This window comes from Chrysemys picta, chromosome 13 (assembly GCF_011386835.1).
Source record: "Chrysemys picta bellii isolate R12L10 chromosome 13, ASM1138683v2, whole genome shotgun sequence".
Taxonomy (NCBI): domain Eukaryota; kingdom Metazoa; phylum Chordata; order Testudines; family Emydidae; genus Chrysemys; species Chrysemys picta.
The window spans coordinates 41,911,514-42,055,692 of NC_088803.1; the positions used below are offsets into that span (position 1 = coordinate 41,911,514).

Sequence of the window (144,179 nt, forward strand, 5' to 3'; positions counted from 1 at the left end):
ATCTGAATACAGAATTAAAATCATGGAAGCAGGAACAAATGTAGGTCCTGACTTTGAGACAGTTTAGGTGCAGAACAGTGTGCCTATATTGTGCATACAGGAGAGACTTTCCAAAGGAGATTTGTCCTCCTAAAACCCTTTAGCCTATTTTGAGTATTCTCCCACAATTACTATGATTTCAAGTAATGTCAACTACATGTAAGAGGTGGAGTAATGTCAACTACACGTAAGAGGTGTAGCTATAAGGAAATTCTCTCCAGATTGCTAAATCTTTTGGAACAGCTGAAAAATATAACTGGCCTCAGAGAATCCTGTCCTTTTTTTATACTGTGTCCATTACATGGTGGGACAGGACCTAGAGTCTAGTGAGCACTGAGTGAAATCCCTTCCTCTGCAGAAGGCCTAAACATCACTTATGTTCAATTTATGTTGTAAGAATAGGCTTGAATTTTGTTCACAGTGCAGATATGATTAATAAATTGTCTTTCATAACTTAATGTCACAGAGTTAACAGTTGTTACAAAAATCTTTATTCTACACGTGAGCCTTTTGCTACCACTATGTTACTGAGCTACATACATATTTCTGAGTGCAATACACTTTAGCCATCTTTACGATCTTGAAAATATTCATCACATTTTAAATAATATTGTGACACAAGCTCATGCCAAGGCCCTGGGCCTTACTGAACACTGACAAATGAAGAGCTGGAAACCAGTCTGCTTCAACTCTATTGTGGAAATAAACATTAGAGTTATAAGAATGTGTTTAGTATTTAAACTTTTGGAATGCTTGTAGGATGCTGCATGTATTAATCCTACTTAAATCTGTGTACCATGTTATAAGGTAACGTTTACATGTTTGCTCCAACTATAAAAATGTTTATGAAGACTGTAAACTCCCTACGGTCAGGTGAGAAGTATTACCAGCTGGGCAATGCTAGCTTACCACAAGAGGCATTCTCCCCAACAGAAGAAGGTCTATAGACATCCGACAAGCCATTGTGCACAGGAGACTATGTTGATTGCTTCCCCCAAACCCCTACAGAGTGTATATGCACAAGCCCTCATCCCATCACAGCTTGAATGCTGGGGGAAGGGAATAAAAATCCCTGATAAGGAGAAAATGTTATCCTTATGCTGTCTGGACTCTGAGGGGCAAGGATTCCTAAACACGGACAAGCAATCCCAATGCCGCTTGGCTTGGGTTAGCCCTAAAGGACATAACACTTGCTTATTCTATAAACTTCTGTTATATTTTTGAAATTAAGATTGTGTGTATATGTTTAACTACTTTAGCCTGGCAAATAACTCCTTTCTTTTTTCCCTAGTTAGTAAACCTTTAGTTACAGGATTGGCTTCAGCATTGTCTTCGGTTTGAGATCTGACCTTGGGTAAATGACTAGTCCTTTGCGACTGAATATTGATATTTTTGGTGTAAGGGACCATCTATCACAAAAGGAGGCTTGACTGTGTGGCAAGATAGATTGGAGAACCCAAGGGGATGGTCTGTGGCTCCCTATTAAGGCTATTAGAGTGCCTGAGGTGTTCACACTTGTTACTTGATTGGTGAAATCTAAGTATGGAACACACAACCAGTTTGGTGTTCATGCCCTGTTTTTTGACAGTCTGCCTTGAGTTCGACACTCATGGTTGTGAGCCACTCCAGACAGCGTGACAAAAATAATACCAATGTGTTTTAACTAGCTCCCAAACCTTTATGGAGCCAGATTTTGAGCAGTGCTGGAGTTGGGAGGTGCGGGGAGCGACGAGTCATTGGTAGTGCGCCCTTCAATTATATCTATTAATTTGAAAAAGTGCCATACATACACCTAAAAGCCAGCTGAGGGGGGCAGTCACCTCCTGCCCCCCATCAGCCCCAATGTCCCAAATTATGAGCTAAGTAGCTTTGTTTTGAGTAAGAGGAATGCCATCATATTGTCCAGGTAATTGCATTTCCTTTATTTTGTTTAGTTCGTCTTTGAGTTAACGATTGACCACAATGTTCGCTTTCAGATCAACTTTCACCTTGAAAAGTAGCAAAGAACACTCATGAATCTGGGGCAGGTTTTCAGACAAATTAGACGTCCGGTTCCACATGCAAACAGTTTAGCTACTTTACACACAATTGTTACTAAGAAGTAGATTGAGTCTTCAGGGTCAGACAATATTAAGGGGAGGAAAATAGCCGCAGTGCCCCAGATAGCCTTACAAAGACACTGTGACTCCAAGTCCTAATTCCTGCACTGAAACCCACCTTGCTCCTATGGAATAACAACTTACCACGTTCCTTTACTGGATGCAAGTTGCACTTCCCCACATTTTGGAAGAACAATGTGGGAGCTAAGACTGACATACTCTGCCCCTTCCACATTCATCTGCTCAAGTGGGAACAGTTCTGGCGCACAACCCCTCCATTTCCCACTTACAACCCCAGCTGCATTGCTAGAGCACTATGTAGGCATAGTTGGGGGTTGTCTCAAACCCGCTTCCTCCCCTGAGCAAAAGATTGGACCAGTCATGATCTGGTCCTGAATGAGCAAATGGGCAGTTCTGCTCACTTGAATGTGAAACCAATTGAATTTGGGGGTGCAATTATGGAAAATAAGCTTACAGTTGCAAACCCAAACCCTGAAAATCTATTCCAACATTTATTGATTATAAAGGCAGTACAGGTCTGTTGCATCTTCCGCTGGGGTTACGGTCCGCAGTCAGCGCGTAAAGCGAAAATCGCGTATAGTCAAAATTCCATTGAGTGTAATGGCGGGCGGAATCGCCCGCACTACAGGTACAGTATTGAAATTGTAATTTTTCTCTTTTGTTTTGGTTTTTTTGTTTTTGCCGACCGCGCAAAGCTGAATTCGCACATGTTAAATGCGCATGAGATGAGACAGACCTGTACATAAAACCTGTCTATGGTGTGAAATGAGACCATTAGTATCTTTTCAAAATGCAATCGGCAAATACTATAATTAGACAATTTATTTTCCTTCTAACATTTAACATCAACAAAAAATTGTACACTTTCAGGCATAATTTTTCAACAGACATGCAGCAATAAATGCTTAAATATGCATTGATTCAAGATAAGAATTTGCCTTGGAGACATTGTTAACACAGACATCAAATTAGCTTGACATTGATTCAGTAATGAGTATTTAGGGCAAAACAAACTTCACTGGAATCAGTCAACATTAGGAGACCTACAAAGATAAATGTGGAAGCTTAATTCATAAATGAATTATTTCTATTTGTTCAAAATTATATGATAGAACGTGAGAAGCTTTCATCAGAAGTGGTGTTTTCCTAATGATTTTATTAAATGTATGCTTTATTTAAAATTAAATATGAATGTTTCTTTGCCACATCAGAGATATAATTGTCAGGTTCAAATAGCTGGAGGTCCCTCGTAAAACTAACAAACACCACCAGCTTAAGCCCCCACCCAGGATGTCTTGGCTCACTAACTACCTTCCCTGGGTGCCCTTATAATAAGCAATACATCCCAGTTTGCAAATCTGTTGTCGGTGTGTGTGCAAGTGTGAATTAAACAAGGTAAACTTTATTGGGTGAATGTTGCTATGTTCCCTGTCTATATAAAGAAAACACTCCCCCACAGTAACTCTGGCAATAGCCCATTAACTTGGACTCCCACCCGCCACTGAACGTCCAATAGGCAAATATCCTTTCACCACATCACTTCCCTTTCCTGTCCGTGAAACCCCAGCCAGTTTGGTGTAAGTGGGTAATGTAGTTCCAATGTCCTCATGTGCACTTGCGCAGATCTGTCTCAAGTTCATTGACATGCTGACTGAACCTGTTCTTAGGCTCCACAACCTAAACGAGCTACGATTTCAGCTTTATCAGCTGGCTAGGAAGGGGCCTCACTACAATTCACTCAGCTCTGCTGTTTTCCTCTGCAGCTTCAGCAATGAGCTATCCGACTGTTGCACCTGGCTGATACGCCTCCTGTGTTATTTCCTGTCAGTCTTCCCAATAGCACAATATCCCCAGAGAGGAACCAATACCATACAACCACGCCACTGGGGATACATTTCTTACCACAAGGGAGATGCCCATATTTTCCCCTCCCTCTGTCAGGTCAATTCTGGTACACAACCAATTCTGAATTTCTGTATAGCATGGCAGATCCCACAGTGCCACTAGAAGAATTTGGGGTAGAAAGCTTATGCAAATGAAGCACTCATTCTGTAACTACTTCCACCTGTTCACCAATAGAGGGGGGAAGAGAGCTCCAGGCCCTCCAGAGCATCAGGTCACAGGGATCATAGTGATACAATTATGTAGGACTTTATGAACTGGATTTCACTTTGAGGATCAGCTTTTTCAGGTTGCTGAGACTTCCAGAAAGAAGTATGGAGACAAAAAGGGTGAAGTTCAGCACTTGATGTTTACTCCACACCTGAGGAGAGAGGCTTTAAGACAATGACTTACAGAAGTGCTCAGCAACCTTAGCAAACCTTTACCAGAGTGGTGAGAACAGGTGAGTAGGGGTGGACGTGGTTGTGATGGGACAGAACCGGCAAGTGGCCACAACATATGTGCCGGGAGTGCAATCCAGTGCATAGTGGCCATTTTAAGGATTTTTAATTACTCCCACTGCCTGCCAGGAGAAGAGGCTACATGAGTGTTGTCAAGAGCGGCGCTTAGAAGGAAGTGAGTCAGATCCTTGGCCCCTCTTGTGGCAGCACAAGAAAGCAGCCATTGAGCTGCCCTAAAGTTAGCTGTGGATTTGCCTGGCATAGGACATTCCCAGAGTAGCCTAAAGCTGACATAGCTGGCTTTATACTGCCCACTCTCCTCTCTCCCCTCACAAAAGAGGCATGTTTGGGTTGAACTGAGCCTCTGGCTCCCAATTGCTAGGAATTCTAGCCCCTGACCTGTCTATAGAGGAAACATTCCTGCTAGTATAATTTAGAGTGTTTTTAGGATTGGTCAATTGAACGTGGGGTCAACCATGAGGGCTGCTGATACAGAAATGTACCTGAAAGTTCTGAGCAAACACTAACCTTCAGCCAACTGTTGGTGCTCCTGATGAAAGCCAGGTACAGTGGACCTGCTAGTCCACCAGACTTCAATGCCCACACCTCTCACCTAACTTCTCCTTAGTAGATCATGAGTAAAAAAGCACACTACTCAGGAGCTCTAGTGGGGGCTCAACACCGGTCCCACACAACTCTTATCAGCACGCGTGCAGGATCAAGCTCTAAATAAGCAATGGGATGACCCTCTTTATATTTTATATTAGTATGTCATGCAATCTTATTTTGTGGATACACTTTCAAAATGGTGTACAGGGATTTAGCTATGCAAGCTCCGCTGACATGAATGCAAGTAATGCAGCTAAATACCCACACAATTTAACATATCTATCTCTTAAGATATAATGTCATAGATTAGAATTTGCATTTTGCCATTGCTGGTGCCTGTATCTCCAGAAAAGTTGCACTGCTTCCTTGCTGCTTGTAGTTGGTTTTCACTGATAGCTATAACAACAGATTTAGGACTAATCCTGGGAATAATGCTCCCTGTGCTGACTCAGGCTGAGAGAATTACATAGACAATGATTCCAGCCACCCGGAGAAGCTAGCCTGTATCAGTCAGAGCTCTCCCTTAGCAGCCAGTTCAAAGGAAGCTGTCAGTCCTGGAGCTGAGCTCTGGTATGCTGTAGATTCTGATGAATTACATACTGGAAAAAGAAGAATGGATGATGATGACCTTGTGATCTGACATTCAGTTCTACTTAATTCCTGAGTCACTGTTATGTGGCTGGAGGAAGGTCCCTTGGCATATGTCCTCAGGAGATTGAGGATGACAAAGTTGTTCGGATACTTGTAACCTGTCAGAGAAACACAAAGCAAACAAAATAAATGTTTGGTTTCTCAGTAGGTACTGTTACCCAGGATTCAAATGCATTCATTTTGCTTGCAGATTTAGTCAGCATATATTTATTTTTATCTTAACATTCACCATCTTGACAGTAATTTTGTTAGGCACACAATATTAAAATCAGAAACACAGCTTCCAGTAAAAGGACACATTCCATTTGTTGTTGTTATTTTTAATATATGCTGTCTCACTCCACTTTGGCCTATATAAAATAAAAATATTTGAATGGGACAGCGGCAAGATAATTACACTGCACAACCTACGTTACTCCATAAACTGGCATATCAGCCTGGTCAATAGATTCTTTATTTTCATAAATCATAACATTATAAGGTGTTTTCAGTAAGAATTTCTTTCCCAGTTGTGCAATGGGTAAATACTTCTATGCATTAATGACCACATGTATTTGTTTTTTAAAGTTAGGTGGGCAGTGAGCTGTATTTGTATATGCTGTCTCCTGATTTGCAGGGGCAATCATAGTAATTTCATTCAAACTTAGGTCCATATTTTACTTACTTCACATTCTTGAAAAGCTGGCAATAAATTAGGACATTGAGTGGGTTCTAGCAAAAACACTCCATAGATTTCCAAATATAAGGGAAGAATAGAGGCTCCAAAGAATAGCCCAATTTTTAGGGCTGCCCAAATTTTTTGATCAGAACATACGACTACTTTGCCAGAAATATGTCCAAGTAGACTTAGGGATTCACAGTCTTTGATCACTCGTGGCCATGGTTAATAACCCCACCACGCTGGCCTGACTGAGGCATAATTCCAGGGCTGAGCCAGGACTTCTGCCTTCCCTAGACCTTCCAAGTTCTACAGTCATCCTCTGCAGAAAATGGTCCACACTGATCATGTCAAGATAATGACAATAAGTGTTCTTGGAGTGAACATTGACATTTTCCCAAGAAATCCTCCTAGAGTTAAGTCTTTTGTGTCCAATGTTAATGTTGCTCCATCTGGTTACTCAAATCAGATTAACTGGATAGCTGCATAATTTGGGAAAGTCCCAAAACATTCCTATAGCCAAGATAGGGCCATTTTTGGCCTTGTTTAATCAGACAGAGTGATTACGTAGAAGAAGGCTCCCCCTTGATTTTCTCTTTATATAAAAGGATGTCACAAATAGAGAGGATAAAGCTATGCAATCTGGTTAATTCCATGCCAAGTAAAGAAACCTGATATAACTTTACAGTCTCTCAAAGTCCACAACCCTCTGTTTTGAAAAGAGTGCTTATTGGGGACAGATTTTCACCAGTCAAATTACTTACAAATTTAAATAGACTTTTGGGTTACTAAATGTTTATACACACTAGCTTTGCTCTCAGCTTAGTTCCATATATCATATAAGAGACAACCAGTCAGGAATAAAGGAACACTTGCAAGGTCAAATTCTTTTCAGTGTGTGTTATATCTTCTCTTCTAACACCAAGTTAAGATTCCTCTCAAATCAAGTTAGGATGTCTTTCTATGCGATGTGCTCTAGTGCAACCAAAAGTTGTGGACATTTGCAGGAATTACTGGGTGAAAATGTATTTATTCCCTGTGTTCTGCAAGAGGCCAGTCTAGATGATCATGATGTCCTCTTCTGGCCTTAAGAATCAAAGTGGGGAAAAAAAAAATCTTGGATCATCAAAAGACAGAGCCGCGGGTTATGTAGAAAATATTACCATGGTATTACCATTACTATCATCTGCTTCCATAGCAATCATACAAAATGTCAAAGGTAAAATTAGAGAGCTCTCTCAGCTGAAGAACTTGTTTCTCATCATAAGAACATAAGAATGGCCATACTGGGTTAGACCAAAGGTCCATCTAGCCAAGAATCCGGTCTTCCGACAGTGGCCAATTCCAGGTGCCCCAGAGGGAATGAACAGAACAGGTAATCATCAAGTGATCCATCCCCTCTTGCCCATTCCCAGCTTCTGGCAAACAGAGGCTAGGGACACCATCCCTGCCCATCCTGGCTAATAGCCATTGATGGACCTATCCTCCATGAACTTATCTAGTTCTTTTTAGAACCCTGTTATAGTCTTGGTCTTCACAACATCCTCTGGCAAGGAGTTCCATAGGTTGACTGTGCATTGTATGAAAAAATATTTCCTTTTGTTTGTTTTAAACCTGCTGCCTATTAATTGCATTTGGTGGCCCCTAGTTCTTGTGTAATGAAAAGGAGTAAATAGCACTTCCTTATTTACTTTCTCAACATCAGTCATGATTTTATAGACCTCTATCATATCTCCCCCCCGCCCCCCAGTCATCTCTTTTCCAAGCTAAAAATTCCCAGTCTTATTAATTGGTCCTCATATGGAAGCCATTCCATACCCCCTAATCATTTTTGTTGCCCTTTTCTGAACCTTTTCCAATTCCAATATATCTCTTTTGAGATGGGGCAATCACATCTGCATGTAGTATTCAAGATGTGGGCATACCATGGATTTATATAGAGGCAATATGATATTTTCTGTCTTCTTATCTATTCTTTTCATAATGATTCCCAACCTTCTGTTCGCTTTTTTGACTGCTGCTGCACATTGAGTGGATGTTTCCAGAGAACTATCCACAACTACTCCAAGATCTTTTTCTTGAGTGGTAACAGCTAATTTAGACCCCATCATATTATATGTATAATTGGGATTATGTTTTCCAATGTGTATTACTTTGCATTTATCAACACTGAACTTTATCTGCCATTTTTTTGCCCAGTCACCCAGTTTTGTGAGATCCTTTTGTAGCTCTTCACAGTCTGCTTGGGACTTTAAAATATTGAGTAGTTTTGAATCATCTGCAAATTTTGCCATATCACTGCTTACCCTTTTTTCCAGATCATTTATGAATATGTTGAATAGGGCTAGGCCCAGTACAGACCCCTGGGGGACACCACTAGTTACTTCTCTCCATTCTGAAAACTGACCATTTATTCCTGCCCTTTGTTTCCTATCTTTTAATCTGTTACCAATCCATGAGAGTACCTTCCTTTTTATCCCATGACTGCTTAATGCATTTTATCCCATGACTTAAGAACCTTTGTTGAGGGACCTTGTCAAAGGCGTTCTGAAAATCTAAATACACTATATCCACTGGATCCCCCTTGTCCACATGCTTGTTGACCCCCTCAAAGAATTCTAGTAGATTGGTGAGGCAGGATTTCCCTTTACAAAAACCATGTTGACTCTTCCCCAACAAATTATGTTCATCTATATGTTTGACAATTTTGTTCTTTACTATAGTTTCAACCAGTTTGTCTGGTACTGAAGTCAGGCTTACCGGCCTGTAATTGCCAAGGCCACCTCTGGAGCCCTTTTTAAAAAATTGGCGTCACATTAGCTATCCTCCAGTCATTTGGTACAGAAGCTGATTTAAATGCTAGGTTACAGGCTACAGTTAGTAGTCCTGCAATTTCACATTTGAGTTCCTTCAGAACTCTTGGGTGAATACCATCTGGTCCTGGTGACTTCTTATTGTTTAATTTATCAATTTGTTTCAAAACCTCTTCTAATGACACCTGGGACAGTTCCTCAGATTTGTCACCTAAAAAGAAATGGCTCAGGTTTGGGAATCTCCCTTACATCCTCAGCCATGAAGACTGATGCAAATAATTCATTTAGTTTCTCTACAATGGCCTTATCGTCCTTGAGTGCTCCTTTAGCATCTCAATCGTCCAGTGGCCCTCCTGGTTGTTTAGCAAGCTTCCTGCTTCTGATGTACTTAATTTTTTTTGCTATTACTTTTTGAGTCGTTGGCTAGCTGTTCTTCAAATTCTTTTTTGGCCTTCGTAATTATATTTTTACACTTCATTTGCCAGAGTTTATGCTCCTTTCTATTTTCCTCACTAGGATGTAACTTTTTAAAGGATGCCTTTTTGCCTCTCACTACTTCTTTTACTTTGTCGTTTAGCCACGGTGGCACTTTTTTGGTTCTTTTAGCAAAAGGAGGGTCCATGAATTAGTCCATGTAGGATATGGAGTAGAGAAGCGGACTATCACTGTGGAGAAAATAGCATGACCTAGGACCTGCCTTTCCCAATACAAAACTGTATGTGAGGTAGTAGGTAAAGCAGGAGTTGACTCCCTAAAATATACCAGCATTCTGTCCCTGGTCCCATCAGCTGCATTTAATGGAGATGCCTATAAAAGCAACTCATAGTTACAGGGCTACAGGCCCAGATGGGAGACCACATGCCTACACTCACTGCTTCCATGGCTCTCAGTGAAATTATAAAACCTTATGTGACTGGCCAACTTGTTGCTGGTTTGGTGCCAACCGTATGCTTAGGTCTGTACAATAGACATTAAAAAAGCAATCCCTGCCTGAAGAATTTAGTTACATACCTAGAAGGTACATTCCACATTTACTATTGATCTCTGGCTTTCAGTGACTCTTTCCTGGTCTACCTTGTAGCCATCTGCCCAGCTCCTCTATAAGAAGGATGTCATTGCAGTAAGCTGGCAGTCTCAGTCTAAAAGGGATAGGTATTTGAGTATCCTCCTACCCAGACAATAGGTGCCTGTGTTCAGAACTGTTAACAGGTAGTAAAGGATGCATTTTTAAAAATGTCCAGTTTTACACAGTGAGCAATTCCTTCCCCAGCAATGGGGTGTATGAATAAGTCATTTCAACAACAGTGGTGGGGGTGCCTGAAGTTCTCCCTTTCCTGGTTCATTGTTATGCTCAGCAGTGCTTGCAAACATCCGAAAACAATGACTATCCACCGGCTGCAGCATGCTGCCCAATGCCAGCCAAGTTTTTTTCATCGGGACAGTCACACATTGCCAGAGTAAAAGTGGCATATGTCTGTGTGACATTTCTACCACTTCCACAGGGCCAAGGCTCAGGTTACTTTCAGTCAGAGTCTGGAGTGGTGCCAGTTGATGCCTGTTGAGGCAGCCAAGAGACTTTCTGGGATATGCACCTTCCTGCAGAAAACCACAGGTCACCACCACCTGTCCTGAGAATTGCAGGACAGCCCCTGTTATTGAGCACTGGTCCTTTCTTATGTGGATTTTAAACTTGGTACACACACACACACACACACACACAAAAGAGGCTAAGAGCCTGATCCAATGCACTTTGGAGTCTTTTTGTTATCTCCCATGGACTTTAAATCAGGCCCCAAAACAGCATGTCCGTTTATACTCAGGGAATTATATGTACATGCTGAAATATTGTAGGACAGTATCACGTTCAGTGGTTTTAAGGGTGATGTCCAATTTTTTTTTTGCTCCCAATAAATGACTTGCCGTGGTGTGTGTGAGGGCGGGCTTGTCTGTGGCTCAATGTGTGGCATGTCAGGGTATGATGATACAGTGCACTAGTTTGCTGTGCACCATGTTGACCTGTGGACCCTGATACTGGGCATGAAAAGTTCTGTACCGTGCTTTGACATACTATGACCTGTTTCAAACAGCAGTATGTCAAAGCATGCTCCAGAACTTCTAACTAAAGTACCTTGTTCCAAGTGGTCAGAGTGCTATAGATTTACACCTGAGCTCATCACCTTGCCCCCTTCTCCACCTCTTCGCCCCAAGGTCCTGCCCCCCTCATTTACTTCTCTCCCCCCCTCCCTGGATCATCTCCACTCCCACTCCTCAGCTGGACTCCCTCTGCTTCGGGGCTGGGATGGGAGCTGATACAGCCTGACAAGGAGCCTGCCCGCAGGTAGGAGGTGGCCCTGGCTGAGCAGGGGCTGGCGTGAGTTAATCACCCAGTGCCTCCACACCCTAGGGTGACCAGATGTCCTGATTTTATAGGGACAGTCCCGATTTTTGTGTCTTTTTCTTATATAGGCTCCTGTTAGCCCCCACCCCCGTCCCATTTTTTCACATTTGCTGTCTGGTCACCCTACCCTCCCACCCCACGGTAAACGGTCTTTTGGTGGCCGGTCAGTATATCTCACTGGGCACTGTCAGGGTCCCCTTTTTGACCAAGTCGAAAACTGGGCAACCCTAATTATGGCACCTGGACACAGCACCCGAAAACCAGACTATCCCGGTAAAACCTGGACAGGTGGCAACCCTATGCTCAGCCCGAGAGACTGAAACATGGGTAATGAGAAGGGATGAACACAGCTGAGATGATGGTGAAAGAGGGGAAGAGACAGAAGAAACTGGGACAGCTGCCGGAGAGCATAGAAATAGACTTAATAAGGGTGAAGATAGGTAGTGAAGAAAATAAAAAGGACGAGTAAAAAGAATAGGCAGGAAAGCTAAGTCAGTCCAGAGTGTGTGTATGTATTTAAAGGGGCTGGGCAGAACATGTAGGGAACGGGAGACAGAGAGCAACTCACAAAGCAGCAACGTTTTTCAGCCAGCCCTATTCCACCAGGCTTTTTCTCACCCCCGCTCTCATTGTCTCTCTTGCATCGACCATAATTCTCCCTGGGATCCCCCCGCAACTTTCCGGTGCTTCCCCCTGTGAACAACCAGGACTGCTGCTTCTCCAGGTGCAGCCCCTGCTAGGTGCGCTGGCCCGGGGGCTTTCTGCCCCGGTGGGGAGGAAGGCAGAGGGCGGATCCCGCTGTTCTGCAAGAGGAGAGGAGCTGAGCTGAGCTCATTCCAGCCGGCAGCGCCGTCAGCTGATGCAGAGGGGGTCCTCTAGCCTCTTCCCCCCTCTCCCAAGTGGATTAAAACTCTTGCCGCTGAGTTTCTGGGTCAGGAGGATTATTCCAGGGGATGTGGGCTTGGTGAATCATTTCAGCCACAGACTGGATTCAACTTGGGCCAGCGGCTCCTCCCCACAAAAAGGATGGCTTCCAATTTTAATGACATAGTGAAGCAAGGGTATGTAAAGATTAGGAGCAGACGTTTAGGTGTAAGTATTTGTGCTTTCCCTTTCTGTTTGTTTGTTCTTTTTCTCTTTTGGTGGTTCAGTGTGACATGCCTTAGCATTCTCGTTGGCCAGGGCTGGAGACAGCATGCGCGAGGGCTCCGATTGTTATTTCTTTTGCAAACTGCTCGGTGGCTGTCTCAGGGGGGAATCAAAAAAAAAATGTTGCCTTCAGCTCCCAATCCAGATCGCTACTGTGTCATTTGCACACTACAAATATAGAAACAGCTTGAGGTGCAGCGCAATAGGCTGCTCGCTGAACAGATGCACTTTGGTTTTGGGGAAAGGGCAGACCAGAACTTGGACTCTGTTCTGCTTAGGAACACAAGCAAGATCTCCATTGCCAAAGGGCTCTAGTTCACTTAACTTTGCAGTTGAGCTGCAAGGCTTTTGGTGGCAGGGACGGTGGATCAGAGTCTGACAGTAATCTGAACTGGGAAGATAGCTTCTGAAATAGGGGGTGGGCTTGGCTTTTGGTGGCGTCTTTTAAAACAGATGTGTGTTTGGGGGAGTTGTTGAGAATCACTGGGGGCAGGGAGCAGTGACATATGTGGAGGGGTATTAACTAAAACTTTCTCTAGGATGCTATCGGAAGGCCTGTGTGACTGATTTTTAGAGCTTGTGTACAGGGAGAAACTCAGAAAATGTAATCCTAATTAACTAAAGGTGTGAATTTAGTGGATTAGTTAACTCCCATTAAACCCTTGTGTGGATGCTCTTACTCAGAATTAAAGTGGCCTTAATGATTAATAAACTGAATTAAGGCCACTTTAATTCTGAGAAAGAGCATCCACACACAGGTTTACTAACCCACTTTAAATTCACCCCCTTAGTTAATTAGGATTAATTTCCCCGAATGTCCCCATGTAGACAAGACCTTACTTCCTGCAATGCAAACTCGTGCCTTTTTGAATTCAGTAACATTTGTGGCCGTCAAAACCATTCATCTCACCTGGGATTGCAATTGCAGCTGTGTTGATGCCACATGCACTGGGTATTCCTACCGACTGACCATTTGCACATTAAAAGTTTGCATTTGTGATTTAAAAGCTCAGGTGTGTTGGGGACGGGAGGGAGATTTGTACTAGCCTTAAAACACTCTCTAAAATGCTCTCACTGAGTTGGGGGGTGCACAATAGTTTTATACTTTCTGATATTTTTTTCTTCTGTCTGCCCCTTCCTTTTCTTTTGCAAATATGCATTTGGTTACTATTGTGAAATGTTTATGGATTTAAATGTGGGTGTGATGCATACAATGTAAGCAGGCCAATTCCTTATGGAACATCTTTTGGCTTTCATTCTCCTCTTATGTGATTAATTCCCATTAGTAGTATTGAGAATACGGTGTTGCTGTCTCTCTTCTGGGTATCAAAGGATGGCAAGCTACCTAAAAGCTGCAGTTAATCAGCCTTTCAGGCTGCAAAGCATACTTCTTATTGTATAAAATATGCACCTAGTTAGAAGGTGGTTCAAGGTGGGGAGTGGGAGGGTTCTGAGAATAGATTTTTCTTTTGGATGTACTTACCCTTTTGTTATGAGAAGTTTAGAATGCCTTCTGGTTTTTGTTGTATGCCAATACGAACAGCCCTTGCATTATTAATTCAGTGACTCCGAATCGTTCATAGTTTGAAGCTTTACACTGAGGTTTATCACATGGGAATTTATTTGAAAGATTCTGTGGATATCTAAAAGTTTTTGCTGGTTTATTACAGTTATGATCTTTTGGATCTATATTTACTTGGTATATAAATAGCGTTACAGAAAAACAGACACTCAAGGAAGTATAAAAGGAGAACTTTCCATAAGTGGTGCATGGAGTTTGTACAGTGCAGTCTTCTGACAGCTAAAATATGATACTGCTTGTAATTTTCTCATGTTGATGGAATCTGCACAGTCTGTATAATTAGTCTTGGAAGGATTAGCTTTTTATCAGTGAAAATCATTGATTTCACTGTACACACACATCAATACAAATATTTATATCAATAATTGAAATTTGCAGGTAGCAAAGTAAGAAAAGTACTGCTTAAGAGCTTATTAGTTTGATTTAAGGATATTTACTTTGTACATTTTGATATGTGATATATCAATTTATGCTTTACCAGTGATAAAGCTATAACTTTTTGAATCTCAACATCTACTGTCATAAAAAAATTCTGACACCTTCTCATCCCATAATTCCCCCCAACTGCAGAAAATTCAAATTGATAACAAAAAAAATTCAAAATAAATATAGGTATTATCCATTGAAATTAAAAATCTAATTCTGCCAAATATATGTATAATATATACAGTAGGCATGACCCTTTGAATAGAAAAAATTAATTTTGAGCATTCTCTGATGATGTTCTCTCTAAACCAGAGGAAGAGAGGTCTTAGTTTTGGACGTACACACGAGCAGAGTTCTGTCAAAAAATTCCTGTCCTGCTTGCTTTTTGTGCTTTGCTGCCCTTCAACCTATTAGTGTCCTGCATCTGGCTCTCCTGCTGCAGATATTTGGTCCTAGATGCATTCAGACTGGGCCTGCTGGTGAGACAGACGTTCCCCTGTGTACTTTGAGAATCTTGCTTTGGGGCCTCTGGCTCTGAGCAGCTTGTTAGCTAAGGGGAAACACCAGCAGTTTGGCATTCAAAAGCTGCCTACCAGTGTAAACTTTGCTGCCCACAAGGTTAATCAGCAGCCGAGTGGTGGCTTTGAGAATGTATGTGGCACCTAAATGGTGGATTTAGGCACCTAAAAGAGCAGATGAGCCCAGATCCTTAGCTACCTGTATGACTGGGGCAGGTCATGCAGGAGGTCTGTGGTGGAAGCAGGGACTTGAACCTAGGTCTTGAGACATCTGGGCTAGTGTCCTGACCATGGGACAATCCTTCCTCCTAGATGAGGATACAGTACATCAAATTATCACTTTCCATATATTGTGGGATGTAGCGGGCAATCCCTCTAACCTTGTCATAGTGAAAACGGTAAATACAAGCTGCTCAGTACTCACAACTGGGTCCAGCTTTCCACTTCCATATCATTTAGGTGTCTACGCAGGAGCTGAGCTCTTCGAAAATCTGGCCCATGAGTAACTTGTCACACTTTGTGGGAAGTCGCATTAAGTTCAGTGTGGCTACTCATGTGCCCAACTATCGATAGGATTGTGGCCTTAGTTTGCTGTATTTTAGAGAAAGACACAATCTAGATGAATAAAAGAGCCTCTTCTCTTCTTTCCATATGTTTACGGTTATGATATAGATCTTATAGTTCACTCAAGCATGCCTTGCTGACAGCAGTGATTAAGCTAATTTGGAAGTGGGTGGTTACACACCAATATTATCCAATCCCACTTTATTTTGGTGATTTCTAGCTTGGTGTGTTGGACTACAGATGTATTTTCCTGATGTATTCTGGAGTTAGATACATTTAGATTGGAGAAGTAAAATACATCATGTCTTCACAATAATAAGTTACAAGTGCTATTTTTATGGATACAGGGTTGAGTTGTCAGGTGCTACTGTGTTTGAATCTTGACTCGGATGCTGAGTCTATGGTCTTGAGCAAGTTACTTCAACTTTCCTTCTTGGTGAGTCTTGCTAGCTAAAGTAAGACTCTCATCCAGTTCACCTTAGCAGAGGGTGGTGCTGGTTGTATTGAGCCATGTGCAGGTTGAGGGGCAGGGTGAAGTGGGAGGTGAGCAAATACTGGTGAAATTCTTTAGTGGGGAAAACATCCTTGTTTTGTGAACCGCTGTCTGAGGACTTGTTCCAAAGTGGGAAGGATTCCATCACTCTGTGGTGAGATAGAAGATAGAGAATTGGTCTAATGTTTTTCTCCAAGAAACCTGGCATGTGTTTAATCAGTGAATCAGCTCTTCGGGCCATATTCTGCGCCTAGTTTCTCCAGTGTAAATCTGGGCTAATTCCAGCCTGAGGAAAAATGGGAGCAGAGTTTTGACTGTACAACTTCTCTTAAGTTCTGACATTTCTAAGAGAGTGGGGTGAAGCTGATGCTTGTGTATGTGGTTCTTAAAGCTTGTTCAAGTAATTTTGTTTGAAAGCAAATCATTTATTCATAAAGCGAATCAGAGGACAAAATTCTGGAAAGCCAGTGTATAACTTGAAATCTAATTTGGGTCATTTATGTTTTTTTACATTGATTATCTAAAACCTGACAATTTACATTTATGTAATAAAGAATAGTTCCCATAGCAACATTTTTATCACATGCTTCCTCTGCAGAGCATAATATATTCCTAAGAAAACACAACATTCTCATCTCCCAGAGTCTTTCCATCCTTACGAAAAAAGTCCTCTAAACGATGACATACCTCCATCTCACATTCCAGTAAAACTGAAATACAGAAGGGGTTGCAGCTGGATTGTACTGCTGGTAATTTTTTAGTATGCAATACTTTAAGATTCATTTCATTCCATTGATCACCTGCTCTGTGTTAATGGACAGCAGTTGTTCCTTTGCATTGTGGTAATACTTACAAGCCCCAGTAATGGACCAGGACTCCAGTCCCTGTTTACAGTCTGTGTGATTCTCTGTGATTAATATACAACTAATCAAAAGCATTTGATCTGATTAAAGCAATGTTTGCAAGCAACAATCATACATTTGTGTCACAGTATAAAATGTGTGGGTCCTTTTTAATCCAAAACAAAATATTGTGGGTGTGACGGGTTCCCCCTGGGGTGCCACTGGGGTACCACTGAGCCCCCTGACCTACCAGCCTGGGCTCCCTTTCACACTGTACTACTGTGATAAGCTGCAAAGCCCTCTGGCCTGCACTTTCACCAGCATTCATACAGGTAGAGACACCGCCATCTGCAGTTACACACAGGCTCTCTAACCACCAGCTTCCCAGCCTAGGACCCCAGAGCAGTACCATCCTGCCCTGGTCCAATCTGACCAGTGAATGGGTTTAATACCTGGTCCGCCTCTCCCCCAATGTGAAGAGAACAATGCACACTTGTGGTAACCAAACAGAGATGTTCCCTAAGCACTCCAGTCAAAGCTCACTGGTTGAGATTAAAACAAAAATAAGTTTATTTACTCCAAATGATAGCTTTTAAGTTATTATAAGGGATAGCAAACAGATCAAAGCAGGTTACTTAGCAAATAAACAAAAACACAACCTAAGTTTAATATACTAGATAGACTGGATATGAATTAGCAGATTCTCACCCTGGGAAATGATACAAGCAGGCTGCAGATTCTTAAGGCACAAGCTGCATTAGCTTTACAGTTTGGGTTTCTGAGGTCTTCATTCACATGTTAGAAATCCCTTTAGCCTGGGGCCAGCACTTCCCCCAGTTCAGTCTTTGTTCCTCAGGTGTTTCCAGGAGTCTTTGCATTTGCTCCAATCCCTCAGACAGAGACAAACACCTACAAGATCTCTATAGCATTCTTAAAACTACAGTACCCACCTGATGAAGTGAAAAAACAGATTGACAGAGCCAGAAGAGTACCCAGAAGTCACCTACTACAAGACAGGCCCAGCAAAGAAAATAACAGAACACCACTAGCCATTACCTTCAGCCCCCAACTAAAACCTCTCCAGCGAATCATCAAAGATCTACATCCTATCCTGAAAGATGATCCCTCAGTCTCACGATCTTGGGAGACAGACCTGTCCTCGCTTACAGACAGCCCCCCAACCTGAAGCAAATACTCACCAGCAACCACACACCACAGAACAAAAACACTAACCCAGGAACCTATTCTTGCAACAAATCCCGATGCCAACTCTGTCCACACACCATCATAGGACCTAATCACATCAGCCACACCATCAGGGGCTTATTCACCTGCACATCTACCAATATGATGTATGCCTTTATGTGCCAGCAATGCCCCTCTGCCATGTACATTGGCCAAACCGGACAGTCTCTACACAAAAGAATAAATGGACAGAAATCTGACATCGGGAATCATAACATTCAAAAAACAGTAGGAGAACACTTCAACCTCTCTGGCCATTCAGTAACAGATTTAAAGGTGGCAGTTTTGCAACAGAAAAGCTTCAGAAACAGACTCCAACAAGAAACAGCTGAACTTGAATTGATATGCAAACTAGATACTATCAATTTAGGATTAAATAGAGACTGGGAATGGCTGAGCCATTACACACATTGAATCTATTTCCCCCATATTAAGTATCCTCACAGCTTCTTGTCAAACTGTCTTAAATGGGCTATCTTGATTATCACTACAAAAGTTTTTTTTCTCCTGCTGACAACAGTTCATCTTAATTAATTAGCCTCTTAGAGTTGGTTGGACAACTCCCACCTTTTCATGTTCTCTGTATGTATATATATCTCCTCACTATATGTTCCATTCTATGCATCCGATGAAGTGAGCTGTAGCCCACGAAAGCTTATGCTCAAATAAATTTGTTAGTCTCTAAGGTGCCACAAATATTCCTGATCCCTGTCTTATATAGCTTTTGCATATGGCGGGAACTCTTTGTTCCAAAACTTGGTTCCCAGACTAGTCTGTGGGAAAAATATTGACATCCCAAAATGGAGTCCAGCGTCATGTGGCCTCGTCATATGTCCTTGTAGAGTCCTAGCAGCCATCACTCTCAGGCTGTCTGTAGTGTTCTCAGGAAGGTTCACAGGTGGGAGATAAGCTTCTCTTAGGACCTATTGTTTTTTCTAATGGCCCATTTCCCTGAATAGGCCCTTCCCTACCCACTATCTAGTGGGCGTTACCCAAGTGTAACTACATTTGAAGTACAGATACTGTACATAGTCAATATTGATAACTTCAGATACAAAAATGATACATGCATACAAATAGGATAATCATACTCGGCAAACCTTAACTTTTCCAATGACTGCTCACATGACTTATCTTGCATGAACTACATCATAATTATTCTATAATCATATCGTAATAATATCACTATGAAGAATATGGGGTGCAGTGTCACAGTGGGATGCTGTCTCATTAAATAAGGCCTTGTGGTCCTTTACTCCTTGAAATGTAGGTGGTCATCCTACTGCTTGGAGACGTACATTCAAATTACCATATCAGATTGGACCAGCAGTCCATAAAGTCTGGCATTTAATATAAATAATTGATCATGACAAAAGCAGATCTTTGTGAAATAAGATACCTTTTGTACTTGGGCGACATGAGAAATACAGGAGCTGCCAGTCAGGTTACATTGAAACTGATATTGCCCTCTCATTTATCCTTCTGAAAAAAATATTCCTGTCTTGCCACTGAATAAGTCAAACCAGAAAAAAAATAATGAAAACTTTTCAGGTTTTTTTGACTGGATGTAGACCTGACCAATGGCTCAACTTTTTTTGAAATACACTTCTACCCCGATATAACGTGACCCGATATAACACAAATTCGGACATAACGCGGTAAAGCAGTGCTCCAGGCAGGCAGGGCTGCGCACTCCGGTGGATCAAAGCAAGTTCGATATAACGCGGTTTCACCTATAACGCAGTAAGATTTTTTTGGCTCCTGAGGACAGCGTTATATTGAGGTAGAGATGTATTAAAAGTAATCTTTTAAATATTAATAATGGTTGGGACTTTATTGCCATTGACTTTTTTAACATGTAAGGTGCTCAGGTTTAGCAGTGATAGACCGCAGTGTAATTCTCTAAGATAGGATTGTAATATATAGCAAAGGCCAAGTCCTTATGTCAAGCTCTACTCAGTGTGAGGGGGGGGTGGGGGGGGGGGAAAGTGGCTATAAGCCACTTTTCTGTTCCCCTAATGCAGGTGATGGCTGGTGTCCAGAGCACCTGATCTTAAGGTGGCAGGAGCACTTCTCTAAGGATTGCTGGATCACAGGATGAACTTCATGTTTCTGGGGGGTAGAGAGTGGGTGGTGTAGAGCTAGCTAAGTCAGTTTTATGTCCCTCCAGGATTTTCACTGTACTAGGGAATTTCCATCTGCCTTATTGGGCATCTGTGCTGCTTGAGAAGCTAGCCCAAAGACTCCTTTGTTCAAGATCCACATTAGCATCATGAAATATCAGAATTTATATACATTTGGTTGTTGGGTTGAGTGTTTGCTTTGGCTGTTGCCATTGGTTTCCCTTTGCCTTTAATCACTGGACAAGATTATATCCACTAATGAAGATACCCTATATTCATTCTACTTTTAACAGCTGCTTCGTGACCCTGAGAGACTGCTTGTGTTGGCTGCTGGTGGGTGGATGTGTACCTTGTCAATTCAGATTGTGTACTTCCCTGAATGTTGTGAGATTTTTAAACTGAACGGATTCTGTGACAACTCTAGACTCGCTTGATTTACAGTATCATAATGAAGGAAAATTTGCCCAGCTTAAAGACTAGTTGTCACTAGAGCTGTAGTAAAAATTAAAAATTATTAATCTTCTTTAAATATCATGGGAAATACTGTAGAGCACTTTCATATGCACGGTAAGAATGCCCATATGTTAGATGAGGATGTATTAGTGATGAAATTTGATTCTGAGAAAAAAACCTAGTTATTAAAATCAGCTTTGACTGTCTCATATATCTTGAGGCCAAACGTATATTAATTCAATTCTATAGCAGTATATACACAGACAATTGTGTCTGAATCACTTGCCATTCTAAATGCTTTGGTCATCTTTGCCATTCAGCCTAATGCATTTGCTTTGTAATGTTTCTTTAATGTCTACAAGAGAAGAGATTTTTGCTGGAAAATATATACAGTTCACTAATCAGCTACATGGTATGGTTGCAAGCCAAAGAACATCCTGCAATTGAAAATAATGTGTAGCATGGAAAATAATGTGTAGAAAACTACTACTGTAATATATGTAATGTCTGGTTTTAAAAAAAATCTTTTTTGCCTTGTATCGAACGGATATATGGAGATTACAGGGCAAAGCATCAAGTACCATAAACTGTCATAACTCCATTAAATCCAATGGATCTATGATACCTTACAGCAGCCGAGGATCTACACCTACAAATCTGCAAAAAGAAGAACAGGAGTACTTGTGGCACCTTAGAGACTAACAAATTTATTAGAGCATAAGCTCTATGTTCCATTCTATATGCATCCGAAGAAGTGGGCTGTAGTCCACGAAAGCTTATGCTCTAATAAATTTGTTAGTCTCTAAGGTGCCACAAGTACTCCTGTTCTTCTTTTTGCGGATACAGACTAACACGGCTGCTACTCTGAAACCTACAAATCTGTGTACTGGTGCACTTCATCCTATGATATGCCAAGACACGGCACTTAAGAAAACCAGCTGCTAATTCTCTTTAATGTGGGGTTTGCCGAGCAATAGGAACACAATCTGCTTCTTGTAGCTATGTCTTGGCACAAGTATTTACCTTGATCACACCTTCTTCCTGACTGCTCGGCAGACGTTTGTTCTGAGTCTTGTGAAATCTACCACCTCTGCACTTGCTAGGCCATTCGCTGAGCTGTTCTCACAGTTACCATGCACCTGTCTGTCCATATTTGTAATATCACTATATTCTGTTTGCATCTCACAGCTTTAGTCCCATCTGCTGAAGGGACGCCTTTGTTGTGTGAAGAAAGATCCACCATATTGTTAGAAAGTGGATCCTTCTTTGGGAGTCTGGCTGAGATCCTCGGAAGTATTTAGGTGTCTAACCTCCATTGATCTCCTCCCATGTCACTGCCTTCCTGAACTAGAGCACTGGGGTAGCCAGTTCAGAGGTGGGATTGCCCTACAAACTACAGTTATAAGCAATCAGTTGGCTTCATCTGTGACTCACTAACTGTGATGTCTGGAGACTAGTTCATAGAGATGAGTACTGATAACTGTTCTTGCAGAAGGAACAGCCCCAATGTTTAGTCCACTTTTAAAATATCAGTTGTATAGTTTGTGCTTCAGATCCAAAATTTAACTTCCCAAATAGGTTTTACAGTTTACCTAAACTTCAAAATGAATTACATACAGTTCCAATTACAAGGCTGGCCTTGTGTAGACACTTTGAACACAGCCTTCAGGCACCTAAATATATAAGTGGCTAGGCCTTCAAAGGAAGTCAGCATCCTGCAGCTCCCATTCTTGTCCATAGGAGCTGCTGGGTGTTGAATGCTCTTGGAAAATCTGGCCACTTCATTTGGGTGCCTAAGGGGAAGCTGAGCTTTCGAAAAATCCTGGCTCAAGTATGGGTGCCCAACACTTTCAAAAGCTTGACTTATTAATGACGAGGCTAGATCTCTCAATGCCCAGCAACTCTCATTGAGAACAAAGGGGACTGGGTAGATGGTAAACACTTGGGTGCCTAGGTGAGAGCTGTTGGGTACTTGGCTCTGTAGAAAATGTAGGCCATCTTGTTTTATTTTTGGCCGGGGAGGGAGGTGGGCAAAAATTCCCATTGTTTCAGCACCTTCAGTGACAACACTAGAGTAAAAAAGGCTCCTCTGGTGCAATTATCTTAATCATCACGTACCCTAATCTGGATCAGAACAAGTCTAAACAAACATTGGGTGAAATCCTGGCTCCCAGTGATGTCCCAGTGTTAAAAATGCTGGGTGGTTGCAATAGTTTTTGTCTACACAATATCTCCCACTACCGTAGTCACCGGTGGAGATGCATCAATGGGAATTTTTTTGCTCCTAGTGCAGACAAGATCACTGAGGACTAAATTGGATCCATGCCTGGCTGTACTTTCCCTTTGTCAAAATAAGTGGACCATGTTCCTTCTGTTCTGGGAATTTGGTTTTCGAGTGAAATGAGGGTGGGGAGAGGGAAAGCTGATTTTCTTAACTGTCTATCACTTACTGATAGCTAATTTCTAGGAAGCATTTGTATAATAAGTGGAATAACATGAAATGCTCTGAATGCCAGATGTTTCCGGATTGATTAAAGATTCAAAAGGAAGAGGAGTTCCCCAGGCTTCTGGACTGTTTAACTAGATTGATGTGTTACCCACAGGATTACAGATTCTTCTTTTATCAGACTTGCATGGTACTGTGAGGCTAATGTCATCTTAAAAAAGCAACACAAAAATGTCACCTAAAAACTGACAGATGTGTATTTTTAGCATGTGCTAATTGACCGTGTTGAACCTGGAATTTACGAACAAATCTCAGCCACACGGGCTAAATGCTAGATTTAAAAAATGTGGGCTGTACAACAATTTCATTTTACTATGAACCACTTAGAAAATAAATTGTCACTGTTGTTGCTATTTAGTTCTTAGATTGCACTAGAGCTAGCGAGGAAACATTTTTGTTCCAATTAAAAAAAACTGATGGATCTCAACATTTTATATCAGAAGTCTTGGGGTTTTCATGAAAAATCCAAAAACGTGAAGGGGTGGTGGTGGTGGAGACAGATGGTTTTTAAGCTGAAATTTTTCAGTTATCAGACTGAAATTTGCGGGTTTCCGTTTTTTGACACCGTTAAAATTTCTCAAATAGAGAGCTCCTTTTTAATTGGGGGGTGGGGGGACATTATTCTTTTGGGGAATTTTTTTTTTTTTTCAAATGAAATTTTTTGACCAGTTCTGTGTGGTGCACTTTGTGTCGTTAGCATCTTACGAAAAATAGGCCCGAATCCTGCAAGTTCTGTGTGAGTGGACTCCTGTGTAATGGGGAACAAAATGCAAGTTTGGGGTCAGAGTGTAAGAAAATTCATGCCCTCACACTCATATCAGATAGTTATGACTTAAACTTTAAGATGTGAAGACTGAATCAAAGGAGATGAGTGCTGGAAAAGCTAAGAACCTCAACCTGCAATATGTTAAATTGTTGAATGATCATATTTTTAGCAAATTATAAAACGTAAGTGTTGGAACAAATCGACAGCTATCAGGGATTTTGTGCCACTTAGTACGTCCCAGTGACAGCAGGGGTAGAATGCAGAACTTTGTGCTCGAAAATCAGAGACCTCCAACCATTTAACCCTCCTCCATATTCATGGAGTAATGTTGTACCCTGTGAGTGTATATATGTTCTGATAACTCATGAACTAGTGGCCATCCATCTATGCTGTTTTAGGACATTGTCACCTAGGCACATGTACACAATTCAGCCCAAAAAGAAATAGCATGAAAAATATTTTTTCTGTATCAAAAAAGTATATGGGGGTACAAAGTGCAACATATTTGGGGTACATATCTTGTATTTTTAGTAATTCTGTTTACATGTTTGCTTCTAGTCAGAGTGTCTCGTGTTGCAATAGTGATAACTATGTATCCTTCACTAAACAAGCTGTTTGTTTGACATAAATGTAGTTTGTGCATGCTAATAGATAATGCATTTGTGGGGTAATGTTGTACCCCATGAGCATACACGTTGTGATAACTCATGAACTAGTAAAAAGCAACAGAGGGTCCTGTGGCACCTTTAAGACTAACAGAAGTATTGGGAGCATAAGCTTTCGTGGGTAAGAACCTCACTTCTTCAGATGCAAGTTCTTACCCACAAAAGTTTATGCTCCCAATACTTCTGTTAGTCTTAACGGTGGCACAGGACCCTCTGTTGCTTTTTACAGATTCAGACTAACACGGCTACCCCTCTGATCATGAACTAGTGTCCATCCACCTATGCTGTTTTAGGACATTGCTTGTGCTTATTGATGATGGTGCATTGCAGTGCAAGTGGTGGCTTCATACAGTCACCTTAAGGTTGAAGATACTCCAAGGAGGTGTGGAAATTGCATCTAGGCACACCCAGAATGAGAGTCCTGCTAGTTCTTTCAATTTGCTAGTTAAATTAATTTTTTTGCTCAGAACAGTTTTTTTAAATATTTGAAGTTTCTGAATGCATTTGGGGTACAAACGTCTCTCATGACACAGTTAATGTAATTTTTTTCTAGACCATGAATGAAGATTAAACTGAAGGAAATCTCCTTTTGTGGATAGTGGTATAAATCCTATGGCACAGCTAAGCAGGGTTGATTCCATTTGGTAAAGGTTGGTAGGTAGGCATGCACACTAGCAGTTCATTCCAATATTGCTCTAGGACAGGGGTAGGCAACCTATGGCACGCGTGCCAAAGGCGGCACACGAGTTGATTTTCAGTGGAACTCACACTGCCCGGGTCCTGACCACCGGTCCGGGGGGCTCTGCATTTTAATTTAATTTTAAATGAAGCTTCTTAAACATGTTAAAAACCTTATTTACTTTACATACAACAATAGTTTAGTTCTATATTATAGACTTATAGAAAGAGACCTTCTAAAAACGTTAAAATGTATTACTGGCATGCGAAACCTTACATTTGAGTGAATAAATGAAGACTCGGCACACCACTTCTGAAAGGTTGCTGACCCCTGCTCTAGGACATTGTTAGGGTGGCTTATTTGGAGATTAAGAGGACAGTAATTATGTGACTGCCAACATGAGGAATTGATCAGGGGCCTTCAGAACTAAAACAAGGCACTGCCACAGATTGAGATGAAGGCAGCCTTGCCATGTGAGAGCTGTAACAATCTCATATCATCTGTGGACTGGAGACAGAGTAGGACAACACCCTGACCACTGGGTTACAGTTGCAAATTGATGATTAAATTACGTTTTATGACATAAATTAGTAGGATGGTATTTTGTTTACAACCTCAAGCACTGGCCGTGTGAGTTGTTTAGGGTTTTTGTTTGCAGGAGTTCAGGGGAACTGTTTCTCTTCACATGGTTTTCACCACATGATTTTTCAGTTTGCAATTTTAAATTATTACCCCAAACTAAATTAATGATTTCAAGAGGAAGCTATGTGAAACTTAAATTATGAGTCTAGATGGATGTGACCATGTCCACTCAAAATTTGACCTGGGTACATTTGAGGTTTACATAGTTCAGGAGTTTTCAGAGTGTAATGAAACCTTAATGAGGTGAGTTGCACCTAGTTCCCAGTTCCGTTAAAATTTCATAGCTTCTCCAGATCACTAGTTTTGAGCCTCCTAATGTCATGCATGGTTATGCTGTTAATTTGTAAGGTGGCGGTTACCAGTAGTAGCATCTGAAATGCTGATTGTAAAGAAAGATAAAAGATTTTGGTGATAACATCATAAGCAAAGGATGCTAAAAAAAGCTTCATGTTTGCCTGCTAAAATGTAGGAGATCTAAACATACCTTCTTTATGAATGTCCTGAGGATTGTGTAGAAGACTTTTATGCTATGGTGCATGTTAAAAGCCAACAATGAAGCAGATATATATATATATTTTTAGAATAGGAATTACTCATTTTTCTAGGTATTTTTCAGCACATGTTTCAGACTGAGTTGAGTCCCCCATATTTCTCTGGGTTTTCATTGTTTTGATGTAAAATTGGCAGTAATTCCAAATGTTAGCTCTTCCTCACCCCCCCTCCCAATAAACTAAAAAGACTCCCAAATGAAAGGGGAGAGTGTGTGTTAGCAGTGTTTGGGGGAGAGGCTGTCTGATTTTAAAAATCCCCAAACAAGAACACCTGATTACGGTGCTTTTAATCTCAGGGATTCAAAGTAACTCATGGTGCCCTGTGCAGCAGTGAATATATAATCAGTGATTGTGCATGATGTTTAATAAGAACAATATTGTTGGAGAATAATGGAATGGATGAAAATCTTTCATCTTCTTGCACTTCATCTTTGTACAAATGAGATAGTAAACAGTAGAAAATGGCCAAAGAAAACCACGCTCTGTTGTGAGCAAAGTTGATCCTTCCCAATCATAGAAAGCTACCAGCCAGTGTAACTAACCATTATATAGTCTAAGGTCAGGTCCTCAGCTGGTGTAAGTTGGCATAGCTCCACTGAGGTCAATGGAACTATATCTCTATATACTATAGACCTGCAAGCTATATATGTCTTTCAGTGCCAGTGAAACATCTTGGGGAAATAACAGATGGAGGGAGTACGATAACTAAGGCTGACATCTTGATTTTGTTTCTATAGTTTTAGATACATTATAAGAGTTGATGGACTAATTTTGTAATTTTTTTTGGCCTCAGTTCATCAAGTGCTGTCAGAAATATCACTGGAGTACCAGGCTATCAGTGAATCCGACTTTATTTCCTATACTGAAAGTAACATAATTTGTTTTAATTAAAAATATTGATGAGTAGAATGACTGCGGCATTTCTCTCCTAGTAACTTCACTACAGCAGATGAAATTGTCCCTTTACCTAGTATGTTATGTTCATCTGGGGAACAATACAATCTCCATTGTCAGCAAAGGAAAAATTAGTTTTAGTGCTCTCACTTATTTAGGTAAAGCATCTGTAAGAAGCAAAGGATAAAGTGAGCTGAAAATTGATTGTACTGAAATAATTAATGCCTGTATTTTGGGTGCTGTTGAACTGCACTTACAGTACAATAGGAACCAAAGGCACTTCTTGCCACACTGTGTTCACATGGCAAAGTACATGCTATTATTTTCCTCTGTTTAGCCAAATAATGCAATTTGTTGTGTGATGTGAAGACGCTTAATGAAGTAAGTGTTGTGCATATATGTCATAGTCTATGGGCCTGATTCTAATCTCATACCCCTGTAAATCAGGAGTAACTCCACAGAAGTCAACTGGTTTTAGGCTGGTGTAACGCCATCTAAATGAAATTGGAGTCAGGCCTGAAGCATCTAGTCCTGAAATACCTAAACTCCCTGGAACTACCTGAACTACCCCATTTATGTCCTGGGAGGACCAGCTCATTCTCCTAAATTGAGATGCATGTAGTTTACACTGTCTGGATATTTCAGATGAGACCTAAAAACTGAACCTTTTTGTAATAGTTCCCAAATTAGCTGCACCTCGGACCCCCTCGTGGTCTCTATGAGGGGGTCTGAGGTGTCAATCACTTACCTTTTTCATGGTGGAATCCCACATTCTTCTCCCTCCCAGCTATGGTCCTAGGCAGTGGATTCCAGCAATTCACTGACATCCCTTCAGCAGGTCAAAGTTCAGATTAGCATCTGCAGTTTAGTGGGTTGGGTGCAATGTTAGGTTACTAGTGACCAGGAAGCTTTCATAAAGCAAAGTGAAGTTATCCAAAACAAAAGCATTACAGGAGGGAAAAAAACACATCTTAAAAGCAATAAACAGCTTATACACACTTCTAGTTTACCAAATGGTCACCCATCTTCCACTGGTAGACTCTGGGAGACTTAGGATATGTTTACATTGCAATTAAACACCCACCAGTGGCCCGTGTCAGCTGACTCAGGTTTTCAGGGCTTGGGCTGTGGGGCTATGAAGTTGTGGTGTTGATGTTCTGGGACCCTCTCAGGGGAAAGAGTCCCAGAGCCCGGGCTTCAGCCCGAGTCTGAACATCTACACTGCAATTTTACAGCCCGCAGCCTGAGCCATGTAAGCCTGAGTTGGCTGAGGTGGGCCAGGTGTGGGTGTTCAATTGCAATGTAAACATACCCTTCAAATATGGCAGGGCTTGTATTTCATGATCAGTGTCATGTCTATTTACTCTTGGATAGAGTGTGAATGACCACCTCCCTAGCTCAGTGCTCTCACATATACAGTTTCAAGTACTTTGTCTTGGGCCTCTTAACCCAAGTCAAACATGTCTGTGTTTGTTTCCTCTGGGCTGGAGCAGGTGAAGGGGGGATGACTTTAAAGACTTGTTACCTGCATTGTTTCAGAATTGATGATTTACATTCATAACTCACCCCTTGTCCCTGTGTTTGTTCCTGCAGGAAGCATCCTTTTTCTGACCTATTTAACCAGGAATACAATCACTAGCCAGCCCATAGAGAGGGAGAATATTTAGACATATATCATTTATGAAGTGAATGCAGTTTTCATAGCATTGCATCTGTCACACCCTATTTAACCTGCCTGGACATTGAAAACTCCAAAGTATTGTTTGTAAATTGGCCTCTGCCTCTTTGGCCAAAATTTCTTCTCCTCGAGGTCTGGCTGGCTGCTACCCTCCTTGTTCCAGAAGTGGCTGGATTTCAATGCTGAATAAAGGAGGTAGGCACCCAACTCCCATTTCAGTGTGATCTTGGAGCCTAAGGATGTTAGACATCTTTGAAAATGCCACCCCAAATGCCCTGGGGATATTTAGGGTGGAAGGTGCTGTGACACTGCAACCCATATTCTTCACAGTGATATTATAATGATATGATTATGGCATAATTCAAGATAGGTCATGTGAGATATCATTGGAAAGGTTATGATTTACTGAATATGATTATCCTATTTGTATGCATGCATTACTTGTGTATCGGACGTTAGGAATATTGACTATAGATCTGTATTACAAATGTGTTTACACCTGGGGAACGCCCACTAGGCAAAAGATGCTCAGTCTAGATGGCTAGCTGGGAAGGGCCCATTCAGGTTGATGAGCCTTTAGGAGAAAACAATAGGTCTTGGAAGAAACTAATCTCCCACCAGGAAGCCTTTCTGAGGACACTGTACACAGGCTCTGACTCATGACTGCTATGACACAACAGTGTCATGTGACTAGGTCACCTGGTGCTGGATTCCATCTTGGAATATCAGTGTTTTTCTACTGACTGGCGTGGGAACCAAGCTTTGAAACAAAGGGTTCCTGCCATATGCAAAAGCTATTTATGATATCATCGTGGTTCTTCACTGACTCCCCGCCCCAAAGAGACTCTTAGAAACACCTGAGGAACAAGGACTGAATGGAGGGGAGGGGTGCTGGAGCCAGGCTAAAGTGATTTTTAGCCTGTGAAAGGAACACCTGGGTTTTTTAAGCTGTAAACAAGTGCAGCTGGCTTCTTAAGAATCTCTGCAGCCTGCCTGAATCATTTGCTACTCGTATCCAATCTCTTTAGTATATTAAGCTGAGTTTGGGTGTTTTCTTTGTTTGCTAGGTATTCTGCTTTGCTCTGTTTGCTATCCCTTATAATCACATAAAATCTATCTTTTGTACTTAATAATCTTATTTTTGCTTTGTCTAAAACCAGTGTGTGGGAGTCATAACTTGGAGCAGAAAGCTGTTGCATATCCTTCTCCATATTGAGGGAGGGACTGAATTTCATGAGCTTACACTGTACAGATACCTGTGTAGCGCAAGATGGTATAATTTTGGGTTTACACTCCAGAGGAGTGTGCGTGCCTTAGGAACTGGGAGGTACCCTAGGTGTGCCTTTCCATGCAGAGCTTATCACAGCATCTGTATGTCCTACAGCTGGGTGTGTCCCTACCTGTATGTGTGCTGGTAAAGTGCAGGCTGGAGCCTGGGAGAGGGCTTGGCAGGCTGGTCATAGCAGTACAGTGTAAGGCTGGTGGGTTGGGGGGAATCAGTGGTACCCCAGTTTCAGGTGGCACCCCGGAGGGAACCCATCACAGGTGCTATATAAATACAGTATATCATCATTGCTTGTATGTATTGAAGCAGAGCATCCATTTGGACAGAATATGCACAAGGGTATGTGGAATCTAACTAGGGTGTCCCAGGCTCCCAAAGGTGGTATCACAGCTCAGAATGGAATGGATACTATGGCAGCACTGAATTATCTCCTTATAACTGTGATGCCAGTGGTAGAAATGGACACGTATTACTAGATCTCTGTGGTACTTCCATATTTGGGCTTTTCATACTGTATATGTCATTCTGCTGCGCCAGTAGTTGAATATTTCCTTGGTGCTGTCAAGGTGGCTGGTGTATGACTTCAAGAGCCAGGGGATCAACGGGTAGGCTCGGTCCCCCAGGATCACTAATTGCATCAACGCCAGTAATCTGCTAGTTGGGAAAGGAAAGTCCCTGCTTATAGCTTTCTGCTCTTAAAGATGTGAGTGTCATGCCTCTTCTCAGACCAGCCAACATTGGTGTTGGTGAAGTGTCCCTTGTGATCCACCAATGCTTGTTTGGCTGTTGAAAGGTAGCTTGTTGTGGCAAGGTGGTCTGGTGCCAAAATAGGGATATGTGTGCAATCTATTGCTCCACTGCAGTTTGGGAACCCCATTGTTTAGGGTTACCATATTTCCACAATCAAAAAAGAGGACACTCTGGAGGGGGCGGGAAGCCCCACCCTAGCCCTGCCCCCACCCTGCCCCCATCCACTCCCTCCCACTTCTCACCCCCTGACTGCCCCCCTGAGAACCTCAACCCCCGTGCTTCTTGTCCCCTGACTGCCCCGACCCTTATCCACTCGCATGGGTGGCAGGGTTGTAGAAATTTTGGTGGTACCCAGAACCTCCCCCCCACCTGCCTAAGGCTCTGGGAGGGGGGTTGGGTTGGGGGAGGAGGTCTGGGGTGCAGGTCCTGGGATGGGGATTAGGATGCAGGAGGGGTGCAGGCCCTGGGCTAGAGTTTGGGTGCTGGGTGCAGGCTCCGGGCTGGATTAGTGGGTGAGTGTGCAGGAGGGGGTGAGGGGTGCAGGCTCTGGGATGGAGTTTGGGGTGGGAGGCGGTGCAAAGGGAGGAGGTGCAGGCTTTGGGAGGGAGTTTGAGGGCAGGAGGGGGTGTGTGGGAAGGGGGGAGGAGGTTTGGGAGGGAGCTTGGGGATAGGAGGGGATGCAGGGGTGAGGGCTATGGGTCTGAGGATGAGGGGTTCATGATGCAGGAGGGGACTCAGGGATGGAGCAGAGGATTAGGGTGTGGGGGGATGAGGGCTGGGACTGAGGGGTTTGGGGTGCTGGAGAGGCTCAGGGCTAGGGTGGAAGGGCAGGGTAAGGGCAGCCTGTCTTCTCATTAGTGCATGGGGGACGCTAGGACCCTGGGGCAGCAGACAGCAGTTGCTGCTGCCTCTGGCAGTACAAGCAGGCAAGGGAGAGGCAGGCAGGGATTGGGGGCCCACAGAGGGGGAGGCCGCACGGCGGGGGGGTGGCAGGTGGAGGCCGGGGACCCATCCAACACTCCCCTGCTCCCTGACTGCCCCCCCCCCCAGACTCCCCTTACCATTCTGGCTCCATGTGTAGGCAAAACACGCTGCCCGGTGGGTCGGTTTGTGTGTTACACAGGGCTGCAGACAGAGGGAGGGGGGAGCAGGGGAGGGCTCTGGTTGCTGGAGGCCAATGGGAGTGGCTCAATCGGCCCAGCCGCCCAATCAGCAGCCACACTCTGCATGGGAGGGAGTGAGGGAGGGAGGCAAGGGAGAAAAAAACCCCAGACATTTTAACCTTGTTACCAATTCCTCCCGGACGGCTATTTAGAAACGCAAAAACCGGACATGTCCGGGGAAATACGGACGGATGGTAACCCTACATTGCTGTAAATCCAAACACTATCTTCTCTAAATTGCTGAGAGTCACAGTTCTGCATAGCAGGAAACTATTAATGGCCCTGCACACTTGCATGATGACAGCTGCTGCAGTGGATTTTCCAACTCCGAAATGGTTTCCCACTGACCAATAGCAATCCAACATTGCACATTTCCACAGTGCAATCACCACTTGCTTCTCCACTGTCAGAGCAGCTCTCATTTTGCTGTTCCTGTACTGGAGGATTGGGGTGGGCTCGAGACACAGATCCAAGAATGTGGCCTTGTGCATCAAAAGTTCTGCAGCTGCTGTTCATCATCTGAAACCTGCATTACAATGTGATCCCACAGCCTGTGCTCTTTTTTGTCAGGCCCAGAAGTGACACTCCACCATCTGCAGCTTGCCTACGAACACCAACATAAACCTTGAATAGGTTCTCGCTATGTCCCACAGCAATCTGTCCTGCAAAAAATCATCACATCTCCCATTGATCCAGTTCTTCTTATGGCTCTGCAAATAACAGAGGATCGCAAGTCCTGTGCTTGCAATGCTCATGACAATTGTGCAGAGCTGTGCAGGCTCCATGCTTCTTTCAGAGATGGCAGACAGTGAGGAGGGCTGTGTGGGTTCGTGGGATTTTTTTTTAAAAGTGCAAAATTATGGGATATAGATGACATCATGTGATGGAGACAGTTGCATGGTGGGAAATTGTTCCCAGTTAGGCCTGGTCTACACTAGGAGGTTTTGTCGAATTTAGCAGCGTTAAATTGAATTAACCCTGCACCCGTCCACACAACGAAGCTATTTAGTTCAACAGAGAGGTCTCTTAAATTCGATTTCTGTACTCCTCCCCAACGAGGGGAGTAGCGCTAAATTCGACATGGCCATGTCGACTTAGGGGAGGTGTGGATGGAAATTGACGCTAATAGCTCTGGGAGCTATCCCATAGTGCACCGCTCTGTTGACGCTCTGGACAGCAGTCTGAGCTCGGATGCTCTGATCAGCCACACAGGAAAAGCCCTGGGAAAATTTGAATTCCTTTTCCTGTCTGGGCAGTTTGAATCTCATTTCCTGTTTGGACATCGTGGCGAGCTCAGCAGCACTGGCTTTCGGAGCTGCGATCGAAAAGATGGAATGCAAAGATCTACGAGAAGATCTCAAAAGCCATGACAGAGAGAGGATACAGCCGGGATGCAACGCAGTGCCGTGTGAAAATCAAGGAGCTGAGACAAGCGTACCAGAAGACCAAAGAGTCAAACGGACGCTCCGGATCCCATCCCCAGACATGCCATTTCTACGAGGCACTGCATTCCATCCTAGGTGCGGCCGCCACCACTACCCCACCACTGACCGTGGACTCTGAGGATGGGGGTCGACGGCCGCTTCCTCGGAGATGTTAGCGGACGGGGAAGATAAGGAAGGTGAGGAGGAGGACGAGGCAGCCGACAGCGCTTACAACGCTGATTTCCCAGACAGCCAGGATCTCTTCATCACCCTCACAGAGATCCCCTACCAACCGTCCCCAGGCGTTAACCCGGATCCTGAATCAGGGGAAGGATCAGTCGGTAAGTGTTTTAAACATGTAAACATTTATTTTGAACAGAACAGAACAGGGTTTATCATGATTAGTTTGCCCTCGGCGCTCTATTTTTTAGTCCTTGCCAGTGCAGCTACTGGAAAAGAAGGTCTATATGTCCGGGGATAGAGCTGAAATCCTCATGGGACATCTCCATGAAGCTCTCCTGGAGGTAATTGGAAAGCCTTTGCATGAGGTTCCTGGGGAGAGCGGCCTTATTGTGTCCTCCATGGTAGGAAACTTTTCCTCGCCAGGCTATCATCAAGTACTCTGGGATCATTGCCTTGCAGAGCATGGCGGCATACGGCCCTGGTTTTTGCTGGCTTTCACACAGCATGCGTTCTTTCTTGGTCTCAGAAATCCTCAGCAGAGTGATGTCGCTCATGGTGACCTGCTTAGAATTAGGGGAATGTTACTATTGGGACTGCTTGCCTGTTCCTTTATAGAACTGTCACCAGCGGTTTACAGCCACGCGGTGGAGGCGGGAGAGGGGCAGCATACAGGGATCTTTCCCGGTGACAGCCGCGAGGGGGTGGGACAGGGGATTGCCGGCAGCAGGAACTGGCCAACGATAGGAGAATTGCTTTGAACGTGAAAGGAGGGCACTGCTATAATTTAAGTTTTAAGCAGCCAAAAGTCTATGGCTTACCATGTCAGTCTGCTACCCAAATTCTGCTGTCCTGCCCCGCTTGTCTGATCTCCACTGCAAGGCCCCAGGCACTGAATGCGAAGGCCGAAAATTTGACCTTGTCCTGAGTGCGCATGTGATAGGTGCTGTGCATGGTCTTGTTCACAGAGAAAGACTATGTTCATTGTTCACAAAAAATTATCTTTGTGAGGAATTCACTCCCTTTTTCCCATCCCACAGCTGCGACTGTCTCCCGACCTACCTTGGCATCACCCTCCCAGAGGCTGGCGCAGATTAGGCGGAGAAAGAAAAGAACAAGGGACGACATGTTCTCAGAACCTATGGGCTGCTCCCGAGCCGATGCGGCCCAGCAGACCCTGTGGAGGGAGAACATGTCTCAATACCAGCGAGCACACAGCGAACGGGAGGAGAGGTGGCGGCAGGAAGACCAGCAGGTGACTCAAACGCTGCCTGGACTAATGAGGGAGCAAATGGACACGCTCTGGCACCTTGTGGATGTTCTGCAGGACCGGAGGCAGGAGGACAGAGCCCCGCTGCAGTCTATCTCTAACCGCCCTCCCCGCCACAAACTCCCATACACCCCTCACCCAAAGTCCCAAGAAGGAGGGGCGGCAGGGGCCGCGAAAACTGTCACTGCACCCCTGCAGACCGCTCAAGTACCAGAAGGCTCTCATTCCCAAAGATTTGATAAGTCCTTTACTTCCCACCTCACCCAAGCCCCCGTCCCAGTTTCATCCCCTAACTGTGTAGTTGCTAATAAAAGATACGTTTCTGTTAATTACTGTTTCCATCATGTTGTTTTAGGGGAGAGTGTGTTTGAAGGGGGGGGAAGGGGGTTGGTAATTGGAGAGGACAGTCACCTTTACCAGGGTACAGACACGGGGGCAGGTTCAGCAGAAGGTCACACACACATTACAGTCACTAGGCACCCTGGTCAGTCTGGGAGGTGGTTTTCATGTTCTGTGTGTGTGTGTGTGGGGGGGGGGGGATGTGACTTTGTGGCGGGGGAGGGCGGATAGAGATCTTATGCAGCGGTCCTTATCATGGATCACAGAGCCACGCAGCAGGGGATCTGTAACCGTCCTCCCCCGCCACAAAGTCACATAGCCCCCACACACAGAGTCCGGAAAAGGAGGGGTGGCAGGCTCCGTTGAAACAACCAGTCCACCACTGCGGACCGCTCTAGGAGCAGGAGCCTGTCATTCCTCGAGTTTAGAAGCGTTCTTTCCGTCACTATGCCCGCTCCCCACCATAGTCTGCGTCCCAGTTTCAACACTTTACCGCGAAATCCGTAATAAAGAAAACGGTGTTCATTAACAAAGTTCCATTTATTTTATTTTTAAACGTGTGTTGGAAGCAGGGGGGACGGGGTGAACGGGGTATGTAGCTGGAGAGGATAGCCAACAGTAAGTGGGTAAAGAAACGGGGGCAGGTTCAGCTTCTCTTTAAACAAACGTAATAGTCACAGGTTACCCTGCTCACTGAGGAACCTAGCTTTCAAAGCCTCCCGGATGCACAGCGCGTCCCGCTGGCCTCTTCTAATCACACGGCTGTCTGGCTGGGCGTAATCAGCAGCCAGGCTATTCGCCTCAACCTCCCACCGCACCATAAAGGTCTCCCCCTTGCTCTCACAGAGATTGTGGAGCACACAGCAAGCTGCTATAACAATGGGGATATTGGTTTCGCTGAGATCAGAGCGAGTCAGTAAGCTTCTCCATCTCCCCTTGAGACGGCCAAAAGCACACTCCACCACCATTCTGCACTTGCTCAGCCGGTAGTTGAAGAGTTCTTTTTCAGTGTTCGGGGTGCCTGTATAGGGCTTCATGAGCCAGGGCATTAGCGGGTCCCCGAGGATCACTATAGGCATCTCCACATCCCCAACAGTTATTTTCTGGTCCGGGAAGTAAATACCTTCCTGCAGCCGTCTAAACAGACCAGAGTTCCTGAAAACACGAGCGTCATGAACCTTGTCCGGCCATCCTACGTTGATGTTTGTAAAACGTCCCCTATGGTCCACCAGTGCTTGCAGCACCATTGAAAAGTAGCCCTTTCGGTTAATGTACTGGCTGGCCTGGTGGTCCGGTCCCAGGATAGGGATGTGAGTTCCATCTATAGCACCACCGCAGTTTGGGAATCCCATCGCGGCGAAGCCATCTATGATGACCTGGACATTTCCAAGGGTCACTACCTTTGACAGCAGTAGCTCAACGATTGCGTTGGCTACTTGCATCACAGCAACTGCCACGGTAGATTTTCCGACGCCAAAGTGATTCGCGACTGACCGGTAGCTATCTGGCGTTGCAAGCTTCCAGAGGGCTATGGCCACTCGCTTCTGGACAGTCAGGGCTGCTCGCATCCGGGTGTCCTTGCTCTTCAGGGCAGGGGACAGCAACTCACAAAGTTCCAGGAAAGTTCCCTTCCGCATACGAAAGTTTCGCAGCCACTGTGATTCATCCCAGACCTGCAGCACTATGTGGTCCCACCAGTCCGTGCTTGTTTCCCTGGTCCAGAATCGCCGTTCCACAGCATCAACATGACCCATTGCCACCATGATGTTCACGACGCGGGGTCCCGTGCTTTGTGAGAGGTCTGTGCCACTCTCAGACTTCATGTCCTCACCACACTGCCGTAGCCTCCTCGCCCGATTTCTCAGCATCTGCCTCTGGAAAAGGTGGATGATAAGGTGCGAGATGTTGACAACGGCCATAACTGCAGCGATGGTCGCAGCGGGTTCCATGCTCGCAGTGCTCTGGCGTCCGCGCTGTCACTCACCAGAAAAGTGTGCGAACTGATTGCCCGCCAGCGCTTTCAGGGAGGGAGGGCGGGAGTGACGGTTGGATGACGACAGTTACCCAAAACCACCCTCAACACATTTTTTTCCCCAGCAGGCATTGGGGGCTCGACCCATAATTCCAATGGGCAGCGGGGACTGCGGGAACTGTGGGATAGCTGCCCACAGTGCACCGCTTCCAATGTCGATGCTTGCCACATTAGTATGGACTCACAAAGTCAAATTACTGTCCTTAGTGTGGATACACACGTTCGACTTTGTAATATCGATTCCACATATTTGATTTAAGTACAATCGAACTACTCTCGTAGTGTAGACATACCCTTAGATTTGTTTCTATCTTGCCATGCATTGCCAAAACTTCCCAAAAGATACTGTGCTGGATGGTGGCGGGTTGCACACTGGGGATACCTATCCATGGTCCACTACCCTGTGCATTGTCAACGGACAGCACTGATGTAAGAAGCTCAAGTACACACACAAGCAATATACTAACTGGCAGCTTTATGCCAACCTAACTTGCGTCAACCAAAGTTTATATTGTACATGTGGCCTTATGCTAGGATTACGAGCTAATAAGTATATTACCCTGTATTCCTCATGCATCCAAAATGCCAATGGATTCCACTGGCTCATTGATTTCCATAGGAGTTTTTATATATGCATGGGATGCAGGATCAAGATCACTTTAATCACACATGGACTCTACTGTGTGTCTTGGTTCCACTTGAACATCTCTTTGATTACTTTGGTAATTTAGAGCCCAGATGGGGCTATAACTCTTATGTCATTACATCAAAGTGCTAGAAAAAGGAAATACATTTTGATAGTTGTGGGCTCTGCTTGGCAACAGAGCTGTGCCACAATCCATTAGTACGTCCAGTACTTCATGCCAAATGATCTCAATTACCATTCTGATTTTATTTGCTGTAAGGCAGAGCTAAAGTGCTTGTTAGTATGATTTAATGGACTATAATTCTGTCACTTTTAAAAAATCAAAATGTTGTTGTTTGGGGTCAGCTTGCTGTGACTCACTTGATGCGTTATTTGCTATTTCATGAAAATAAATATCTTCCCTTGATTTGAGTCAGTCATAAATACAAGTGTGTGTGTGTGTGGGGGGGGGGGGGGGAAACGGGGGGACAGACCATGACTCACTGTACAGCTGTGATAAGTCTGAATTGGAAAAAAATAGAAAAGTGAAAGGAAGTAGTTGGCAGGGTGTTTGCTTTGGGAGGTCTGCTCCTGCCCCCATTGAAGTTACTGGCAAACCATCCAGTGATTTCAGTAGAAAGAGGATTGGACTTTAAAAGTGGACCATTATTCTCATCATGTGCTAATACTACTTAGTTCTCCTGTAGCATTTGTCATCCATGGATCTTGAAGGAGTTTTCAGTGAGCATAAATATTGTTAGAATTTATCAGACTGGAAGGTGGAGACAGGTGAAGTGACTTGTCCAAGGTCATGTACCAGATGATTGGCAGAGATGAGAAAAGAGCATTAGTGTATTGACTTTCAGTCCAATGTCCTGTCCATGGCACCTCATTGTCTAAGGAAATACACTGCAATAAGGAAAATATTAGTACTAACGTTAATTAAAGGTCTGAAATCAACCTAGATCCCTTTTCCCATGAAATCAACATCCTTGAATGCTGATAGTGTTAGGTGTTAGTCAATGCCTATAGGCTTATATACACACACATGTATTGCTCAGCACTTGGCCTAGGAAAATACAGAAACTGTTAAAAGCTAGATGGACAAGGTACAATGTGGAAATAAAGTAAGATACATGAATGCTTTGTATTAGAGAGTATCTTCGTGCTCCTTAATGTTTGGAATTTAATATTCAGAATGAGAGCAGGGGAAAGTTCCAGGAGGCCTCAAACTCAAAACTGGCACTAGCTAGCCAGCTAGTTAATCTTAGTGATGTGAACAGTGCTGTGTAAATTGTAAACAGCTGTACTGTAAAAGATTCCTAGTTTAAGGGGTCATTTGGGAAGCACATCTTCTGTGTGAGGTGAACTGAACACACTGCGAGCGTTCGCTTCCTGGGAAGGACTGGTGACTTATCAACTCTTTCTTTCTTGTACGTATTGCTTTGGCTGAGCTTGGTTATTTGATCTCTGGAAGATTCTTAATATCGAACTGCAAGTGTAGTCAATTATTTGGTTGTACCTTTTTAGTTAGGGTGACCACCTCTCCTGAATTGGGTGGTACAGCCCTGAAATGCAGAGTTCAAGTCCCGGTCTCGTGCTGAATGACTGGGACAGCATTTGTCCCATATTCCCTGTGGTGTCATTCGGTGCCTGCCCAAGGCTCAGGGGGCAGTGCCAGCCTCTTCCTGGTGGGGAGGGTGGGGGCTAAGATGGGCTCGGAGCCTCCGGGCGGGGCAGGGACACAGGCCAGGAACTACTCTCAGGCACCCGGCACCTGGCCCAGGGCAGGTGGAGGGTCCGGGCTCCCCACAGTGGCCCAGGCTTCCTGCCTGGCCAGGGGGCAGGGCCTAGGGGGGAAGAGAAGGTGTAGGGGTAGGGTCACAGGTCCCTGCATGTGTCCCGCTTTTGCCTTTTGAAAAAGTGGTCACTCTTCTTTTAGTCAATATAGCAATCCAAATCCAGGTCTGAGTGAATTTTGCAAATGGCTCTGAGCCATGTTGGCTAAAACAAAACCTCTGATCCAAACACACCTGAACTTTAGAGCCAAATGTTGCAGCCTGAATTTATATTTGGCTTTATAAGCAGCTAGATTTGGGAGACTGAAATAAAGCTGTTGTCCCATTGCTTTAAGAAGAAAAGCTTTTTGCATGCCCTATGATTGTCATGCATCCTGTTGATCACTCATAATTATTAGGTGCCAATATATTTGTGGCCTGCTTCCCATGTGTTAATTAGTGCGCTCCATGAATTAACAACAATGGCATGGACACAGCTCTTCTTTTCCCCTCTAGCTTTCCCCCTAATCAAACAAGCTGTCAGATATTTGCAGTCATAGATGGTCACAGCTTTATTCACAATTAACTAGTCCATTCAAACACAAATTGCATGCCAATCTACTTGTGAGTTGGTCCTTGATTTTTTTTGTACCTTGCCAGCAGGCAGCCTATATTAATGACCTGATTCAGTAAAACAACATATCTGGCTTGTGTTCTGGTGGAAACTATGGCCAAGCTAAGGTAGCTGTACTGAGTCTGTTTCCTGTAGTTTCTGTGACTTTACACAGAAGCCTGGAGTTTTCTTTGACTCAGACCGTATAGTGTGACTGTTCACCTCATTTAATGCCTAGGGCTGTCTTCATATGCTGGCACAGTTTAGATTAGCAGGGAGGTGTTCCAGCGTGAGTTCCCTCAATAACTAACAAGATGGAGCTTCTGTTTGCTGGAAATGGTCCCTAGTTCTAGAATACACTTCCCTCTGTGACCCACCAAAGGCAGGATTTGTTAGCCTTTTCTGGGTATGCTGAGTAGTTGGCCATCTTTCCCCAGGGAGGTCGCAGATTCATAGGTGAAGGAGCTGGAGATAGATGATTTAGGTAGGTGTCTGTTACAAAGTAGTTGGGTGCAGTGACCGTTAGGTTTTGGGGGAGAGTCTGTTAAAGGGGGAAATTGTAACTGGAAGCTTGATTTAAGTGTTGTTCAGAATCTCTAGATTTTTCTGTGTTAAATTCTGGAGAAGTGCTAGAGAAATAGGAATAGTAGAATAAAGCCTTGGATAATGACTGCTCCCCGCCATGCCAATCCAAAGCATTGCTTCTCTTTTTAATCTGCATCCTGGATAGTAGATTTATTTATTTACTTACAGGAGCTCCTATGGCACTTGTCATAGAGTCTGAACATCTCACTGGCGCTACTGAATTCAATACCCGTGTGAAGTAAGGAAGTATTTATCTCTGTTTTACGGATGGGGAAGCTAAAGTGAAAAGAGATTATGGCCTCAGTCCTGTAACGGAGCTCAGTGCAGGATCATGGGTTAGTGTCTTACCCAGGGCCTCACAAGGACTCTGTAGCCGAGAAAGAAACCAGATGTCCTGCATTTCATTACCATAACCCTTAAGACTATCTTTCCTTTTGTCAGCCCTATACGCCCTTCAGCCTGGATAATAAGAGATCAAGCTGATTATAACCAAATGAAGGTGCCCTCCACTGACTGTTTGGAAGCATTCATTGAGGTGTCTTTACAATAAAATATCTTCCAACTGTTTTGTGCATCAACAGCAATTCCAAGGAGATATTTTGCTTTTAAACTAGCTTATTAACATTTGAAGTGATGTGCTGCAAGGGACTCTTGGGAGCTCCCAGGTGCCCTTTTAAAATTTGTCTCCAAACTGAAGGGAAGGTTGGAATCGTTTTCCTGCCTTTGAATGAGTTCACTACATTTTTGGATCCTGCCATGCCAGTCCTGCCAGAGATGATTTATTCTTGAGTCTTAAAAAATGTTTCTGATGAGCAAGTTTTTTAAACCTTTTGGAATGCATGAGACTACACCAAATGTCATATACGCCTTCATCTTCCTACAACATTTTACTCATGCTTCCCTTTCCTCCACACAAACACTTCCTCCAAGCATCTCCAAGAATCTGGCAAATGTTAATAAGAGCACTGGACAGGGACTCAGAAGCTTTGGGTTCTATCCCCAGTTCTGCTGTGGGGTTGCCGAGTGACCTGAGGCAAGTCACTTCACCTTTCTGTGCCTTAGTTTTCCCCTCTATAAAATGGGAATAATCATGCTTGCCTCCTTTGTGAGAGCTTTGAAATCCACAGCATAAGATCTAGATATTAAAAAAAAAAATCTGTAAAACTCCTATGAGATAGGTTAACCTTTTCTTACATAGGCATAAAATGAACCCCAGACAGTCCAGGGCAACACAGTGAGTGAACAGCAGAACAATGCCTAGAACTTATTGGTTTGATATTGGGACATAGTCAAGACACATATGTCACACTTTGCTGCCAGAATTTCTGGTGACATGTCTACTTTCTGTGGGTTAACACTTGCCTGTTGAAACTCACTCCTTAGATTTCAAGCTTAGCTGATGCGGGACAAGTAAATTGGGATGTGGAGTTAGTTGGAAACTTTTATCAAAATATTTTTACTCAAACAACTTTTTTTGAGGGGTGAGGGAGCATTTCAATTTTGACAGTGTAGATTTTGCTGAAATTTCAAAATGAAAAATTGATTTTAAGAAAAAAATAATTTTGGAAAACTTAAAAAAATGTTAGGTTTCAGAGTAGCAGCCGTGTTAGTCTGTATCCGCAAATAGAACAGGAATACTTGTGGCACCTTAGAGACTAACAAATTTATTAGAGCATAAGCTTTTGTGGACTACAGCCCACTTCTTCGGATGCATACAGAGCATTAAAAAATGTTGTTTTCAAATTTTGTGGGTTCTCTTTTTTATGTTTATTTTTACATGGTTTCACGATATGTCCACAATGTGGGAAAATCTGGTCTAGAAAAAATTATAAGGTATGGGCACAATTGGTTGAAAAACTATATTCAAAGTAGTTTTCAGTGGTTTGCTGTCGAACTGGGAGAGTGTATCTATTGGGGACCTGCAGGGGTCTGTCCAGGGTCCAATACTAGTCAATTTTTTTAATTAAAGACTTGGATAATGGAGTGAATCATATGTTTATAAAATTTGAGGATGGTATCAAGCTGGAAGGGGTTGTAAGCACTTTAGAGGACAGGATTAGAATTCAAAACAATGTTGAGAAATCAGAGAATTGGTCTGAGATCAACAAGATGAAATTCAGTGAAGACAAGTGCAAAATACTACACTTAGGAAGCAAAAATCTGAAAAAGATCTGGGAGTTATAGTGGATCACAAACTGAATGAGTCAACAATGTGATGCGGTTGCAAAAAAGGTTAATATAATTCTGGGGTATATTTAACAGAAGTGTTGTATGTAAGGCATGGGAGGTTACTGTCCTGCTCTTGCAGGCACCAGTGAGGCCTCAGCTGGAGACCTGTGTCCAGTTTTGGGCACCAAACATTAGAAAAGATGGAAAGTGCTCAGAGAAGAGCAATAAAAATGATGAAAAGCTTAAAGAACCTGACCTATGAGGAAAGGTTTAAAAAACCGGGCATGATTCTGAGACTGAAGGGGGAACTGATAAGTCTTCAAATATGTTAAAGGCTGTTATAAAGAAGACATGGATCAATTGCTCTCTGTGTCCACTGAAGGTAGGACAAGATGTAATGGGCTTAATCTGCAGTAAGGGAAATTTAGGTTAGATATTAGGAAAACCTTTCTAATGCCAAGTAGAGTTAAGCACTGGAATAGACTTCTAAGGGAGGTTGTGGAATCCCCATCATTGGAGGTTTTTAAGAACAGGTTGGACAAATGCTTGTCGGGAATGGTCCAGGTTTGCTTGGTCTTGCCTCTTTGCAGGGGGGCTGAATTTAATGACCTCTCAAGGTCCCTTCTAGCCCTATATTTCTATGATATGCTCTACTACTACTGGCACGTCATTCCGACATAACAGCTGAAATGTTCTGTTTTTAAAATCGGTAATGGCAGCTGCTAGTTAGTACTAATTGCAACATCTGAAGGAGCAGGTTCTCTTAATGATTTTTTTTTAAAAAATACAAAAATTTAATATGTGAACCATATGGAATTGACATGTCATAACAGGCACTATTACTGACATGTTATGAAGTAATGTAAAATAATAAAAAATATAAAACCATCAAATAAAATTCAGAACAAAATCTTGAAATTCTGAAACTGAAATTTCAGAATTTTCATTTCAGTTAGAAGTTCAGAAAATTGTTTTTGTTTGTTCCAAATTGGAATGTCAGTTTCCTGAGAATGGAAATGTGGAGTTCTGATCAGATTCTTTTGATGAAGAGTGCTAAATAGAATTGATCAAAAATGTTCTCCTGCCCCCCTTAAAAAACATGCATCATTTTTGGTTTTAATGGAAAAATTTAAAAAGAGGATCTTCCCTTTATCAAAATGAAGCCATTTTGATATGATTTTTTTTCTTTAAATCAAGTCACTTTAAAATTTTATTTCATTTTGGTGAGACAAATCCCAGTCATGTTTGTACTGCTTCCCCCTACTTTCCATGGGGAAAAAAGTGTGTGTGTGTGTGAGAACGTAAAGGGAGAAAAAAATCTCATTTTTAATTTTTCCACCTTCTCCAGTGGGGGTAGGTTAGGGAGGGAAGAAATTTTTTTAAAGCAAAAATGAAAATTATCCATACTTCAATACAAAAATGCTGAAAATTTCCCCACAAAAGTTGAAATTTAAAAAATAATATTTTGAAATTTCTTTGAAAAGAGACGTATGACTATTTTTTTCAGGAAAAATATTCAACACCCTATTTCTTATTGAAAAAAATTTCACTAGCTCTGGTATTAAACGTGCACAAAGAATTATCACTGTCTAGCTGTATTCCAATATCAAATGCTATAAGTTAAGCTATTTTGAACTACTAGGTAACAGTTTCTTTTTGTTGTACACCTGTTACAATGATAGTGATGTTTCACTTTGAGATCTTGGGTTAAAAGGCTTTCCCCATGTATGTTATGTGTTATAATGTGATCAAAAAAGACATTACAGACCTATCTAGTGGTACAATGCTAAACACTTCCATTTGTTGTCCGTTGGAGACACACACCTCTGTTTTATTGATCTGAATTCCTACTGACGTGTCTGTGGGAAGACAGGGGCATTAGATTCCCTCTGGAAACTGCAGTACAGAGCAATTTTCATTTATGCCAGCTGAGATCTACAGAGAATTATATATATATTATGAGATTTTTCTTTCTTTCTTTATTAGCAAACAGCAGATTAGACTAATTTATCCTAACCGTTTTGGTCTGAAGACACATATGAAGTGAGCTTCTCATGAGATTTATTTTGATTTGTATACATTTGTTTACCCAGGGAAGGAGAAGAAATGTACATAGTCTTCTGTAAAACAACATTGATTTATATGGTCATTACTACCTGATCACTATGAATAATGTAATATATCATTTATGCTCATAACACAGTAACATTAAATAGGTATTACAGGAAAATAAAGTCCTATGTACTGCCAAGTGCAGTTACATTTTATAAATAAAGTAGAGTGTCAACACTCTGCCAAATCAGTGAACCAGTCTGCATTTGCATGCATTGTTTGTTAGGTCTATAACAGTCTATTTCTGATTATATAATAACAATATCTTTTCTCCCCCTTCAGTGGGAGGGTAATAATAGTGTCATGCTAAACAACCCAAATTGCACCTGAAATTAGTTTGCAGCTGTGTAATACCTGCTACTTTTCTATTTAGTAATAATTGTATTTTACATTTGTATAGTGTTTTCATCCTAAACGACCACATAGTACTTCACATAGTACTTATACATATCTTTTAAATAACAAATGTTATGGCTGCTGTGCCCAACAATGAAAGAATAAATTTCTCCAATATCTGCCTGCCTGTAATTATCTGTTCATGCAGAAGTGCAGTGATAAACAATACACATTCATATCAGTTTGTAATGTAAAAAAGAGAGTGGCTGTGTTCAGTTAAAAGGAGACCATCCTGCATTCTCAGTCTAGGGGACATTTTCTCTAAAATAGCTTAGTCTTATATTACCAATGTACCAATGTTCATATGTGACATTATCAGCATTCCGCGGTGATCGTTCCACCAGTTTTCCTGTCACAATTTGTAACACATTAGAAGATGCTCCGAACGCTTTAAGGGAAGAGGTATCTCTTGACTGCACTGCTGTGTGAATGAGAACTAAAAGACAGAAGTAGAAGTCAAAGCACCAGCATTAATTGGAATTCTATCCACTGTATGTTCGAAGGAAAAATTCATTGCTTTTGATCAGAATAAAATTGCAAGTCCCGCTAGTTTAAAAAAAATGCAGTTTAGCCCCTGCCATAAATAATTTGAGCAACCTGTCTAAATTAGATGTGTCGTAATTCTTTTGTGTTTGGGATTTTATTGTGAAAAATAATAATGACGGGAAAACACATGGCAATAGCGTCAGATAGTGTAGGTGGGGATCTAGCCCATGGAGTTACACAGATTGTTCAGGAACTGAAAACATAATGCAGGTAGGTCCTTTTCGAAGATAAAATATTTAAACGTAAATTAATTTGTATTGTATACCGCCTAGGAATCCTCGTCATGGACCAGATCCCCATTGTACTAGGTGCTGTACAAACACAGAACCAAAAGTTGGCCCATGCCTCCAATTGCTTACGGTCTAAACAAAGAAGACTCAGAGTTGCAGTACATTTAAGTCATATCAGTTTTATAGAACATGTATAGGGAGAATTGAGGATGTATTGGCTCAATCTATTTCTTGAGAAATTTGAGCCAGGTTTTCAGCTGGTATAAATCAGAGCCAATGGAACTATATTAATTTGCACCAACTGAGAATCCAGTGCTTTGGGTTCAAGCTTCTCAGCCCTCATCGTAGGTAGATCAGGCCTCAAATCAGTTAAGTGATGCCATTGGTAATTCGTGTTGATCATAGGAAAAGTCCATCTAACTGATGCCAAAAAATGCTAGCTATTTGCATCTTTGTTTAAACTGATCAGATTCAGTTCTTTCTTCGAAACAGACATGTTTATATTTATATTCAGTGTTCAGTATGGATATTATTGTAATGCTGGGTGTGATATATTCTGCAGTTATTTGCAGGTGCAGATCATAGGTGCAGTTATTTGCAGGTGCAGGTGTCTTGGGCTGAATTCTCAAAAATGTGCTTTATCAGATGCCCAGTACTCATAAGTCAAGTATACATAAGTGCGCACTCTTGAAGATTTATCTCTAGATGACTGTATCCAAAATGTTACTGCACTCACAAAGCAGGTAGACAGTTATCCTGGGCCATCAGAAGCCAACTTTTGTCTGTGTACAAAAGTTGTCCCACGTGGACAAACAGAAGTCAGGGGCTGCATATTTCAACTTTAATTTTAAATTCCAGGGGGTTGCACACATGCAAAGCAAATAGATGTTTGCTTTTGAAAGTTTAGCACTTGGACTGAGTCCAGTAGGAATCTTTCGCCAACTGAATTCAATGGCAGAAGTCCGAATACACTAGCACTTGCCATGTTAGAACTCTGACTGACACCATTTTGGAAATGTCTGTAAATATACTGTTTATGAAAGAACTACTTAATCTCAATCTGGGTCACTTTATTGGATTCCAGTTCACAATTAGATTGGCCAATGGATTTTCCAACCTACCATGTCTATCTCTATCCATGTTTTGATTGACTCTTTAGTTGGCAGCTGGATCTTCCAGGGAGTGTGTGTGTGTGTAATTTTATAAGCAGTTATAAACTGTTTAGGTTCTGCACTTCTAATAATATAATATATTTACAGTGCTTTTCATCAGTAGCTCCCAAAGCACGTAACAAAGGAGGTAAGTATAATTATCCTCATTTTACATATGGGGAAACTGAGGCACAGAGACGGCAGTGAATGTCTTTGGTGGAGCCAGGAAGTGTATGCAGGTTTAAACTGTAGAAGTTGTATAAAGAGGCTTCAATACTCCCAGTGCTACTACAGTTGACTGAAAGTGCTGATTCATTTAATGTCTCCAAGAAGCAATTCCACAGTAGGTTCTTTGTAGCCATCTGTTCATGTGGCGTCCCTATCTGACTTTGACTCCAAGAACAAATTCCTCCGCTATATTGTTTGATGGAATATGCTCAAGCAAACTACCTCGGAACCCAGTAAAATTAGCATTTTACATTTTCCTTTGTATTCTATGTGAGTTACACAGATGGCTTTGCAAATGGTTTTGGATGCAAGGAGTTTTCATGTGAGCTGAGTATGTTGATGTTCCTAGGATCAGCTCATGTTCCCGGCACACAGCCTGAGTATAGGGATATATCAGAGATTGGGGAACAGATAATAGTCTCATTCCTGTACTGTAGTTATGAAGCATTAATGGAATTGCTCCCCAACTGTGACTGCAGCCCATGGGACTCAGTAACATTTGTGGTATCTATGCATGGTGGGGGCACATTTTTTAGGGCTTGTATACACAGGGACCATCATAAAAATTAATCTGGATTAATATTTAAAGTGGCTTAGTTAAACTGCATTGAATCCCTGTGTGGACATCTTTATTCAGGATTAAAATGGCCTTACTTCCAATGTGAATTAAGCTAAACTAAATTAAGACCACTGTAATTCTGAATGAAAGCATCCAGAAATAGGTCTAATGTGGTTTAACTAATCCATGTTAAAGTCATGCCTTTAGTTAATTCGGACTAATTTGCTGTGTGAGAATCTCCAGTTGCACAGCATAACCACAAAGGATGGTAAGAGGCAGGATTTACTCCTTTATGCCAGTAATCTTCTCCAGAGTTGAAACTGGTGGTTATTGTTTTTGGTTTTTTTAATCAATATTTTGAGTTTTGCTTAACATCTGCCAGTTAGAGCCTATTCCTTGGTACTAACTCTTCGTATACAACGTGATTTGAGAGGAATTGGTAGGGTAGCCATCATCAATAACATTAGTAGTGTAAGAGAGGCATTAATTAGGTGTCCACTTGTTTGTGTGTTTGGCCTCACTGAACTGATGAATTCTTACCTCTGATAAAATGGAAATAGACAACAGAGAACTTTGATCATCTGTTTTAAGAAGCAGGCTAGATTGGACAATCTACATACAAAAGACAACTGTAAATTAATGCAAAGGGTAATAGCTATTTAATGTTCTATTTAGCATCTTATTTTAAGGTCTACAAGCAGGGCCGGTTCCAGGGTTTTGGCCGCCCCAAGCAGCCCCCCAAAAAAAGCCGTGATCGCGATCTGTGGCGGCAATTCGGTAGAAGGTCCTTTGCTCCGAGCCAGAGTGAGGGACCGTCCGTCGAATTGCCACCGAATAGCTGGACCTGCCTCCCCTCTCCGGAGTGGCTGCCCCAAGCACCTGCTTGCCAAGCTGGTGCCTGGAGCCGGCCCTGTCTACAAGGTAAATGAGGTTACATTAGGGTGTAGTGATACTAAGGGGGAGAGGTCACCCTTCTGCACACATTATTCAATTCTGTAGTAAGATAACACTGTTTTACTCGTGTGGTCCCAAAGTTCAACATGACAACAGTGTGAGGGGGGGTAAAGACTATATCAGTCTGTTTCGTTAGGAGATAATGTATCCTATTTATGATATATTGTCATTGTATTTGAGCACTAACACAAGCTATATAAGGAGACAAATACATTGTCTGCTCCACCCTCCCCCACATAGGCTATGGGAGTGTGCTTGGAAAACATGTCCCCTCTTTTCCTATCTTTGGGAAGAGGAAGTAGGCTGTCCTGGCACTGTTATTGGGAGATAACTGATGAGTCTTGCATACACATGTGTTGGTTTTTTGGGGTGCAACCTGGAGTAGTGACTGGTTGTGTCACCACTTGTCTTGTAACCCTGAGTGTCTTAAAATGCTCTGCTTCTGTAGCTCCCTGTCTGGATGCTTCCCTGCAGTCTTCGATATGCCAATGAATGGCCACTTGACTGATTGCCAGTTGTCTGTGATTACACCTGAATGGAGGCATCGGCCTTGGCTTTGTCTGGAAAAAAAACTTGTTTATCCATTCCCCAGACTCGTCTGGTTCAAACACATTTTAGTTCCATATTTCCTTTGCATTTGAACAGTCCTTTGGGTGTTTACTGTACATACACCCCACAAGTGTAATGATCCAATGATACCTTACATGACATCTATTAGCTTATGACATTAATTAATTGAGGTACACTGAGCTGGTCAGGCCAACTGAAACTCGCTTCCTGATATCAGGGAGCCCCTGCTTTCTGGCATTGGGATACTTTTAGGGTCACAACATGTCAGTCTCATTTTGTTTGGTGGCTCTCTATATTAATGAATTAGAGCTAGTGGGAACCAACATACTTTGGCTATTTAGATACATATTAAAACACACCAATGTAGGAGTGTTAAGAATGCCATTGTATGCAGTTTCTCTTGTGGCAGACACTTGTGTAGCAAACAAAAGGTTTTTGTACCAAGGCTGCTAGGGACACGGGGACTCTAGAAAATTGACTCTCAGCGCACAGATTGAAGAACAGGGTCTGTTTGCTTAATCCAGGCCAGGATTCAATCACAGAGTTTGTTGCAGACTACATTATGCAACAAAACATTAAAGTGTTAGTCTGTAAATAAATAATTAAGGGGCCCAGCCAGTTGCTCACTCACTATCACTCCATGTAACCAGGTTATCCACCATTCCTGGTTTATGAAGTGTAAATTCCAACAAAGTATTGGATTGATAGAAGTTTGATAGAAGTGGGGCTGAGAAGGCAAGTGCATCTAGAATAGGAAAGACACATAAGTACATATCATTCTAGCCAGCATAAGAAACATAAACTTTAAGGGTGAAATCAAACTTGACACTAATTATTGTAAAATCTTAAAGCCAGTATGCAAGACCAGGGTTGGAATCCAAAACACATTCATAGTCCATAATCTTAGTGCTCTGCTCTTCTAACCACTGTTGACCATTTGGTCAAAGGACCTGTTGCTATGTAAAAGTCTATCGTCAAGTGAATCAAACCCCTAGCAAGCATTAAGAATAATTTGTAATAATAACATTGTGTAATCTTTTTTAAGAATGGAAAGTTTAACTGCTTAGTATAATATCCTATTGATCAGAATAAATGTTCTAACTTCAAGATGTACTAGCTGCATTAGTATGGAAAATTTGTATATTGCAATATGTACTTGGAAATTTGTAACGTATGCCAGAAAAAAAGTGGATATGCATAATGGTCCTTAATGTAAAAAAGGAAGTTATAGATTGTCGACTGTCTATCTATAAAAGAATGTAAATTTGAGTAAATGATTGAACCGAACAGGACTGGGATTAGACTGTCATCAGCTGCAAGCTTTGGTTCCATAAGGACTGGGTATTGTATATCTCTTTGTTATAAATTGTTCTTAAATAAAAAGACAATTTTTAGTAAGAAAGCCATGAAATTTGACTGCCTCGTGTCTCTGTTTTATTGTAACTGGCTCAGACCAGACCTCTAATCAATTTTTTATATAAAGCTAATGCCACCAGCCCAGTATAATGGTTCTCATCAAGACTGTAATGCTTTAAAAAAAGAGGTACCGTGGGACTTTTATTTTCCAATTTATTGAGCTGTAAAGTTTCTGAACTGAAATGGTGGTTTCATTTGTAAGTGAGGTAACAAACCAGGATCAATACTCAAAAGATATATAATAAAAATCTCTAACTATTTTTTTTCCTACTCGGAAGCCAGTCTGGTTCTCCAACCTCTTCTTTCATTGGGAGAAGTGTTTGAGGAGATTGTCTCAAATTGTAGGGGTTATATGGTTAAAATAGACTAAGCTTTTCATGGCAGGATCTCTCTTGTTTGTATAGCATGGCACAATGGGGCCCTGTTTTTGGTTGGAGCCTCTAGGTGCCATGATAATACAAATAGGGGGAGATTTTTCAGAGGCACAAAGGGGAGTCAGGTACCCTACTCCTTACTGTGCCTATGAAAATCTTCCCCATAACAAATAATAAAGATGCTCAGAAAAAAAAAACAGTAGCAACACATGTCCTAATTGCTAATAAAATAAATAAAAATATATGGAGATCTAGCTATCTCAGAGGGCAGGAAGAGACCCTGAAAGGTCATTGAGTCCAGCCCCCTGCCTTCACTAGCAGGACCAAGTTGTGATTTTGCCCCAGATCCTTAAATGGCCCCCTTGAGGATTGAACTCACAACTGTGGGCTTAGCAGGCCAATGCTCAGACCACTGAGCTATCCCTACCCCCAGGTATATGTAGAAGAGTTTTTTTTAAAAAAGTCTTGACAGATCTATTTTTGCTAGATTAAACAGGGTTTTCATCTTGGTCACTCTTTAGAAATCCTTGAACAATGCAATTCACAAATGCTAGTAACTCTAGTGTTCAACAGAACGTGTTCTTGTATTGCCAATAAACTGGAAAATCGGAGAGAATTCTCAATAGGTTGTATATGTGCCTGACTGTTCTTCATTGGGGAAGGGAGACAGTAAAAGTTATTAGCAGAGCAGAGCAGTACTCAGAGAGAAAAAGGATAAAATGGAAAGCATGTAAGATTGAAAAGCAGGGGAAAGAAACATAATTAGGCAACAAAATAGTCACTGTTGGGGCTAAAACTGGGAATCTGAGGCTACTTCTCATAAGCCACATTTGTATCTGGTGCAAGACATAGGTCCTGAGCAAAGTACTTAAGCAAGTGCGGAAAATTAAGCATATGAGTAATTTCACTGAAGTCAATGGGGTTAATCCTCTTCTTGAAGTTGGGCACATGCTTGTTGAACGGAGTTATAGGCTGAGATCTTCATAAGAGCCAAAGGGAGTTAGGTACCCGGTGGCCAATAATTTCAATGGGAGTTGGATCCTAACCAGGGCCGGCTCCAGGGTTTTGGCCGCCCCAAGCAGCCAAAAAAAAAAAAAAAAAAAAAAAAAGCCGCGATCGCGATCTGCAGTGGCAATTCGGCAGAAGGTCCTTAGCTCTGAGTGGGAGTGAGGGACCGTCCGCCGAATTGCCGCCGAATAGCTGGACCTGCCGCCCCTCTCCGGAGTGGCCGCTCCAAGCACCTGCTTGCCAAGCTGGTGCCTGGAGCCGGCCCTGATCCTAACTCACCTTTAAAAGCTCAGCCGTACTCTTTTCTAAGTCATTATGCAACACAGGTTTCCTCCTTTCCATCTTTATGACATGGTTTGGTTTACATCAACAATGCAGAGGTGTAAATAATCATTTAACAGAAATCTCTGGTTATATCCAAATTGAAGGGTGGGGATAGCTGGTGATACCTTTTTAATGAGATTTCTGTGCACATACTGTTATCTGAGCTAGTAAGGGAAGCTGGTAATGCTGCTTTTGATTGCTATTCTCAGTACGGCCTCCAGTCTGCACAAGGGCTGTAATGCAATAGAACTGCATTATTATGTCTGTTAGCCTTAGAGCAGGCGCACAAGGTGGACTGAGTTTTTTCTGCAAAGCATCTGCCACTGTAGGTGTTTTTCACATGGATATGGCAAATGAGGGGTGTGTGTGTGTAAATACTTAAAGGGAAATGCATATTAATCAGTTTCACATGCACACAACTTTCAAAATAACAGGCCCAAAGAGTGTGCCGTATTTTCTTAATGTAATTCCAGATTGTGTGATATGCTTCCCACCCAACCCAACCCCACCCCAGTTGGTTTCAATCCAAAGATTTATCCTGAAGTCTTTACTCCAGCCAACTTCTCATTGATTTCTCTGGGAATTAGCCACAGTGAGCACCATGGATTGGTTTCCAAAGGCCTGATGGAAAGCCCATTGAAATCCATGGAAAGGTTCCCATTTTCTTTAACAGGCTCTGGATCAGGCCCCAAGTTAGTGTTTCCATCAGAGATGTCAGATAATTCACTCAGGCAGAGTGCATAAATTGAATGCCCCTTATTTCTTAAATGCGATTAACATTATTTGGTTTGGTGATCTTCTCCAGCAATGTTTTCTTTATTATTTGTATTACCATAGTGTATGGACTATGACCCTGTTGTGCTAGACACTGTACAAAGAGTGTAAAAGACTGTCCTTCTCCAAAGAGTTTACAATCTAAATATCCTAATCCACCGCATGAAATAGTTCTACCTGAGTTTTCTGTATGTTCTTGTTTCATAACATGGCCTCTAGTTCTTGTCTTCATTACCTGCCATTGTATTTTGTTAGGTTTAATCTGCATAGACATTTGTTGGTCATAAAATACATACGGATCCATTTATGATTTTTTTCTACACTAAGCTGTCCTACATTTTACTACCATGAATTTGGGCTTTAAATTGTATTAGTGTGTATATTCAATCACTAGTCTTTAATTCAAACTTAGATCAAAGGAAACCAGAAGACATTATCTTCAATAGTACGTCTATATTTCTTCCTAACCTTTTTAAAGTATCATAAAGATGTCTGCGTAATGTTTGATATTTGGAAGGTTATCCTAAGTAAATTGACAGCTTAATGACTTGGTTAGCATGTGTCCCATAAACTCTCAAGATAGTATTTCAAACTAAGTATTGTAGAAAATTACTTACTAACCTCTTGCTCTCATCCAGAAACCATCTCAAACATTCCCAGATGTAAAGTATAATCAACATCTGAGACTCTTTTAAGTAGAAAGCAGCACAAAGTAAGTGTTCTCATTGCAATGTGACACCAGAGCTAGGCTGTAAGTAACTATTCTTATGTTTAATTAGTAAAGCCTATGGTACTCAGGCAAGAGCACCAAGATAATAAATAACTCTAGGCTTTTTCCTTCCATTGTTCTTTGCAATCAACATCCTGCTGTATCAAAAGCATAAAAGTCAAAAGCAAGATCTGACCCAAGAAGACAGTAGGTCAGATTTCCTGCCGGTGTATATGGCTACCTTCAATGTTAGGCAAGTCTGGCATGCAAATAACAGTGGTGAATTTGGCCCATTAATTCTTATTGCGTTTGAGCTGTATCCTTTGTTTCCTTAGTTAGACTTAGGGTGAAACCTGACGGGCTCTAAAGATTACTTAGAAGTACTGTGCTATAGTTATGGCGTCTGTATAATTGCACAGTAAATGGATCATTTTGTTACAAGTGTATATCTAATGCACACAAACATTTCATTTAAAAAATGTAGTGGTGCTCATCACCTTACTGCCTGATCACCTCATCAACAAATTTATCCTCAGAACACTTCTGTGAGATAGGAATATTTTATCATTCCATTTTTACAGATGACGAAACTAGGGTACACAGATGACTTGCCCCGGATAACATGGGAAACTTGTGGCTGAGCTGGCAAGAAACCCTGGCTCTCCTGATTCTTATACCGGCACCTTAAGCACAAGACCATCCTTCTCTGAGGTGGTTTGCTTGGAAGCATCATGAGAAAGTGATTGGTGTCTTCAAATGTTTTCATTTTCCCAATGTTCCATTGCGTATCTGTCAGTAGCATGCATAATAGCTGTAATTTATATAGTGGATGTTAAGAACGGAGTACGAATAAGTGGCTCAAAAAGGTTTCTGAAACACTGCATTGTGAAAATGAGTGTATTTTTACTGCTTGAATCTGAATCCACATGCTCTAGAATAGTTGGGGAGTTTCCATAATCAAATACACTATTCTCTAAATATGTGTCCCTAACTCCCAGTGGCAGAATGAGAGAAACACAAAATCAAGAGCTATGTGCCCATTGTATTGGGTCACATGATGAGAGGAAAATCTGCTCTGACGCACAGCAGATCAATGATCCATGTAATGTGGCATCATGTCTCCACTGGTGGGACGTATTTGAGAAAGGCATCCTCCCCATCTCATCAGATAATGCACCTCAGAGAGCACAGACAGTGCCAGGAAGCAGACCAGACAAGGACACCTGGAGTGAAATTGTGCTGCATTTTTAAAAGATGACGTGCAGGACTTGCAGCCTAGGGGGAGGATGGACTAAGGTGTGATTAAACGTCTTTTACACCCTCCTGGCCCTAAGTTGCAGTGGTCTCTGGTAGACAGCCCTGAGGGCCTCTCAGATAAAGTAGCCTATAGGCTGCAGAGTTGTCCAGAATCTCTGGGCTTTGCTACAGTCCAGCCCCCAGCACACCTTCCTGCTCCTGTTCCCACTCCCCTTATGCTGGGGTGTACAGGAGTATCCTTAGAAGGCAGTCTTATAGCTGTCCTTCGCAGTGCCTGCCCCAGGGTAATCCTCCCCCAGGGAGAACCAGACAAAGGAGCAGGAACAATGTCCTGCTCTGTACCTTTTGAAGGACTAGTTGTTGTCCATGCTGGAGGTAGAATACTGCACTAGATAAACCCAATGATTATATTTATAAATAGTAAAAGGTTGTTGTCTGTAAAGTGCCATGCATACCAATGGTATTCTGTATACAAATATACATACATGATGTCAAGTACAGAGCATCAGACTCAAATCAGGATTTATAAATGTATAAAAATGATTATTATTACTGATTTAAAAATGAATACCTTCCCAGCTGTTACACTCAACAAATAAATACATTTCCCTTCTGTCTGTTAACTTTCCAGATTCAAATCATCACACTTCGCCATTAGATTAAGTATAAAGGTTATTTTAATAAGGCAGAAATTGTTCATCCAGCTTCTGGATTCTCTAAGTCTGTAACTCTGCTTGTGTTTGCCTAGCTGCTGAAAACAATTTCACCTCAAGAATGCTGCAGTTGCTGGCATTGCTCTGTGTTTTTAAGTGATGGACACTATTAAATTCATTACAATTTAACTCCTCCTTTCTTCCTCTTAAATGCTGATCATGCATTGGTTGTGCACCCAAAACTGCCACTTTGTTTGTGCAAGGTATGCAGGGGTAAGGTAGGTGGTAGGAGGCTAGTGAGGAGGGGGTTACAGTAATCAAGACAGGAGATGTTATTGGTGTGGACAGGAGTTTTGAGCTGTCTGGAGAGAAACTAGGATAGATGTTACAAATTGTGTGGAGGAAGATTTAGATACAGCCTGAATATGTATGTGGGGATGGGGAGGGGAACAAGGCTTGAAGATGGCATCCAAGATGATACCAGGTCTGAAAGACAGGAAGGAGGTTAATAGTGACAGAGTGGGGAATAGAGAGATCTCAGAAGGAAAGTGCAGGAGTGGGGAAGAGGTCCAGGTAGTCCTGGTCTCTCTGGTGAAGGTGGGGACAAGAAGTCCTGGATGGCTCCGGTCTTGCCAATGGCCTCCGCCTTAGGAAAATTTCATGTTGAGCCTCTGCACCAGACACCCACAGGGAGATTTTAGAGAGAGAGAGACTGAGGTTCAGGATTGGATGGGAAAAATAGATCTGAAAGTAATCAGCATAAGGATGGTAGTTCAAGCTATGTGAATGGATGAGAGAGATTGTATGTAAAGAAGAGAAGGTGGGGCCTCTGTAAGCCCTCATGCACAGTGACTGAGGAGAAGGAAGATACTCACATAAAGAGATACTGAAGGAGAAATCCGAGGTTGGAGGAAAACAAGAAGAGGATGGAGTCATGGAAGTCAAGGAAGAAGAAGAAGTCAAAACAGGTGTCGCCCACCTTCTTGGAAGCAACAGAGGGTTCAAAGAGTGAGAGGAAAGGATAGAGATCCTGGGGTCTGGCTATAATGGAGTAACTAAAGACCTCTGAGAGGATTTTGGTAGTGGACAAGGATGAATCAGGCTGTCTATACTACAGATGCTACATTGGCACAGCTACTGCACTACAATGGTGCTTCTATAGCGCTGTAGTGTAGATACTCCTGAGCACCATAGCTAGCTCGATTGAAGTGTTAAGTTTAGAACAGCCCTCAGACTGAAGGGGGTTGAGAATGCACTTGTATGGGAAGCAACAGTTGTAAGGAACCAGAACTACTTTCCCACCCCAAAGCCGGCACCTCACTCCACTTTCTTTCTGTTTAAGGCACTTACATGGCTCCTATATCTGAGCACCTTACAATAATCTTAAATACAGTTATCCTCATCACACCCATCTGAGGTAGGGAAGTGCTGTTGTTCCCATTTTACAGATAGAATGTCAGTGCCTTAGTTTCCTAAGTGACTTGCCCAATGCCAGACAGTCGGTGGCAGAGCAGGGAGTTGAATCTGGCTCTCCCAAATCCTAGATTAGTGCCCTAACCACTAGACAATTCTTCCTCTCATACCTACTTCCTTTCTTCCTTCTCTCTTCCCTGTTCTTTCTCCCTCTCCCTTCCCATGTCTTTCCATTTAGCCAATCCCCATTCTTACAGAACACTCCCCTGAAGTAAATAGAAGACCCATGACGCTAACATGATGCTCTCAGCCCACCACATTTTTCACTTTGCTTGTGTTATATCCCCCTTCCTTACCATTTGCCACCTTGACTCTAAAATTTAGATAATAAACTCTCTGGGGCAGGGACTATTTAGTAGTCTGTGTTTGTACAGTGCCTTGCACAATGGGGCTGCAATAGTTTAGAATCCTAGAAATGTGGGGTTGGAAGGGACCTCAAAGGGTCATCAGGTCAGGCCGCCTGCGCTGAGGCAGGACCAAGTAAACCTAGACTATCCCTGGTGGGTTTGTCCAACCTGTTTTTAAAAACCACCAATGATGGAGATTCCACAACCTCCCTTGGAAGCCTATTCCAGAGTTTAACTAACCTTTTATGTCACTGTGCCCTGGGTCTTCCTAGAAAAAGTGTGTGTGTGTTTTTAATTTATTTATTTATCATTTCCTGTTTGTGACTCTTTTTACTTACATCTTCCAACACAACATGTTATCTTCTGTCAGCAATAACATTTTAAGTAGATTAGCAATTCTATGTAAAAGAATTGCCAAAACCACTCATATGCCGACCAAAACCATGGCTTAAGTGTTAATTCATCTATACATAATTACAAATCATTAAAAATACAGCTATCAATATTATCTTAATATTATCATTAATAATTCTTTATTTTCTGTTTGTGTTATGAGTAAATATATGTTATTCTGTGCTACATTTAATCTACTAGAAAGGGTAGAGGGAGTTATGGAAAACATGATGATTCTTTAATGTCAACATTCCTTGTCTTCTTTGAACATGTTTTTTCATTCAAAGTCCAGTTTTGTTTGTGAATCATACAATTAGAAATTTTCTTGTGAATGCATTTGGGGCGGGGGGGTCACAATTTTAGAGCTTTGATATTTAGTTGCTTAACATATTTGAAAACTCTTCATCAGGTCCCCTGCTCAGTCATCTTTTCTCAAAACTAAACATGCCCAGTTTTTTAACCTTTCCTCATACGTCAAGTTTTCTAAACCTTTTATCCCTTTTGTTGCCATTGTATGGATTCTTTCCAATTTAGCCACACATTTCTGAAAGTGTGGCAATTTTGGTTGGCTTCCAGATGCTACCATAGTACAATTAATGATAATCAGTAAGTGGCACAATTGAATTTAGAGGTGAACAGATTAAGGGGATTAGAGCAGTAGTTGGAGAGACAGGTGGGTCAAGGCTGGATTTATGGGGGCTAATGAAATACTCCTTCAACTTCCCTGGTGTTCTGTTAAGCAGAAGAAGAGCTCAAAAATAAATAAGTTCAGGTGAATACAATGAACATATGGGAATGATTAATGGCTAAATACTGGTAAAATTCCCATTGACTTCACTGGGACCAACCTTCGGTTCTAGATTCCAGGATAATTAATTGATTTTGCCTTTGTGTTGTCCAGTAACTTTTCCAATCCCTTCAGAAACACAGAGCGTCGTTTCCTGTCTTCGTTACGGAAAGCTCCGTACCTGCCTGTCTGCTCTGATCAAGATTTTACAAAGTTGCTATCTGAAGTGCATGTAGCAAGACTGAATCCTATGTCTATTTTAATTACTCCCATTACAATAATACAGTATGTCTAAATAAAAATCATTCAACTATTCTCTCTATAGTATTGATCCCCTGGGAACTGAAATTACCTTGCATTAGCAAGTCCATGATTTGCATCCTTTTCCCTCTAGTGGCTAGCATTAAAGGAAATGATCAGACAAGTATTTTGTTCTGAAACTTTTTCTTCATGCCATTGTATTCTGAAATCAGGCCAGTGATGATTTTTTCCCCCTGGATCTGTCTTCAAAACCCTAATTTTCTTTCTTCTGATTTAAGCAAGTCTATCTTAGATCCATGGTGGATAGAATGTTTTATTTTTACTGTAAGCAACAACTAGTTTGTGACTTGTAAATAATTTACGTCCAAAAGCATCAAAAAGAAAACATTTTATGCAAATGTCAGTGATATTCAAGTCATTGGAGATGCCAAGTTTACTCTTTTGTGCTTCCAGATTTATCAGAGATGCTGGTTAGTATTCAAGAAAGCTTCAAGCAAAGGGCCAAAACGACTGGAGAAGTTTTCAGATGAGCGTGCTGCCTATTTTAGGTGCTATCACAAGGTAAGATTTGGCCATATGTAAACTTATCCCAATTTCCATTGAGTTCATAATTCTACACTGCTCCCACAGATGTTTAGAGGCCAAAAATGCTTAGTTTTGCTGCTACTTCAAAGACAAGCTCTCCAGTGAAATTTAAAGATTTTATAACGTGTGTAGTTTGACAACTCATCTACTATGAATATAACTGTAAATAATCAAGATACTCAAAATCCTGGGCTCACTTTTGTGTCTGTCCTAACTCTGGGTACATCTATACTTACCTCCGGGTCCGGCGGTAAGCAGTCGATCTTCTGGGATCGATTTATCGCGTCTTGTCTAGACGCGATAAATCGATCCCGGAAGTGCTCGCCGTCGACACCGGTACTCCTGCTCTGTGAGAGGAGTACACGGAGTCGACGGGGGAGCCTGCCTGCCGCGTGTGGACCCGCGGAAAGTTCCAACTAAGATACTTCGACTTCAGCTACGTGAATAACGTAGCTGAAGTTACGTATCTTAGTTCAAAGTGGGGGGTTAGTGTGGACCAGCCCTAAGTTGCACTTATGAGCCTTAAAGCTAGTTGAAAAGTTGGAAAAAAATTCATGGAAGTTTTTTCACAAAGAGTGTGTCCCCTCTTTTTCAACATTGAAAACATGTGATAGGTACCTTTATGAATCAACGCCAGAGTTTATTATTAGCATGGTAAGAATAGTGACCTAAATACAGTTCAGACATATAAAAAGATAGGGCCCAAGTCTCACTTACACTAAGGCCACTTAAAGGTCTCTTTGCACTGTCAAAGATGTAAGTGGGAGTAAATTAATATTTATACCTACTGTACTTTAAGACCCATTTGCACTGCTAAATGAGTATAAAATGGCCTTAATGTAAACAAGAATCAGGCCCAGAGTGCTTGCCTGGAAAGGGGAGTCTAAATCATAATTGCCATAACCATGACTTTAAGGGCCCTACCACCAGGTTTTTTTAGACACGAGTTTCAATTGAACTTGTAATGGTCTATATTGGCAGGGATTATTTGTGCAAACTCTTGGAAACATAAAGGACCACATTCATCCTTAGTCGAACTCTGCTGAAGTTAGCGAATTTTGTTCCGTGTTAATATGAAAGCCCTCGTTAGATGCTTTTCAGACCAATGAACTTCCTTAATTTTTCTAATCACTTCTCTCTAGAGACCTCTGCTCATCTCAGTTCATCTGAGAATTTACATGAGTAATTCCCTTGGGCATGGAGTTGAAAATAATATGCTTTAATTTATAATCTTTGTTGGTAAAAGCTTAAGACGTTTGAAAATTAGGAATTATTTGCATAACCTTCGAAGTGCCTGAGACTGCAGATGAGCTTCTGAGGCTGATCCTCTCTTATCCGGTTTGTGAGACATATAGGAGGAAATCATGAGGGAATACTGGATCTGAATTCTCTCCTACTTGTCTCCATCTGTATCTATGCTCAATATAATTTATAAGGGATTGGTCATAAAACCCCAGGGCTATTTGTAGTACGTCATGCCCAGAAAAAGGCGTTCATTCAAATTTATATTAAGCAATTTGCAAAAGCAATGAAAAGTGAATAATAATTTTTCCATTTGATCTGTGTGGGGATTACACAGTATATATTTTTAGAGTAGATACATTTCAGCTCCGTGTGGAATATGTAACCTCTATGATGGTGCAGTTCTGACAATTACTGATGCAAATTTAATCTCTTATAATATTAACGCAGAGCATTAGCCATATATGCACCATTACCTGGAAGATTTTGAATTTAAGACTGGATTTGAGATCCAAGAGGAACCAAAATGCTTAAGGCCAAATTTTCTTCTCTTCTTTAAGAGGATATCCATTTTTGCATTTGCAAGTTTATTACATACGCAATCCAGACGTCAATTCCTGCAACTGGATCTGCACAAGTGGACCACTATACCACAGGGCTACCACTAACTTCAGAGGGATTCCATGAAGGCATAGGGATCCAGCCACATAAATCAAGTTGCAAGATATGGCCTAATATCAAGTAACTGATTATGGATGTAATTGGGAGCTCAGACAGCTAGTTTGGCATTTACAATAGCTCTCAGTATAGGCCAAATTTTGCTCCCAATCACTTAAATGGTAAAACTCCCACTGATTTCAATAGGAGCAGAATTCAACCAGTTCAGGGTACTTATGAAAATCTCACCCTTAATCAGTAAACTTCAACCCAGAAATAGTTGCTGGCACAAAATAAACACTAGACATGGTTGAAAGTTTTTGTTTTAAAAAAAAAAAGAGTAAAAGTAAGAGTAAAAAGAACATCTAAAAAATGGTCATGGAAAATATTTTGGGTTGTTTAGAAATGTTTTGTTTTAAAAAAAAAAAAACAACCCAAAAGCATGCCCCAATCTCAACATTTCCACCCCAAGCTCAACATTTCCCCCCCAAAACATGAAAAGTTTCTAAGGAAATAAAACATCTTCATGTAATTTTAAAATTAAAAAATGCATGTGCAACATATACTTCTGAAAGCTACATTAGTTCTATCTAGAACTACATATTATGATATTTTTTGGAGTTGTGTGAAAGATTTGACTCAGACACTGAATACACTTGAAATCTGTCTAGGTTTGAGTTTGACCCGCATTCCTAGATCAGGCGCCATCCTTTCAAACCTCTATGTACATGCACTTCCCATTCAAGATTTTTGGAAACTGTTCTTGCTCTTTCTGGGTATTCACAAACATTTTGGTATGGTTGCTCATGCTGCATTTTGAGTTCAAGCCCAAATGTGTCAAGCTAAATGGTATATTCCAGTCAGTTGACACTCATCCACAGGCCAAGCAGACAGTTGGCCAGGACTGTCCTTTTATTCCCCCAGAAAGCCCAATTCCTAGTCACCTGATGCTTTGTCAGGTGACTTCACTCACAGCTTCTACGTGGGGAGACCACCACCAGACCAAATCTGATACAGGTTCAGCTGAGACCTCAACCCTCTTAATGGGCCAGCTCATCCTGTGACAGGCTGCTCTGGTACTGGTCCCTCTTCTGGTACTGGTTCTGGTAAATCCATGAGAATTTAAGCAAACCTACAGTGCACAAGCCATGCTTTCCCAATGAGATTCTGCCATGGGAAATCCATGTTATTCCAACCAAAACTTTTCAAACTTCAGAGCCCGTTAACCAGAGCTGCCCCAAGTTCCACATATATAAGACTCAAATGTCTAAATACATGGGAAGCGAAGTCACAAAGAATCCATGTAAGGTATTCTGCAATTTCCTGTACAAAATGGAGTAGTATTCCAGGATGTCTCCATATGTGGGACCACAATGGACAAGAATTTGTAGGTGAGCCATGCATGTGGCCAGTGGAGCTCGACATTGTAAACATGTTGGTCAACAAGCCTGGGAGTGGATGTCCTCATGCCCAGTAGAAGTGTGTTCACAAGAAGCCAGTTTGCCCCGACTGTTTAGATGTAAACTGTCTGGCACAGGGTCTGTCTCTAACTATAAGTTTGTACAGTGCCTTGTATGACAAGATTCTGATTTGGAGCAGGGCCCTAAATGGACTACTACAGTGCAAATTAGTCACAATAATAATTATCTATATCCAGAATATTTCTGCTGCAGTATGTACATTTTCATCAGAAATCATTTGTAGTCTAGAGTAAATGTTATTTTAATTTATGATTTCATTCACTATTCCAACAGTGAATCTGGAAGCGTATTCTCTCCACATCCCTCACCAAACAGTCAGTGTCATCATTATAATTTACTGCTTCTCCATGTTTATCATTCTTCTGTGCACACCCAAAAATGAAAAATAAGCAATGCTTATCAGACAATATTGTTTAAATTTAATTATGCACCAGGATGAGCTATCATTTGCCTGGATAGTATTTCCCCTTTGCTGTGGTAACAGAGTCTGTGGCATAACAGAATCCACATTTTTCATTGGGAGAGAAATTTGAAATGGAGACAGGGTGTTTTCCAGCTGTAGCATAACTTATTCATTTACAAAATGTCCACAAGTCCTGTTTACTAGGCCTGGTCGGGAATTTTCTGACAAATCTTTTTGTTGAAAAATACCATTTTATTTAACTGTTTGTGGGAAAGGGTCAGTTTAGACAAATTTTTCAACACAAAACAACAAAATTGGAGGAAAGAAGTATCAGAATTGTCGATGTTTTGTTTTGACATTTTTGAAACACAAAGTTCCAGTTTTCCAGGTTGAAATGACTTTTCTTTTGAAATTGATGCGAGCTCTAATATAATAATAATTAATAAATTGAAATCAAAATGAAACTTCTCAAAATTACTAAAAGAAAATGTTTTGATTGACCCAGCTAGATTTTTTTCCTGTTTGTGAAAATTTTCACAATTTTTTTTTTTTTACTGTTTTCACCAGAAATCTGAAAATTTTCCACCAGCTCTTCCTCATCCAGATACTCTGCAATACATAGGAACTCCTCAGTCAGGTGTGACCATAATCAATGTCTATCGGAGCCGAATTCTGTGCTAGTGTCCATCCAAGCAAACGAGATTGTCTAATCCAGGTGGTTCTCAAACTAGGGTTCTCAAAATGGGGGCTGCAGGAAGGGCGGCCAGCACGTCCCTCGGCTCACGCCGCTTCCTGCAGCCCCCATTGGCCTGGAGCGGTGAACTGTGGCCAGTGGGAGCCGCAGTCAGCCGAACCTGCGGACACGGCAGGTAAACAAACCGGCCCGGCCTGCCAGGGCTTTCCCTGAACAAGCGGCAGCCCTAGTTTGAGAACCACTGGTCTAATCCACAGTGTAGCTTGAATGGTCATCTGGATTTGGCTGGTTGTGAGATCTACCTTTAATTCTTTCTACTGAGGTTTTCAAATTATTGATAGGAGTATTGAGTAACATGCATTCAATTGCTACTTCTACCATAAGAGTATATTTTATAGGAAATTTCTGAAAGTTTTGTAGAACTGCCTCTCTTGTAGTCTATGGCATCAGAACAAAGGCTGTCATAGCCACAAAAAGTAGTACCTAAAGTTTGGAGGACTTTGTGGGCCAAATTGTCAGCTACACTCAAACCTGCCTCTCCCACCCACCCTCATGTGTCATGAAAAACTTTTTTTCCCCTGCATCTGCTCACTTAGGTGTTGGGCATATATCCATATTGTGAATGCAAATTGTGAAGGTGATTGCTCAGAAACGGAGTTTAGACTTTCTGATGTTACACGCTTTGATGTCATAGTTACCAAGAAGAGTGGCGGCATTGTCTGTCTAGATGAGTCAGGGCCTGAGGGCTACTTTGTAGATGTGTGAAATTCCAATCTGGGATGTAATCTAACTAAATGTGTCTAATAATAATAATAATAACAATTAATAATAGTAATATTAACTAAATCTAATAAAGTGAAGAGAAAAATCGCCATATCATCATTATTGCTTTATTTGAATCATGAGCTGGTTCTAGGAACAGCATGGCTAATAATTCAAAACCAATTTTATGTGGCAGAGATTTCAGCTAATATTCCCTCTGGTCAGTTTTTCACTATGTATATCATTAGAGTAATGTGGCTTCGGTGATGTATTGTACTAAGGCATCATCTTTATGCTCTGTTGCTTTGATGTATGAGACCAACATGGAATCGTGGCACTCTGCCTTTATTGATATATAATCACACTGGTCAGCAAGAATGGGTCTAAGTGTATGGTAATAGCTTTGTGTTCTTTTCTGTTAATATTCTCATTAAATACCCCTGGGAAAGAAGGTTGCTTTTAAATAGCTATGACAAAGGCAGCATTGCTACAACAAATGAGAAAGCAGCCCCACCCCTTTACCATGCCTGGTGTCACTGCAACGAGAGATTGTGCTAATGAATCCAGGGGAATGAGGTCCAGCTGGACAAATGATACTGTAGGAGGAAACTCCACTTTTGCATTAATAATGTTTAAGAATTTTGGTTATTAACCTCCCTCTTGGGACCTGAAAAATGGCTCCCAAATGCTGGGGAAGGCAGCATCAAATCTAGTAACAGCAGGAGCCTCTGCTCACCTTATATATCATTCTACAAGAAAAGTTTTACACCATCACAAAAACTATTCGGGGTAGGGGGAGGAAAAATGGTGAAAACAGCCAGTGTTTCTGTAGCACCTGCTTCTTCACTGAAGTGTTAAATCTTTTCTTCTTATATATATATTTTTAATGATAGATTTAACTGCAGGTGTTACTTTTAATTTATTGCGATAGGACAGGGCTCTTTCTTAAGCATCTGCTTTCAAGGCATTGTTATACCAATAGTCCTGGATCTGGGGACAGACTCTCAATTTCTGTGGCCTGAGAACTCTTTTGAGTTCTGCTTGGTGGGTTGCTTTACTATGTCACCACTTAGGGTTTTGGTCTGTGGGCTCTAGAATGGTGTCATCACATTGAGGTATCTGAGACTGCTGATCACGGACCCATGATATCTGTATTTTGCTGTATACAATCAGTTCAGATGAGTTTGCTTTGCTTTTCTGAATGGTTCACCCAGGCTTAACCCAGATTGGAATTCTGGGATCAACTCTGCCACCTATATGCCACTCCAGTGTTGTGTGGGGCTGTAAAGGAACTGAAAGGGGCTGGGTGAGATCCTCTGATGTAGAAGTAGAATAGGGATGACATAAGCTCCCTTATAGTGTCTCACCCCCACAAGCTCCAGGATAAGATGCAAGGCAGGGATTGGGTTGATGGTGGAAGGAGGCCTAGCCATAGTGCTTGGCACTATGGAGATACTGAGATGCAGTGAGCCCATAGGCAGCCTGGAGGATGCTCTCACTTATGCTGAATGCTGTTTCGGCTGCCTTGCAAATTTGGTGGTGTAAAGCCGCCTTTCCTCCGACTCTCTGTGGCCTGTATCTTCTGTGCTGTGTCTCTGATGCAACACAGATTTGGACCTTTATTTCAAGTATGTATCAGGCCCCTTCCTAAATGTGAAAAATATGCTGGTAAATCAAATACAAATAAATGGAGAGTATATGACTTATTGACGTAACTTGTGATTAATTTCAGACTGACAGTACAGAAGCCAGCATGAATTTCAACTTCAAGACTGACTTCCCCAATCAGTGCAAGTGCACAACCAAATAGCTAGGAGCATTTACATATGCAATCAGAGAGATTATGCACACCTAATTTATCTGAATCAGGCCTTTAAACATACGTATGTTTATTTTATTTAAAGAATATCCTGAAAAATAGGAATGAGGGAGGAGGGGAACTAGATGTTTTAAAATTAATGATGTTCCCCCAAGATCAAGGAAAAACATGTAGTGCAGGGGTAGGCAACCTATGGCACGCGTGCCGAAGGCGGCATGCGAGCTGATTTTCAGTGGCACTCACACTGCCCGGATCCTGGCCGCCGGTCCAGGGGGTCTGCATTTTAATTTAATTTTAAATTAAGCTTCTTACACATTTTAAAAACCTTATTTACTTTACATACAACAATAGTTTCATTATATATATTATAGACTTACAGAAAGAGACCTTCTAAAAACGTTAAAATGTATTACTGGCATGTGAAACCTTAAATTAGAGCAAATAAATGAAGACTCGGCACACCACTTCTGAAAGATTGCCGATCCCTGATGTAGTGTGAGGCTATGGCTTATGGAAAATCCTGAAAAACCTAAAATCTTCACAGCATTTTCAAATTACTTGTAAAAGGCTCTTTACATTTCTTCTTCTTCTTTAAAAAAAAAAAAAACCCACCTCTGACCCCTCCTCCATCCAGTCCCCTAAATGTTAAGTCTTTCACTGACCGCACAAAGAAAGGGAAATTCAGTTATAGATTATTGTTTTCATGTATAGCCCTGCTCATTATGCCTAGTGATTTGGGGCTAGATTCACAAAGGCATTTAGGCACCTAACTGCCTCTTTAGATGCCAAAGTCCAACATGTAGGCTCCACGGACATTCATCAAACCACTGCTCAGGTGCCACCTAATCTTGTAGATGCCTTACTCCCCATAGGTGCTTAAATTTCCACTGATGGCACACACAAAGACCTGATGCCGCTCTGCAGCTAATGAGCTGCTTGAAGCCCTAGCCCATGCCCAAAGCTTGGTGGGATTCCCAAGCTAGGTATTCTCCTGCCTGCCTTGCCTGTGGTGCCCAATCTGGTAGGCATTCTCAAAGCACGCTATTTTGCTCAAAAGACAGGAGCAAACAGATGGGGAATTTGGGGGACTGCTGTAAGCATACATGTCCTGCAGAATATCCAATAGCCCAGTGGTTAGTGTAGGTGACTCAGATTCCATCCTTCCTAACTTGGTGTAGGGACTAAAGCCCAGGTCTCCCATGAGGATGCCCAGACATGGGTCATTCTCAGTCTCTCCTTTTGAAGCTGTTCCACATTGTATAAATTAAATTTTCATTGGAGCAGGGACTTGAACCTGACTGTCCAGCTATAGAGTCAATCTCTCTCTTTCTCCCCCTCCCTCCAGGGCCTAATGAATATTTATTTTTACAAAGTGGGAAAGCTTCAACAGAAAAGAGTAAGAGAGACCCGCCCCAGAGCAACCTCTAGCATGATGGTTGGGGAAACTCTCCAGGACAGTGGGAGACATGGATTAAAGTCCCTGCTCCAAATCAGGCACAGCAGGGATTTGAACTGGGTCTCCAACACCCTGGGTGAGTTCTCAATCCACTGGACTATTCGCTATTGGAGTCAGGTGGCATCTCTATGGTTTTTCATGAGAAAGGGCTGACCTGGAGAAGGTTCATGGATGAAAATCCCAAGCAGAGATAGGCACCTCCTTCTGGCCTGTCAATCAGGACATGTCTACACTGTAGCTCGGAACCTGCTTCTCAGCTCCAGTAGACAGACTCACTAGCTCTGCTTGAGCAAGTGGAATAAAATAGCAGTAGACAGGGATAGCACATGGACAGGACTTGGGCTAGTCACCCAAATATGTATCCAGGGGGTCTGGGTGGGTTTGTACTTGTCAGCTAGCCTGAGCTGCTGCCTGTGCTATCCCCACCTATGCTGCTATTTTTAGCATGTGAGCTCGAACAGAGCTAGCGGGTGTCTGTCTATCCAAGCTGGGAAGCATGCTCCCAGTTGCAGTGTAGATGTTCCCACAGATGCTTAGGTAACTTTGTGGATCTGGGCCCCAAATCCACCCTCATCCTTGGCATTTCACTCCTGGCGGTTACTCACTCATCTTGCTGGCTTCTGAGAATCCCTGTTTGTCAGCTGCTGAAGATAGACTCAGTTGTGGGCACAAATTTTGAGGACAGGACTGAGAGTTTGCCAGCCTTGCACATGGCTTAAAATACCTACAGCAGAGGATCATTAAAGGTAGGAAAAACAGGTTTGTCTTTGGGTTTAAGATTCTAAAGATTAATGATATGTGGACTTTGTTCATATGTAGGTGTTTGTATGTGCCCATGGTGATGGGCAAGGCATAATAATTTCAGTAGATGTTAATTTATGCCGTATAAGCTCTCTACTAATTACCTAGGGCCAGATTTTAGCTATCCCTTTTTTGAGTGCATAGGGGAGGGTTCAATTGTTCCGTTACCAATCCAGGTTCCATGGAAGAGTCCTGTACTTAATAGATAAAAATCAATGCCTCGTTTAGGTAAAAGAACAACAAATCATTTTGAAATAAGTAACTTTGTAAAATATTGGCCTATAAATAGTATCAGTTTAACTTTGGAATCTTCTATTAGTTTTACAACATATTAAAGGTTAAAGGGTTCTACGGATGTGATTTATGCAGGGCAAGGCTATAGATAGGTGTGAGAACAAAGTCATTTGAAGCTTAAGAAGTGGGCTCCAAATTTGTATACACAAAGCAAAATGGCCACTTAATTCATGCAGTCCCACAAGGGAGGAAAAATAATTAGGATACAGACTACAAAAGCTGGGCAGAAAATTGCCTTTTAGGTAGCTGTCTTGTTTTCATTGGTAAACATAAATAAATCATCTACAAGTTATCATATGCAAAAAAAAAAAAAGAGGGGGGGAATGTTGGAAGTTAAATTCTTGTTTCTCTAAATGTCTTTTGACTTTGCAACATATCAGAAACAGTCTTAATATTCCAATACTATACCAACTAATTGCATAATGCTGACAGGAATATACTGATTCCTCAAGGGGATCTGAGTTTTAATCCGGTCATATTAATTTTCCCTTGAAACAGCAAAAGTAATTTAAGCAGTCTTTCTGCCTAGTTACAAAATAGTCCATTTGGAAAATTGAATTGTGTAATTTGTAATTGTTTTCCAAGCTCGCTAATGCAAAACTATATTGGTAGCAAATTAAACATTTAAAATATGGCCACTCTGCTAATCACTGGTTGTTAAACATTTATTTTAATGAATACTATCACTTCTTATAAATAAAGTGTCTGGTCAGAGACTTGAAAAAAGTTGGCAGGGCATTTTTGGCATCTTTATTGGACTGTCATACATCAAGATTTATTAGGCGTATTATGGTGTATATAGCGTATATGTGCCATTCCTTACTGTGAAATGACTAGTAATATAAAGCTGGTAGCCAGTGGTTATGGATCTCCAGTACAGCTTAAATGAACATGTGAGCCAAGGGACTACTTCTGAGAGTGATAGAGTTGGTGATAAGTCCTAATAAGTCCAGTCTCAAAATTCAGTAGGTGGTTTTAGCCATAATCCTTCTACAAGCCAGAATTGGAAGCCTTATGAAATGTAATATCATTTTTGTCAGATGTCAAACCATAACACACTTGTATCTTTGTGTGCACGCAGCTTTGCACATGCAGAAATGGAGGCTAATGGTTGATAATTTACCCCTTTCAGAAAGGTGTGGTATATTTGGCCCTCTAAGCATTTAAAAACTGTTTATGCCCACAGGTGCTAGAATTGTTAGCAGGTGTTTGTGACTGCAAAAGCAGGTGCAAGTAAGAGTACATGGAGGCCGGAGTAGAGTTCCAGCTGCAAATGTACTCCTCCTAATTTTCCATTAGAATACTGGCACTTTATTACTTACATATGAGGTGTATATGGGTCAACACCAGAAGCACATTGTGAAGTAGTATTGAAGCAGTTGAAACAGTTCATGGAGTTCATGTACTGCTATTCATATGCATGAATGGGCTTTTGGGGGTTCGTTTTATAGAAAGAAGTACTCTGCTCTCCTCCCTCAGAAAGTCTTGTGAGGGAATAAAATAGAAAATAAAAAGACACTCAAAGGAATTTTAAATCTAACTCAGGGTATGGTGAGTACTTGCACACAAATCCACAGCCTATGCATATGCTGGGACAATATGCTGTGCAATTTGGGAGTGCACCTATTTTAGAAAATTGGGACTTAATTTTGAGTTCCTTGGTTTTTAGATGCCAGATTTTAGACCCATAGGTCTGATTTTAAAAAAAGCCAAATACCTATAACTTCAGTAGGTGCAGACCTCAGTACTTTCCAAAAATTAAGCCCAAGAGGTGAAATCCTGACCCAATTGAAGTCAATGGCAATAGAAAACCAATGGATTTCATCCAGTGTACAAGCTGGGCATTTACAAACAGAAGCCATGACAGATTTTACAATCACATGCAGTATTTTCCGGGACTATTATATTAACTTTATGAATGTTATATGGATCATTGTGCACTAGGGATTGTATTCTACTCCATGAGCAAGGGTTACCAAAGCTCCTCCAGGAACTAAACACAATGGGGGTCATTACTGCAGTCTCTGTAGGCTACTCCAGAGAAGTACCATCGCATGGGATTGTTTTCGTGTATTGGTTTAGATATGTACCGGAGGCCCAAGGACAAAGAAAGACTTTTTGGTATAAAAGACTGAGTTTAACCTGCCAGAGGTGCCTTCATTTTGATTGAGCAAATGGACACAACCTTTTATCCAAACCCTGCTAAAGGGTTGGTAGGACTTTGACTTGCCAGATTTGTGAAGTCATATGATGAAAAACTGCTATATTACAAATGCCTATCTGTATGTAGGTTCACTGTTGCTGACAGGTCCTGTAGCATGTACACACCAGACAGATACAAAAGGGAAATACTTAAGGTTAACAATGGTACTTGACAGTGGAAACATACCAGCAGTAGAATAAAACAGGCCAGCTGACCAGGAGGGGCTTCAAATAAAGAAACAGAGGAACCGGTGGCCAGAGAGGAAGAGATAGGATGGGGCAGGAGAGCAGAAGGTCACAGAAGCTGGGTGAGGGAGACCAGCTAGCATACCACAGCCTGTATGAGGAGGGAACGCTTTCTCTGCTTTCCTGGACCGCGATGTTTCCCAAGGGCTCACAAGGGAAGTGTGAGCTAGAAAGTGTGGAACATTGCGGTTTCAGATGTTTGTTCTTTTGTAGAATCCGTGCTCCCCTGTTCTTGACATGAGTACGAATAAAAGAGTATAAAGGTTTTGGATTGTGCAAAGTGTGTGTGTGTGTGTGTGCTGACTGCTTGACAACTACTTTATGCCCTGAGAGAGTTAAACTGTAAACTAGGACCTTCACACTTTTTGGATGGAGTTAAGGGAAAGGGGTGTGTTTAATTAACTGGAGTATCTTGTGGGGTGTCACTGCTGGTCCTGGGGCTAAGGAAGGAGACTGATCAGGTAGCAGATGAAGTCAGTACCCAGGAAATATGCCAGAGCAGCAAAGGGAGGAACCAGCGCTGCAGCTCTAGAAGTCTGACAAACCCCAGGGGATCCAGACCACAAGGCAGGACATTTGTCTGGTTTTAAGTCATACTGTCCTGTTTTTGGAAAGGAGGCCGTTTTGAAGAGTGTGCTGCTCCGCCCCATCTGGCGTGACCTCACATACATGGTGCGGGGTCACACCGCTCTGGAAGTACTGCAATGTCTAGTATTCTGGGGATGCATCGGTGGCCACTCTACAGAACACAGAGGCTTAGATATCGCTCACAGCAGTCCTAGGTAGTGCTTGCTAGGACCGGTGATGACTTGTAACCACTGGAGTATGTCAGTCATAGCCCTTGGAGAGACAGCAACGCATGGAGCCTAGACTTTTGATCAGATCTGCTGGGGAGAATCTCTCTGCATACCAGGAGGCTGCAAGTCTAAAGCCCTGGTCAGGAGAGAGTGGAACATGGGTCCCTGTTCAGTGAGAGTGATTGTTAGAGACCTAAGAGGGCATGGTTTGAGCAGGTCACAGGTGCAGTTACCCTGAAACTGTGGCAAATATCCAGAATTAGTGGCCACTTTTGAAAATGTTGGCCTTAATTTCTTTGTGTCTCAGTTTTCCTATTTCTAAAAATGGGAGTTGGTACAGTAATTATCATTATCTGAAAGAGCTACTGAGGATTAACTAATTAATGTTAGCACAGCACAAATCATGCATATGAAAATACATTTGCTGTGAAAGAGTCTGAGTCAAGGAGAGTTAGTAAGATGCAGAAAAGAAAAATAGTAGTAGTAACAATAATAAACAACACCAGGTAAGAAGGTGACACAAGTCACCCTCAAAGAAGCCAGGAAAAATTCAATCACAAATATTTCCAGTCATTTTCAGACTTCCTCATCAGCAGTTCTCCCAGAAAGCACAATACACCTCAACCCCAATATAACGTGTCCTCGGGAGCCAAAAAATCTTACCACGTTATAGGTGAAACCGGGTTATATCGAATTTGCATTGATCCGCCGGAGCACACAGCCCCGCCCCTCCCCCAGAGCGCTGCTTTACCGCATTATATCCAAATTTGTGTTATATCGTGTCGCGTTATATCGAGGTAGAGGTGTACTACAGATGTTAGCAGTCTGTCACTTTTCAACATGGATTCAGCATACATGTGCCAGGCCATTTGCACCATCTGCCACACAAGTGTCAGCTGAAGGAAGACTGCCTGGATACCTGGAGATGATGATGAAATTGCTTGTTGAGGGATTTAGCAGCTCAGTTATCAAGAGGTCTTTACACAGTTTCCCCCTCAGATACCCAGGTGCAGCTTTGAGCCTAAAGAACATGGATAACCCAATGGCTAAAGTTAGATCTTAAAAGAAGGGGATGTTCCGTTGTTGGAATGTGTCTGTCTTCTTTGTCATCTCTTAAATGTTCAGTAACAATTCCAAAAATAAAAATGTAGCTGTGAAGAATAAAAGGGAAACAGCAGAGACTTCTGTTGCACAGCTCAAGCTACATAAAGTGGCAGCCATGAAAGCAAAGCACACAAAAAGTAAGTCTTCTGGCTGAAGAGTCTGGAAGCAGAGAACTGAAGAGTTGATCTGTGAAGGGATATTGGTGGTTAATACTTCACATCAAATCATTTGTGTAATTCACGGTCCAAATGACACCCATAGTGCTTGGTTTCTTCAAGTGATTTCTCTCATTGTGTTTATGAAGCCTTGCCAAAAAAGAATTAGAGTTGAAGCCAGCTGGGAAGAGAAGGAATGATGTGCACATTATCATAGATATTTGGACCAGGATCAGAGGTCAAAATTTTGGATTATATATCTATCACAGCACACAGGGTAATGTTTCCACTGCAGCCTGTTCAGATTTACAAAACCAAATATCATCAGAAAATGTTCATAGCTACAAGTAAAGGATTTCAGAAAGACCACACTGTGTGAAATGCCTCGCGCCCGAACTAAGTTTCCAGTGCAGTTTGCTCTAAAGTTTGGTAGCTGTTGATTAATTTTATCTATGGTGCTAATCTTTCTACATTTTTGTTTACTATCTAACTTCAGTTATAACTATGGGTTTTTTCTTCAGTAATAATATCTGATAAATCTCAGTCTCATTTAAATCTATGGCAAAGTTCCTACTGACTTCAATATTTCCAAGATTTGTCCTAAAGGGTGAAATTTACTCCATGCATGACCAGCAGAAGGCCCATCTGAAAGCCTTCAAAATAAACTTTCTACCAACCACGCCATTATGTATTCCATATATTTTTCTCCTCTGATCTAATGTTGGTGTGAAGAAGAATTTGTTTTGTTCATTAGGATTAGTGTTTCTTGATAACCGTCAAAGCAAAATTGGTCAGTATGGGCACTATGAAGGTAACCGTGATAATAGTATAGATAGTCTTCTTTGCTTTGTGACATAGTACTCTCATAAAGAGCAAATGTGAAAGGAAAAAGGAATCAAATGAAAACAAATGTTGCTGTTCAAATGGATGAACTTTGGCATTTCAAGCATGAATTGAAGCGTACTAAATTACTATTGAAATCTATTGCTCTACCTTTTGGATTACCACAGTAGTTCTTCATAACTGCGTGACCTTTGAGATGAATTGATAATGTCAGTACTTTTTTCCCCATCTTCAGTTGTATATTCCTCCCAAACTCCATAGTCATGATATGCTGAACAACCGAAAACCCATGTTTAAATTTATACATGGTTCTCTCAAAAAGCTTATTTGCATAAAAAATAATTCCATTTGAAACTTCTAAAAGCTTAGTCACCTGACTACGGTGCTCCTTGCTACCCTCGGAAGGCCTGTGGAAGGTAAGCATGTGCTAAGTCCCATTTAAGATGATGAAGGCTGATATCTTGCATCCAATCTGCAGGCATTGGATTCTTCCATGGTAGCTCTGGTGTTGTACTTTGTGGCTTCAGCAAAAAGTTCTCTCAATGGCACAGGATCCTCAGTAGAGGGGAACCACTAGCATATAAGTCCCTTGAGCAAAGTGCTTTCTATTTTGGATGCACTCCATGACACAAGATAGAGTTCCCCTCTCTTCTTTGTCAGTTCAGTTCCACTACTCAATACATTTTGAGTTTGTGGCCAGTTTGGTGGCTCCCAAAGTGTCACTGGAGGAATTACTGGTAGAAAGATTATGCAAATGAAGTTCTCTCTGCAGCCATACTTTCCCTATACACCAATAGATGGGGACAGAGAGCTTCTTCCCCTGGGACATGCCTCCTTAGTTCTAGGTAAATAGCTTACACAAATGAAGCAGCTCTGGGGCCATTCTTTGCCCTGTTCAACAACAGAGGGGAACAGAGAGCTCCTTATTCTCTAAAGCAGTGGTGGGTAACCTGCGGCCCACAGCCCACCAGGGTATTCTGCTAGCAGGCCGCGAGATAGTGTTTACATTGACCATCCGCATAAACAGCTGCCCGCAGCTCCCAGTGGCCATGGTTCGCAGTTCCTGTCCAATGGGAGCTGCAGGAAGCAGTGGCCAGCCCATGCCGCTTCCCGGAGCTCCCATTGGTCGGGTACGGCAAACGGCGGCCACTGGGAGCTGCGGGCAGCCATGCCTGCGGACGATCAATATAAACACTGTCTCGCAGCCCGCCAGCAGATTACCCTGATGGACCACTGCTTAAAGCGTCAGGCCACAATGCTTATATTGATATTATTGTTAATATACATTAGGGAAACCACTGTGAATCATTATATGTCCCATTATGAAACCCTTATCCACACTAAATAGTACATTATTCTGCAGGTAATACCATTGGTTTGTAATCATGCATGAGTACAGATAGCAGAATCTGGCCTTTATGAATGTGTAGAGAATATGTGAAAACAGAAGACTTTATTCTGGAAAGCTTTTCTCTGGATGTGTCAAGTCTAATGTAAATCATTGAAAGAATGCATATACCAGCTTCTGGCAACAGTCTTTCTCCATGGTCTGGTCCTCTACCAACCACAAGATGAAGGTAAAATTGTTTCAGAGATGCCATATCAGTAAATTAGGTTATTTCACCTTTTTGCGATCGTGGATTCAAATTCTGTAGACAAAAAACACCCACTAACATCAGTCTGGCGAAGGCCCAGTAACTGGAGTTGTGAAGGGCATTCTACCAAGTAGAGCAATGCTATTCACACAGACCTAAGCCCACAGGTAGGGAAGGAGCCATAATACAATCTCTGTGTGGCCACTAATCTTGCACAAATCTTGAACTGCCTCTATGTTGTGGTTGTGAACAATGGGGAGAACTAAAGCAAGCTTAACGACTTCAGGAAGCAGGCTCTTCCCGGTGTTCTATCTAATGCTATATGCTAAATGATAGAGTAGTGCATTCTATGTAATTCTGTAACAAATTATTTTATGGGTCAGATTCTACCATTCTGTACTTAACATGAGTAATAATTTACTCCACCATTAGTCCCATTTTCTTCAGAGGAATTACTCAGAGAGAGTAAAGTACTATTCATTGTGAGTAAGAGAGGGAGACTTTGGTCCTAAAAGAGGAAATATCTACTGTTTCTCTCATGCTATTGAATTCTTTCCTTGGGGGTGAGAAGGAAATATTAGAAGTTGAACTTGGCAGCTTATAATTTGCAGTTCACCTGTAATGGGATGAGGTGGGAGGGGAATATATATTGACAGATTTCTTATTTTTATCAAAATATTTATTAGTGTCTTGTCTTGTTAGCATCAGGAATGCTCTTCCATCATGGCTCTCTCACCATAGCCTTCCCTGTAAAAGTGGGAAGAGATCCTGCAAATTAAGCACAATTACATTATCCTGTTTAAAGCAATGTTAAGATTGATTCTAAAACCCATAGGCAAAAAAGACTGAGTTCTGAACTCAGCCACCTGGAGGTGAGACTTAGCAGCTGGGTTAGTGTTTGTGTGATGACCCTCTCCTGACTTTCTTTCTGCTGCTTCTCAATGAAGTGTGAGTCCAGACACAGGTTTCAGCCAATGCATTGCTTTTTTTTTATTTTGGAGGCTGCTCACAATGCACCCATCACTTTGCTACTTTGCCCCATTCTCCTTCAGGAGAGATTAGCTTTCAAAGATTTTCCTCCTATAGAGCTGTTCTCGTTCTCTCTCTCTCTCTCTCTCTCTCTCTTGCCAGAAGGGAACATGCAATAGAACTGCTTTGAGGAGGAACTGGGTAAGACTGGGTCAGTGGGAGCCTAAGGCTCATTAGGATATTTGTCTCTCACTTCTTTATAAATAGATTGTAATGCCTTTAGTTTTTCAGTACTGTAGAGAACCAGCCCACAATGGTAAAAAAACAAGTGAAATTTTCCACTGGCATGTAATGTTGCTCAATGTTACAATACCCTTTTAGTAATATTCAGAGAACTAGGAAAACCTGGACAATGATGGTGCAAGCTGTCTTTGGAGAGAACATGTCTAGCAGCTACATCCTTCCTCTTTCTGGTGAAATTACCAAAAGAAATGCACCAGTGGAGGGAGTGGCTAAAGTTCATGTTCAGATGGTTACTTTGGCAATGAAAATGTTGAGGTGTACGGCCAAGATTTTCCAAAACAGAAGCCTAAAATGTAGTCTCCTGGTTCCATATTTAGCCACTTGCCTGAGTGTTAATAGTGCAGAGAAACCAACAGTTACCACTGAGCCGAATGTTAGGCTCTTTTTTGTTAAAAACTTAGAGCGAAGTCCTAGTCCAGGCTGGAAAATAGGGCTCTTTGTGTAGAAATGTTAAAAAGCACCTATTGTCTGCTGAAGCTGTCTACTAGAGCTGGACAGAAAATAGGAGATTTCAACAGGGTGGGGAGGGGGAAATCAACTTTGCATTGAAAAAATGAAAACCGGAAAATCAAAACTTTTTCAGTTTTTGTCAACCAAAGTCTGAAAATCTCTGGCTAAAAACTACTGAAAACCATATTTTTGAGGGGTGGAGAGGACTTAAATGTTCTGTTTTCAGGTTTTTGTATTTCTGACCAAAAAATTGAAAATTTTCAAAGAACATAAGACATAGGGCTGGAAGGAAGGGACTTTCTTGGTCATTGCGTCCAGCCCCCTGCTGTCACAGGCCCACAAGGAAAGTGGACACTTCTGTTGAAAAACTAATTTTCCATCAAAAATAGTTTTAGATGAAAAATTTCATCTACCCTAGTGTTTGTTCTGCCATAGAGCAAGTCATAACAGAATCGGTTTCACCCGCTAAGTGAATGGATCAAGTGAAACCTTTTTTCTTGGTCTTGTTGCTACTTCTGCTGCACCTGTTTGCTCTTTACCATGTATTTCATATGGGTGTTTCCCCACTGGCGTGAATGCTGCTTCCTGAAGAGATGATTCCACCATCCCTGTGGTTTAAATCCTGTTTTTACTGGGTTTCACTGGAGCTTGTGCACAGACCGAATATGAGGCAGTGTGGAAGTGTCCATGTGACTACATCATTTAGAATCTTCAAGTTCATCTGTGAGCCTGATTCATGTCAAGATGATTTTTCCTTGTGTGTGCTCATGGGCTCATTCTTTTTGGGTTTTTTTCCAGCTTGGCTTAATGCTTTTCCCTTCTCTCCTCTGTTCAATAGTCATTATTCAAGGATTCTAATTAGAACTCCAAATTGCTCTTTTTCAGGTCACGGAACTCAATAATGTGAAGAATATATTACGATTGCCAAAAAGCACGAAGAAACATGCTGTAGGCATTTATTTTAATGACGACACGTCCAAAACCTTTGCTTGTGAATCAGGTGGGTAAACTGGCACAGTATATTAGAAAACACTGGAATGTAAATTGTGAAATTATAAACATATTGTACCTACAAACAGATTTTCTGGGCATTTATACAGAACTCGAGGCGGATGAGTGGTGCAAAGTGCTGCAGATGGAATGCCTAGGAACTCAGATTAATGACATAAGCCTTGGAGAGCCTGACTTGTTGGCATCTGGTGTAGAAAGGGAGCAGAGTGGTATGTACAGAAATATTGAACTTTATAGCGTTTTAGAACATAATTCCTACCTGAGGGCATGGCTCAATTACTTAAATGTTTGGGCTGTGCACGTAGAAACCAGAAATATACTTGAGCTTTTACAACCTGGTGCAAAAACCAAACCAACAAACCAAAAAACAAACCCCAAAACAAAACAAAAACCACCAATCTTGATTGTTATCAGCACTAACTAACCTGTTCTGCTAATCTGACACTCTGATTTAGGATTTTAGAAATGTTCTAGTGAGATTTTTCAGACAAATTAGGTGCATTGTAATCTCTTTGGGGGCAGGGAATGCTTTTTGGTTCTGCATTTGGAAGGAACCTAGCCATGACTGTGGCTTGTAGGCACAAATACAAATAATAAATATTGCAATATAAATAATAATTGCATACATAATCTGAGCTCAATTACTTCACTTGCATATGGAAATCAGCTAATTGTATGCACACGTGCTTTCCATGACTTAATTAGTGCACACAATTTTATTAACTGCATGCAAAATACAGTTGTGAATGCCTTTTGTGTGCCCACATGCATTTACCTTGAAAATACAGGGCTGCCCAGGGGGTGGGGGGCAAGTGGGGCAATTTGCAGGGGCCCCCACGAGAGTTTTTCAGGGTCCCTGGAGCGGGGTCCTTCACTCGCTCCAGGGGCCCCGGAAAACTCTCGTAGGGCCTGGACCCCCGGAGCTTCTTCCACTGGCCCCCCGCCGCCAAAGACCCCAGGCCCCCTGAATCCTCTGGGCAGCCCTGTGAAAACACACTCCTCTTTGAAAAGCACAGGCTGGAATCTCTCCTCCTTGCATGCAACCCTAATTATTAGCTTATTTCCCCTCTATCTGTATACTGGCCAAACACACACTCTCAGATGCCCATGTATGGTTAACATATTAGAATTTATAATTAGCCCTCATCCCATTTCTGTTGCAAACTGAGTTCAGGGACTTGCACTAAAAATATAATGGAGAATGCAGTTACATTTTTAACCATTCATTGAACCTAAAAGAATTAATTTTGAACGCTTAGGTTGTCTTTTCACCTGAAGAAAACCTGGAATTCCTTTAGCAGCATTTCTCCAAGCTTTTTTAAAACCAGATTTCAGAGTTAAAAATCTGAATCTGTGTTTCATTCCATTGTCTTTTTGGAGACATTGTCTCCATTGTCCATTGCAATTCCACCGGCTTAAACAGTCTTATACCATCACAGAACTAATGTAACAGAGTGGAGAATCAGCTTCTAAACCTCTAAAATACTATCCCGGCTTGAAATTAAAGAACATGTTAATTTTCAGATTTACTTGCCACTTTCCTCTATCGAATCTGATTGTTACTCATTCAATCCAAAATATGTGCACTAAGTCAAGTGACTGAAAAAAGGTGACGAATGAGAAGGAACCAGTTTGACAAGTGGGTGAGTGGCTTTAGGTAATTCCATGTCTGCAAGAAGTAGACTGAGGGAATCCTCTTTGCGAAATTGAGTTCATATAAAATCTTAAGCAGTCATGAACATAGATTAGAGACTTATTAAATGCACAGTCTTGCACTGCACTTTTAACTATTCTTGTGACGCTTTTTATATACAACCATAATTATTAGAAGAGAAGTTCATTGCTATAATTCTTCACAGTGACATACATGTCCTGAATGTAAGGCCTGAGTAAATAGGCTTTGTCTGGGGAACCAAAGCCTACTTGGGTAGAGAATGCTGAATCTCAGCTCTTCCTGAAGGTCGTGGGTAACAAGTTTTAGCCTACTGCAACATTCCATATGATGTGTTGTCAGTGAATTTGTGTAGGTCTGGATCCATAAGCAATGTCCCAGTCACTTCCCAGGCCATGCCAGAGCTCACCTCCCTTCCAATCTCCTGCACAGCAGGCCACTAGAGAGTTTACTTGTGCAGCATGCAGAGAGCTGTTAAATTCCACTATGTGGCTTCTCTATGGTCTCTGATCCTTGCGGCCCCACATATTGAACCTTGGCAGCTTGAACTTTCTCCCTTGGCATTTGGAAGTTGAAGCTAGACAAATTCAGACCGGAAATAAAGTGTAATTTTTTTAATGAGGGGAGAAAATTAACCACTGAAACAATTTACCAAGTCTCGTGGTGGATTTATCACTGATGATTTTTAAACCAAGGTGGGATTTTTTTTCTAAAAGATCTGCTCTAGGAATTATTTTTGGGAATTCTATGGATTGTGTTATACAGAAGAGCAGACTAGAGAATCACAATGATCCCTTCTGGCTTGGAATCCAGGACTCTATTAGGCCCTTTACATATGTGTAATAAAATAGACCTTTGCCCCAGAGAGCTTCAAATCTCAGTTGTTTTAAAAGGTGATCACGTATATAACATTTTATGGATTTTTAGAGACCACTGCTATGTACTGTTCTTATGGTACTTAAATGGCTTCACTCGGTATGCAGTATATTTTTAGAAATAAATGTAATCAATTGAGGGAAGCGTGTTTTTATTCTTGGAGTAATTGCTAAAAGTGGATATAAGATTTTGTAATTATAAATAAAGGAAAAATAGGAAAATCTTAGAGATTTTAGACCAACCATTTGTTTTTCTTCCAGAGAGATTCAATGTGTATTTAATGCCATCCCCTAATTTAGAGGTGCATGGGGAATGTACCTTGCAGATAACATTTGAGCATATCTGTCTTTGGGATATCCAGAATCCCAGAGTAAAACTCATCTCTTGGCCATTAAGTGCCCTCCGGCGGTATGGACGAGACCCAACTTGGTTTACGTTTGAAGCAGGGAGGTGAGTGTTTTGCTATAATACTATAAGCCATTTTCATAGAGAGGCGATGGGGGGCTAATCCTAGGTGATACTAATGAGCTTTCTCACCTTATACTGAAGTGAATGAGAGTGGAGATGGTTCAGAACCTTACAGCGGATGTTGCACACCTTGTGGGGAAAAAAGTTCACATTTTGATATGGATAGTTTTAAGTTGCTGCTTGATAAACCACAACTTTTGCACACTGATTCTACTTTTTACTGTGTAGTTATTTTTAATAAATACTGTACATGAGCCCGGAGAATTGGATGTACAGATTTAAAAAAAATGGGGGAAATATCATACTCTGCCAGTAATTCGTACAACACAAAGATTGACCCTTGGTCACTAATAGCACCTACCTTAGCCATAATGGCATGAAGATTCAATTAGGAGTTACTAATGGATCTACTAGCTACATGTACAAGTGTTTCAAGTTGAAGGCAAACTCTGCTCTCAAAATTTTACTGGAGTTCTGTGCAATTAGGGAGAGCTAAATAGTGGAGTCAGGATCTGTCATGTAGATGCAAGAGGGGAATTTTGCCTTAAAGCATTGGCATTAGTGTTAAAATGCTATTTTAATTCCTATTAGACCCTTATATTTTATGTTGAGATGGATGTTTCTCTATAGAGCTGAAAGAGCAACAATCTGAAGAGAAATGGCATGGTGGCTTCACACAGGTCCCAGAGGAAATTTTGTGCTCTCCTAATGGTGCAAATCAATATAAGCCTAATTACTGACTTTCTCCACAAATTTACATATTGTCTCCTCAATTAAATAAAGTTCACATCCACCAGTGCATGGGGAGGTAACATTTCTCTTCTTAGTAACTCTTCTGGTCTAGGAGACACTTCCCTATTTCTAACAACATCTTTAATAAATCTAAAGAGATACACAATACTTTAATTTAGTTCAGTAATGTAGATTTTAGACAGGGGCCTGAGTTTCACAGCTGAATCAAACCCTTTCAAGCGTACATAGTTTGAAAGTGAAATACACCAAGGACTTGATTCTGTAATGTTTACATTCAGAAGCAATTATGTGCATAAGTAAATACTACTCCATGAATATGGGTTGGAGAATCTGGCCCATATGTTATTGATAATGATGAGTAATCATCATATCCTGTTCTAGTGGTTTGTATATATGCTTATGAAGTTGTATTTAAATCTGTTTGCAGTAAAACACACAATCATTTGTTATATTTATTACCTTTTGCTTTGATATCACTTTTTTTTTTTTACAGCAGTAGTGCCGAAAATATACTTTACAAATCACCCTGAACAAATGAAAACCTCACATTTGGATCATTTCTGTTCTCGCTTTGGCAGGATGTGTGACACTGGGGAAGGACTATTCATCTTTCAGACAAGAGATGGGGAGGCGATCTATCAGAAGGTTCACTCAGCTGCTTTGGCCATAGCAGAACAACATGAGCGCTTATTACAGAGTGTGAAAAATTCAGTGGTATGGCTGTTAGTTGTGCTTGTCATCCAACACTCCGCATTAATGAGTAACAAAATTCATAGACCACCTTCTTGAGCGTGTTCTTAATTTTTGATTTACAGATATTAAATAGTTTGAGTGCATGATGACTTTCTTCTCTTCTAGTTAAGGTGTTAATGTGTTCAGTTCTGATGGCATTTAGCACTTGGGGTTACTAAAGCAGTAAATAATTATGATTGCTTTTTTAAGCAACTGAAAGTAGAGAAGTTTCTGCATTATATTCCTTGATTGCGTTATTTGTAAAACCATCAAGAGGTGTAAATTGCTATAGGAAAGATGGCTGGGTCCTGTAGGCACATGTTTTCCATTCTCATTAGCTTTCCATTATTAATCAGCAACTTGAGTAGTTTATTTGGAAGTGTTTCTCATCAATGTAATTCCAAAATATTGTGGCTGACTCATGGTTTTCCATTTATTAATTGATGTCTACACTTTAAGAATAATTTAGAAAGTGTCATATGTTGTTTTAAACTAAACTGCTTGATTTGTTAGGGGGAAACAAATATTGGTCTAGAGTCTCAAAGCATCTCAGCTTCCTGGGGCTGTAAAATGCTTTAATCATGTCTTCAGACCTGTTTTTTTGACATTTACAAAATTAGAGAAATTAGGCATTTAGAGACCCTGTAACTGGCATACTGGATCAGACCAGTGGTATATCTAGGCTACTGTCCTGTCTCATACAGTGATCTGTCTAAAGTACTTATACGGCTCCCATTGTTGTAGCATCTGAGTACTTCACAATCTTTTGTGTACTGATCCTCACAACCCCTCTGAGAGAGGGGGAAGTACTGTTTATCTCCATTTTACAGCTGGGGAACTGAGGCACAGAAAGACTAAGTACCTTGCCCAAGATCATATAGGAAGTCTGTGGCAGAACAGGAAACTGAACACTAATATCCTGAATCCCAGACTAGCACTCTAGCCAGTAACAGATGTTTCAGAAGATATAAAATTCCCTTAATGGAGAACTGTGGGATAACCTGACCATATGAGAATTTTTCTCCTTATTCCAGACAGATGGTGATTGGCTTATACCCTAAAGCATAAGGGATTATACCCCTTATCCTTCCTAATGTAAATGTGGATGTTGTTATTATCCATATTAATGTCTAATCCTTTTGAGAATCCTTCTAAGATCCTGGTCTAAGTGATATATTGTGGCAGTGAGTCAAGCTGGATGTAATTGGTTGAGAAAAAATGGAAAAAGTCCACTGAAATTTCATCCAAAGGTCGCCCTTTTTGGGGAAGATTAATATATTGAATTAATATTTCACCTCTGCCTTCCCCCCTTTTTTTTAACCTTTTGTAGGTTTTTTTGTTCTTCTGAATGTGGGCCAGGAATTGGAATCAGAATCACAAAAACAAAGCTAGACAGGCTGTTCTCATAGTAATTCCAGACCAACCAGAAAGAGGAAATACAAGAAACCCTGAAAGGAAAAGAATCTAACTGTTCTCTTAAGGTGTCAAGCCAAATTTTGTGGATTGGATAATTGAGCTAAACTTCAGTTAAGCACCCACGCTAATAAATAATTCATTGGTGTAGTTTGTAAGGTATTTTGGGGGAACAAAATTTGATGCTATACATATTTTTTCACCTAAAAAGGTCCAGTGGTAAAACATTCACTTGTTTCCAGTCAATACCAGCATATTAATTTGTAGCTCATAGTGACACTTCACAGATATTGTTACCTTAGTAGCTTTCCTAGACTTTCTGCCGTGTATTCATTTCCTTAATCAGCATCTGTGATCACCTTGTAGGTTAGGAATATGGGGAAATTTTTACCAAGAAGTCATTCTTGAAGGCAAGATTCTTCTGTTGAATCCACATGGTGTTAGCTGGCTCCTTATATATTCCCTGTCATTATGTCAATAGGACATCCACATGTGTTGTCATGACAACAGAATACAGCATGCCAAACCTAAATGCAATTGTAAAAACTCTGCCCCAAGTGCGGCCATTGGGATTTTAGCAATTTCCAGTGCAGCCTTCAATTTATTAGGTTATATTTGGGTAGTACTTGTCAAGGACACACTTTGCTTTTCTGCCTCTACAAACGCATTGACCTGAGGTGCAAAATCAGTAGCAAATGAAGTTTTTTGCTGTTCTTTCTCTCAATGCAGTATCCTCTACTGATATATTTCTTAGAGATGTATAGATGACTTTCTGATTGTTGAAACAATGGGTTATTTTCAAGTCTTCAGGAGCAATGTCAGCCTTTCATCAAAGGGGGAATAAAAAGGGTGATAATTATTTTGTTTATCCTGAATTAGCAGCTATTTTACTAGTGTAACAAAACCACTCAACAAAACAGATTAAAAATAGCCTGGCATGGGTCATACATACCTTGGAAGCAAGGACTGGCTGCAGTCCACTAGTGTTGGAAGAGACTGAGTAGCATGTGTTGTCTATTCAGTCATAGCTATTTTCAAAGACAGTCTAAAGTCTGTGGTAACTTTTTCCTATTGAAGTGAATAGCATTTTCAGACCACTTCATATCTGGTGTTTTTACAGAAGTTGTAAATGGCAGCCTTATTGTGCAATATGGTATTTGAAGAGTCACTTCAATTGATTCTTAAAATACTAAACTGCACTGTAAAATCGTCACCTCAATCACTTCACAAAGATACAGTTGCCATAAATTTCAGTGGGGAGCAGCTGCAACAGATCTAAACTCCATTTTACTTAAACTAGGTCCAACTATAACTTCTAAAAATAACACAGTCAATCCTAGTATGCTAACCTGACGATAACAACATACTCTTCTTTTCAATTTAAAGGCATATCATTTAGTATTGGTATACAAAGATGAGCCCATCTGGATACAAACTTGAGACCAACTGGAAATTCAGATCTTGGGTTTTTGGTGTAGCCCATCATAGAGATGGCTCTGAAATATGGCTCTGGATCTAGGTTCAGATTCCAGCCTTCATCCTAGAGTTCAGAGGTGTCCAGATTAAGGTTTCTGGTTGTCTTGTTAGATCTGAGAGAATACTTCATACTAGGTAATCTATTTGATGAATTTCACCTCTTTTGCTGATCACAAAACATGTTCAACTACATCATGAAATTCTCATTTTTATTTATAGAAAGTGTACCTGGAAGGGTAGAATATGTAGATTATTAAAATTCATTTTAGAACTCAAATATTCAGAGAAAATTTTGTCCACTATTTACTCATCTCTAAGATCTATATCCAATCATTGGCTCAGGTACTCCAATCTGGCCGGGTTGTGCTTAGCACAAGACTGGTGGAAGGTTGGCAGAAGTGACATTAAGCTGCCCACATGCTCCCCCAGTTCTGGGACTGACAAGGAATCAGGCTAGCCCTCACTGCAAATTAGAGCAGACAAGGGATCATTTCAGATAAGATGCTGTGACCACATGACCTTTGTCCAGACACATGACAAGTCTCATATGGGAGTGGCGTAGGATATGCCAATTTTATGGCTTCTTTGCAACATTGGACACAGACACACCAGACAGTTGCATTTACTTGTCAGCAGAGTGAATTAAAATATGTGTCCTTTTTGGAAAGAGTAGAAACCGTGTTAGCCCTCTGCTCGGGTGAATTTCACCCTTTCTGATTATTTGCTAGCACACAGCATATCTGGTTTATACCCACCCTTTTCATGCTTTCTTCCTTTCTGTTTTCTACCATCATTCAATGAAAAAGTAATATTTATATAGAGCACAAACACATTTTTCAAAAACCACGAAAGATTATCTAGCTGGCCTAATAATTGACCAACAGAATTATAGTTCTTGACTATTGCCATTTATGCCAGGGCTCAGTTCAGGTAGTTTGAGAAGGAAACTCATTACTTCTCATGATGGAATGTCAAAACTTAATGAGAATGAATCTTCCTAGTTCTGGCAACCGAAATCCAATATTGCCTAGAATGATTTTATTGGCCAGTTCAAAGGGCAGCCTAGATGCTCGGGGGCAGATTTTCAGACAAAAGTACATCTGATGCATATGATAATACAAGTGCAACTGGATTAGTGGATGGTCAAATTGCTAATTATGGTCATTTCCACCTGTACTTGTAATCATTAGAAATGGAAATTAGTGCTGGGAATGGTACTTCCTATCTTTGGGACTAGAAAGGAGTATCTTGTAGTAGAAAGGATGACAGTAGGGTAAAAAATGAACAACATAAGTAAACCCATCAAAAAAAAATTAAAAAGAGCATTAACATATCCCTGTCTGTCTGAAGACATTAAAATAAAAATATTTTCTCTTCTACAGCATTTGCATATCTTTTGCAATGGATTTGGTAACTGCCTTAACTAAGCAATGATTGTCTTAAACAGTTTGAATTGACTACGTGAACCTACTTCACCTGGCAGAAAAAAGCCCCATCTCAATTAGGGCTGACAAATGATTAAAAAAAACAATCACAATTAAGTGTGAGATTAAAAAATACTATTTCTTTTATCTTTTTTTTCCAGTGCAAATATTTGTAATAAAAATATCAAGTGAGCACTATACACTTTGTATTCTGTGTTGTAATTGAAATCAATATATTTGAAAATATAGGAAAGCATCCAAAATATTTATAATAAATTTAAATTGGTATTCTATTATTGTTTAACAGTGCAATTAAAACTGTGATTAATCGCAACTGTGTTTTATCTAGTTTATGTTTTTGCATTAATCACATGTATTAACTGTGATTAATTGACAGCCCTAATCTCACTATAATAATCCCAGGACTAAGATTCAGGTACTTTATAATTAGAGTGTTTGATAAATCTCTGAAATGTATACTCATCAGACTAAGTGAACAGATCACACTATTAACAAATGTTTTACATAAATTACCTAGGTGGTGGTGGTTTTTTTAGTTTGTTTTTTTTTTTTTTTGAGAGAGAGAGAGAGAGAGAGAGAGAGAACGAGAACACATGAAATACTAATTTGTGGGATGGTGGTGGTGGTGGGGGAGTTATATTCTTAAAAAAAAAAAATCTGACCCAAACCTTTAGTCCTGGCTGAGCTGTGCTTAATGTGGGACCCAAGAGAGGGTGCAAAGATGACTCCCTCAAACTGCTGGACTGCTTGGAAACCAATCCCCAGGACTAGGTTCCATCCTAGTAACTGTCCTCTACGTAAGCCTCTAATACAACCCCCATGCCAGGGGTATTCTCAAATGCACAGCTAGGGCAGCTTTACTCTTCTTTTCCAGCACTAGAATGACACCAGGGACCATAGTAAGAGCGATAATTTGGCCTTTTTTCTGAATTCCACAGAAAACATTTAAAAAACGTTGGACGCCCCAGTAGAAATATGTGTTTTTTATTTGCAATGGACAGATAATATTGGAGAAGTATTGTAGGTATTAGCCCAAGTTCTGTTCTCAGTCACACTAGTGCATTCCTACTGAAGAAGGACTCAAGGATGCTCTCCTTGTTTAGGAGAAGGATTTAAGACGTGGAGACATTCATCTAGAGAAATTTCAGGCAGAGCCAGGTATTTACACTATATATTACATCTTGACTCTTTCATTAATTTATTGAAATATGAACTAAAATAGTAACTTACTTTTCACCGCTGTGTTTTTGCTTCTCTCTGAATGCAGAATGGAGTCACTAATATGGCACAGAATTCCATGGTTGGCTGAAACACCACGCAATAACGTCCCATCATACTGCATTGTTTTACAAAATAGCATTTGGCTCGCCTCTAATGGTGAAATGGTACAATGCCACCACTGACTCCTGAGTGCCTCTAAATTGCTTTTCCTGTTACGTATATGCAGTGGAAGAACATTATCAACAGACTACACCATCCAGTTTGCCAGTGAACCTCAGTATACATCAAAAACCCTGCTAATGATCACTGTACCATGGTCATCCATCCAAATAGCCAGTAAAATGTCAGCTTTTGTGAGAATGCCTCCACACTTCATTATGCAGTTATCTGCTACAAAGGTCAGAAAAATTCCAGTCCCTTTCATTGCCTTTAAGAGGAGATTTCACCATAATTAAGGTATAAGGAAAATGAAGAAGAAGCCACCACAAAAAGTGCACCTAAGTAGGGCTGAGCATAAATGTTTGTCTTGATGGAAGAGGATGCATTAACGTGCAGTATTTTTGTGCTAGTGCAGGCTCACCAGCAAGCCATCACAAGCGCTACAGTGTAGTCTCTGCAAAGATGTGTCCCATCAGGGAGAACGGAAGTAGCTTTTGGATGGGATGCGACTGGAAGGGTCCCAATAGGCTTTAACCAATGACATGAGTGGAAATATCTAAGCAGCACTCCCAACATGGTAGGTTTTCAGTTTGATGTCCTTCGGTTGCCAGATCATTCACTCACCAAGTTAATGCAACACAGATTCACACTTCTCTGCTCTTGGCCAACTCGTAAGCACTGTGCATGTGCACATTAGTGTTTCATTTCCTACGGCTTTCAATTCACCTCTTAGTGCTGAGTGTTTATGTGAAATAAAAACAGCCAATTATCATGTCATTCCGGCTCCTCCTGTTGCTGCAGAGATACCAGTGAATTAATTATGGGAATCAAATCAGTCATGGTCTAGACAGGGTTTGCATGAAATCTGAGCTGTGTTGACACAGTCTGTGTGTTCAGGACATAGAATTGCTTCTCCTTATCTCTCCAGACCCATTTCCCTTCCTTTTGGGTCAAAACTCACAGCAGGCTCTCCTTCAGGCCTTTTGCTTTCTACTCCTCAAATTTTCTTCCCCCCAAGTCTCTTTCCCATCCTCCAAGGATGTCCCATTATTAACTCCACTTACTTTAGGAATATTGTACTGTCTCTTAAACTCCCTTCTGACCCAACCTACCTTAGAGACACTGTTAAATGGAATTCAGACTGCTAAAGATTTTGTGCAGTTGGGGAACTGTCAAAGTCAGTGTTCTAGTTTTACATTTCCTGGAATAGATCCCTAGTTGTTTGTTTCTATGGTGCTGAAATGTATGCTAACACTGAAGTTTCTGCTGATACTTTATTGAAGAGACTGTAGGTGGAAGTGTGTGTTGTTTAGAGTGATTCAGTAATAGTAACTTCAATGTGGGTGTTTTAAAGATCAGTAGTTGACTTGGTGTTTGCTTTTCCTTTCAGATCCCAAGCACAATGTCCACACCTTACAGAAAGGAGGTTGTAGGCGAATGGGTTCCGCTAAATAACTTTACCCTGATCTGAAGAAGAGCTCTGTGTAAGCTTGAAAGCTTGTCTCTCTCACCAACAAAAGTTGGTCCAATAAAAAATATTACCTCACCCACTTTGTCTTTCAAATCTTTACTTCTTCTCCTCTAAGACAGCCAGCCCTTATCTCTTCCTCTTCTGTGTGCTTGCTTGACCCTTCCCTTTTCGCTGTGAAATACACTAATTTTGTAAAGATTCTTTCCCTCCATTTCTAGATACAGATTTTTTTAAAGGAAAATAAAAGTTGAAGCATGCTTGAAGCACGTCTTTAAGAACATATTCTGCAAGAACACAGTGTAGCATAGATATTACTGTGCTTTTTGCTCCCAATATAACAGAGATTTTAAGAGACTGGGGTTTTAAGAGACTGGTATGATTTTAAGAGACTTTGGGTTTTAGAGACCTTAGTCTGACTTTCTGGACAGAACCTTTGGCGGTGCCACAGAGTTAAAGTTTGAGAAATGTGTAGCTTACTGTTGGCTGGAGAAAACATATTGATTAAAAATGGAATATATGAGAAATTGCATTAAAAAGTCAAAATTCAGACTATTTTTACCAGCTCTAGTGCAGATCTCATGCATTTTTGTATTTTGAAGCACAGTGTAATTGACAATGCTTTCTACTCTAAAATAAAGAATTAGAGAATATAGCTGAGGGTGTTATATGTAAGGGAAGATGCCTGAGACTGGGTTTTCCATGAGATAGTTTTACTCAAATGCATTTGCTGATCTCAATTGCAGAAATATGGCACCAGGAGACAGGTAGTCTCCCAAGAAGTCCTAAATGGATTGGGACTTCTCCATTTGAGATTCCACATCTTTCCTGACGCTGCACTAAACCAGTTGCAAACAGAGGAGACATTCAAGCTGAGAAAATAGTCAGGAGGTAGGACATCCTCCTGGAGGGTCCCTAAGCTCTGGGAACAGCTTTCTACTCTGATCTGAAATACATAGGGTCTCCTAAGGTTTTTGCAGATGAAAGGTTTTTGACAGAGTTTAGGTCTGCACCAGGGAGAGAATCTTTGTGTTGTAAACCTTAGAGTTGGTAGGGCAACTCCACCTTTTCATGTTCTCTGTATGTATATATATCTCCTTTCTATATGTTCCATTCTACGCATCTGATGAAGTGGGCTGTAGCCCACGAAAGCTTATGCTCAAATAAATGTGTTAGTCTCTAAGGTGCCACAAGTACTCCTGTTCTTTTTGCGGATACAGACTAACATGGCTGCTACTCTGAAATGTGTGTTGTGTTGTTGACTATCAAATGGTAGGATGATATTTAGTATTCTTGGTTGTACTTTCTCTGTGCAAGTTTTATTTCATGTTTTTGAGTTTTACGGGTTGTTAAGCTTTGTGATTTTTTGGTGTTCACCTGTTAATTGAAAGACACCAGAAATTATTTGATCCTGTTTACGTTAGCAACTGGGACAGTTGAGAAAGTTTCAATGAGGTTCATATAAGCATCTAAAAGTTTCAGACGTGCTCTGAACATCCAAAACTTCTTGGCCTGAAAATTACGCTGGAAATATCATGAGAACAAGATGTCCGGTTGGGTGGGGTTGAAAATCTCCCAAGAATGGCCCACTACTCAGTATCTTGCTATTTCCGGTTTTGGTCTCATACACAACAAAATATAGAGACAAATACAAATAGCATTATTTTAAATGTTTTGGTTCAAGTTGGGAGCAAATTGAAGGGCATAGATGATCTACTGGTTAAGGAATGGGATCTGCTTCCCTTCCCTTTCTGCTACACATGCGTCTTCTCTGACCTGAGCCACATCACTTGCTCTCTCTGTGCCTCAGTTTTTCTTTTCTGTAAAGTGGTGTAAAAGGTGGCTCACTGATTTGTGCATTCATTGTTTGTTTGCGTATGCAAAATGGCTGCATACCCACTTCTTGCAGGTGCAATCAGTCAGTGCACAAAATTGGAGGCGAGCCAAAAAATTATGGCATTTTTAATTTGATCTGTCTCCATTTAGAAACTGCCCATGTCATAAAAAGTGTATTGTATCTCAAAGTGCTTTATTTGGTTGACTAATATGATTTGAAATTACAGTAATTTGTTAGCTTTCCTGTTTTCAGGGGAGCAAATTGTAAAGAAGCTGTAGGCTGTGGCACAGTAATACTACCGCAACTCTTGCTTGAAGTCCTGCATGTTTTAAGGTTGACATGAATGTGTGGTAAGCTATAAACCATGCCATCTTGCAACTATGTCAACACAATTTAGAAGTCCTCAACTATCAGATTAAGGTATTAGTTCATTGGTGGTAATAGCGATACAGAACAACTGGCCAGGAAAGTCCTATCTGAATAGAGCTGTGCAAAATTCAGCAGTGTCTTTTTGTAAGATATTAGGCAAACTTTATTTCATTTTGAGTCTCAGGCTTGAATGAATCCCCAAATTAAGTACAATGCAGCTCAAACCTGCCATTTACACCTAGCTAGGCATGAAAGGATTCATCAGTAACTCAGGCTATATCCACCCAAAATGTGTCCTAGGTTTACCTTGGTGAACCAAGGCCAGGTTCATAATGAATCCCTAGGCAAGATGAATTGGATATGAAAGATTCAGACAGCTGTATCCCTGGGTAGGATACATTTAGCATGGTCCCTTCTGCTGTATCCCAGCACTCCCTCTGCATTGCCACAGGGTTCTTCTTTCACAAGACTGCCTGTCTCTTAAACTCCTGCTTCAGTGGGCTTAGTTGGCAGCTTAGTCCATGCCAGATGTTTGAACTCATTGTATGAAAAGCTGTAGCAATAGCCCTGCTCACATTCATAGTTTACTGTTCATGTTCTAATTTTTAGATGGTGTGCTGACTTGACTGTGTCACTAATGAGAACAGTTTGTCTTTGTCTGACCTCTGCCTGTTTGTGAATTCTGTTAGGTCACCCGAAAGCCTTCTCTGCTCAAAACTGGATTGGCCATTCCAGCCCCACTCCCGCCCCCAACATAATATTAACTCCCCCAGTCGTTCTGTTTAGAAAGCTTCTGTGTAATGTACAGCATTTAATCATCATGATCTCATCAGTCTTTCTTCTCAGGCCAGTGAAGTTTGAATGGGCCCAATTCATGCCAACTCCCTAGCTAGGTATTTCTGTGGTCCTCCTCACTGTGGAAATCTGATCATTTGGTGTACTGAGCCCTGGTCTACACTACAGACATATGTCGGTATAACTGTGTTGCTCAGGAGTGTGGAAAATCTGCAGTTATACCGACCGAACTCCAGTTGATGGGAGGGCTTCTCCCATTGACATAGCTACTGCCTCTTGGGAAGGTATAGGTGGCCTCTTCAGTAAGCATTATAGCAGCACAGCTTCACTGGTGCAGCACTATAAGTGTAGACAAGCCCAAATGTCTAACTCAATGAAGGTGCCCATGGGATGAATTTGTTCTATTGTGTTGAGGAGCCAATGAACTCCTGTGTTGTCCTTAGTGCAGCATGTTAGGGAAAGGTGCTTGCTGCCCTGCAGATGAGAGAGGAGACAGAGAATAGTGAAAAGAAAAACCTATGCCCAAAAAATAAGAACGACGTCTCTTTTCTTATCACACCCTGGCTGAAAAAGACTTAAGGTCAGATTCTCAGGTGCGGTGTGACTACGTTTGGCCCAGGCAGGCTGATCCCCATTGTAGTGGAATTCTCTGCTGGCAAAGGGGGAGTGGCCAGAAATTCCTCATGTTTCTGTTTCAGCCATTTGGGGGCTCAGAACAGCCTTCAGAGGAACTAGTGCTGGACCAGAACCAGGGAAGCACAAACATGAGCTTTAAGCTGCCTTTGCACACCCCTCTCCCAGCCTTGCTGGAATCTGGCCCCTAATTTCCTGTGTCACTGCTACCAGTGCAAAATATAAAACTACACCACTTTTGGCAAGAGCTGGGGGTGGAGGGATAAAGCTATTATTCCATTAGACGCTCCTATTGGGAATTAACATAAGGGTCATTTCTAAATGATATTTGTACTGATTTGGCTGGCTTCAACCTAGTTTTAATATGAGTGTTGTCTTTGTGACCTTGTTATTAAGTAAACTTGCTTACAGCTGCTGCTGTATGGGACAACAGTGATGTTTTCACCATAGGATGTGCTTAAATTGGAGGACAATGAATATACAAAATGTGCTGCCAAAAGCTAATTGGAGAAAACTGACTCCTAATACTGGGTAAAAGACAGACGTAGCCTGGTCAAGCACGTGCCATCAGTGTATGATCAGTGGTCATAAACAAATTAGAAATAACACGAAAATAGCAAGGGCAGTAAAAGTCATGCCAATTGAAGTTTACACGTGTATATTGTATGGAGTTGCATAAAACACAGAATATTCATACTACATAGTAGTGATTGGAAGAGAACTAATGAAATATATAATTTGGTTGTATACAAAAGGTGGTAGATTGTAAGGGGTAGTTGGGGCTCCCATGGAGACATAGGAGAAGTCCATCATGACCTGCCTGCTCCCTAGGAGAAGGTAACTGGCCATTGTCTTTTTCAGTATCTCAGTCGTTTCTTGCTTTTAATACTAATTGGAATCCGAGGCATGCGTCTGGTTCAGATAAAGATTTGAATTAATAAACCTGTGTGTCTCGGACCTGAGTGTTTGTCATTCTCACCCAACGCTCCAGCAGGTTTTTCTGTGCAACTATTGCCTTAGCAATTAACATGCTCTGGTGGGTATTAGAAACACCGCTGTAGTGCTCTCCTCCTGATGTCACTTTCCTTTCTTACAGCTTCAAATGAAAATGAGTGAGCGAGCCGTCTCCCTCAACACCATAGTGCCCTTGCCTCGGAGTGCCTACTGGCAGCACATTACACGGCAACACAGTACGGGCCAGCTCTACGGCCTACAAGGTAAGGGAGAGATGGTGCAGGGAGACTCAAACTGCCACAAACAGGACCAAAGAGTGGTTTGACCACCTATTGTGCTGGAAACAATAATTGTGTTGTTATAGGCAGGGATGGTAGCACCACATTCTTATGGTTGCCCAGGACTTCCCATTATAAGATCCTGTAATTAGTTGCTTATCATTTGCCACACTTTGACCACTCAGGCTGAAATTTACTATGTCACGTATCTGTCTAAGGCTGAATTATTTTAGAAAACTTCAGCCAAAATGCTTTAGCCATTTCCAAGAACAAAGCTACGCAAAATACATTGTTTTGCCCATGTCAAAAAATTCTAACAACCTTTTCTTTCTCTAGCACCTTTTCTTTTCTCTATGCTTTGGAGCAGGGACTTGAATTTGTCAGCAGGTGGCCTTTGTGTCAGGGCTGTATCATTTGCTGTCCCTGTGAAAATCTGCCCAAATTTGGCCAAGTTATAAGTCTTTGAAAAATGGCAGTTTGCACATGTTTATGGTCCAGTCCTGGAACATGCCTTACTCATGGGAGTAGTCAATTGATTACAGCAAATTCAAATTATTCTAATAACAAAATGGTTTGAAAAGATCAAGTGATTTTAAATTATCAAAATGAGTTGAAATGATTTGCTGGGGATTTTTTTAATCCACACCATTCAAATGTGTTATCACGCCACTAACCATTACTAACCTTTCTCCTTGTCCAACCCTCTCACTCCAGTTCCTCCAACAACAAACAGGGAAATACAGCTTAGTAAAGCACACAGTGGAGTGGCCTTGCTGTGAACAATTCATCCAACTCAGCAGGGGGATAACTGCGTCCTTGCAGTCTCATACTCAGGGGAACTGCAGTTCCTCTGGCTATCGTATTTCAGATATACTTCCCGTTGCCAGCCTAAGGGATAGCACAGACCATTCTGTGAGATTTCTCATAAGAGCCTGGGCAGTTTTCAGTAAAGTTAGATTTTCCTTTGGGGTCAGTAGTTCAGCAGTTCTATAAAGCCCATTATTGCCTCTATCATGATCACTGGGGGACATCTAGTGGCTAGTAAGAATCTTTATCCTGATGGCCAATTCAGTGCTCTAATTTATCAGATTGGAATGTTGAGTGGTGAGTGCGCAATAGACACTTACAAACATGGAGGAAGACGTGGTCCTATCCTTAGTATCTGGCATGTGATCTTTAAAAATGAGCCGTGCGAACCTAACTCTACTGGTAAAATTCCCCCCAAACTCAGTAGGAGCAGAGTTAGACAGTACTGAGCATTTTTTAGAATCCCACGCTTACAATTTAAGAGCTGATCCCAGAAGGTCATACTGCAATATCTCCAATATATCATAGATCCTTTGGTTCAAATACATCCATGATGTAACTCCGTTAAGCTCCATCACGTCTGGACTGTCTTGTTTGTTACCATTGACTTCAGTGGGGATTGTGGGTGCTCAGCACATCTCAGGATCAGGCCCTAAATCAGTATCTTCTAGTTTGTGCACATATTCTTAATTTAAAATTGAAACCTTTTCCCATCTACATTTTACGTTGTGAAGTTTATTATTTTAAATCTGCTGGAATGAAGCTGATGGGCTGTTTGGGGGGTTGCTTCAGTATTGATGATGAATCAGTAATTAAGGATCAGGGATCTGTTCTGAGTGGTCAGCAGAGGAGTTCTGCGAAACAGACTGGGCTAACCGAATATTTAACAGAAACAAGGCAATAGTGGATTATTGGACGGCAGGAACCAAAAACTGTCAACCTCTCTGGCCTGATTTTCTTTCTAAAGCACTTTGAAATAAAACTTGGACAGTTCCTTTGTTTCATTTAATTAATGAAGAGGGATTGAAATAGCTTTGCTAGATGTCAGTACTGAACAGGCAATGGAAAGAGGTCTAGACTCTATCATCCAGGCACAACCCTTAGTTAGGATAGAGTTGTACTGTCCCAAGAGGAGGCACCACTGACATGCACCACAGAGGTGAAATGTTTCCCTGAGCTCACTGACTTGCAGGAAGAAAACACCTGCTGCACTAACCCTGAGAAGGGTGCACATGAATTGTTTAGTGTGTTGAAGGACAGGTTATTCTTGGGGTGGCTTGCACTGCAGGGAGCACCAGTAGGGAAAATCCATGCCACTCAGATTGCTCAGGGACAGCAGTTGTGTCTGGCGCCCATGCAGGGTGATGCACAGGGGCAGGCTACTGGCAAACTTGTAACAGTTTGTCCCAGAAAGAGAAATAGTTGGAGAAGTCAAGGCCTTACTGCTCCTGACTGCAATTGAGTTCCATGAAGTAGGGAACATGTGGACAGACTTTGAACTAAATGACTGTAAAACAAAACAACATTGTAAATGTGTGTTCCACAGAATGGTTTAGGGGCTGGTTAGGCAGCACACTGCAGCCCTGATATCAAAGTGCAGATATCACTTGCCAACCCCAAGTGTTCAAATGTCAAGTCAGGACTCAAAAATCATGAGATTGGCATAAATTATGAGTTTTCTTTTTTTAAAATGTGGGGTTCTTTTAATTTGCTACCTAGTTTTGAGCTTTAGGGTTCATGTTTTCAAGTTTTTTCTCTGCAATAATGAGAAGTACATTTTTTTTTTTAATGAAAGCTGAAATTCTCACATTCAAATGGCAACACTGAGATATAGATAGGCTTAGACAGGAATAGATTTGTATTGGTAAGTGTCAGTAAAACATCAGCTTCACAGACAACTTGTACACACACAAACCAACAAAAAAATATTTCCATCTATCATGATTTGAAATTTACAGATAGGCAAAGTAAGAAAAGTGCTGCTTCAGAACTTGTTTGATATAAGGATATTTATTTTGTATATTTTGACATATGATGTTGACAATTTGTGTTTTAATAGTCATAAAGCATTCACTTTTTGAATCTCAAAATCTATTGTCATGAAATAATTGTCTGACCCCCATAACCTCCCGCAAGTGTGAAAATTTAAATGGATGAAAATAAAAAAGTTTTAATATAACATTGATATTATCTATTGAATTTATTTAAAAAATCCAATTCTGCCAAGCCTAGATATAGCCTGTGTACCATTCTCATTCTCCTGCCTCATTTATCACAAACACATAAACAAAGCTAGCAGATTTTCCCTACTGTCTTTGAAGATGATCTGAACACTAGAGGGCGCAGACACAACATAAAAGCAGCAAATGTTTTGAAAAAGGGATGAAGAGTAAAAGCAATATTTTGCTTAAATGACAGTTTGAATTTGCTCCATAAATTAGGGCTTGACCTGCTGATGACAGCCTTTGACACAATGAGAAAAACGTTTATTTGCAACATTACCCCACAATCAGCAGATTTTTCTTACTGTGTTTTATGATAAAGCCCCCTATTAAAGTAATAATTTAACACCAATGTATTTGACATAAGATAAATAGGGAGACAATATTGGCACAAACTGTTATTTTTATACTTGAAAAATTGCTTAGATTTAATAAACTAAAGAGAAGGATCCTTGAAAAAATCCACAGCTCGGACTGGCTAATGGATCTAAATTCTCTGATAAGTCTTGGGACTTCCAGAAATAAGTCATACATAGAATAGTGTTCCAATTAGTAAACACCCATTAGGATTATTGTGTTACTTGGTATTTAGAACTGCTTTTCACGCAGTACCTGTAACATATGTAATCCGTTTAGTTCACCAAAATCTTAGAATGTACCAAGTTACCAAGAGGAAAGGAAACACTCAGTATAAAATAAACTTTGTCCTAAGCATGGGCCCAATTGCAATACCCTTACACACGTTGAGTAGTATCTTACCAAGTGAGAAGTGGAGAAGGTTGATATTTGTAAAATTGCTGTGAAGCTACATTTTCTGCGGGAAAGAAGTTTTGAAAAGCAAAAAAAAATTCAATTCCCCTTTTTTTGGGAATTTTCCAAAATATATGAACATTTTCATTTTGAATTGACATTTGGAAACAAAATGGCCTGATCTCGTTTTGCAATGTTGAATCAAAACTTTTTGTATGCTGTTGGTTTGTGAAACGTTTCACTGTTATGACTTTCTGTTCTGATTCAGAATGGAAACTGATTTGCTAATGTTGAAATTTTCATTTCTTGACCATCTCTAGGGAATAGTCCCATGGATCGTACTGGGATGGCCTTTGAAGTCAGGCACCATTCAGCCTGAGTACATGCAGCTCAATTTGGCCCTGTTTACATTTTTATTTAATTTAGTGCAAAATGACTGCTTGTCCTACACACTCACACAGGAGAGTGAGGTGATATAGGAGCCCTTGTGTGTCCTGAATGGGCTACACACTTTGTGGGTCACAGCAAGAAAGGGAGAACAGCCTCTATGAGACCACTCTTGTCCCTTCTGCACAGGAGGGTGGAGAATGGATGGAGTTTTGGCTCCTTCCCACAGCACATCAGGTAGTAGAGCTGAATCAGCATGGCAGGAGAAGCAGTCTTCTACCTATACGTATATGTACAGACCAGTAGCCGATTGCTTCCCCTTGGAGTAAGGAAGGAGCCCAGAAGGGACATGTGACTCTCTACATTCCCTTCTTGGTCAGCTCCTAGGGCAGTGCGGCAGATTGTACAGTGACAATCTTTCCCTTAAGTAACTAAAGTGAGTCTAATGCATGTCTCATTCTTTAGCTAGTTCTAGACTAAAGTGCTGTGTACAGTAACTACGCTTGTTTTTCTTGCATCTGATTTGGTGAAGATGTTTCAAGCCCCCTGAAGCTTCATCGAACAGACACTTTCCCCACTTACAGATCAGAGCATTGATAAAAGACTGTAAAGGATTTGAAAACTCTCTCTGTCTTGTGACAGCTTGGCCCAGCGGATAATAATGATGACGGCAAGCAAACAAAGGTGGAAATACAGAAAAAGTCAGCTTGGATTGAATTAAGTCCTTGAATAATTTTTTTTTTTTAACCTTGGCAAGAAAGGAATGTGTTCTGTAGATATTAAAAAAAATGCCAAACCAACTATCACACGTTTATTTAATATTTTACACCTGGAGGGGACAGAAATCAGCCCCTAAATGTTCCTGAATGTTTTTATATGATAGATATATGTTGCAAATATATGAATTTGTCTTATGATGTGGGGTACTGTGATACCACTTAGTCTGTTTCCGCAGTGTGTTTGTTGATGTCAGCTGTGCCAGCAATCTCATGGTTCCTGTTTGTTGTAACTCTTACCCTTTAGTTGCTAACATTATTGGTTAAGACTAATCTTTGACCATAGTACTTTCAGAAATGATGGCCAGCTTTAAGCAGCAATTGGATCTGTTTTTCCTGTGCTAAGTCTCCTTGAGTCCTGATAGACTTTTAAAAGGACACTGTCAAAGTTTCTTCAATTTTTCCATGTTTATTTCCAACTCTGTGGTGTTTAAAAATAAAACTTTTCCCCCCACCAATGTTGTGCTTTTCCATGTGAATGCCAGTATCAGCAGTGCAATCAGCTCATAGAATAATGTCAAGCAACAGACACTCATGAGTAAGCAGAGGGAAACTGGGTTATTTTGGATCTCTCCCAAAGAATCACCATTCTTTAGGATTTGTGATGAATTTAGAGAAACAGAATAGTAACTTCCACACTCTTTATGCTATGAGCTCCAAGTAATTTTGTGGCAGAGGTCACATTTTGTGTCCTAGCTACTGTGTTTAACAGTGTTCCTTTAAGTGCTGCATTCACAGATACGATATTAGAATGTTAATTAAGTTGGACGGAATTTTTCATGCAACAGTTGTGTTTTGTGTGTTTTATGTTGCACTAACTGGGTAGCCAGTTTATGGGCATTAAATGGGGAATTGGAGACCTATAGATGAATAATTCTGGCTCTTCTGATATTTCATACATGAGGGAGCTATGTGTAGTAATGCAGACTTTTAACAATAGTTAATAAAATTTGCTAATAAGTCAATGAGCAGGAGCAAGGGTGAAAAACTGGTTTATTTTATTCCAAATGATGGGCACTTGTAGCTTGAACTCTAGCCAGAGTCAGTTCTAAAATGTATAGGTTCGAGAAGCCACTCCTGTATCCTCAGGCAATGTTCACTTTAGTATCAATAAACCCATACATGCCTGAGGAACTTGAAAACTGACAGGAACATGAGATTTCCCTTGAAATAAGCACTAGCACTATTTCCCAGGATGTATCTGTGAAATGTAAGATGGTGGCATCTATAAAATCCATTCTTTTTTTTTTTTACTCAAAGTATAGTGTGATGATTTTTTTTTTTTAACTGGAAGAACTAAAGTCACATGTTGGGGAAATAGCAATCAACCTGCTTACAATGCCAGAAGCCAGAGCGGTCTCTCTGAAACCTATTACTTCTGTAAAGAGCTTTTTCCCTTTGCTGCTAGAGATGGTGCTGTTTTTGCAAATCCAAACCCGAGGTAGGTTCAGATCCTGGTCCCATTCAACTATTCCCACAAAGTTCACATGTTGAAATAAATGGCTCCAGTTTGGGGATGTGTGTGTTCAACATCAAGGTAAGATAGAAGGGGTGGTTTGGGCTTTGCAGAAATGTGCTCGTCATGTTTAGGTTCTGCAAAACCCAAAGCAGGGTGGTTTAGATCTGAGTCCTGTTTTACCCATACTCCAAATGTCTGATAAATGGTTTAGATTATCTGTCTTTCTGCCTGTGGATTTTCTAGAGCCCTTATCACCCGTGTCCCTGTCTCAAGTAAAGTGAAATTAAAACCTTTTCACAAAACACTTTTAGACGTGTATTCCAGGAAAACTATTACCTTTTACAATACTTAAAAGGAAGCATGGTCTTTTGTAATAAACCATAATACTGCCATCAACTTTAATATTCAGACTTTAACCCATTTTCTCCCCTTTATCTACAAATTTATTCTTGGGAGTCAATTTTATTATTATGTTTAATATTAGAGTATTACAATGCCCAAAGGTCACAAAGCCCAAAGTCTGCATTATGGTAAGTGCTGTACAAGACACCGTCCTTGCCTTTGAGAGCGAACAAGCTATGAAAACAAGGAAGAGTTTTGGAGCTGAAGACACAACAAGAAATACAGTGGGAAACGGAAGAAAGAAGTGGGTGAAAGAGATGGCTGGAATGTTTATAGATACTATTTTGCTGTGGTGACTGTCTACAATGATCTTTTTATTAGCAAAGACCTATGAACATTGTTAGTAGAAGGAAGCTGAATGAAGTCAGAGTTGAACTAATAAATAAGGCCTGATTAATTTTTACTTAATAATTTCACCCGCTTCAGGGGAGTTACTCTGGATTTAAACTGGAGTAGGTCAGGTCCTTAGACATCAGTCCCCTGCTATGCATGCATTATGTGAGCAGGCTCACATGAAGAAGAAAAAAAAATTAAAATTGATTTTGGAATAACTATATGAGAAAGGATGCCAAATGATTTATGTGGAGCCTGGTCAGTTATGTGCTGAGTCTGATATGCATTCTGCAAATGTTTACTCAGGTGAGTAATTCTCTTGATTTTTGTTTCTCAACATGTCTCTTCATGACTGGGCCTCTAAATCACTCATGGGAATTTAATTTTTATATTTACGTATTTTTCTCAGGAGTCAAAAAAGCTTAAGCACATGCTTAACTTTAAGCAAGTGTGTAATCACATTAATTTTAAGCATATGTTTGAAATAAATCGTGTGCTTAAGTACTTTGCTGAATTGGAGACTCAATACTGACTTTCTGGGAAGTTGCCTCAGAAGAGTGAATAATTCTCCCCACCCGCACCCCCCAAAATCTAAGCAAACTACAGAATAGCACAAAATGTGTTTATGTATTTTTTTAAATAAAGCCAAAGTCATGTTTCTTCTAAACTGAAAGCCAATAAAACAAAATGAAGGTATGCAGGGGAATAAAAGAAGATTTAATATTGAAATAATGAAAGTAAAAATGCTGATATGAAGGAAAAAATAAAACAGGTTGGCTGTTAAGGGAACATATTAATTCCACTCTTCTTAACATTGTTTTGAGGTACATAAGCAAGTAACCATTTTGCTGATTTAGGCTGAGATAAATCATTTATAGGGCTGTTTGGGAAACAATTCCATTTCACACAAAAAAATAAATTGAGAATTTGTTCCACATCAGGACAAAATGGAGACTTCTCAGGGCTTTTCATGAAAAACCCCCAGGAGACATCCCCACCCCAGACTAGCCAATAATCCAGAGGATAAGGACTTGAACCTGAGTCTCCACCTCCCAGTGGATTATTGGTGACATGCACATGTACATTTTGACCTGAGATTCCATCCTAGATATGAGAAACTTCCTCACTGAAATGATACAATGCTTTGAAAAGTTTCAGTTTTGAGAAATCAGTATTTTCTGACACAAGTTTCATTTAAAAAATTCCTGACCAGCTCTAATCATTATTTTCACATTAAATCCCCGGGAGGTTCAGCCATACATCTGACAAAGGAACAATTTTTCAAATACAAGTTAGTCTTTTCCAAGACCATAGGTTTAAACCTATTCAAGGATGTTTTGGGGGGTTCATTTTAGACCTTTCTCTAAAATTTAATTCTGGTCAAAGGAAACGGACTAATATCCCAGGAGACTCATGTTCTGTATTCTTAAATCAAACAGCACAGTCAGATGCAGTCTAGACTTCCCCATACTTTCCCTAGCAATGTGCCTCAATCCTGTGATAAGGATGGGCAGATAGTTCAGTCTCCACACCATTTCAAGCCTTGATTTCTTTGTGGTATCTGCCCTTGACTCCGAATAGGACCACACATGCATGTAAAAAAAAAATCAAAAAAATCAGCCTTGGGTCCCTTGTTTGTATATTGTTTTGATAAATTTGGGATTGTTCAGGATGCAAGGCGTTATAGAAATGTAAGTGGCTAGTATCCACTGGCTAGAAAGTCAAACTAGCAGAACTGAGAGTGATAGGGACTTTCAGAAAAGCAGCCTGACATAAAGTGCTGGGAAGAATGGCAACATGTACTTGTGAAGGGGAAAATCAATACACCTCTGTTGTTTGATACACTGTTGGGTACTAAGATAAGCTTAATTGACAGTAAACAAGGATTATATTCTTTTTTATTTCTGAGCTGAACTGTGACCATAAATAAGTGATCTTAAGGGCATGCTATGACTAATCTTTATCTTTAAGGTTTTGTCCCATTAACGTATTCCCTTTAAAGCTGACAGCATCTGTTGTTTTATCATGAATGTGACAGTTCAGTAAATGCTTTTATTCAGCCTTCATTCATGCAGTGATTGATATGGTAAGACTTTACCTATGGTTGAACAGTCCAATTATAAAGAAGACAGAAAATGCTGTGACCTTGGTCTTTAAGTGAAGGGTCCTTAAATCAGTGGGGTCTGATTCTTTTCCCTTTTAGTGGAACTGTCTGCAGGATGGGAAAAATGACCTAAAAGTAACTTTCCCTTCAAATACTTTGTACTCTTCAATTGTATCATTTATGACATTTAATGTCAAAAATCTGTCACAAATGGTTAGCTAAATGTATAGCTATGATTACAACAGATCAGAATGAATTTGGTGGGTTATTTATCTTTTGCATCATCACCAGACAAATCAGCTAGAGAGGTCATTAGTTAAGCTGAGTGAAAGAGAATGCCCACCCAAATTGCCCATGGCTTTATAGGGGGGTGGTGAAAAGTTTGTGTGAGGGTTTTGAATTGAATTCTAATTGTCTTCTCGTAAAGTGCCTAGAAGTCTGTTTGCATGTAATGTTGGTAATGGTGATGAATCTTTGGGTGATATTGTATGATTCATCCAGATGGGCTTTAAAATATTTACTAACTGATACAACAGTGAAGATGGTATAGAAATAGAATAGCAAATCCACTGGATTGAGCACTGAGCAGATGTATACCAGGAAGAATGCTAGAAATGTAATAGTTGGGCCATGGCCCTTAGGGACCCCATTGGGATCAGGAAAAAGGATAGTAGGATCCATGCAGTAACAGGTCCCTCAGCACTATTTCTCCTGTGGCTCTCCCATTCTCTGCTTCCACCTGCCACACAGAATGGTCAGCCACCCAAACAAGAGGTATAATCCTGCTGCACAGTGGATGGCTAGATATGAGCAGGGAGACGACAGTTCTACCACCCAGATCCTCCGATTTGAACTCTGCCACCCCCAGCTTGCTTTCCCTCCAAACTTTGGGGTGATTAGAAATTCAGCACATATATAAACACTCCAGAAGAACAAAAATATTCAGCATGAGTACATGTAGCGGACAGCCAATATGCATGCCCTCCAAAGGGCAGCCTGGAGCTTTGTGTAACCTTCACCATTGGACATAAGTAACGCTGTGCTATTTGTCAAACTGCAGTTCCACATAGATCTGACAGATCAGTGGTGGACTCTGTCCTTTCACTCTCCCTCACCCCTGAAAGAGATCAGCATGTATTTATCAGCATGGAATATTTTCACTACTGAGGAATAGTCTTCCGGGACAAAACATGGAAAGGGAAGTATAAATGTGGGGCTGGAAGAAGAGAGGAAATGAGAAGGAAGTGAATTGCCAAGCAAATTACACTTCAGTCCAAAATCACAACGAGAAAGTATTCTGAACTGTGCAAGTCTTTCTAGCTCATGAGCAGGTCTGAACTACTTAACCAGCAGCAACACAGCAGGTAACCCAAGCTGGCACTGACCTTGGCAGCACTCAGTGGGGGATAATTTTTTAAGACTTCACTTGAATTAGATCTTCAGTACATCAGGAAAAAAATCACTAGCTGCATCCCTGGAAGTAAAGTCATGGCATCCTATACCATTTTCATTTGATTTTCCTTGAACATATTTAGTAAAGCCAATACAAAGCAAATTACCACTCTTCAGCTGTATCTGATTGTCTTTTAGAATACAGGGTATTAAGACAGAGCCAAATGTGGTTCTGTTGTTTTGTCTCATTTAGGATTGCCCTTTCCAGAAATTAATGATAGACATTTAGTGATCTTTAATGTCAGAAGTTCATCTTTTGACTTTGGGAATAGACTTTCTTCTCTATATATGTAAATTCGGAGTGGGGGACAATTGCTCCAGCCCCGAGGCTGTACTGAGTACCAACAACAAAGGGTATGGAAGCCGTGCTGAAGCAAAGATGTAATTTTGAGATCTTCATATGATTCTTTCGAATGCTTTGATTGTCCTCTGTTTCTTTACATAGTCATGCATATTTCTTAGATTACATTTAACACATTCAAAGGGGGAAAATGAGGTTTAAATATTTTCACTAGAAATATGGACCTGATTTTGAAAGTATGTGGTTGTGCTGCAGACACATATTGCACCTTGAATTATGTATCTAATTTATGAGCACACTAATCATTTTTAGATACATATGTAAATATACATCATTCGCAATCACGTACATACATACCACGTGCATACATACCACATTCTTCGTGCAGGCAAATGAAGGGCAGGTTCATGCGCACACACACACACACACACACTTTAAATCAAGCCACCAAGGTGCAACTATGATAACCCACATTTATGTGCAGTGTAATATATGGCTGTGCAAATCAAGCAATGGTACATACAGCAGGATTGGTCAATATGATTTGTGTGTGCAGAGATAATAGTGGATGGGTAGGCATTTGTGCATTGTCTCCAGAGCTGGTTGCAAAACACAACCATCCGTGTTGAAAATTTTCATCAAAAATTGTTTTCAGTTAAAGAGAAGTCAGATTCAAAACTCAGAATATTTTGACTAGCCCTAATTGTACCTACATTCAAAACTTTGGGTGTACATGTCCTTGGAAGCTATGTATTTAGAGAATTAAAAACAAAAACACACAATCTCCCCCCCACCCCCGATAATTACAATGTTTATCAAAACTAAACCTCCATATTTTTTTCACATTTGTCCTATTGCATTAATATTTTGGTGGTGGGTTTTTGTTTTGTTTGGCTTTGTTTTTGTTTTGTGTAGGGGGTGTGAACAGCTTTAGTTCATATTTAAGAAAATGAGTAGCTCTTCAAGTTTGCAATGTCCGGTTTTGTTACCATTAACTAAATAATCACACAAATAATCTGAATACCAAAATAGTTGTGTCTGAGCCCTGTTGCTATGCTGAAGAGTGCATAATAATGCTACTGCTTCAGGCACTGAGATCACAGGTCACAATATGATATTTCTGTGTATTCATTAACTTTCACAAGTGCAGATTGATCTTCCGTTGCCATGAACACTAATGAAACATTTTCTTGTTTTTACAGAATATTGTATCATTACCACCAAACACATAATAGTTAAAGAAAAACTGCTTCCAAACAAATGGCTCTAATTAGAGTTAGATAGGTTATCTTGATTATGTTACACTTCCCCATTTAATTTCCAAATGCCAGCAAGTATACTTGATAGGAAAAATTCATTGAGTTTCTTGGTAACATTCGGCCATATTTTGAAGTACTTAGGGCATGTCTGCATGGTGGACTAATGGGACATAACTGGGGTGTAAATTCAAGGGTGCATCAGTGTGTCAAAAACTAACTTCCCATGTGGACACTACTGGAAACATCAAAGCTTCCCTAGTGTGCATTGGTGCATTTTGCCCAATGAAATCTTGAGAGGAAGGATTGTCTAATGCAGTGGTTCTCAAACTTGTTCCGCTGCTTGTGCAGGGAAAGCCCCTGGCGGGCCGGGGTGGTTTGTTTACCTGCCGCATCCGCAGGTTTGGCCAATCGCAGCTCCCACTGGCCGCGGTTCGCTGCTCCAGGCCAATGGGAGCTGTGGGAAGTGGCAGCCAGTACATCCCTCGGCCCGTGCCGCTTCCAGCAGCTCCCATTGGCCTGGAGCAACGAACTGCGGCCAGTGGGAGCCGCAATCGGCCGGACCTGCGGACATGGCAGGTAAACAAACCAGCCTGGCCCGCCAGGGGCTTTCCCTGCACAAGCGGCAGAACAAGTTTGGGAACCACTGGCCTAATGGACACTAGCCTGAAAGTCAGGAGACCTGGATGCAATTCCTTGCTCTTCCACAAACTAACTGTGACCTTGGGCAAGTCACCTATCTTTTTTTTCCTGGGCCCCAAACTCCCCATCTCTAAAGTGGGAATACACAGTACTTCCCTTCTTCACAGGGGTTATGAGGATGAATGCATTCAAATTTGTGAGGAGCTCAGATGTGGTGATAACAGGGGGCATATGAGTACAATAGATAAGAAAATCATCTTAGTGATAGCAATAGAGGAAATAGATGGCTGTTTCAAACAAAACTGTCACTATCAAACCATCCCAAAATCACCCTAAAGTCTCACATGTTTGAGATTAGCTCAAGTCCGACTTGCCCCCTGAGGAATTCTAATCCATATAGTTTAAAAGAAACTACTAGTAGAGGACTTATTTAGAGCCAACAATGAGCGGAGAAGATTTACATACCTGCCTTAGAATTATCCCTGTAGGCAGGGACTGTTTGTTATATGTATGTACTGTATAGCCCCTAGCATATTGTGGACCCGATCCCTGAGAGAGGCCCCTAAATGCTACACATTAATAATAAAGTGTTACAAACATGTTTTTCTACCTCATTTTATTTCATTCTGGAAGGAAACTCAGTGATAGAGCAGAAAATGTTTACAACTGAGAAGACTCTTATACACCAGATGAGACTGGGTTGACATAAACTCGTTAAGGTCAATGTAAATGCACCAGGATAGTGAGTGTAATGGATTGTTCAGACAGGTCTTTTATCACATGATGGTGCTGGGGTGAATCTTCAAAGGTTTCACCGCAGGGAAGCATTCAAATGGTTATCCAAACTCTCTAACCCTCTTCAGCGCTAAAAACAAGGCTGACACTTGCATGGGAACAGAGTCTGATGAGACTGGAAGGATGTATCAACAAGTGTTACTTCAGAAACCTCCTAGATGGTCTCTCTTCCACTGCTGACATTAGCCAGGACTTGTGTCAATGAGTGGGCCTGCAGGTACACAGATGAAAGACCAATCGAGGGAGAAATAACTGTGAACAGGTCAGTTCCCATTTTGTCTGAAATGTTGGCTCAGTTCTTATTTTATCCCAACTGGTTTGCACTTCCCAGAAATCAAACTGGGAGAATTCCCTGTTAAAGTGGGGTTGATTTGTGTCACTCTCCTTCGCCACTAAGTGTCACTGTTTCCATGTGATAGAAAAAGTGAACAACTTGATTTACTTTAACAGTATCTGCCCTATTCTTTGCTCTCTGGCTAAACTGGGGTTTATAGCTAATAAAGTAAAACTATCCTATGCTTTTTCTCCTTTATCTATCTTACGACACCTTCCACCATTTCCGCCATATCAGGCCTCTACTCTTTATCTTTCATGTTGCTTGCATAGCAATAGCAACAAAGTGAAACATTTGGTTTATTCTAAAAGAAATCTCTGCAGTGAAACCTTATAGAGAAACACAATAAAAGTGTAAATGGATTGGAGACCTACAATTCCCCTTTGCAGAAATGAAAACTCTGGATTCAAAATTAGTTCCGGTGTGCTGTACGTCCACCACTTACACAGATGGTGATCAGGATGGAGTAGGATTTAAACAAAGGTGTGCTGCTGACTCTTCTTGAATCACACAGAATGCGGGATTGTTCTGTCTGTGAAATAGCAGCAGACAGCTTGGCATCTCTCTCTCTGTCACTGAGGGGTGATTCACAACATGAAAAAGGGAGGGTTGATGTAATTGGGGAAGAGCCTAAATTAGACACATTTCTCCTGCTGCTTGCAACATTTATGAAAATCAAAGCATGTAAATGAACACTGGCCCTGTCTGTCTGCATTTCAGCTCCTTCCCATCTAGCTGGAGGACTGTCTAACTGCACACAGCTGCAGCATGGTTCTCCCAGGTGGCTATTGTAACACAGTGTGAAGCTCCCTGGCTTGCTTGAAGGAGGCATTTCTTCTCCCCTCCCCAATTAACCCATTCCTGGTCCCTATCACCATCCTGATTTTCCTTCACATACAGTCCAGACTTCCTCCTTAACCACAGATAATGCTCCAGCTGGCAAAAGAGAATCTATTGACTCACTGCTGGAGTCTTCCCCAGCTCTACTGAAACAGAACTTGCTGTCTTTGAGGGCATTTCTTTCCTCTGATGCTGATAGGGTGACCAGACAGCAAGTGTGAAAAATCGGGACGGGGGCGGGGGGGTAATAGGAACCTATAAAAGAAAAAGACCCAAAAATCAGGACTGTCCCTATAAAATCAGGACATCTGGTCACCCTAGATGCTGAGATAAGAGGTAGAGATGAAGATTCAAATTTGTGCCTCTTGCAGACATGTACAAAAATTCCTCAGTTGCAATGCAACTATTAAAGGCTTGATTATGTGTCTACGGACATCAATGTCATTGCTCCCACTGACTTCAAAGGTGCAAGATCCAGCCCTGTGGCAGGTCCCACATATCTCCTCTGTCCCACGTGTATTGCAACCTTAGCACTATTGACAAGACATGCTGCAGACTACTTAGATACTAAAACATTCTGGATACTAAGGGCTCTCAATCATTGTGATCCCTTGTGGTGGAGTGTACAAATCCTGCACTTGCCAGGTGATGGTTAAGGAACTGTTATGGGCTCACCCTAGTATACCTGCAAGGCATTCCAGGCCTGGAAGAAAGGCTTAAAAGAGGGGAAGCCCTACTCAGTTAGCAGCAGGCCAGGGAGGGAACAGACTTTCAGTCCTCTGCTCCCAAAAGAAAGTGTGGCAGAGAATAAGGACTGCTAGTGCAACTGCTGCCTCTCTGATCTCCTTGAGTGGCAGGTGGTCTGGATTCTGAATGATTGCTTTGGAACTCTTCCTAGTGACTCACCTGTGGGTGTAGAATTGGACCATGGCTTGCAAAAGGCCCTTGGAAAGAAGGGAGGCCTGCTGTGGGCTAGCTTCAGGTTTTTTTTTCTCCCCGCCCACCTCCTTTTTTGGGGGGGACCTTTGGTAACCCTGGAATGGGTGGACTCTTGTGGGGACTCGGCTGAGTCTCCCACACCCAGCTCTGTGCTGCTGACTACCTGGATACTGAGGACTGGAAGATGGGTGAGTACAGGGGCCCTGTTGCACCGACCAGAGGATGCTGTGGGAGACTAAGCCTGTGACAAATACCCGTCCCCCCTCAGTCAGCTACTTGGAAACGGTCTCCTTTGATGCTCCCCTACATCCACAGCACTTCAAAGGAAGCAATGGGTTCTGCAGCACTTCACAGCAGGAACTGAGCAGATCCATTTCCACTGAACGTTGAAATCATGGAATGGGAAGAGACTCATCGTGCCCTTAGAGCTTGCAACCCACAGGTTGAGCATTGTTGCTGCTTGATTTCAGTCAGATTTCTCATGCTAAACAAGGTCAGGTGAATGACTGCCCTTGGACAGGAGATGTCCCAGAAAGGTGCTGAAGTAAATGGGAGTGGTATTCAGTAGGTTTCCTTTCTCCCTCTACCTCTGAAGCAATGCTCCAGCAGGGTGTTAGAGTAAGGATTGTCCAGTGGATAAACTGGATTCAATTCTCAGATCAGCCACAGACTTCCTGTATAATTTTGGGTAAGTCACTTAAACTTGTTTCCTCTTCTTTTAAAGGGGGTTAGCGCTTCCCTACCTCACATAGGTGTTGTGAAGATAAAGACTTGTTAACAACTGTGAGGTGCACAGACACTACAGTAAGGAGGGCCACATACATATCTAAGGAACGCTGTGCTATTGGACATGTTGCCTTTCAGATTAGATGTAAAACAGAGACACTTATTATGTGTGCTAATTATAGATCCCATGGTACTTTCTGTAAGAGTGGAATTGCATTCTGGCCACATTTTACTTAAGTAATTACCTGACTTTCCCGTCAAATTTCTACTGCATATGCTTTTCTTCCCTTCCTATCCTAAACTTTTGTGTTGTGCTGTGATCTGTTAAAAGGCTTCCATACTCCACCCAGGGCTGGATGCACTATCTATGTCCTTTATATTCATCAGGAGTGGGGAAGTTATAGGCTTTAATAGTGCCTATAAAGTGTTTTGATCCTTGGAATAAAAGGCATTGTAGAGGAGGTCAATGAGTTGTTATACTAAGAAATTCACTTGTTAAGAAAATTTATCTCTTTCACTGAACAAAGAGTTTTTCATTTTACATAGTGAGATAAAACGTATGCAAACCACAATGATTTACAAAACCCTTTGTGATGAAGACATGTCCTCTGTAAAATATATTATCTATAAAACGTGAGCTAATATCTGCATAAACACCTCATTTTTCCATAAACATGTAATGACTCTGATGAAAGCCTTATGGCATTAATGATGCATGAGCTCTATTTTTAGTTATAATTTAGTTAGATAAAATGCCATCTACATTTGGTATTAATAATGTTATTTTCTAGTGTCTTGATGCCAAGGGTACTACGAGTAGATTTATGGCTCTCTTCCTCATACAGAAGCATCCCCCCTTGGAGTGACGTGCTGCAGTGAGAGAACTTTGCTAGAGTATGTCAAAAAAGTGTCCATGGTCCTTTTTCCCTTGGATTCCCTGGCACAGAATAAGGACTAAGTACACCTCATGCACTCGCATGCACTTTAAATAAGAGGCCAAATCATGTTTTTGTTCCAGACACAGAACTTCCACTGATAACCGTAAAACCCTGCATGCATACAGTATCCTTTATCCCAAAGTATTTCCTAGTGTTAACAGAAAATCTGTCCAATAGTTGCTATGTTAATAGACTTACTGTGACCCTCCGGAGGTATAAAAGGGCCCTTAAAGGTGATGAATCTGGCCTCTAAAGAATAAACCTAACATAGGGTGGTGTTGAGCCATCATGCCCGCTATCTTGCAGCTACCAGCAAAGTGGATGTGGCCAAAGCATTGCTGTGCTCTAGTTATACTCTGCTGGTGGAATATCTTGAGACCACAGGTAGCCAAGGTCAAATAAAAGTAGCTATGAGAGGGTGGTCTCAGTATTGGGGCTCTGCAAAGCTGCCTCTGATATCCCTGTCCTGCTCCTATGCCAAGTGTAGATCCAGCAGAATGAAGAGTCAGGGCCATCGTAACGACAGGGATCGCCTCACCCTGAAATACAGACTTCTGGGGTGCAGAGTGGCAGCCAACAAAAGAGACTCGACCTTAGCCATGGAAGGATGTGGTATTTTGCCATAAAGACTGGGACAAATACCTACCCTATGAATTGTGTCATGGGATTGGTAGTGTCTTGAACCCCTACATTGCAACCCTTAATGTGGTACTAGAATCTAGATACCACGGTGATTAAGAAGTTTATAAAATCAATCATTAGATGATCTACCCATAACTTCAGGTTTTAAGTTCTCTGAAAGTACATCTGCCCACCCCTCCGGCTGTCTGAAACTCATTGGAACCTGGCTGTGTACTGATAGCTGTCAACATCTGATTGATGTTCAGCGGACTAAATGAAATTTGGTGTAATAATATTAATACATAGCTTTTTATGCAGCATTTTTCACCCATAGATCTCAAATCCTCTTACAAAGGAAGGAAGTACCACTATCCCCATCTTACAGGTAGGGAAACTGAGGCACAGGGAGGTGACCTTACTGCAAGGCCACACAGCAGGGCAGTGGCAGAAATGAGGACAGAATCCTTTGGATCCCAGTCCAACACCCCATTCAATAAGGCACACTATTTCCAGGCAAGGCTGCACCGCTCTCAGGAAGAGTCTCAATCTATTTTTCAATGTTATTACATAAATCCACTACCAAAATTGCTCCTTAGTTGGCAATGAATAAATTAGCATGGATACTGTACTATGCTCTCACTGTAGATAGAGGTGGTCCCTCCAGGCTAGGGATGGTGCCCATTGATGGTTCAGACGAGGTGGCTGCTACTATCCAGACAGTGAATGTTCAGAAGACCCAGCAGGATTTCAGTCTGAAGGACTGTCAAGCCAATTCCTTTCCTGTGTGCTAACTGCACATTTTAAAAAAAAAATCCATTTTCTTTTAGTGTTAACACTTTTCCCCCCCGACACGCTTATAATCTATACAAAGGCGTTTCTTGGCAACCCGTCTAAAGGATGTCAAAAAAATCTGCAGCAAGAGCGAGATGTTTAATTGTAACGGTGGCAAGTCCTTTTCTTCCCTAAAAATCATCCTATGTCTCTAGTTTCATATATTTCTTTTCTCCAGACAAGACAGCCAAGCAACAAATATTTCTGAGAATGAAGTTCTGGGGTGGCAGATCTCTGCCAACCTTTTGCAGTTCGATGATAAGGATTGATTGAAACGGTGGCTCAGCTAGAGGAGCAATATATAAAATAAATTTCATTTAGCTTTATTTGGGGGTCAGTTATTTATAACATCTGTTTCTCCAATGGATTATTCAATTTACTTGTTTACAGAGTGAAACAAAATCAATCCAAAGTTGCTTTTCCTTTGCCACACGTGACTGTCAAATCCTTGTGGAAAATTGCTTCAATTGCATAATCCATTGCTTGAAGTGAGAACCTAGCATTTAATTAGAGTTTAATTATCTTACTAGATTTTTAAGCTCTCCGTTTGCTTTTGTGTTTCCTTTTCTTCTCTCAGTGCTGTCTGCTGAAGTGCTTCCTCATTTAGAGCACAATCGGGTTCACGGCCTGAAACTGCACAGCCGCTCCCCCGGCCTCTTAATAAAGCGAGGATTTCATTTCTTTTCTGTTGCATGGACCTAGTTATACATATATCTGGGAAACTAACCAAGAAAGCTTAAAATACACCCTGCAACAGGAGCATAAACCTGACAGGGGCTGAGCACCTGGAACTCCAAGCAGGACCACTTAGAATCAGGCCCTATGATTCAAAGGCATGAATGGGAGCTAAGCACATAACTGTTGTTTGTGCCTTTGAAAATCTGAGGCTTTTTTAAATGCTTCAAACTACTAATTGCTAATAATAATTAGTTCCAATCACAATTATTTACATGCTATTTGGTCATGTTCCCAGACTTGGTAATTTGCTCCTACATGAGTAGGGAATCAGCAAAATAACACTGACTTTCTCAGTTTTATCAGGTAATTTGAGTCTGATATGTCATTACACATGAAATGTTAACAGTAGTCCTCCTGCTTTTGAAAAGCTAGTGCTCACTGGGCTATAGATTTAGTTGCCTAGAACTGTTTCTGCACCATGAACCATGCATACAAAACAGAAATGCTATAATGCCCAAGGCAGAACCTTGAAGATGCAGATGCCTTTGGCCTACTTTACAAAGAGTGGTCATCAGCACAGCCTTCCAAATACAAGCTCTTATTGCCAGTGGGAGCTAGACTTATAACCGCTTCCCACTCTACTGATTTCCATTCTACGGGTGGGATACCAGTTCTGTTCCAAAGGGTGATATCTCACAAGACACTGCACATCTTAGAAAAAGAAATGAGGCAAGAATGGGCCGGTCAGTAAAGCGAGAGGTAAATAATTTGAAAAAAAAAAAACATCTGGGATAGCTGCACATAATTAAGGGCCTAATCCTGAACCCAAACCAGGAAAGTTCCTGGGTTGTGAGCATCTTAGCAGTGCTAGGGAAGGAATGCACCTCAGACTATAGGATGGCTCTTCCAGGTCACTATTGCAGTAGCCTCTTGCCCAAAGAAGCCATGTGGTGATAGATCCACTGTAGCTGCATCACTATATCTGTTCCCTCACCACCCTAGGCTGCTGTATTGCCCCTGTAGGGCTTTTCCAAGCAGCTGCAATTTAAATCAACTATCTGGTTTCTTGAAGCCATGCCAGGTACTTATCCAGTGCACAGATGGCTCTAGGATTGGACATGGGGGAAGAGGGTAAACTTGGCTGCTGCTCCAGTGGATGGGAAAAACCACACACATCACGACAGAGGAAATAGGAGGCAACACTGGGGTTGGAAATCCATAGTATTTTAGTATGGCAGTACATGGGAAACATCAGACCCATTGTTGTCCCTTCGAGCCAGGTGAGGCAGATAGCTATGCTCCATTTCAAGCTTCTGAAACTGTGACTTCTCAACAATGAAATCGATAGAAAGACTCCCATTATTGGGAAGGGATCCTTTAGCTTCATTTTAAACTGCAAACAGGAGATATCACCTGACAATTAATTTCCCTTCATTTTGCCTTTTATTCTTTTAAGTGGCTTGTGATCAAGTCAATATGCTGATGAGCTCCAAAATCACTACGAACCTAGGAACTCAGCTATACAGTACAAAACGCTTTCAGAACAGCCCAGTAAAGACAACATGATGGGACAAACCACTTCTCTCTCATTCCAGATCTGGTGGTTTATTATTTGATTTTTAAAGTGTTCTATTTTTTTCCTCTGTGAAAAGCCTGGGTCAAAGAAGCTAGAGTTACTCAAACAGATAATTGCACTGGCTTTCCCTGACAAACTGGGGTTTGAGCTCTCTCACTGCTTAGTGAGTCAGAACACGCTTTTTGACATTGCAAAGTGTTCAAACTCGGCTTGTTTTGGCTCTTTGTGGGAAGGGAACATCTCATTTATAAAACTCCTGCTGCCTTCAAAAAAAGGAATCATCAGCTGGAACTGGGAGCTATGTTAACTTCACAAGAGTCAGACTCCCACTAGGGTAAAGGTGAGATAAATGTGAACCACATGGCACATAACATTGTTTAAGTGAATATCTTAGGTACCTATGTCCCCATTACCATAGGAGCTGAGTGCCTCACAATCTTTTTTTTAATGCACTCGTCCTCATGACAGCTCTGTGTGGTAGGGAAGTGCTATTACCCCTATTTTACAGATGAGAAATTGAGTCTGAGAGACTGAGGGACAAATCCTCAAAGGTATTTAAGTTCCTAACTCAATGGGCATTATGCACGTTAAGTACCTTTGAAGATCTGGGACTAAATGACTTGTGTGAGGTCCCACAGAAAGTCTGTTTTGGAATCCTACTTTCCCAAATTCTACCTTACCCCCTATTATAGGAAACTGAGCCTAAGTAAAAGACCAGGTCAAACGTATTTCCCTGCACCGCTGCAGTCTTTGAGAGTATGGCAATCAGAAGACAGAGCCAGCTCTTCTTGCCCACAAGTCCAGGAGAAGGACTCCATCCCACCCTAATTGTCAGAGAACCCAATCGCTCAGTCTTCACCAAAGAGAGGACTGGTGCTCTCTCCAGCCCTAATGTATCTTGAGTAGGCTCATCCCTATTTTGTGAGGTTGTCTTCTTATGTTGAATGGAGATTAAATATAAATAGCAAAGCTGGTTGGAAAATGTTCTACAACAAAAAGGTTTTGTTCAGATGAGATTTTGTTGAATATGTAAGGCACCTTCCATCTGAGGATCTGAGAGCACATTGCAAACATTAATGAGTGTAGCTTATAGAGCTCTGCAGAGTTATATGCATATTAACCCCATTATACAGATAAGGAAACTGAGGCAGACAGTGGTTAAGTGACTTTCAAGGCTGTGGCAGAGATGGCAACAGAATCCAGATCCCCACTCCTTGATACATGCTTTACCAGAAGATGATGACCATATAGATAGGCTATACCTACACATGGAATCAAAGATTATTTTCTCTTGTGTTCAAATTTCCAGCCAGAAACCTGTACCATCTCTAGCAAAATTGGAACCTCTTGACAGAACAGGGCAATCTCAAATGGACAGCTGGCCAATATATGACACTGAGCATATATGGTAGTGGAGAACAGCATTTAAAGCTATCAACAAACTGGTAAATGGAACCACTTTTCTTAGTATAATGAATTAATCAGCACATCGCTGAATAACATGATGAGAAAATGCTAAGGTATGTATTTCTGTCTCTGAAGATAAGTAGTGGAATGTTCCTGGCTATAGGATTTGTAGATTCTAAAATCACTTCTATTTAATTTTCCAGCTGTGTGCTGTTGGTTTTCATGAACCAATCAAGAGATCAAACTAACATGTCTTGCCTTTCTTGATTGCACCCTGTTGGATCCTACTGATGTAACTTTGTCTGATGTCCTTTGATGGTCAGTATTTAGTAAGTTCCTGTAGTTGAAATATAGGAAGATGTATACTGTATGTATATATCAATTTGCAACCGCCATTCTTCAGTTTTTATTGAGGCCATCAGTCCTTCTGCAGTTTTCCCTACTTCAATAGGAGGGCATATTTTCCACACTCTACAGAGATAGATGTACTTTATTAAACGAGGTAAGGAGTTAGTTTTACGTTTCAGACACATTGTGACAGTATCTGTTCACCTGAGTGAAGAACAAGTGTGTGGGATTCATTTGTACTGTTTCCTGGAATCAAAATAAACCTTTTGTCATTGTAGGAAACCGTTGCATTAATAGCCCCTTGAAAAGCATGTCAGTCCTCACAATTACTTCATTCTGCAAAATTCCATTGAACACTGAAGCATCAAAACTGTCTACATTATAAATATGGAACAGTGCAGTGCAATTTAACAAGGCCTCAAATCAGTGGAAGTTTGCATTTTTGTCCTTCATTTCATTTTAGCTTTTATTAATGTGTTGGTGGGGGGAAGAGTTGATTGCTGATTTATGTGCTTCATCTTTCATACTGTTGCATTTCTGCTGTGCAGGGAGTCACTAAAGAGTCTATTTACAGCAGCCCAGATAGAACCAGCTGATTTTCTTACAATCACATCAAATTCTCTTCAAAATTGCTGCTAGCTGCTTTTTTTGTGTCTTCAAAGTTTGCATTTTGTTCTTTTAGCTATGACTAGAATGTTAACTGCCCGACAGTCTGGTGTCCATTAGGGTTTTTATTATTACTAATATGGCCTGATTTTGAGCTGTTTGCTTTGCCACAGTTAGTTTCAGAATGTGTCTGAAGTGGAGGTATAGACTTGAGTCATTCCCAAGCCACTGTTAGCTGAGAGAGGCATTTTAAAGGAAGAAATATTAGCCTCCACTAAGGCTATGTCTATGCTTAATATGCTACAGCACAGCTGTAGCACTTGAGTGTAGACCAGGGGTGGGCAAACCACAGCCCGCGGGCTGGATACTGCCCTCAGGGCAGGGAATCTGGCCTGCAGGATTGCCACCCCTGTGGTGCCGGGGGCCCCAGGCCGGTCCCAGAAACAGCCGGCACTACATCCCTGCAGCCCCTGGGGGAGGGGGAGCAGAGGGCTCCGTGCGATGCCCTCGCCTGCAGGCCCCACCCCCCACAGCTCCCATTGGCCGGGAATGGGGAACCATGGCCAATGGGAGCTTCGGGAGAGATACCTGCAGGTGAAGGCAGCACACGGAGCCCTCTGCTCCCCCTCCCACAGGGGCTGCAGGGATGTGGTTCTGGCCGCTTCTGGGAGCAGCGCAGGGCTAGGCCAGGCAGGCAGGGAGCCTGCCCTGGCCCCGGTGTGCACCACTGCCACCCCGGAGACATTCCAGGTAAGCAGGGCTGGGCTGGAGCCTGGACCCCAAACCCCTCCTGCACCCCAACTCCCTGCCCTGAGCCCCCTGCCATACCCCTCCTGCATCCCAGCCCCCTGCTGCACCCCAACCCCCTGCCCTGAGCCCCCTGCACCCCTCCTGCACCCTACCTGCACCCCTGCCCTGAGCCCCCCCACACTCTGCACCCCCTCCTGCATCCCAACCCCTTCCCTGAACCCCCTCGTATACCCTGCACCCCTCCTCTGCCCCAACCCCTTGCCCTAAGCCCCTTCCTGCACACTGCACTCCCACACACTCCAACCCCTGACCCAGGCCTATATTCTTGGCCCTGCATGCAATTTCCCCACCCAGATGTGGCCCTCGGGCCAAAAAGTTTGTCCACCCCGATGTAGACACTACCAGTGTAGACACTTCAATGTAGACAGGAGGGTTTCTCCCATCAGCGTAGTTACTCCAAATCCCTGAGAGCCAGTGCTAAGTGCTAAAAATCTAGTTCACGGTATCTTCTTTACATAAACTCATAGTAGGGTTTCGGCCTGATCGTCACTAGAAATTTACATCCGTATAACTGCATCGCTCAGGGATGTGAAAAATCCACATTCCAAGAGACGTGGTTATACTGACCTAACCTTCGGTGTAGACAGTGCTAGGTCGACAGAAGAATTGTTCGGCCCATTGGAGACAGATTTTCAAAGAACTAGCTGCTTAGTGCCCAGCCATTCTTATGGTCTGTCTCTCTCAAGTACTTGTAGGGCCCTCATTAGCACAGTATCTGAGAACCTCACAGTCTTAAATGTAAAAAGGAGTACTTGTGGCACCTTAGAGACTAACAAATTTATTTGAGCATAAGCTTTCATGGGCTAAAGCCCACTTCATCAGATGTATAGAATGGAACATACAGTAAGGAGATATAGTATATACACACACATACATACGGAGAACATGAAAAGGTGGAAGTTGCCATACCAACTCTAAGAGGCTAATTAATTAAGATGAGCTATTATCAGCAGGAGAAAAAATACTTTTGTAGTGATAATCAAGATGGCCCATTTCAGACAGTTGACAAAAGGGTGTGAGGATATTTAACATGGGGAAATAGATTCTATTTGTGTAATGACCCAGTCACTCCCAGTCTCTATTCAAGCCCAAATTAATAGTATCTAGTTTGCATATTAATTCAAGTTCAGCAGTTTCTTGCTGGAATCTGTTTTTGAAGCTTTTCTGTTGCAAAATTGCCACCTTTAAGTCTGTTACTGAGTGACCAGAGAGGTTGAAGTGTTCTCCTATTGGTTTTTGAATGTTATGATTCCTGATGTCAGATTTGTGTCCATTTATTCTTTTGAGTAGAGACTGTCTGGTTTGGCCAATGTACATGGTAGAGGAGCATTGCTGGCACATGATGGCATATATCACATTGGTAGATGTGCAGATGAATGAGCCCCTGATGGCGTGGCTGATGTGATTAGGTCCTATGATGGTGTCACTTGAATAGATATATGGACAGAGTTGGCATCGGGCTTTGTTGCAAGGATAGGTTCCTGGGTTAGTGTTTTTGTTCTGTGGTGTGTGGTTGCTGGTGAGTATTTGTTTCAGGTTGGGGGACTGTCTGTAAGCGAGGACTGGTCTGTCTCCCAAGATCTGTGAGACTGAGGGATCATGTTTCAGGATAGGTTGTAGATCTTTGATGATGCGCTGGAGAGGTTTTAGTTGGGGGCTGAAGGTAATGGCTAGTGGTGTTCTGATATTTTCTTTGTTGGGCCTGTCCTGTAGTAGGTGACTTCTGGGTACTCTTCTGGCTCTGTCAATCTGTTTTTTCACTTCAGCAGGTGGCTATTTTAGTTATCCTCACAAAACCCCTGTGAGGTAGGGAAATGAAAGATTGTCACTTTTGAAAATGGGACTTAGGAGCCTACGTAACTTCGGCCTGAGTGAACAAAAGGAGTTAGGTGCCCGAGTCCCTGTTTTAGCCTCCTAAATCCCAGTTTCAGCACTACTGAGATGCACAAAACTCCTGCTGAACCAGGTAGGTGCATAAACAGACTCGGTACCTATGTCTTTCAGAATAAAACTCCCTAGAACAGTGTTCTTCTCTACAAGGCCTGCAAGCCAGTGTCGATTCCCATGGACCCCAAATTCGGCTCCCTGTCGATCGCGCTCCCCGGCAGCAGTGGGGCTGCAGCTAAGGCAGGCTCCCTGCCTGCCCCGGTCCCACGCCACTTCTGGAAGTGGCCAACTCACTCCCACGGCCCTAGGGGGGCAAAGTGGGCAATGGAGGTCTCCGCGCGCTGCTCCTGCCTGCAAGCACCACCCCTGCAGCTCCCATTGGCTGGGAATGGGGAACTGTGGCCAATGGGAGTTGCGGGAATGGTCCCTGTAAAGAGGGGCTGGAAGGGCACATTGGCCCCTTTCAGGAGAGGTGTGGGGGATGCCCCAAAGTAAGTGCCATTCCCTTCAGTGGGCAGGTTCTGAATAGTTCTCCCACCAACCAACTCTGAGCCAGCCCACCATACCTCCTCCTGCACCCCAAGCCCCTGCCCCAGCCCTGAGCCCCCTCCCAGAGCCAGCCCCCCCCCCCATTCCCCCTCCTGCACCCAAGCAATATTACCAATAATGGTAATATTACCATATCAACCAACAAAGAACTCAGAGTGTTCAACCATCTGTGTCAGGTTGATGTTGCTCTCACATTGAAGGTTTTTTTCCAAAGTGGCTTCCCACTTCAAAAATAGTGAAGAGCACTGCCCTAGAAGCGTACATTTGTGCCTCTGGGCATCTACTCTACTGCTTCCGTCTAGGTGCCTATCTCCGGCCTACGCCCCAGAAGGATTCACAAACCAAGGGAAGATAGGCATTCAGCCATCTGAGTCACAGAGAAGGGGTGGCCCAATTCGATAGGCGCCCTCTGAGCACCTCTACCAGATCGGGCCTCTCAGGTGAAAGGCTTATCATAGCCTGCTATTCACTCAAAGCTCTTTTAGCTGTAATGATAGTTCTGTATGTTTGGTGCTGAAAGTCCCAGATTCTACTCCTCTGACGACTGCCATGTCTGTACATATGCAGCCCCAGTCTGTTCTGGGTGGTTTAAATCCATGAAAAGAAGAACGCTGTGAAGATATGGCACTAGCTCATCTTTGAAAGCCATCTAGCATCTTTGGCTGCAAGCCATCACTTTGTAGCAAAGTGATCCAGGAGAATCTTCCCTGTGGGTGGTGTGAGCGGCATGTCATAGGTGTGAGTGTGTGTGTGTTTTAAGAAAGAAAGAAATTGATCTGTCATAACAGATCAGTTTCACCAGATGCATCTTTTATAAGAAACTATACACAAGTTCATGATATCAAACACATTTGGTTCATAAATATGTTCAAAGACATGCTGATGACTGATAGGCCTGCTCCTACTCTCCTTACTTGAACAAAACTTCCATTGATCTTGGAACTCATGGGAGTTTTGACTGAATGATATAGCTTTAGAACGGACCCTCCCCCGATTCCTTCAGTTCTTTTTGGGCTATTCATAATGGGACATGCATGTTATTGCAATGAAGACTTACTAAATAGCATTGTAAGTGGCTGAAGTGGTTGCCGTTTGTGAACATGCTTGGACCAGGGCCGGCTCCAGGCACCAGCCGACCAAGCACGTGCTTGGGGCGGTGCCTGATAAGGGGCGGCCAATCTTGGGGTGGCAGGGGGCCTCAGGGGTTTTGGGGGGGGAGGGGTTCGGTCGGGTGGCGCTGGGGGTGGGGTGGGTTGTTTTTGTTTCAGCGGCTGGGCGCGTGGGGGACACGGGGGGGGGGGGGAATTCGGCAGCAGCGCTCCATGGGAGAGGGGGGTGGCGGCGCGGCGGGGCACTCCGTGGGGGGGTGGGTGTTTGGCAGCGCCCCGCTGCGAACTGGGGGGTTCAGCGGTGCAGCGCTCCGCGGAGAGGGGGGTTCGGCTGTGCGGCGCTCCGTGGGAGGCTGGGGGGGTTCAGCGGCGCAGCACTCCACGGAGGGCTGGGGGGTTCGGTGGCGCGGCGCTCCACGGAGGGCTGGGGGGGTTCGGCAGCGCTCCATGGGGGACTGGGGGGTTCGGCGGCGCGGCGCTCTGTGGGGGGTGGCGTCGCAGTGCTGAGGGTGTGTGTTATGGGGGCGCTATGGAGGGCGGCACTCTTTTTTTTTTTTTTTTTTTTTTTTTTTGCTTGGGGCGGCAAAAAAGTTAGAGACGGCCCTGACTTGGACACCTTTATGCCTGTGCAAAACCTAATCCTCTATACAGCTCTGTGACAAGATGACTGTCCCTTCCCTGACTTCTGGTCATGTACCTCCCTCAGTTTCCCCAGGCTGGTCAACTCTCATGACCATTCATCTCTTTTCTGACTCTTCTTAGCACCCACACCCTTCCCCACTCCCTTCTGTTGGCTTTCCAGTCACCTCATGCCTCTAGCAACTCCATATTCCTACTGAGTACAAGCTACTCTATTTGTATAGAGGCGTTCATTATCACTTGATACCAGTTCCCTTAAGCAAACCCATCCCCTGGGAGGCAGATAAGTAGGCACAGGTGGGGCTGAGCCCAGTTCCCTTAAAGGGTCGGCCCATGCGCTGACAAACTGTGTGATGTGATGTATTGTCTATTGATAAAATGCAGTAAACCATAATGGTCATTGTGGATGGAAATGATTATTCAGAGCTCCTTCAGCAGCAAAAATAAACCCTCAGCCTAACATCTGGCAAACCAGATGACCAATGAATGAATTCCCTGCTGGAAATAACACTGTAACAAGTTGCTTTTGTGAGATCCAGCAAACCACATGTGTATGATGAGATATGGCAACCCATTCTAGATCTATGCACTGAACAGAAATTATGTTGGACATTCCAACTGCACCTCCAGCAATGAATCCAGGCCAGAGAAGTGCCAGTCTAAAGGTCTATAGTACATATCACTCCATTTTTTTCCATTCTTCCTCTTCTCTCCTCTTAAATTATTTCCCTTTCTCCTTTCACTCTCGCTATTCTTATTTTCTTCTGCCATTCAAATATTTCATTCTTACTTTAAAAGAGATACACAGAACCCATAGTCTGACACTTGGATTACATCTATACTACAAGCTAGAGGTGTGATTTTCCCCTGCTCGTGTATGGATACTCACGCTAGCTCTCATCAAGCTAGCGTGAGAATCAATAGCACTGTAGCCATGAGTAGCAGCAGCAGAGGTATAGCTGAGCTGGGACGAATACATAGCCACCAACTTCAGGCAGGTTTGTACTTTATGACAGCTAGTGCAAGTATGTGTACACAAGCAGGGGAATCGCGCCCATAGCTCAGAATACTGAAGTGGCCTTAGAAATTGGTTCCTCCCTCTAGCTCTGATCCAGCAAAGAATTTAAGCATGAGATCTGTGGGAATAACTGATGTGTGTGTTTTGTTTGCTGGCTGAACTGAAAAATGGGGGCGGGAGGAATCCATTTTGGTCAAGCAAAATGTTTTGTTTCATTTTTGAGGTTTACATTTTTTTTAAATAGTAGAATCAAAGTAAAACTGGAAATGAAAAGCCATTTCCAATCAAAACATTTCATTTAAAAATGTCACCGTGAATTGTTTGTTTGTTTTGATTGAAACAATTTGGCAAATTCAACAAAAATTTGCAAAATGTTAGTTCACCTGCATGTGCGTTTTTGTTGAAAAAAATATTTTGTCTAAATTTTTTTGCCCAGTCTATTAAGCACATGCATATCCTTAAACGTCTGTAGTTCTACTTTCTCTACTGAATCAGAGCCTCTGTCATTCAATACTGTACTGATAGGCGTGGTACCAATGGATAAACTAATACATCTGGAGAACTGCAATGATTTCAGTGTTTGCACAACTCTTTTCTGTGGGACAAATTTTGTCCTTAATTTTGAACTCAATCTGGGTGCACTGAATATAAATCAGGTTAGATTTTTTTTTATATGGCTATATTAGATGTAACCAAACCCTCAGTTCTGGCTTCTCCTTAATTTTACAGGGTTTTGGCTTCAGGTCTATATTAAACAGTGGGCTCTTATCTCTATAATAGTTGAAATCAAAACCCAAGATTTAAACCTCCCCAAGAGTAGGAATGAAATGGCTTTGAAGTACGGATCTGTAGTATATGGACTGTATATCAGATAGACTACAATTTCATTTGAAAACAAACCACAATGTGTATCTCATTGAATATCTAGATTCTGCCTGTATATGTGTGATATTTTATCTTGTTCTGGTTATTCCTTGGCTAGGAAAGGATTCTTCTTTGGAAGAAACCTAAGCAATACTAAATATCATCTTTTACAATTTACACACAGCGTGGAATGATTTATAATATATTTCCTTTCTGACTTTCACCAACCTGCAGCATATATTAATCTTCAGATTCCTCTAATAGGATCTGATTTGTGACATGTTTTGAAAGGTTGCAATTTAACGGGTATGTTCTAATCCCACACTCTCCGACATGCATGCATTAATGCAGAGGATCTAATTATTCAAAATGTACAGCATGCTGGTTAGCATTGCTGCCAGAGACTTTTCCGATGCTTTGGCTCAGTTGTGACTCTGCTGAAGTCCATTATAAATAAACATCCTCTGCATAAAACACCCTCAAAATCATTCAAAAGTTCCCTGTAACAATGTAATATGTTGCGGTGCAGATCACAGTGACTGGGTTTTCAAGTTTCTGGAAATGTTTCAGTGGCTTTCAATGCTCATTTTAAGGTAGCATCACTAAGTCTCTGATATAAGAATAGTGAATTCCCTGTATTTTACTGATATCTGGCATAGAGGGACACAGCAGCATACTGATAACTTAGAGAACCCAAAGAAATATCCATTCCCCTCTGCATCCCCCCAGTCCAGATTGGAGATAGAATTCATTCCATCGGAGAAGCACCCCGAGGAAATTCTGAGCTGTCAGCCTATGCAGTTCTGTACATAAAACATTTTGGATGCATTAGTAGTGATGCCATTTTTGATGAGAGTCTTTAATCACCGCCATCTGATTTGGAGGCGAGAGTGATATACTGCGTTTTCTTTCCTGCAAGTACTATGCAGACATCTGTTTTACATCTTGGTTGCCATTTGAATAAATAGAATCAGTGCTGAATAAATCCCCTGGGTTTGTTTTGTGTGGGCTTCACAAGCCAGAACTCACAGGTTTGTTTGCATGGGCTGAAAAGAAATCAACCCTACTGCCTCACCTGGAGGTCTGGCTTTTACAGAACCAGCACCTCCAAGGAAAACCCTCCATGAGCAAGAGCTTCACATGCTTTTGTGCTGCCACCCCCTCTCAAAGCCCCAGTGGTGGGGAAACAACACTTTCTTATCATTGCTGTGTTTAGAAAGTGGGGCCAGTGGCTCGATCGCATCCCCTTCACACACACACAACTCCCTGATAAAGGACCAGGTAGCAACATCCCCACTGGCCTCATCCGTTAGGGCCATCAAGGCCCATTGAAGTCAGTGGGATTTTTGCCCTTGAGTTCAATGGGAGTAAGATCAGTCCCCAACCTCTGCCTTCCAGAGACCCTCTGACAGTGGCTGTCGCACCCAAAGACTGATACCACCTCACAGAGCATTGGAGCTAGGGCCTGGTCTACACATGAAGCTGCAGCAGTTGAGCTAAAGATGTGATGTGGCACTGAGTCAAGTAACCGGTGCAACTTTGGGTGTGGACACTCTTCCACTAGTTTAACCCTAGCAGGAGAGCTAGCCAATGGTGCCTATGCACATCCTACATATGTTGACGGGGCCACAAAGTTGAACTAAGTTAGTTAGTTAAACCACTACAACTTCTGTATGTAGACTAGCCCTAAGGAATGGCTGGGATTGACTAGCAATTAGCTTGCTAGCTTGGCAGGAAGATGCATGCCTAAGACTATGTACAGGACACCAGGTGCTCTGGATGTGGCAGTGGTAATGGGGCTCTCCATCAAATGAGGTTGGAAGGGAAAGATGACTCTGCCCTCCCCCCTCTGTTTACTCTGGCTTTGCAAAAGGGCAGAATAAGCCTTTGGTACCATATGCGGTAATGTGATTGATAATCAACAGGTGACCACATGAGGGAATGATTTAGATGGTCTATTTAGCTCTTGTGATGTAAACCCAGCGTGAATGATAATGAATGGATCTACAACAGCTTTCATATTGCTACAGCCACATCAGGGTAATTAAAATAATTTGGTGTGTGTTTGTTTCATAAAGTTTACGAAACACTGAAGAGGAAATGCAAACAAAGACGCACAGTGCCTCAGGAAGCTCAGATAGCTTCACTCCAGGAGATACAGGGCCAAATTCTTCTGCATTGTAAATCCATTTGCCTCAATGGAGTCACACAGAGGATGAATTAGGCCCATTATCTACAAGCATGTAGCAACTCAGTGGGGAATTGATTTAAAGTATTTTCTATGAATTACAGCTTTTTCTCATTAGTCATCTTAAAAAAAATCAGTAGATGTTTCATAAGAAATCCAAGTTAATGGGAGTGAATTGTCACTATAGCCAATATGCTTATTCAACAACTCACATCTATATATCTGGTGTCTGTGTTTAGCATTTTCATGCTGACTGTTGGCAATGGTCTCCTGGCCTGTCTGAGCTGCGATATGCAATGTGGCGACCTTAATTCACATTTTTTTTCCCTTGTTCGTTCATTCTCTCTCTGTTTTTCATTCACATTTTCACTAGCTTCAGTTATTTATTGGCTGCCACTTTTTTTTATTTTCTCTCATATCCAACTAGAAGTTTTGACTCTGTCACTGAGAGCCCTTTGCATTGGGAACCCATCTTGGAAAGCTAGGCAAGCACAATTGCTTCTGAACAATCCACCCTGCAGTAGGGCTTCCAAGTCTGGGGTGAGTATTTTTCCTCTCTCCATGTCTGGTATCAATCGGTACATTCTTGATTCCACTCCCCATGGTATTTTGTGTACCTGGCCGGGCTCAGGGAACCAGCTTCTGATCAGAGAAGTCAGTTCCAGTCTATAATTGTCGGGTTGGTCAGCTGGTTTACGATTTATCAGGAAAATCGCCACTCGCCCTGCTATTATTGGATACACCCATTTTTTTGGCCAGAGCCACTGCAATAGCTTCAATGTGTGCCCCACAGTCATTTATAACTTCTGGCTGGAGTAGGTTTTTATGTTGACATATATTCATTGTTAACAGATTGTCTCCTTTGAGGTATTGTCTTCCTCAGCCAGGGAGACTTCAAACACTCTTTGGCTACACCTGGAGTCTAGGAGTCCTTGAGCTCTCTTCTCTTGCACCCAGACAGGTACTGTCAACTTGTGTGTGTGGGAGGGGCGGGGGAAAGGATTTCCTATGAGCATGCTTCTCCCCCGTCCAACTTTGGGCATAGTCACAATCCATGACGGCATTCTTTCTTTGGGTCCTTGCTGCTCACAGCAGTAGCAGGTCACCAGGCTGGTCTCAGAAGCATTTTTCTTATTAGAATGTGGATTAGTTCACCGGATGGCACTAGAACCTTGATCCAAGGGCTCCGCTTTAGTTAATTGAGGATGGATACTTGAGCGGGAACTTTCCTGGCCCTACTTGCATAGGCACCGACTTGGTGGGTGCTAGGAGCACCCAAGGAAAAAAAAAAGTAGTGGATGCTTAGCCCCCACCAGCAATAGAGCTGCAGCCCCAGCCAGGGATCAGTAGTTCCCGAGCAGCCCCGCCCCCACCGATCAGCTGGTAGATGGCTGCGTTAATGGCCTATGATGAGCTGTTCCACTTTTGTAACCCCTGGCTTGGTGCATCAGAGGCTGACCCAGCCCTGCTTCAGCCCTCTGTGGGTGGTGTGGCTCCTCCTCCAGCAACCTCAGGGAGCTGCTCCAGCCAGGGTTAGAGGCGGGCGAGTGGGGGAGCACAGCAGAAGACCAGCCTGATCAGCAGCGGTGAGACCCTGCTCACCTGGATCTCCCTGCCTCCTCCCTAGATCTCCTGGGCAAGCTCCAGCTCCCAGCTGGCTCCAACTGCAGGCAGCACTAGGTGTGTCCTGTTTCAGGCAGAGGGAACCTGGCTGGGGGCAGGCCACTGTAGTGTCTGGAGAAGGGGAGAGGAGTCTACCATGGTGCAGTTGGGGGGCAGGGGCAGCATGCAGAGTCACTGCCGCTGAGCTGCTCTACTCTGCCTAGGTGTCTGTCCTCAGGGGTGCCATTTAAGGGAAGAAGGGGGGGGGACTGTCCTGGCTCCCCAGGATAGTAAAAATCTGGGAGAATATTTGTCTCTCTCATCCCTCCCTTGCATCCATGCATCCTTTATCCAAAATACTCATTTGGCATTGAAGTTAAATAGGTGTTAACAAAATCAGACAAAACAGAGTTTTTCAGAGTGTGTTTTAAAATCCCTTCCCCTCTCCATTGCTCAATTTTCTGTCCCTTGACTCTTGTGATATCATTTAACTAGTTCTCCTGTTATCATAGGTTTTGTCTGGATCTGGACTAGCATGTGTCCTCCTGTTGTAATTGATTGCCAATTGCTTGTTAAATTATTGTAAACACGAATCTAGATGCAAACATTTGCAAAGTATCAGGGCATGGTGTCGGCCTCAGGCAAACCACAAAACTTTTGTGCCCTAGAACAAGCATTTGTGGAGAGTCGCAGTTATCAACACAATTAGCATTTATGATCAATTAGCTCAAATTATAACAGGACCACCAACTCTAGTCTAGACAAAGCCAAAGCATGACTCCCCCAGGCTGGACAGGACCTGGATTTTTAATATAAAAGGAGGCAACGTAAACATATCTTCCCTCCCCAAAACAAACATACAAACAAAAAAACACCTAGGCCCCCAAATCTTCATACCTCCTTCACACATCAGAAGAAAATCAAACAAAGGTCTCAAGTTATTGCCCCTTTACAGATCACCTTTAAAAATGAAATTCTTCTTTATATTCCTAATTCCCCCAAATCAGGGTAACTGCTGACTTTGTGGGGTTGAAAGACTGGATCTGGGTGTGAAAATTTGTCCCTGTCCACCATTGCATGTACATATGGAACAGAGTAGTGCTGGGAGCACAACACACTAGGTTGGGGTAAGAGAAAGCTCATTACGGGAAAGAGGCCCTCAAAAAATTCTTGTTTGGAAAATAGCCATAGGGTTGGTTTAGTAGTCAAGAATGTTTAGGTCATTTAAACGAGATACAGCCCCACTAAAATAATCATGTAACATCCAAATTTTACATTTCTTATAACTTTTTTACACATGCTTGGGGCTCAAACTATGGCTCTGATCCTGATATTACTCTCTGGGGATCAAGTGTGGAAAATTCCACCACCCGCTTCCCTTTTGGGGAAGCAGTAATTAAAAAGCTATTCAAGGACTAGGGTAGAATTTATGGTGCAAATTTAGGTGATTTGAATAAGAGGTTCTGAACACATGTTCTCCCTCTGCATTATGAGCTTCTTTTAATTTTCAAAGTACTCTAAAATCCACATGCATAATGAGATTATCTAGGATATAGGTATGCCACAACAGGGGCAATGGTGCACGTTTTGGAATAATTTGGTTCAGGCATTCCTCAGATGCTGTCCCCCCAGTAAGAAGAAAAAAATAATATTTCAGTTGCTCTAAAACTGACATGCCTAGTGAGATTACTTTGAACAGTGGTATTCCACAGCTGAAACTGAGGTAGAGGGGAACTCCCATTGAGATGAATGGGTCATTTCACACCATCCAGAGCTATTGTGTTAGACTGTTCATCTCTTTGGAGCATCCTAATTCATTTGAGCACACCTCACTGAGGTGAATGGGTCATTCCACACATCAATAGTACTCCTGTACTGCAGAGGGCTGCACAGAGCCCCTTCCTTTACACTAGCTATTCCTCTTGCTGCCTCCAGCTGGTAGATGTGCTCCTCACAGCCCATCAGTTATCATCCTCCTTTCTTCCCCTGGCCCTTCCAGCCCTACCGGTGGGGCCAGGAGGAGGGCAGAGCTGGTAGCTAAAGTGCCAGATCATTCCCCTCCCACAGGTGCCCTCCAATCATGCCCACTCACCTCTTCCTCAAGAAACAAGGGAAATTAACTGCCTCAAAACATGGTTAATGCAGATCTTGTTTACACGACAGCACCTTTGCCAGTATAGCTATGCCAGCTAGACTCACCCCTGCTTAGTACCTTCTTCAACTCAAGAAGTGTGTTTCAGATTCCTGCTGGCACGGCCAATCTGATGTGCCTTCTCTGGCTTGTCAGATTGGATTTATATCTGCTTGTGAACCACAGCGCCACTCATCAGACTACTTCCCAGGCTGGTGAACCACCTGTGGTTTGTTAATTTTATACCAGTGTAACTCCACTGATTTCATTGGGGTTGCTCCTGACTTACACTGCTACAAGTGAGGAAAGAATCTGGCATAGGCACTGCCTCCGTGGGTGCTCCAGGGCTCAAGCACCCATGGAAAAAAATAGTGGGGGTGACCAATACCCACCAGTCACAGCCGTTCATCTGTTCAGCAGCTGGCATGGAGTCTCGGGCGAGAGGACGGAGTGGGGGCAGGAAGAGGTGGAGTGAGGGTGGAGGGTGGGGCTTCAAGAGAGGGAGTGGAGTGGGGCGAGTCCTTGGGTTGGAGTGGGGGTGGAGAACACACCAGGAAAAATAAAAGTCAGCACCTATTCCTACTCCGTTGTTCCTCAGAGCCTTCCTTTGATCAAACAGGTGGCCTATGTCTCTGGGACAGGACTTCTAAGTGTGGTCCCTCACAAGCAGGAGCTAGTGGCTTAATGTTGACATCCAGTGCCTCCCTTGATCCATTTTACAGGGCATGTAGGGTCTGGGAAGTTCTGTATCTCAAGACCCTTCAGTTGCTATAAAATTTTCCATCAGGTTACAATGCATCTGGAAAATATTTGGAGTGGTGTCATAATACCCACTCTCAACCTTTCGCTGGTAATACCCATACAAAGTGTTCAGTTAACTAACTCAGCAAGCTGGACTCCAGACCACTCCTCTGGGTGGAGCCACCACCAGCAATGCTCTGGGGCTAGTACTGGGGATCTAGCCCCCAGGCAGTGTGTTTCCAATCTAAATAGCTAGCAACGTACTCATCACTGATACCCAAATAGTCTGGAATGGCAGCTTTTATCCTCTTGTAGCCTTTGGCCTGTACTTGATCCAGATTGCAATATGCTGACTGTGCCTGCCCCATCAAATGGTATCAAAGCCCAATGCTTGGGCAGGAAGCACTGAGAGGCTTGTGCTACCTTCTCAAAGGAGGTCAGTAACGCCTCAGGGTCGTCATCCAGTTCCATCGTCACCTGGACGTGCCAGGGGATCACTCCTGTAGCAGCTGCTGCTGAAACCATTGCTGCTGATTAGCCTGCTGTTGCTGCATCTTGGCTAACCGCTCCGGCTCCATCTCAATTAGCTCTTTTAGGTCCCCATTCTCTCTCTTTGTTTGGTTTTTAGCTTTGTATCAGCTATGGGGAAGAACTGGCTATATTCTCCATCATTTTATGAGAGGCTGGGCCTTTTCTAGGGCCCAGCTGGGCATTTTCAGAGACCCTTCTAATTATGGGGAATGTTCATTCTTAGACTTTTTAAAGAGCCTGTAGAGGACTCTGGCTTGTCAATGAGGTTAAGTACAGCAAGACCCCAAGTCAGAGCTTATCTTCAACCCCTCCCTGCTGCAGCTGGTTTGTACCAGGTCTGGAGGGCCCTTGTGGGCAGCAGAGGTTCACAAGCTGTTTTCCTCCCAACAGCTCTGGTGCAGGAATCTGCTAGCTCTGAGGCACAGCAGTTTTTTCCTGGTGCTGCCCCTTCCTGTGCCAAACTCTCCCATGTAAACTCATTTCCTGCAAGTGGAGTATAGGCTGGTGTGCCTATGTGGTACCAACCGAGTTTAGAGGAGCTTGTTAGCCTTTTCCTGATTGGGATGGGGGTATTCGCAGCAACAACAACAAAGTCCCCGTGGACCATATTTTCCACGCAGATCATGATGATGAGCCTGCAAAACTGCATGTGCACCTGTCGTGTGAACAAAGCTGATGAATATGCAACTTCTGTAAGTAGGTCATGCACAAAGCCCTTTGGACACAGACTGGCTAACCTATTGAGGAGGGCTTTCAACTAGGTTCAACGGGGACAGGTGAGCAAAGCCTACAGGTAAGTGGGGAACATGGAGACCTGGGAGATGGGTCGGAAATGAGAGGGAGTGTGGGCTATATTGGCAGAGAGAAAGGAGGGTCAGGACAAAACTGGGAGGAAAGATCAAACCAGTATCTTAGATGCCTATATACAAATGCGAGAAGTATGGGTAATAAGCAGGAAGAACTGGAAGTGCTAATAAATAAATACAACTATGACATTGTTGGCATCACTGAAACTTGGTGGGATAATACACATGATTGGAATGTTGGTGTGGATGGGTACAGCTTGCTCAGGAAGGATAGAAGGAAAAAAGGGAGGAGGTGTTGCCTTATATATTAAAAATGTACACACTTGGACTGAGGTAGAGATGGACATAGGAGATGGAAGTGTTGAGAGTCTCTGGGTTAGGCTAAAAGGGGTAAAAAACAAGGGTGATGTCATGCTAGGAGTCTACTACAGGCCACCTAACCAGGTGGAAGAGGTGGATGAGGCTTTTTTTAAACAACTAACAAAATCATCCAAAGCCCAAGATTTGGTGGTGATGGGGGACTTCAACTATCCGGATATATGTTGGGAAAATAACACAGCGGGGCACAGACTATCCAACAAATTCTTGGATTGCATTGCAGAAAACTTTTTCTTTCAGAAGGTTGAAAAAGCTACTGGGGGGAAGCTGTTCTAGACTTGATTTTAACAAATAGGGAGGAAATCGTTGAGAATTTGAAAGTAGAAGGCAGCTTGGGTGAAAGTAATCATGAAATCATAGAGTTTGTAATTCTAGAAGGGAGAACAGCAAAATAGAGACCATGGATTTCAGGAGGGCAGATTTTGGTAAGCTCAGAGAGCTGATAGCTAAGGTCCCATGGGAATCAAGACTGAGGGGGGAAAAACAACTGAGGAGAGTTGGCAGTTTTTCAAAGGGACACTATTACGGGTCCAAAAGCAAGCTATTCCACTGGTTAGGAAAGATAGAAAATGTGGCAAAAGACCACCTTGGCTTAACCACGAGATCTTGCATGATCTAAAAAATAAAAAGGAGTCATATAAAAAATGGAAACTAGGACAGATTACAAAGGATGAATATAGGCAAACAACACAGGAATGCAGGGGCAAGATTAGAAAGGGAAAGGCACAAAATGAGCTCAAACTAGCTACAGGAATAAAGGGAAACAAGAAGACTTTTTATCAATACATTAGAAGCAAGAGGCAGACCAAAGACAGGGTAGGCCCACTGCTTAGTGAAGAGGGAGAAACAGTAACAGGAAACTTGAAAATGGCAGAGATGCTTAATGACTTCTTTGTTTCGGTCTTCACCGAGAAGTCTGAAGGAATGCCTAACATAGTGAATGCTAATGGGAAGGGGGTAGGTTTAGCAGATAAAATAAAAAAAGAACAAGTTAAAAATCACTTAGAAAAGTTAGATGCCTGCAAGTCACCAGGGCCTGATGAAATGCATCCTAATAGAGGAGGTATCTGAGCCTCTAGCTATTATCTTTGGAAAATCATTGGAGATGGGAGAGATTCCAGAAGACTGGAAAAGGGCAAATATAGTGCCCATCTATAAAAAGGGAAATAAAAACAACCCAGGAAACTACAGATCAGTTAGTTTAACTTCTGTGCCAGGGAAGATAATGGAGCAAGTAATTAAGGAAATCATCTGCAAACACTTGCAAGGTGGTAAGGTGATAGGGAACAGCCAGCATGGATTTGTAAAGAACAAATCATGTCAAACCAATCTGATAGCTTTCTTTGATAGGATAACGAGTCTTGTGGATAAGGGAGAAGCTGTGGATGTGGTATACCTAGACTTTAGTAAGGCATTTGATATGGTCTCGCATGATATTCTTATCGATAAACTAGGCAAATACAATTTAGATGGGGCTACTATAATGTGGGTGCATAACTGGCTGGATAACCGTACTCAGAGAGTTGTTATTAATGGTTCCCAATCCTGCTGGAAAGGCATAACAAGTGGGGTTCCGCAGAGGTCTGTTTTGGGACTGGCTCTGTTCAATATCTTCATTAACGACTTAGATATTGGCATAGAAAGTACGCTTATTAAGTTTGCAGATGATACCAAACTGGGAGGGATTGCAACTGCTTTGGAGGACAGGGTCATAATTCAAAATGATCTGGACAAATTGGAGAAATGGTCTGAGTTAAACAGGATGAAGTTTAACAAAGACAAATGCAAAGTGCTCCACTTAGGAAGAAAAAATCAGTTTCACACATACAGAATGGGAAGAGACTGTCTAGGAAGGAGTACGGCAGAAAGGGATCTAGGGGTTATAGTGGACCACAAGCTAAATATGAGTCAACCGTGTGATGCTGTTGCAAAAAAAGCAAACATGATTCTGGGATGTATTAACAGGTGTGTTGTGAGCAAGACACGAGAAGTCATTCTTCCGCTCTACTCTGCTCTGGTTAGGCCTCAGCTGGAGTATTGTGTCCAGTTCTGGGCACCGCATTTCAAGAAAGATGTGGAGAAATTGGAGAGGGTCCAGAGAAGAGCAACAAGAATGATTAAAGGTCTTGAGAACATGACCTATGAAGGAAGGCTGAAAGAATTGGGTTTGTTTAGTTTGGAAAAGAGAAGACTGAGAGGTGACATGATAGCAGTTTTCAGGTATTTAAAAGGGTGTCATGAGGAGGAGGGAGAAAACTTGTTCACCTTAGCCTCTGAAGATTGAACAAGAAGCAATGGGCTTAAACTACAGCAAGGGAGGTCTAGGTTGGACATTAGGAAAAAGTTCCTAACTGTCAGGGTGGTTAAACACTGGAATAAATTGCCTAGGGAGGTTGTGGAATCTCCATCTCTGGAGATATTTAAGAGTAGGTTAGATAAATGTCTATCAGGGATGGTCTAGACAGTATTTGGTCCTGCCATGCGGGCAGGGGACTGGCCTCGATGACCTCTCGAGGTCCCTTCCAGTCCTAGAATCTATGAATCTATGAAATGCCTCTGTGCTTGTATAAATGCAGTTCCTTGAGACAATATACAGGCATGAATTTCTTGTGTGTACCCATTGCTCCTATGTCTGGTCTGGTATTCTGGCTGCATATGTCTAACTGCATAGCTAGAAAAGAACTGTATTAGTGGTCTTGGCTCATGCTTAAAGATATGGTTCTTTCAGCCGAGGGCATCAAGGAAATAATAATAATAATAAAAAAAACCAGCAGTCTCACCTGAAAAAAGTAGGAATCATGGATGTTGATGTCATGTTAGGACTAGACCATTTTCTGTAACAACAAAGAAAAGAAAACATCCCTCAGGGTAACCCACTTAACAGCATGTTTTTTTGTCATTAATATTGAATTATATTATCGGTGTATGTGCTGCCCGGTGGGCTTACATGTGTGAAACAGAGATCAGAATATAGCATGCAATTTTATAGCTGAACAAGCAATCATTAATATTTAACCGAGGAGATAATTCACTAATTGGAAGAGGTTTGACAGTGTCTTAAATTTGAACTGTTGGTCTGTGGTGTTAAGCAGCTGTTGCATACCACTCAAAGTGACCACATTTCATTGATTGGGAAAGTAATTACTGCAAGTGGTTTCAGACCCAAAAAAGACTTGAACAGCCAGACAAATGAGGAGCTGCGTGCAGTTGGCATCTCCAGTGGTATTGTGAGACTCATCCAGGACCGATGAGTGAGCATACACTGAAGTGATTCCTATTGGAACTGGAGAGATACTCTGGTTTGGGGCATAGGATGCTAAAAATGGAAGTCTGCAGATATTGGTTCTGTTTCCAACCCTACTGTGTGATGTTGGGCATGTTGTGTAGCCTCTGTCTGGCTCCGTTTCCCCATCAGTAGAAAGGGGGACAATGTTATTTACAGATAGAAATGCAATATAAGGACTGAGTATCATTACAAACTTTACCATGCTACGGCATGCTCTGCCCACTCTGTGACAGAGCTCCACTGGCCAGTGCAGGGGTTGGCCAGGGCCATGACCCTGCCCTTCTCCTTCTTTGGATATATAGTGCCACTGTCAGTACTAGAATCCCACAGTCTTTGCTCACTTGAAGCACAGTCCATGACTGTGCGTGGGTCTGCAGACAGGGTGCAATGAAGGGATGGAGATAGCTCTTTGAACTTTCTCTCTCCGCTTTTGCACACCTGTGTATGTCTGGGCACAATGTAGCACTTTATACACCAAGGCTCTTCACTGTTTATGACATATACATTTTCCTGTAAGGAGAATAAGGATAATTTACTTCTTTTCTAGCCATGTTTTCCCTCCACTCACTTCTATGAATCTAAATATCAGAATGTAGACTGACTCATGTATTCTTTCTATCTGTAGTTTAGATATGAATATAGGAGACATTACTTTATCTCTGATTCAGGATTATCTTGGTGATAACAAATGAATACTTGAGTCACTAATTAGCCAAATTTTAAACATAATCAGCAAAGGGCTTGTGTACACCTGCTAGGGAACTTACCCGGTTTTAATTAAAAAGTCTCCTATAGCAATGTGTATGCTCTTGATTTTTGTGCCTAGTCAAACATGGAATGATGCAATTTAGCCAAAGGACAATGATAAGCAATACATGTTATCTGCCCATGTGAAAAGCTACTGAATGCCAACAATTAAATAAAACCTGTGCTTGCTAGATGAAATATTCCTAATGCTCTCTGCTCTGCAATGTAACTGAGATCCAAGCAGAAGGTATGCTGAGATACAGTGTCTTCTGAATCTGCAAATTGCTGAACACCACAAATCATCAAGTACTTCAATTATTTGTGGTAGCAGGATATGAATTAATATCTGTGCTTACAAATATATAATGCTTGGACTGCAAATAGGAAACAAACATGAAAACGTCAAATTGGAAATGAAAAATAAAAGCAGGTTATTTCAAACTCCACTGAGAAAGCTGTTTAAAACTGCAAGTCCAAGTTGAAAAATATAAAGGATACATGCTAAGAATTTCATTTATGAATGGTAACACATGTGGTTAGCCAGTGTGGTTGATTACTGAGGACTGGTTTCAGTGTGTCAGAAATATAGATATCAAAAATTGCAGGCCTTATAATCCTAACCTGAATAAAAACCTATGGGCAGGGATGAGATGCTCACGGAATCTAAGGACCTGGATTTGCAGGATGCGGTGCAACTCTTCTGACATGGTGAGTACCCTCAGCTCCCACTGATCCAGATGGGGTAGAGGAAGCTCAGCAAGTCACAGGAGCACGCCGTGGCTGTAGTGTACTCATCTCTAATGCAGGAATGGTAGTCTAGTGGGAGGGTTAATGGAAATCCACAAGAACTACAGGCTCAAGCCTCCTGGCCCTTGTCAGGTGCTCAGCCTACTTCTGACAGGCTTCACCAGGGGCAACTCAGGTTCACCTGGGACTAATTTACTCACTGAGTAACTGAGAAGCAATCAATCAGGCATGAAGAACAAGAGTAAGACTTTGTTCATTGTCTTTACTCCTTGATTCTTTATTTTCAGATGTCAATTTTTTCATAACTCTCTCCTGTCTGGTTCTCAGTGCCACTGTCAAAAGGTTTGATCCTGCAAGGTGACATCAGTGTGAAGGGGGTGTATGCAGCACAATGAGAATTGGGAACATCTTAGAGATGTCCAGGACACCCAGCCAGGTGTGCTGTTGTGACCCTATTAAACCACCTGAGAACAGCTCGGTGTTCACTACAATACAAGAGTCCCTTGATGCAACAACTGAAGTGCACATCCTTTTCTATTACTATTACATCAGAGGCAATGTAGTCCTGTGGTTAAAAGCAGGTGACTGGGAAGACACTTGGTTTCTATTCCTGACCCATCAATTGATTTATTGTAGGACATTGCGAAGCAGCAAATCATGTCTCTTCTCCGTACCTCCATTTCTTTATTTGTAAAATGGGAACAATGACGCTTACCTCCTCTTTTCAGAGTATATTTATCGTCCCAGCTAGGGATTTCTATTGTACCTATCCCTCTTGTAGGAAAGATCCCAATATGTTAATGAAAAATATTATTTTTAATATGTGTATCCATAGTTCTTTTAATCATAGGTCAAAACAGTACTTTTTAAAATTAGACTTCTGAAAATCTAGTATCATTATGATGCTGCTAAGTTTAGTGTTAACTTATCAGTTGATATCAACAATACTATATGGTAAGGGTATATATTAGCTGACAGGACAAAATATATAATAAATCAGGCATGATGCACCAGAGTATGACTTTTGAGCTAAATATAGACAAAACTTGTATTTTTTCTGTCAGCTGGTATAACTAGACTAATTCTGACAGCAGAATCCCACCCTTCACTATTTCCAGCCTTCATATGCTGCCTATTTTAAAAAAACAGGAATTTGCTTTGCAGTGTTTGTTTCAGTAAGGTGTTCAGTTCTCATTGCTGTTGGATTTGCAAAGTCTAGAACACCACTATCACTGATGTCAGAGTCCTAAAAAATTCAGTCAATAGTGATACATCTGTGTTTACATTTTTAATAAAGAAAAGAGAATTTACCCAGATATTATTACCGTTGTCTGTGCACTTTCCTCCAAGCTCTAGCAAAATGTGACAGATGGTTAAATTGTACCACCTCAGAGCAAGAAGGAAGATGCTGACTCTATTATTATTCAGTAGAAACTGCAGATGACCCAGAGGACTGCTGCAAGAATAGAGCCAAATGAGCTCCCCATTTATTACCATGTCCTTTCTCATTCCTGCAAGTTCATGAGTTCCTTTTAGTAACTTTTCTGTTCCTTCAATAGTATTTGAATACAGTGGCCCAAATTCTGATTTCATTTAACACATGGTTACTCGTTGGTCTTTGCATGTGATCAGAATTTGTCCCAGCAGCTTTGGTGAGTTGAGGTCCTCACATAAACCCCATTTTGGGGAAGTTAACAAATAGACTATTGGCAGCTGAACAATTTTCATTATTTAGGGGTTTGTAAGGTATCCTAGGGTTACCATATTTTGTGCCTCCAAATGGAGGACACTCCACGGCCCACGGCCCCGCCCCCAGCCCTGCCCACACCCCCGCCCAACCCCGCCCCCTCCCCAAAGTCTCCGCCCCCTCCCCTGCTTCCCGCGAATATTTGATTCGCGGGAAGCCTGAAGCAGGTAAGGGGGGTGTGGGGGGAGGAGGCGCGGCCCAGGATGGCCCCCCGGCGTTTCCAGCCTGGGTCAGCTCGGGCCCTGGGGTGCCGGCCCCCGCCGACGGCCCCCGCCGACCACCCCCGGCCCGCCCAGCACTGCCGGCCCCCGGCGGCCCGGCGCACCCCCAGGCTCCCGGCCACGCGGGCCCGGCTGACTGGCTCCCCGCCGGCCCGGCTCCCCGCCGGCCCGGCCGACCCAGCTCCCCGCCGGCCCGGCTGACCGGCTCCCCGCCGGCCCGGCTGACCCGGCTCCCCGCCGGCCCGGCTGACCCGGCTCCCCGCCGGCCCGGCTGACCCGGCTCCCCGGCTGACCGGCTCCCCGCGGGCCCGGCTGACCGGCTCCCCGCCGGCCCGGCTCCCCGCCGGCCCGGCTGACCGGCTCCCCGCCGGCCCGGCTCCCCGCCGGCCCGGCTGACCCGGCTCCCCGCCGGCCCGGCTGACCCGGCTCCCCGGCTGACCGGCTCCCCGCGGGCCCGGCTGACCGGCTCCCCGCCGGCCCGGCTCCCCGCCGGCCCGGCCGACCCGGCTCCCCGCCGGCCCGGCCGACCCGGCTCCCCGCCGGCCCGGCCGACCCGGCTCCCCGCCGGCCCGGCTGACCTCCCGATTTTCCCGGACATGCCCGGCTTTTGGGGATTTCCCCCCGGACGGGGATTTGAGCCCCCAAAAGCCGGACATGTCCGGGAAAATCCGGACATATGGTAACCCTAAGGTATCCAAATAGAAAGCTGTTAGACTAGAGGGAATGGCTTTATCTCCTTAATGGCCACCTTCTTTCTCCACCTCTAAGGAGGAACAGGAATAACATTGGGACCACTGTAATTGCCCCCCCCCCCAACAACAGGCGAGTCCCAAACTCTTCCCTGTTGCAGCTGTGAAATTGCTGACTACTCCCAGACCTTTCAGGAAGAGTGTCCTTGCATCTGTTCACTCCTGCCTGGACATCAAGAACTCTAACACCCTAAAAGTAGAGGAAATTGTGCTACATCTTTTCAGACTAGGCCAGCTGATCTCTTGTGCAAAATTGTCAGGTATGCAAAACAGTCCTGAATTACCTCGGAAATTAATGTCTGGTATTCACTTCAGCTCTTACAGATAACTGATTTTTAGAAATCCTTTTGACTGAATACAATGACACTGCTGGTCTTTTCTTTTTATTTTGAGTGAGTTTGTTCTTTGTTTGTTTGAAAGATCTTGCAATTTTTTTAAGGTGAACTCCTCAGAACTGGGACCCCATTATTCAAGAAGGTCATTTCAGTGCCTCTCCCAGAGGAATAGGCTTATTCACTGAGAGTGGGGTTCCTGCCAGCCTGTGAAAATGGAATTAAAAAACTTGTAAGTGTTGGTAAAATTGATGCTTCCATTCTCTCCTTTCCCTGGCTGTTTATTTTGGGAGGTGCATATTGCTTTTTGGTTGACAAACGCTCTATCATCCTTATATGTTCCCCATTATCATAGTTTTTTAACGGGCTTACCCTCACAACCTTGTGAGGTAGGGAAGTGCTATTATCTCCATTTTACGGATGGGGAATTGAGGCACAGGAGGGGTTAAGTGACTTGCCCAACTTTACACAGGCAGTTTGTGGTAAACCTTGGATTTGATTCCACATATCCCAAGTCCAAGGGTAGGGCCCTAACCACTGGATCATCCCTCATCTGGCCTGTAAAAACTTGAGTTTATCAAATAAACTAAAGGAGAATAGGAACTAGATTAAAGTGCTTCAGCCTTTGACTCATTGGGAAAAGACTAGTAATCATGTAGTGAGGGTGAGGAGTTTGTGGGGAATCCAGACAATAAATGCCCCTGGAAAGTTCTCAATTATTACAGAATGTTTATAATTTTAACTGGAACACAAATATTCATGACACACACACAAAAACCGCAACCAAGATTGCAGAACACATCTTTGGCTATTAACCTTATCCTCCATACTGAAAAAATACAGGACATTGATGTTATTGTTTTTGTCGCTGTCCAAAATATGTTATCAAAATATATGGGTGTAAGAAATATAATATACTATAGCACATTTCATCCAGGGAACCCAAGGTGCTTTATGAATATGAATTTAGTAAGCTCCATAACACCGTGATCAGGTATGTACTAAAAA

At 42.1% G+C, this 144,179-nt stretch overlaps 1 protein-coding gene across 6 annotated transcripts; it reads left to right on the forward strand.

Moving 5' to 3' along the window:
* Positions 1-12,010: 12,010 nt before the first annotated feature.
* On the forward strand, positions 12,011-101,959 carry DOK5 (docking protein 5). Of its 6 annotated transcripts, none has more exons than XM_005284190.5 (8): positions 12,011-12,722; positions 60,595-60,702; positions 79,885-79,999; positions 80,100-80,219; positions 82,819-83,008; positions 84,358-84,493; positions 96,424-96,544; positions 101,258-101,959. In XM_005284190.5, the coding sequence occupies exons 1-8, from the start codon at positions 12,657-12,659 to the stop codon at positions 101,320-101,322; spliced, it is 921 nt and encodes a 306-aa protein (XP_005284247.2). In that variant the 5' UTR covers positions 12,011-12,656; the 3' UTR covers positions 101,323-101,959. The 6 variants fall into 6 exon arrangements, with proteins under 6 accessions (XP_005284247.2, XP_042714297.2, XP_042714296.2 ...); XM_042858362.2 differs by having other exon boundaries at positions 12,272-12,722; positions 80,079-80,219; positions 101,368-101,959; XM_042858360.2 differs by having other exon boundaries at positions 12,276-12,722; positions 80,079-80,219.
* The last annotated feature ends 42,220 nt before the right edge of the window (positions 101,960-144,179 follow it).

Excerpts from the sequence above, each read along its gene's own strand:
- DOK5 (XM_042858360.2), top strand. The coding sequence starts at position 12,657 with ATGGCTTCCAATTTTAATGACATAGTGAAGCAAGGGTATGTAAAGATT. Across the intron at positions 80,000-80,078 it reads AACCTTTGCTTGTGAATCAG|ATTTTCTGGGCATTTATACA; the intron begins GTGGGTAAACTG and ends ACCTACAAACAG. Across the intron at positions 83,009-84,357 it reads TTTACGTTTGAAGCAGGGAG|GATGTGTGACACTGGGGAAG; the intron begins GTGAGTGTTTTG and ends TCGCTTTGGCAG.